This window comes from Sorex fumeus, unplaced genomic scaffold (genome assembly GCF_029834395.1).
Source record: "Sorex fumeus unplaced genomic scaffold, SorFum_2.1 ptg000007l, whole genome shotgun sequence".
Taxonomy (NCBI): Eukaryota; Metazoa; Chordata; class Mammalia; order Eulipotyphla; family Soricidae; genus Sorex; species Sorex fumeus.
The window spans coordinates 28378133-28501013 of record NW_026606064.1 but is presented as its reverse complement, the minus strand read 5'-3'; the positions used below and the strand labels follow the sequence as shown (position 1 = coordinate 28501013).

Below are 122881 nucleotides of genomic sequence, written 5' to 3'. Positions count from 1 at the left end.
AAAGTAATCAAGGGCAATTAAGGAGGCAAAAGCTTGGGTAAAATACCTGATTATGGTATTTAAATAGAATATTAAGTTCATTAATGCTTTCAACCAAAACAAAAGGAAGGGCTTTAGAGAAAATACTGGGGTGACAGCGCTTGTATCCTGGGGAACCTAGTGTGAATCCCCTATACCACACAACCTCCCCTGAGCACAGGAGCTAGGAATAGCCTCTGATAACCGCAGGGTGAGACCAAAATACACCTGACCTAGGAAACTTTCATTCTCTAGTAATATTGACATACCTTTAATGAGGAAAATCTCTACAATCAATAGTAGCATAAGAAAGACTGCCCACATTAGGGCCTGAAAAAAAGATAAGCTTGATAAACTACACCTAATAGACATAATCTGACATTAACAGCATGGGGGAGGAAGAGACAGATAGAATGAGAGGAGCCAGGATTTTAGTTGGTGTTTTGTTTTGCTCATTACATTTCCTTCATAAGGTCCTTACTCTCTGTATAGTAGGAAAATACTCTATCTTCCACCATTACCTCATTAATTGTTAAAGGTAGCACATAGGACCTGATAAATTGTATTTAAACTCCCAAATTTTAAATACTCGCCCGCATGGCAGAGCCTGGCAAGCTACCGGTGATGTATTCGATATGCCAGACACAGTAACAACAAAGTGTCCAATGGAGATGTTACTGGGCCCGTTCGAGCAAATCGATGAACAACGGGAGGACAGTGATCCTGATCCTGAAACTCCCAAACTTTCCCACGTTTAACTTCTTGGTTATGGGATTAAAAATGCCTGTTACTTCTGATTCCTTAAAGTCTTTAACTAAGGGCTAGAGTGATAGTGCAGTGAATGGGGCATTTGCTTTGCAAGCAGCCAACCAGGATTGAATTCCAGACACCATACATGATATAGGGAGCCCATCCAGGAGTGATCCCTGAGCTTAGAGACAGGAGAAAGCCCTCAGTTCTACCGGGTGTCACTCCCCCAAAACAAACAAAAAAAAACTCCTTCACTAAGCAAATTATGCCCCTTTCTTGATGCTTCAATGGTCATTTTGACCAACAGTTGCATTATGCTGTAGTAATACCAGAGCCACAAGGCAAAGAGCTGCATGGTGCTGATGCTAGTGCCTGAACATAATGAAATCCTGCGGTCTTTCTTGCGCAGCCATTTTATTACTGAGATGAGAAGGCATAATAAATTTGGTGAGTTACATATAAATGTATATGGAATTGTTCAAAAGAGCAGTTATCCCTTACATTTTAGGATACTAACTTCACACTTTCTCTTTTTTACTAATTTATTTTCACTCATGGTATATTTGAGAAAATATTTACAGAGATTAAGGCACTTGCCTTGCACATGGCAAACCCAAGATTGATCCCTTACATAGCCTACTGTCCCTCAAAATCATCAGGAGAGAGCCAAGAATAAGCCTGAGCATCACCACGTGTGACCCCAAAACTAAAACAAGAGCCCTTGATCTTTGTTACAAAAGTATATAAATTATATATACAGGTATCCATGGACATATTAAAATATGTACATATGAAAGAATGGTGAGTTAGGTTTGCAGATTTGCTTCAAAATAATCTAGTGATATTACAGGGGCTTGGTGAATGAGTTGAAGAAGTTAGACCATATGCTGTTGGTAATGGTGATGAGTAAGATCTAAAGAGATGAAGGGAGGGGTTATAAAACTGTATTACATTGTTGTTTGGGGGTGGTGTTTGCTAAACTGAAATTTATGCAGAAATTAAAGACAAAAACAAAATACAATTACATCTCAATGGAAAGTTGGTCATGCTTTGGATCTTAATTTTCAGTGACTTTGCTCATTTAAATTTTTTTAAACCTTCTATTTTCTCGTATCTAAATGAGTGCTTGATTATTGTGAATATTAAGTTATTCCTAAGCATTTGTCAATCGATGACATTTGTAACAAACCTTTAATCATTTGCTTTGGAGTGGGAGTGGGGGGGGGGGGGGCGGGTAACCCAGAGGGTACTTGGGGGCTATTCTTGGCTATGTGCTCAGGAGTGTGCTCAGAGGACTATAATATGGTGCTGGAGGCCAAAGTGGAGTCAGTCACATACAAGACAACTGGTTTAAATTATTTGTTTTTAAATAAAGATGGTATTCTCTTACATTTTACAGGGACTCTGGTTCAGACTTAGAATAAGCTCTGTAAATTGCAGCAGTGTTTTTAATCCAACATTTCTTCTAAAATTCTTCACTATATAATATTTTAGGGGTTGGAGAAATAGTACAATAGGAAAAACACCTTTCTTGCACATGGCTAACCCAGATTTGATCTCTGGCACCTAAAATGGTCCCTGAGCACTGCTATGAGTAATCCCTGGGCACAAAGCCAGGAATAGGCCCCACGTAGCATCAGGTGTTACCCCCTACCCCCAAATTTAATCTCTTCCTGCAATAGTAAGCAAACTCATTACTATACTTAGCTGTAAGTTGAGACCAAATAGACTGTCCACTGAAAATTTTAGTAATTCAAAACAGTGCCTACATTACTAGATCCGTTACCTGACAATATTCTAAAGACCATGTGGTACTGGGGATCGAATCTAGATCTCAAATGCGAAGATGTTTTGCAACCCTTCTAGTCTTGCTAATTTGTTTTGAGATGAATGAGATGAATGCAATGTACTCATCGGTAACTTGGACTTTGAAACAAACAAACCTTTTAGTTTTTTTTTTTACCAAGTTATGATTTAATATCAGATGTGTAAATATACAGACATGATAGCAATTTTTAAAACCTGTGAATAGTAGGCCTTACAAAATTATAACACACTGTAAATAGATCCCACATTTTATACAAACTACATGATTTTGATATACAAAGATTCTGTCTTTATTACACTGACAATGTACAACCATGACTATTTACAATGCCAAGTATATAAACCACAATTTAACATTCTGCTACTGGCAGCCACTATAGTTTAGGAGGTAGCTTTAATTAAACAAAATGAACAGAAGCCACATTTCCCAACTTGTGTTCTAAAAATAATTTACATAAGATAAAAATTCATTATATGCACAGTATATACAGTTTAATTATTAAACTGCAATCTAGCTTAATTTTTTAGTACATCCTTAATAACTAATATGGCAGTGGGTTTGCTATTGATTTAGCATATTGCTCAAAAAAACATATTAAACATTTATAACTTTAAGACTCTACACAGTGACATGTCAAAAGTCCATAAATGAGAGTCAAGTAAAATTTTTTAATTTTTAAAAGCATTGGCCTTTCCCCTCTCCTTTACTAACATATTTGTCTTGTTTCACAAGAACACGTCTGAACTGTTGCAGAGGCACTTATACGTGCCATAGTAAGGGGAACACGTACGGAAGCTTCTGTGTAAGGAGAATCCAGCTCACTAAAAATAAATGTTAAGTGCTTTCTGTCATAATTATCTCCAATTTATTCCAATTAAATGTAATCATTTTTGTCTATCACAGTTTACTTTCTGTATAATTCAAATTATAACACAAAACCAACGAAAACTTGGAAAATGTCAGTACAGCCAATGATAACTTGAAATGTTTAGTAATGGTGAAAATATGAAGATGTCAAATCCCTCTAATACTATTCAAATCCCCTATTAGTTGGAAGTTTAGCCAAACCTATGAAACCCACACAGTAATTAGCCGTTCACTTTTTTTCAGTAGTGTGATCACAAAACACCAAGGGGAAAAAATGACTGTGATTACACCAAAGCAATATATGTAATGACTGAAAAGAAATGTCTAGCTATTCTTTCTAAATATAACAGGTGTCATTGTTTTTAAAACATCTCCAGGTTTTATAGTTATGTGTCAAACAAAATATATGACTGTTATATCAAAGATGGAAATAGAACATGTAGTAATGTCATGCCTGTAACATACTCTCACAGTTCTATCTGGGAGACAGTCCCTTTTTGGCCCTGCAGTAAAATGTCCTGAGATTAATGATGAAACATTAGGTAACATTAGCAAGACTTTTTTTCTTTAGTTATATAAAATCATATCTTAAAAAAATATTAACAGCTGTTCTTTATCTTGTGCTTGATTCAGAATAGGTATACATTTACTTGCAGTGATTCAGAAAAACCCAACCTTGTATATCATTCACCACGATAACATATGCTATCTTTTTCAAGTTACCAATTGCTTCAAAATGACTAAACACTGTTTGCATGTCGCATTTTTAATCAATTGAGAATTTAGGCACTTGTTCTTTGAAAATGTCAGGTTTATGTAATGAACCGCCACCTTCTTCTTCCACGTGACACCAGGTAGTGATCACAGAAGTGCTTCCCAGACAAAAGGTCAGACTAGGGTTCATCCAACAAACACCGTAATTTAGGTTCATGGGGAAAACAGTTACAAACAGTTTCAGTCTTTCACTCTTGGTAGATTGTAGGCGTAGCGTACCAAAGGGAATCCTCGACTCTGATAGAAGCAGGCTCGTCCACAGGCCTGCACCTGGTCAGAACTGTCTGAGACAAAGGAATCTTCTTCATCTGCATAATCTGAGTGGGCCGACTGTGTCCCACACTCAGACCAGTAGCCGTCTGGTCTTTGGCAAGAGCCCACCGCCAATGCAGGACAGCTGTGTGATTTTATCAAGTGTTTGCATGACACTGGCTTTGTCAAGAGAAATGATTCACAGCAGTCACATACAGTCAGGTTACCCTGCAAATGCGAGTACATGCCACAGTCATAGTAGAAATCCTGCTCCACGCAACCAGCTTGGCTACTGATGGAAACGGAAACCGATCCACTTTTCTTAGTCATATGTCGCTTCAGCAACTTCCAATCTTCTTTAAACTTTGGGTTGAAAAAAACATACAAGACTGGATTCAGGCAAGCAGGCAAGGGGAAAAATATCAGCGTCACAGACTTCATTATTTCAGGACTGATAGAGATTGCAGTGATCAATGGGGCGAAGGAAAAAAATGCAACCGGGCAGAAAAAGATGCAATTGGTGAAGATGAGCCAAGCGACATGCTTAATCATGCTAGAATGAGAGTTCTCTGAGAGGTCCTCTTTCTCCAAGTTGCAGTAAAGTTTAGTGTAGATAATGGCCATTAATAAAAATGCTAGTGAATTTAACAGCACTAAGGTTACAGTAAATCCTAATGATGGTGTTTCTCCCGTGGGGAATGGCAAGCACAGCGGTGATGCGGAATATTCCCCTCCATGGAAAAGTGGAAAACAGCCTGCTACTGCAGCTCCCAAGAAAGCAAAAAGGGCAGCAACCCGGAACTGTTTGAGATGATTGCTTTTTCCATTTTTCATTATATCTTTAGCATATAAACTTCTTTCGACAGCTGCTAACATTAATAAAAATATGGCACTCTCTGAAGAGAAAACGGCAAGAAAGCCAGCTATTTTGCAGCCGCTGCCGATCTCCCACCAAATGCCAAATTCAGCAAATCTGCCCCAGGATATGGCGTCCAGAAAAGTTAAGATGCCGGTATAGGCACCCATGAATAAGTTAGACACAGCAATCAGGCCTATGAACAATTTGGAGGAAGGCAATGATGTACACGTTGCAAATGTTGTTAAAATGACAAGCAGGTTGAAGAACAATGCCACCAAGAAGATGAACCACACTGTAAGGCGGATCATCCAACTTCCCAGTAAATATTCACAGGGCTTAAAAGCACCTAGAATGAAAGAGAGAAAGAAAAGATGATTTAGAAAATAGCATATCCTATATGATAGACAGTTGATCTAAAATAATTCAATCCACTATGATATTTGACTGAAAAGATTAGTATCCTTAAATATTTCAGTCACTGAATGAGGCTATTTTTTTAATTGAATTACAGTGAGATATACAGTTAACAAAGTTGTTCATGACTGGATTTCAGTCATATAATGTTCCAACACCCATCCCTTCATCAGTGTGTATTTCTCATCACCAATCCAAGCACTGCATAAATCCTCTAAGCACAGCCTCCTTACATTACCCTAATCCCCTGAAATCCCCATTTTTCATCCAGCAAAACTGAGATTTCAAAACACTTCACCTGACGAAATATGATATGATATGATAGTACAAGATGACTTCATGATTCAGTAAAATAGTAGACAGAATAAAAGCATGCTGATGCTATGTCCAATAAAACTCTGGGAAAGTTAAATTAGAATTACAGGAATTAACTTGGCTCATTTGTACATTTTGGTAGTGACTTATATGCACAGATTGTCACAAAGCCAACTATCTTATTTTAAAATTAGCAAGAAGACCAGAGAGTACAGCAGGGAGGACGCTTGCCTTGCACACACCCAACCCAGGTTTAATCCTTGGCACCATGTATGGCCCCGGACCCCCTCCAGGAGCTACCTCTGAGTATAGCCTGGAAGAAACCCTGAGCACAGCCAGATTTAACTCCCCAAAACAAAACCAAAAATTGCAAAATTTTCGTTCTTTTCTTTTTCTTCCTTTACGATTTTTTTTGTGGTGTAGGGTATCAAACCCAGTGGCTGACACATGCAAGGCAAGTGATTTTGAGATGAACAACATCCTCAGTCCTTAAACATTATTTTTAGGGGTTGGAGAGATAGTACAACAGGTAGGGCATTTTGTCTTACATTCAACCAACCTGGGATGATCCCTGCCATTTCATAGGGTTTCCCTAAAGCACTGCCAGGAGCAATTCCTGAGTAACCAGAAGTAACCTCTGAGCACCACTGGGTGTGGCCCAGCAACAAAACAAAACGAAAAATATTTTTAGTGAAGTTTTTTATTCCCTGACTGGGGAAGTGTTAGAGGTAACTATCACCTTCATCTCTGTATCTGAACTAATTTATGCTCAAGGAAGAATGGGGTAGCTACTTTGACCTGGTAGAACAGGATACCCTTTGGAAAGTATTTGACTAGTGGGTGCAGTTATTTCCTTTAAAAGTCTGAGCAGCACGTCCCACCCAGACTGTCTCTGGAAAGCTGCTGCCTCCTCCAGTTCAGATTGAAGGATTCTACTCTCCTCCCTTGCTACTTCTGTATGAGTCTGTGTATTACCACAGCTGAGTGGGTTAGAGAGGATTGCAGCCATCCCCAGGGCGATGAGCATAGACCAACGTTGCCCCTAGCTGACCTTACGGTTTAAGTTGGGAATGAAAAAGTAGAATTGTGTGGCCAGACTTGTCTCTCCTTTAACAAAGCTGTTTCTCATGAAGCTCCAATTCCCAGTAGACATCCTCTAATACTGGCTGGAGCGATAGCACAGCGGTAGGGCGTTTGCCTTGCACGCAGCCAACATGGCCGACCCAAGTTCGATTCCTCCACCCCTCTCGGAGAGCCCGGCAAGCTACCGAGAGTATCTCGCCTGCACGGCAGAGCCTGGCAAGCTACCCGTGATGTATTCGATATGCCAGACACAGTAACAACAAAAGTCTCCAATGGAGACGTTACTGGGCCCACTCGAGCAAATCGATGAACAACGGGAGGACAGTGACAGTGACAGTGATCCTCTAATACAAGAATTCAATGAAGGAGTAAGCAAGCTGTGTCTCTTAATTCTTAACAATTAATGCAGAAACTAAATTTTTAAAAGTTTATCAACTTAAAATTATTCTTACTCCCACTTAGTTGGCTTTAAAGCTTATTCTCTCATGAGGTGCTGTACTAAAAACCTAGAATAATTATACTTCTGATACACACTGTTTATGACACTGAAAAAAAATCTACTTCTCAGCACAGAAAAACTAGCCTTATCTTTTAAAGAAAATTTCTCAGTCCATCTTCTCTAATAGATTAGGCAGGTTATGACATTACAGTCATGACCAAATTTGTATTGTTGGTTTGATAACATTCCTGAGTTAATGAAATAAAGCTCAATGAAATAAAATAGAAAAAGAAAGGCAAACTAGCACTTAAAAAAAACATCAAAAATTCTTTATAGACTTGTAAGTTATAGAAGTAGTCCTAGAGTTAAAGGAATATGCATGTGTGCTGTGGGCTCAGGGTTTGATGCCAAGAATTGCCTGATCCCATTGAGTAGCCCCCGCCAACCACTACCAGGCATGGGACTCCCTTCCCACAAAGCAAACACAAAGAAAGAAACGGCCTCTTAAACTTCAATGCATGGAGCCCTCATCTGAGAAGCTTGTTAACGCAAAGTTCTAACTCAGCGGAAATGGACATGAGATTTTGCAAGAGAAGCCTGACTGTTGGTACACAAACAATACTTTGTATTAGTTCTTATGATGTCATCCTGTCCCACCCTATTACAGAAATCACATTTACTGCACAAGTTTTACAGATACCTGCTTAACACTGATTAAAAACAAGACTCTGCAGTGGGAATCTTAAGTAAACTGTTTGGGTCATACCTGTAGATGGTGTACAGTGGATAATTATTTGAGTATGCTCGTCATTTTCAGCACTGCTTGTAACGCTTGCCCCATCAGCAAGACCTGAATATATAATATTCACGTATTTCATATAAGATATCACTATATAATATTCACATTTTATATAATTATTATATTATAACAATATGAATTATATATTATAAATATACATCATGTTTAAAGCAAACTTAACATAATTTAAAAAAAAAGATTTCCTAGAATGTTTGCTCTTGTGCAGGATGTTAAGTTCAGCTTATACAAGGCTTAATCACATATTCAAGATGCCAGTAACACAGTAAATGTCATTTTCCTGCCATATTTCATATTGATGCTTCACATACTGATTACAACTAGCAAAATACTGATTAATGCAATAACCTGTATTCTACTTTCAAAGGTCCCTGCACTTACCTTTGTCCTTTGCCACACTGTGGTCTTGGAGACTGTTATCTTCTGTGTTCGCATGTGCATAAGAGTCACAACCCCAAAATGCACAGCACTGATAAGCATATGGTACAGATAAAGACCTGGGAAAAAAGCAAAATCCACACTGAATAATAACTTCACAGACAGGCTTTTGTTTTCGGGAAAGTATTTTAATCTTTGAAAGTCCTAGCCTAGGAGTCAGAGAGACCTGACTGCTCTAACATTAGAGCTGCTAATTATCCCACTGGGCTCTCAGATTCCTCATCTGCAAAGAACCCTGGGATCAGTGGATATCATGAGATTCTCTGTTTTATAAGGGATGCTGTTTGTCTGTGTTTGGACCATACTCAGTGGTGTGGCTCTATGCTCAGGGATGACTCCTGGAAGTTCTCAGGGACCAGATGTGGTGGGATCCAGATAGGGTCAGTCTCATGCTCGGCAAACGGCATAAACCTCTGAGCTATCTGCCCAGCCCTCAGATCTGCTCTTAAAGCTGAATTTAAGAGGCTGGATAGCGCAACCGGCTGAGTGCATGCACAAGGCCCAGGTTCTCCCCCTTGCACTGCCTGGTCCCCAAGCACTACTGGGAGCAACCTCTATGCACAGAGGCAGGAGGAGCCCCTGAACATTGCTGAGGTGATCCAACCCTACTCACCCCCCAAAGAAATGCTGAATCTAAGCCAAATCTTATTTCATATGTGATGGCAACATTGCACTATAAAATCCAATCTTATCAGACTCCATTCGTTATTATGGTTACTGCTGCAGTGGTGTCAAGGATCTCACCAGGCACTTCCTCTAGGATTGCATCCAGAAGTGGAGATAGTAATGGGGAGTGAACCCTGGACCTATTAATACATATAAGGCGTGTACTTGACCAAAGAGCCACTTCCCAAGGCCCAGACTCCCTTATAAGTGAATTTATCACGTTACTGGTATTTTCATCTAAAATTAATGTTCCAAGTCACTTGTGAGCTTATTCATTAATTTACTGACTTTATTCCTTTAGGAACAGCGAAAACAGTCTTTTATCCCACAATAATATTCCTAAGCTCTCAGTCACCTCTAATGAGGTCTCCAACCCCAACCCTCCCCCGCTCCAACTCTGAACTTCAAATTCTTATGTCTTTATGAAGTATTATTGCATTGTATCAACTTTCTGTAGGTTCACACTTGGGTGGCTTCTGTCATCTAGTTACTAATGACAGATCTCCCATGAATAAATCATTCTGGTGAGTAGCTGTAATTAATAGCATTTAGGGTCTGATTTCATGCTTCCAGAAACTACAGAATAATGTTCATTTTGTGGGGAAAAATAAAATGTGTAAGTAAAGAGATAGGAAACACTTAAAAATACAGCCTTCCAGAAAATCTGGGAACTATGGTTTAAAAAAAACAGCATACTTTATGTGGGGGCCAACCATAACTTCAACAATAAAAAATTAAGCCAAAACACACCTGAGATTAATGAAGTCTTTTGCTGCTAAGGCTTCCTTCAGCTTGAAGTTACCCACAAGCTTCAGTTGATTCAGCCCGCTTAGGCCTTCCGTAGGAAATGAAGTTAACTGGTTGAAACTCAAATCTCTAAAATGCAAATGAGATTTCAAATGAACTCCTTAGATACAAATAAAACCATCTGCACATGTGAAAGCATCACAATATTGAGCTCTAAGAAAAAGGTTAGGTGTTCTAAAATGATGGGTAGGGCTAGAGAGCTAGCATAGGAGGAAAGGCACTAGCTTTGCATGCGGCCAACCCTGGTTTGATCCCTGGCACTGCATATGGTCTCACAAGCACTGCCAGGGGGCACTTCTGAGTACAGAGCCAGGAACAGGTCCTGAGAACTGCCTGGTAGAGCCCTAACCCTTGCCAAATCAAATCAAATCAAATCAAATGACAAGGCTAGAGTTCATCTTGCCACCTAAGAAGCATCGTTATATTCATACACCTTAGCATTTATACAGGGCATTTTCTCCACCTTATCATTCTGGGACAAGTTCAAAAAATATAATATAATTAACAAAACTCCTGACAATACTAAAACACAAATTTCTATAGATGACTACTTTCATGATCTTACTGATAAAATTGTGAACTTACAGGTTTGTTATTGACCCAAGCTTGGCAAAAGCTCTGCTGTCAATTTCATGGATCAGGTTTCTACTCAGATCGCTATAATAGTAAGAATAACAGTGTTAACCGTTTTCAAGTAAACTCAAAATGTGGTTACACTGACTCACTTTAAAACCTGAGTGGATCAGTGTCTCCCCTATAACAAAGTTCTTTAATCTTGTGCAACAACATTTTTAATGTTTGTGTTGTATACCTCGGCTTCACACACCCAACTTCATGGAATATGTTCCATAGAGCAGTTGTGAATTTTCTCCACCTTATCATTCTGGGACAAGTTCAAAAAATATAAATGCTATGATTAACCTTTGGTCCTACTAACTAGGTGAAGAAAAACCCAGGTCCTAACCACACTGAAAATAAAAACAGACTTCATAGTATTTGCCTTTTCAAAGGTTAGTGATAAGGGCCCGAGAGAAGACAAATAATCAATATGCAAACAAGAGCATTCCAGAGGGCTTCAGATACCATTCTTTTCCCAAGCAGGAAGTAAAAGTCCTATCACTCTCAGAGTCATACTGTTTTCAGGAACACATCCTGAAATATTCTGTTATTATGGAGTAAATAAAACAGGAAGACAACCACACTTAAATGAGGCCTTCATGGAAGTTTAAAGACTAGATTAACTCATTCCATGACACATCTCCTGGATTATAGAAGAAGCTAATCAGAACCAATTCAGTCCCAAATGATGAAAAGGCTAGCTTTGGCATTATGGGTGTTCAACAGAGCTTTCGAAGTGATGGCAGCTTAGTTCCCTTCCTCAGTGCTGCCCAGACCACAGGCACTCTGTCAGCAAAAGGGCCAATTCAGTAGCTACCAATAAAGTTTTTCCTACTAGAATGGATAGTTAGGCTCATAATGGAGGCAAAGAAGAAAACAGGATTCAATATTCCCTGTGTTTCACCTCTGGGGGCAGGGGTGGGGGGGGTCACATGGTCTCTACTGCAACTATTCAACTCTACCACAGTATGGTGAAAGCAGCTTTAGACAGCTCTTAAACAAAAGAGCATGGCTGTATTCCAGTGAAAGTTAATTACAAAAACAAGAGGCAGGCTGGATCTGGCCCTCAGGCTGTGGTTTGCCTACCCCTTCCCTAATGGACCGGCAAACCTCATTATTATGACTTGAAAGCAAACAAACTGCATCTCTCACATTCTACACATGATACTTTTCACTCGGCAACCTACAGGATGGTAAAATACCCAAACTGGATTATTTATAAGGCACTATGTGGCGAAGCACGAGCAACAATATTTACATGTAATAAATCATGTTTTAAAGCATATCCGCTTCAGAATCATCATGGCAGTTAATTTATAGCTTGCCAAAAAACTTATCTGTCTCTAATCAGCAGAGGGAAACTTACAGAATCCTCAGGGAGCTCAGGCCTTGAAAAGTCCCTTCCTTTATTTGGTGGATCTGATTACGCTGCAAAGAACTAGGAAGACAGAGAGAAGAATGAGGGGAGCAGAAAGAAAGAATAAGAGAAAACGAAATCATTTGCTGTTTTGAAAAATAACACTTCTCCATTAATGTTTTTTGTAAGTTTACATATTCTGTCACAAGTAACACTGATCTTGTGGAAAGTAAAGAAAACCTCTGCTTCCTCATTTAAGAGATGCTAGGACTAGACTAATTGGAATTCTGTCCCAAATTATACTAGGAGTGAACAACACTATCTCAACTCCTTATCGAACCCACACAAGAGTGAGAGCAGAAAGGCAACACAGTGAGAAGGTTTCCAAGGCAACACAACCATAACAAGGACCGAAGAAAGGTTAGAGGAAGGAGAAGATGAAAAGTGGGAGAATTAATGCCCTTATCAGCCCACCTCCTAATCAACTTCCATCAGTGCTGTCTTACAGAAGTACCAGGAGGGATGAGAGCCACATCTCCTCAATAGCCAACGTGAGTTTTTATTTGTGTTTCTGTACATTCAATCTTCCCTCCAGTGTTTCACAGGAGGCCTGACAGATGCCCTTATGGGCATTTATGCATTTATCATAAATGCATTATGCATTTATAATGCATACCTGGTATAATTTGATGTCTATTCATAGGAACACCTGATCAGGTACATTTCTGAATTAATACAGAAGCCATTCATTTAAAATAGGAAACGCTGAAGGAATTAACAGTGTACCAAACAACAAAAGAAGTCAAAAACCCACTTACATTTCTTCCAGAGCATGGCAACCATCAAAGCTTGGAAGTTCTTTTATGTCGTTGTAAGACAAGTCCCTTAAAACAATAGAAGTTAAATGAATTTTTTGTTAGCAGATGACTCTTATTAAAAGAGCGACTAAATGCAGTACATAATCTATAATGAAGAGTAGGTTAAAAAAGAAAAGCAACTTTTCCCCACCCAGATCTGCAAGCTTCTTTAGTATTTTGGTGATATAGCAGTCTTAAGAATTACACACATCAAGGAGACAACACTGAATATAGGCAACATAAAATACATTTTGAAAACTCTAACTATATAAACTAAATTATATATGTGTGTGTGTGTGTGTGTGTTTAAATAGAAAAGGGACGAGAGAGATAGTATAGCCAGGTAAATTGCAACCCTTTCACAAGATCAACCTGGGTTCAATCCCCAGCACCTGTGGTCTCCTGATCACTGCCAGGAGTGATCCCTGAGCACCATCAGGCTGTGGCCCAAAATCAAAAACAAAACAAAAAAAACAAAAATAGAAAGAAAAAAATCCATAAAAGTATGCTGAAGAGGCATAACTTTTAATGTCTTTTATTTTGTAGTTTTGTAATATTGTTTATAGCACACGATTTCCACGTTGATATAATTAAATATTTTTAAATAAAAAAAAGCTACAAAAACGTACGCCTACTTACATTTTTAAAAAATATTTACATGAAGTCAAACACTGGGACTAGTTAACTCTCAGCTAATCTGACTGCAAATTTTCCTCACTGGTAATCATGGTGCAGGATACTCCCTGACACCCTTTAATTACTTGTTTAATCAATCAGTCACTTATTTTGTTACTATCTCTCTCCACTAAGTACTTATTAACAACTTAGTAACTTAATTATTTGTTCTTGTGACATTTTTACATTCTCTATTTACTTTTAATTTCTAGGTCAGTTTAAAGTTTTTGGAACACTCCATGCTTAGCTGGCTCTTATTCCACAAAAGATTTGGGCTCCCCATAAATTATGGATGAAAGAGCAGAATGGATATGGGAGAGCTGACACAGCTGGGGCAACTGAAGTAAAAAGGAGGAACATGAGGTCACCAGGAAGGGAAACTTGCTTGGTTTTGTTCAAGTGGAATCATACACTTTGTGATTCCACTTGAACAAATGTATATACGCATATACCAAAACCCAATTTAATATTGCCTACTTCAAATGAGAGTTACTAAAAGGATGTTGGACCAGAGAAATAGCTCAATGGGCTGAAATGCATGATTTGTACGTGGAGGCCAGAATGTGACCCTGGCACCACGTGGTACCCATGAGCTGGAAGTGACCGCCCCAGAGATAGAGTTAGGAGTAGCCCCGACCACTAACTGGTACGGTCCTCAAAAGCCAAAAATGTCAAACAAAATTTTTAAATACTGGTAATTTCCATGAAAGAAATAAAAAAAAGGAAGAATCGGTACCTTAAAATCACTTAACAACAACAACAACAACAACAACAAAATCTGAAAAGTATCTCATAGAACAGTATAAGAAGGAAAAAGAATATAACTTACAAGGTCCTCAGCATCTTTTGTTCTTGGCACAAGTTATGGGATATGCTGCTTATTTTGGTACCTGTTAAGGTCCTGTGGAAACACATGATTCATTTAAGAAATGATGCAAGTTGAAATGGCTAAATCAAGTGCTGTTCTCATACAGAATAACGAAAGTACGCATATTTGCATAAGGAATAGATAGAATCTATGCCTCCTACTGTCTAGTAAGTTCCTAAAAGTGTAGGCATATGTTGAATTAACCCGAAACACAGAAATTATTGTCAGTCACATAGAAAAGTTTGAGAAAGGAGATGTCAATCTTGTCCAGATGAGGAGCCTGATTTCTCATATAGATCAATAGGAAATTACCACCCATGGCCACAACTGATCACAGTCACCCATAAGTCATGGCCTTCTCTCATTCAAAATATCTGAACCAACTTAGCATCCTGTCCTGAAAACTTGTTCCTCATTCAGTCAACCTGACTCATTATTCTGGAAATTTCTTACTCCCTTTCCTTTTCATATACCCATCTTTAGTAAATCATGAAATCCAAGTTCTCCTTCACTGCTGTGTCTCCTTGCTCTTGATTTTTTACTCCTCCTGTGCCCTCTCATGCTGGACTGGGACATACCAGGGTGGAAGAGTCTCACACAGGCCAAAGGAGGAATCATATGGACTGCAGCTACACAACAATCATGGCTAAATGTGTTTGTTTACCCCGATGGACTATGCCCATACTTTCCTCATCATTCTTCCTATCTCTTGTCTTGTCTCTCTTCTCAATCCCACACACCCGCTCCAACATGGTCAACACCACCAAACTGCCTTAAGAATCAATTAAAAACTCCTCTACTGGTGCTACCACCCCCCTCTACACTGTGGTAAGGCTTCCTGTTAGCAGAAACCCTAGCCACCTATGGCCCTAGCTAATTGTCTGGAGTTCAGGTCATCAAGACCTTGGATATATCTGTAATCCATTCAGACTACCCAATAGATACTTTACCAGAACTGAACTGCAGTGCTTCAGGCTTACCATAAATTGCGCCCCATACAATTTTCCAAATATATCTATTCTGTTCCTTATTTTATAATACACAATTTCCAGCTATATTTAATTACCCGTCTGCCATCTTTGACAATCTTTTCCATACACCTGGTTTTACTCAATTCTACCTTTTGAAATAAAAGGCACAGCTGTGGGTAATTTTTATTCATCTCCTTCATGAAGCCTTTTTCTGGTCATCTTCACTGAATTCCTTTGAATTCCTACACAAATCCTTCTCACTTGGCACTGTTATTGCTCTAGATTGTCAGTGACCCTCTCAGTTCTTATCTCCACACACTAGGCCAAATGCTACCTCAGCTACCTCAAGCATAATGCATAACATTCACAAAGGGGAAAGCCAGCCATCAGCATAAATCCTACCATCACCCCCCAAAGCAACGGCTCCCTCATGGCAGGCCAGAAGCTTCTCTTGCCAAAACCCCCTTTCCCAGAGTCACACTCACAGACTCTCCAGATGGACAGTCCCAGTCAAATTCGGAAACCGCTGAACCATGCTTGCACCACGAATGACCCTTTAAGAAATTTGGAGAGAAAGGTTCTTTAAAATCAAAAGGCTAATTTTATTAGCAATACTTTCTTATTTCTTTTTCAAATATTTTAAAATTATTTTGCTACCCTACCTAAAAATAGTCAGTCTGGTTTGTAGAAATGTGTAACCACATAAGTAAAAGTGCCATAATTTAGTGCTGACATAAACAGGAACCATCACAATTTTTCAGGATGGTCTTTTGGATTTCACCCAAGGAAAGAGGAGGGAGATTTTTGCTTTCTAGAATACTGTAAATTCTAGTTTTCCATTAAAACAACTGGAGAGGGAGTGGAGAGAGAGCTGGAAGGAACGAAAGCATCTCTGCATGCTGGAGCTCAGAGTTCAATCCCAAGGGCCAGCACTACCAGTCTGATCACTTGAGCACTACAGGGAGTGACCCCCAAGTACAAAAACAGGAACAGTCTCTGAGCACAGCTGGGTATGCCCCCAAACAAACAAAAACACTCCAAAGGGAAACAAAAAGCCCCTACACAAACAAAACAACAAAACCCCATAAAGAGAAACAATTGTGGAAAAATCTGCTTTTTAATTTCTACAATACTTACAAAGAATGCAGATCAGATAAGTTATGAAACGCTGAGTTTCCCACAAAAGATAGAGGATTATCATACAAGTGTCTGTAAAATATAAACACACATACAGTTGCTGAATATGTTCATGGGCATTCCAACTGTAAATCTGTATTCTATAAGTCTATACATCTAAAGGCCTGATTTCATTCTTCACTCAAATATTTCACATTACCCATACAAAGTTTCCACATGATCACGTATTAAAACTTTCAAGACTACTTACATAGTTCTTAAGAGAGGGTTACCATCAAATGCTCCATCAGGGATAACAGAAATTGAGTTACTATGAAATAACCTAAAAAGGTAAGAGAAAATAATCTGAAATGCACCCGATACCTATTGAAATAAGTTTAAATGCAAGTTTATATACTACTGGTTCATTATTATAGAAAACAACAATCGAATGACAAAATGTTTTAAATATTGAAGAAGCTGAATTTTAAATTCTATCTCATCTGTTTTAGGGCCATATCTAATCCTCTTTTAAATTCAATATTTAATCTGACATCCGTCATATATTTTTAGATATTATTTCAACTTCTGAAAACTTTAGACTATAAGAATCTGACATTGTTAAAAATTCTAAAGTTTCTCTCATAGTTGCTGGGATATACAATCTCTGCCAAGTCTTAACATTTCTGTCTCTGCCCTTCACAAATCCATCATCTAAAATGTTCCCACAGGCTACACAGTGTGCTCGGCCCTCTCTTCCTCTTTCCACCAGTCGTCCATACTGCCCTAATGGTGCTCATGAATGTCCTGGCAATGCACTCAAGAACCTCCCCAATGCTGAGAAGATTGGAAAATGCCACATCCTCTTTAGGCCATGCTCTAAAGTCATCGTCAGGCTTCTCAAGCCTACGCTGTCAAATTTGAAATCATCAGTGATCAGAGTAGGAAAAATTGTTGTGAACCTCATGGGCAGGTTAAGTAAGTGTGAGATGATTAACTCCAGATTCGCTATGTAATAAAAGATCTAGAAAAATGGCCGAACAAGCTGCACGCATCCTGTCAGTTTGGTCTTACTGTACTGACAATCTCAGCCTATAACATGGACTATGATGAACCAAGAAAACAACATACAGGAGGGCAAAATCTTTCTCTACAACACCTGAGTGCAAATAAAATGCCACAATTGATAAAAAATAAAATATTCCCATATCCCTTTCATTTGTTTTAATAAATCCATTGATCCACTGTTTAAAGCCCAGTCTGATTCTTTCTTTGTAGTGATGCCTTTTCCAATGACCATAAACTCAGTGAGATTGTTTTGGAATGATTCATTTTCTGACTCATTTAGTGCTCTTTTCTATTTCGAATCTACTACAAGTCTACATTAGATGGTCGCCTATCTAATGAGTTAGACTACATGCTCTGAAAAGAAAGAACATACACTACAGCTTTCTATTCCACCAGTCTCTAGCCCTAAACTAAAAATTGCCTGAATTAGCCAACATAATTCAACCTGTATATGTGTGTGTCTGTGTGTGTGTGTAATTGTACATGCAATGAAACAAACATGCTCTAAAATTCCATTGTTAGAATCTTAAACGCTGAGTTCAAGAAATTTTAGCTCTCAAAGTGATACTCACAGTTCTTTTAAGCTAGGAAGGGCTTTGATAGCCTGAGGAAATTCTCCCAGGTTATTATAATTCAAGTCCCTGGGGAAAATACAAAAATTATGTAGAATATTAAAAAGTGGTCACAATTCATTAGGTATTTTGGTACAAATGCATTTTAAAAAATTACATCTTAGCCCTGGGGATATAGCTCAAAAGCCTAGAGTGAATGTCTAGTTTAGTTACTGGCAATAAGAGTATCATTAGGAGCAACCCCAATATTGAGCTAGGAGTCGCCCCTGGGTACTACTGAGTGTTGCCCCCAAACCAATAAATAAATATTAATCACATCATCTGAATGATATTTCTTCACTACATTACCATTCTGTAAGAGTTTAATTAAATTTATACCAAATTTAAAAAGTCTATAGTTCTTTTAATATGTAATAAAAATCAATTTTAAAAGTTCAAGTAATCCTTTATACTGGTACAATAAAAAATTGAAATAGCATTTCTCAAGAAATTGACCATGAGACAGAAATGTTGAAAATGTTTGATTGATTAGTGGACAGAAAAGCCATAATGACTTATACTGAAAATTATTACTTAATTCTGAGTATATTTAAATTTTAATTTTAATCTAAAAGCATGTGGGCATAAGATTCACATGGGAGATAAAAGTAAAAAAAAATCAAAAGCATAGCTTTTACATATTTGTTTTCATGTTCTACATGGAAATAAGAGGTAAATAAAGTTTAGCTGAGAAAGGCTTAATTTTTTTTTTCTTTTTAGGTTATACCCAGTGATGCACAGGGGTTACTCCTGGTTCATGCACTCGGGAATTACTCCTGGCCATGCTCAGGGGACCATATGGGATGCTGGGAATCGAACCCGGGTTGGGCCGCTGCAAGGCAAACACTCTACCCACGGTGCTATCATTCCAGCCTCAAGAAAGGCTTAATTTTAATATAATAAAAATAATTGAAATGGTCTAGGATCAGAATACACATTTTAGTTTTCTTCTACACCAGTATTATGTAAATAAATACCAAATACTTAGAAATGAAAGATCTCTTCTTATTAACTACTGAGGAAATTTTATTGAACAAAATATTAAAAACACAAGCATTTTAATCAGATGTAATTCATCTGAGGCATTCCCTGAATTACTCATTATATCACAATAACAAGTTCCCAAATAAAGACAACTAGGGGACCGGAAATATAGTGCATATTTCAGGCTGCTTGCTTTGCACGCTTATGAGCCGAGTTTGATCTATAGTAGCCCGTATGTTCCCTCCAACCCTGCCAAGAGTGATCCCTGAGCAAAGGACCAAGTGTAAGCCCTGAGTACAGCCAGCTGTGGCCCCCAAACAAAAACAAACGAAGACAACTTACATAAATTAAGCAAGTAAAATGAAGAGCTTACTCTGTTACACACAAAGCTGTACAAGATATGTCATTCATAGAGAGGTACAACATACAACTGAAAAAGCAAACACTTTTAACTAATAAAAACAACAAATTGTGAGACTTGTTGTTACTGTTTTTTGGCATATTGAATACATCACGGGGAGCTTGCCAGGCTTTACCGTGCGGGTGAGATACTCTCGGTAGCTTGCTGGGCTCTCTGAGAGGGGCGGAGGAACCGAACCTGGGTCGGCCATGTCGGCCGTGTGCAAGGCAAATGCCTTACCCACTGTGCTATGGCTCAACAGGAGCAGACTAAGCAAAATGGAAAACTGGGCAGCAGTTAGCATAAGTAAGCAGACAAGGATTCACACACTCAGTGTTAAGTATCAGAGCAATTCAGATCATGGAATTAACAACCGAAAAACCCTTCTTTTTCCCATACTAAAATATATATATTTCAAATTTCTATAACTATCATCTAATTTACCAAAAAAATATTTTAAAATGTGGGTAGCAGTCCCAGGAGATGGATTCATAGGCTACAGCACAAGCTATGCAAGCAGGAGGCCCAGGCTCCGATCCTGCTAACACATGGTCTCTGAGTACCACCAGGTGTAACATAAAACTTAATAAAATGAATAAACAAAGATGGATAGCCTGGCACACTGAGTTGCTTTCCATGTCTACACTTCTGAGGATAGGGGTGATACCAGAAAAAGAAATCACTAATGCTAACTCATGCACCACTTAAAAATTGTTCTTTGAAGTTGTGCTATTAAAGAATTTAGTTGTGCTATTACATCAAATTAATCCTGAATGCAAAGCCATTTCCCTCTTTTTCTGCAATAAAAATAAAACATACAACTGTACTGTCAACATCACAATAAGACTCACTGAAATATAATGAAACTTACAACGTCTCCAAATTATCTAGTCCATCAAAACAGTGTTGACCCAGGCTTTTGATTTTATTATTATGTAGATGCCTACGGGGAAGAGGAAAGGAGAAAAAGATATTAAAATGACTTTCACAATATCTAGTAGCAAATTTCATGATATTTCATAGTTCTATACTGAGATGGTTGAAAGGAAGGGTAGTACTGAGCATTTAATATTTGACTGTTAAAAAATAAACAGCATTGAGTAGTTGCTTCATGATAGTCACTGCAGAGTCTTAAGTGCACTAAATGTAACAGACAAGTAGATAATGAGCTTTTAATTAAATGAAGAGCAATTTTAACTAGCTCTCGTAAGGAGAAGTGAGGAAAACTGCATAACGACAAGCAACTTGAAGAATTAGTAACGAAGTTTTGAAAGAAGTATCACTTTACGGTGTCAAGTTATTAGACTGAGTCCAAGTTATTAAAGATTGAAAATGCAGAGGATCATAAGGTCTTTGAATATAAGCTGACAAAAACAGGAAATACCCCTGAAACTTATTTTCTGCAAACACCTAAAAATAATTCCACTTAGAAACATTGAACGTGATGCTAGTCCGACACAAGAGCTGTGAAAGTGTTTTACTCAATGGTTCAATTTTGTCTCATTATGAATGGCCATATGCTTTATTTTTGGTTTGTTTTGGTTTTGGTTTTGGTTCACACCCAGAGATGCTCAGGGGTTACTCCTGGCTCTGTGCTCAGGAATTACTACTCCCAAGAGTGCTCAGGGAAACATATGGGTTGCCAGGATCAAACCCGGGTTGGTCGCAGCCAAGGCTTGCACCCTACCCACTGTACTATCACTCAGCCCCATAAAGGGCCATATACTTTAGGGATGATTCAATAATTATCATCAGATATTAATCTTTTAAAAGATTATCTATTTATAATTTTAAATGTCAGCACTTAGGAACAGAGCAATAGTCCAATGGATAGGGTGTTTGCCTTGCTCACAGCCAGTCTGGGTTCAATCCCTGCATCACATATGGTCACTGGAGCACTGCCAGGAGTGATTCCTGAGTATAGAGTCAGGACTAACTGCTATATGAATAAATGAATATATTAATTTTTAAAGTATATTTAATTATTAAAGTATATTTAATTTTGTGGGAAAAACAAAGGCAACTTTGCTACACAGTCACTCTTTTGGAGGATAACTGAGTTTCTTTCATAATTTGTCATAAGAAAGCTGCCTTTGCCCACAAATGAATACAAATAGTTGCTATTTTAAAAGATGGAGAGTGATACCAGATTCAAAATCAGCACTTAGGGGCAGAGCAATAGTCTAGTGGGTAGAGTGTTCACCTTGCACACAGCAAAAAGAGTTCAATTCCTGGCAGCCCACATGGTTGCCTGAGTAATCCCTGAGTGAAGAGCCAGGAGTAAACTCAAAAAACAAGTAATAGAAAAGTAAAAGGAAAGATGGGTACTTACAGAACCACCAGGCTTGAAAGGTTGGTAAAGGCAAAGTCAGGGATGCTTGAAATTTTGTTGAGAGCCAAGGTTAGCGCCTGCAGAGTGGGCAGGTTGCTGAGCGGGTGCACGGGCACGTCGGTCAGGCTGTTGTCATCCAGCCACAGATGTCGCAACTGCGTGAGCCCCTCAAAACTGTCCTCAGGGACTGAGGTAATATGGTTGGCATCCAAACGCCTGTCAGAAACAGACAGAACCATGGTCAGTAACGACTTCTCGATGAGCAAGGCCAGCCGCATCACCCCATGCTCCATGTTCTCAAAACAAAATTAGAGTTACCGAAAGGGTCTAGACATTCATTCCCGATTCTTTAAAAATTTTTAAATTTAAAAAGTTTTTAAAACATCTTAACATTTTATTATAATTTTTCATGAAAACGAACAATTTTTCTAAGATTAGTGTAGAGAAGTCAGCCTTTTCTGTCCTTTATAGCAATGTGAAGCTCTCACATTTAAACCTTTCAGGCATCTTTGACTAATAAGAGTCACTTGACAACAGAACGGTATGTTTAAATTAATGCAAGGGGATAGGGGAAGAGCAACCTTTACAAAGCTCAGGTTAAAATGATCTCAGAACTGATTCATTTAAAACTTCAGAAAAATAAAAAGAAGCTATGCTGAACAAAATAAGTACCTTACTTACAATTTTAAATTATATTTCAGATTAAGGTTAACTGCTATTCTTACTTGATAGAAGGGAAGAAAATAAGAAAACATGTCTAGTTTTATTTTGTAGCAACAAACCATTCCAGGAGATTCTCAACAAAAAACCTTTCCGAATTACCCTCAAGTTTATTATGGTGTCATGTACTGGCAGAGCAAACTTTTCTTCTCTTAGGACCAACTACTTTTTTAAAAAAAACTGTCAAAATTCATTATTAAAGTAGCAAACTGTACATATTAAAAATGATTGTTGTGACTTTAAAGCTTCTTTTTCTAAAAAATTTGAATACCTTACTTACTAATATGATTTATACATAAAGCACCAGTCTAAAAATCTGGGAAAGGGGCTGGAGCATAGTACAGCGGGTAGAGCATTTGCCTTGCACATGACTGACCCTGGGTTCGATTCCCAGCATCCCATATGATCCCCCAAGCACCGCCAGGAGTAATTCCTGAGTGTAAAGCCAGGAGTAACCCCTGAGCAATCGCTGGGTGTGACCTAAAATGCAATTAATTAATTAATTAATATCTGGGAAAGTACTAAGCATGACTTTTTGCTGAAAAAGCTGTAATGGCTGGAATAATCACTTTTCAACTCAAAGATATCTTGGTATAATATGACAAGGAATAGTACTGTCAGACAATCTCAACTTTCTTCAAAATCCCTTGCTGATAGATCCTCAGTACTTAACTTCATAGTTTACAGGATGAGAGAAAACTAAACTAAGCCAACATGAAGAACTAGTAAGAAAATAAAATGACTACACGTTTCTAAAGAAATCAAATCTGGCAGCTTTTGAGTTCAAGAACTGCTGACTGTTGGGGTGGGTTTTGCATCTCCTGTTTCCTTATTGCTGCTCCAGCTTCAGTTCCTGCCATGACTGTCCCTTTCTCCACCTGCTCTCAACTAAGGGCCTTACTCCCACAGAAGAGTCGGACCCCTTCCAAGAAGCAGATCATCTGGGATCAGACACCTTGCTCTTGGTGACCATTTGATGAGACTTCTTTTTGATAGTCAAGATAACTAAGTGAGCACTGAAAAGGAAAGACTAGGAAACAGATGAACTGTGAGGAATATGCTCAGAAATAAACATTTTTTGGCTAAATCATTCCTTGAGTTTTCCAGAATATGACCAAGAGAGGCATGCATCCTCTAAATAACTGGCTAGCAAAGTTTGTTTCCTACAGGTCTATTTAGGAAGTTTGCTTTAATGAGAGATAGAATTATGTCCAATTTCAACCTCTCTCTGTCTCTCTCTCTCTCGCATATAGACAATCTCTAAGCAACACAAGAGACAGATATTGAACATATACTCACCAATTAATCACACTGTATAGCTCAATAATGTAAATAATTATCCGAAATTCATTAAGAATTTCAACCAAGCATCCTGTTGGTCCAAAAGACCAAATGATAGACACAAAAGGCATGAGATCTATCCTCCTGAGATTAATATTCTAGAAAGGAGAAGATACATAGAATATAATAAACTCTAAAATGATTTTAGCATGTGTTAAAAGTGCTTTGAAATAAATAAGCCGGGACTGGGATGAAATTTTATAGAGGCTGAGAGAGAGAAGAGCAACTTAAAATGCACTATTTATGGGGTCTCTAATGAGGTATAATTTAGATCAAAATTCAAAAATGAATAAAAGGAGATGGACAGGGATGTTCTGAGCAAAGGAAACAGCCCAGGCAGGATGTGAGTTGCAGAAACCAGCTGGGTGCAGTCCCAGCAGTTCCAAGTCTCTGACCAAGAAGGTCAGAGTGATTAGAACCCAGGAGGAAGGGAATAAAGGGTCCCGAGAGACTCAGGTTGGGGATACAAACAGGGACCAGATCATGAAGGTCAGAGAAGTAGAGCTGGAGTATAGACTAAAGTGAGTCCCTCCCTAGTTTCTCGGTTTTAAAGTGTTTCCAAAGTGTAAATTATGAGAGTTATGTAGATGTAATGGGCATTCATATTCACCAAAAAAATGAACAAAGTTCCCCAATATAAAATCAAATACTCAGTGAAAGTAAGTCCTCTCTATACAAGAATTTCATTAAGATGTGACAGAATGCGAGAGAGATAGTACAGGGGTTAAGGAATTTGCATGCATGTAGCCGAACCCTGTTCTATCCCTGGCACCACATAGGATCACCACATAAACACTGCCAGGAGCGATCTCTGAGCACAAAGTCAGAAGTCATCCCTGAGCTGTATGCTTTCCCCACAATGTCCCCTTCTTGAAAAAAAAATATGATACAATGTTATGAGGAGAGCTGCCAGTACCTTTTGTTAAAAGCAAAAGGTCAGAAAACTATACACCATGTATAAATTGGCTGAAATCTGTGCTGGGTACCATCGAAGGAAAGGGCTGGCCTTAATACAGAGTAAGATAATCAGGTGAGTTCTGAGCTAAGAGAATGAATGAATGAATGAATGAATGAATGGAAACCATCTTTTGTGAGGAATAGTAGATCAACAATAAACTCAAGAACACAATTTTGTCTGTGCTAAAAAAGTCACCAATTTAAAGTCATATATAAGTAATGGTAACAAAGGAAAGAACATAGGAAAATTAAAATCCTTAAATAAGAAGTTAAATGAGAAAAAGGATTTGTGGTGACTCAAATGGTTAATCCTCCTGTGGGTGTTGGTGGCACACCCATAAAAGTAAAGAAACGCTCTTACACCCAGATCAATGTTTCACAGAGAAATCGTCTTAGAACTGTGGCTTTGTACCAAGGACCTACATGATTAATATTCATCTTAATAGAGCAAGAAAAGTCTATAATTGATTCCCTTGGTGGATGTGGTAAAGGCATCAGATACCTCACAAAGTGGAGAGATTATATGAGCTTGTGTAAAGTATTCTAGTATTTAAACCCATGGCAAGGGTAAACTACTATAATATTTAAATGTGCTTTAGTTATTAAAGGTTTACTGAATTCCCTTACTATTCTGTCTTTAAATATATACTTCTTGTGGTTGGAGCGATAACTCAATGCACTGAATGCATGCTTTGCATGCAAGAGGGCCTGACTTCAATCCCAGACAACACATGGTCCCTGAGCACTGCTGGGAGCAGCTTGCAAACATCTGAGCACTGAACTGAGAGTATCCTCCAAGCACTACTAGGTATAGTTAAAAAACTCCCCCATTCCCCCCCCAAAATAAAAACAAAACCAAGAAGAAGCAAACAAACAATAAAGTACCTCTACTCTCTGTTCTCAAAAATAGATTTTTAATTCTTTTGTTTTGGGGATGCATCTAGTGCTCGGGGGCTACTCCTGACTCAGTGCCTGAAGTCAAACCTGGGCTTCCTACAAGCAAAGACTAAGCACAATTCTTTATGCTATCTCTCTAGCTCTGAAATTCTTTAACAGTCAATGTAAATATGACCTAGTATAAGGGGGGAAAAAAATCTAGTGAAAAAAAAATTGTAACATGTCATTTAAATATCTTGCTCAGGCAATGCTTTAGCCATTATCCTGGATTTGTGGAAGGCTGTTATGGTATCTTTTCACTGATAGCAATAACGCACTTTTGGATTTGAGAGTTCACACCCTTGCATCAAACCACTTCTGGTGAATATCAACCCCTAATGAACTTCGCTCCTTTTAAGCACCACTTCAAAACCACAAGGAAATCTTTCATGTAATTCAGGTCTGAAGATCAGATTTTTAAACTGACTCAAAAGCTGATAAGAATGTTAATACAAGACAGAATTTCAATTGTATCTAACTTGATTACTACACCCACTATGCTAACAAACCCATGAACATTTACTTCTTAAATAAAACCAACCTGACATAGCTCCTTGTGTTTCCAATATTTATAAAAACACCCCAAAGGATTTTTTTTTTGGGGGGAGGAAGAATCGGAGGGTGGAAACAGTACTGGGAATCAAACCCAGGGCCTCATAAATGCAAGACAAATGTGCGATCTCTAAACCATATCCCCAGCCCACCTACTACAATATCTTAAAAATATTGCTTTGATTCTTTTCCCTAATCCATCTCATTCCAGTGCTAGAGAAAACCTTCATAATATAACTCACTCTGTGTGTGCTGAGCACAGTAAGCTTTTTAGAAGAAAAAACTTATTGCCTCTCTGAAAAATACTGTATTAAAATTTCTAATAAATATCATACGCACTTTAATGTACTTATTAACAAGAGACCAGAATCTATTTCTAAGTTTTCTCTATAATTCTTTTTTGTTTCAAAGATTGGGACCAAAGGGACAGTACAGAGTGATAAGGATATTTGCCTTAGACAAGGACAATTCTGGTTTCACGCCCATTACCAGCATACAGTATCCTGAGCACTGTCAGGAATAGCACCTAAGCCCCAGCAAGTATGGTCCAAACCACTTGAATCTATCAAAAAGAAAGCAACAAAGAAAGAAAGAAAGAAAGAAAGAAAGAAAGAAAGAAAGAAAGGAGGGAGGGAGGGAGGGAGGGAGGGAGGGAGGGAGGGAGGGAGGGAGGGAGGAAGGAAGGAAGGAAGGAAGGAAGGAAGGAAGGAAGGAAGGAAGGAAGGAAGGAAGGAAGGAAGGAAGGAGAAAGAAAGAAAGAAAGAAAGAAAGAAAGAGAGAAAGAAAGAAAGAAAACACCCCAAATTAAAAGACTCTAGCCTTTGATCATTTTAAGCTTTTAAATGAGACAAACTGAATATTTTGATCATGAAGACTTGAGAAATAAGAACAATTCTGGGCTCTGAGGAAAAAATGCAGGGGCTTAGAGCTGGGTCACGCAAGCATCTGATCACAAGTTCAAAACCCTAGTGTTCTACATGCACTGAGTGTGACCCTGACCACTCTGCTGTTGTGATCCCTGGTGCCACATTCGGTGTAAGCTGCACCAAGGTGCCAAGGTAGGTATGTCTAACTACCACCAAAAGGAATCCAGTCCCAGGCAAGCACTACAACTAAGAAAGAAGTATCAGCTTCTCAACCAGGACAAGTGTCCTTTAAGGGGCACATGAGTGAGCACTACGTGTGAGTCCAGAGAGCACCATGGCCGTAATAACTTGTGTGCTTCCACTGGGAGCATGAACTGCAGTGAACACAACTTTGACAGGAATGCAGCCCTCACAAGCCCCTTGTGAGCAGCACGCAGGTCGGATAACCTGATAAGCAACCTCTGCCAAGCAACACAGCAGGAGTTTTCTGAAGCCACTAGCCATCACAGCCACATCAATATACATCAGCAACAATGAAGGGATGGGGAGGGGGAAATAATAAAAACATCAATAACTGGGCCAGAGAGAGACTGCAGCTTTGCAAGGTGGCTGTCCAGGTTTGATCTCCCGCACCGCAAAAAGTCTTCTGAGCCTGTCCAGGAGTGATCCCAGACACAGAAATAAACCTTGAGCACACTGACGTGAGGTCCAAAAAGCAAAATAATAATAATAAGAACAATAATAATATTACATCTAAAAATATTCAAAGGACAGTTCTACAGGAACTCTGCATAAAGGTCCTAAGTAAAATGAATTGATGCATAAAAGAAAATGGGACAAATTTCAATTGACAGCAGGTAGCAAAGTGTGAAGAGGTTTAGGTGGCTCCTCTGCAAACATCCATCTGAAGTTAGGTAGCTGTAGCAACAGCTCCGTCACACTGCTCAAAAGGAACTCATGTCAATCATATCTCTGAAAAGGCCTACTGGGAATGGAATCTATAGTCAGCGACACATAACAAATCTTTCTGTTCCATAACGTGGCATTTTGGTGATCTGAGCTACCTCACTTACGTCTCTACCTTAAATGAAGACAACTATTTAAGTGGAGGTGACACGACCAATACCCCAGATAGTCCTTCATTATGACAGTCCATACACCTAAAGTTTAACTTTTACAACATGTAATAAACTTCATTGTACATATTTTATTTTCAGTTCCACTTCCCATAATAGGAGAATATCTAATCTAAGATCAAAAGGTAAACTGTTCTACAATTTCCAATGATTCACTTTTGATGCAGTTAGAAAGGGTTTTTTTTTCTAGATGAGACAAGTCATTCTCATGTTAGTCCTTCTATAACATACACAGTTCGCCAAAATGCTTACCATTAGACTTATTTATTTATTTATTTATTTATTTATACAAGGCTATTCATTAAACTAGGGCCTTACATATGCCAGGCAAGCCCAATGCTGCTGAGTCATGTCTCTAGTCTGTGCACTTATTTTAGAGTTACTAAAAACAAAATAAAACAAAAAGAAAACTAAAGGACAGATTAGGACACAAATACCTAATGTGGTCAAAACCAATCTTTATAACCCAGAATACTAAAATGACAACAATTTCCATTCAAAGGGATTCTCAAAACATCCACGTATGTAAGAAATATATAGAGATTAAAAAAAAAAAATATATATATATATATATCATCCTGGGCCAGACTGTATCTCAAGAGATAGGTTTTATTCTTTGTAAGTGACAGGCCCTGGATTTGATCCTGGTACTGCATGACCACTCAGAGCCAACAGGTGTAGCTCTGGGGGCTCCTGAACACTCTCAAACTGGGGCTCCCCAAAATAAAATAAAACTAAAATGTAGCTTCTTGAATTCTACCTTTAAAGAAAAAGTATCACCTCAAGGATCTGGCATAAAAATCTACATTTTAGCATTATTTTCTTCTAGGTCAAAGCACCATAATTTAACAACACCTTAATCTGACTGCATATTTAGTATTAGGATTAGATCTAAAGCAGTGTAAATTCCTATTCATTATTTGAGTCATGGTCACGGTCCTCCCATTGTTCATAGATTTGCTCCAGCGGGCCCAGTAACGTCTCCATTGGAGACTTTGTTGCTACTGTGTTTGGCATATCGAATACGTCACGGGGAGCTTGCCAGGCTTTGCCGTGCAGGCGAGATACTCTCGGTAGCTTGCTGGGCTCTCAGAGAGGGGTGGAGGAATTGAACTCGGGTCGGACATGTTGGCTGCATGTAAGGCAAACGCGTACCCGTTGTGCTATCGCTTCAGCCCATTATTTGAGTAAGGTAAAAAAATTAATGAATTTTCTTGTTTTGTTTTTGTTTGTTTGGGCTTCCCAAACAGTAGGTCAAGGGGCCCAGGGACCTCTGTGGATGAGAGTCAAACAAGGCAGATGGTTCAATGGATTAGACCTGAGGTGCAGGAAGTCACTGATCTACACTCTTGAGTTCCAGAGAAACAATCACCGGTGTGTAAGGGATCATTTTGTGCCAGAATCCAAATCTGAGTTCTGGCATGTTGTCAGGCATGTTCCCATGACTACTGAGGTATCCCTCTAGGCCCAAAGATAAGTTATGTGCTCAGGGACAATGAGGGACCAAGGATATGAATGCCCTCCTGCAAAGGATATGCTCTAGCCCACTGAGCTATCTCTCTAGCCTCCTTGAAGAAAACTTTATTCCTTTTAGACATTCCCTTCATCTAGCTGTGCTAACTGGGTACACAAATATTAAAGGAAAGAACTGACCAACACTAACATTATTATTATTATTAATATTAATGAAACCTACAGAGGTTTACTAAATACTTACTATATATCACATATTGCTACATGTGCTTTTCATGCATTAAAGCATTAAAGAAACAATGGTCCAGAAAAGTGTAAGTAATTTGTCTACCTCACACAATTAGTAGGTATCAAAGAGAGAATGAATAACTTGATTGGCTTGTTTCAGGATTCTACCTAATCTGAAAATTACCTAAACTTTTGAGAATATGAAAAAATTCTGACATAAATATGCCAAAGACTTTTCTTAATCTTGGCAAAACTTTAATTACAATAACTTCAATTCAGTGGTTCTTGGCCCTTTTGTTTAAAATGACCTTAATAAACTCTACTGAAAATTTATATGGAACCATTAACGTTAGCCCCTCCCCCCCATAGCCAAAGCAATTCTAAGATAATAGAGGAAAAGGTGTACTGCATTTCCTGATTCTGTATTATATGATAAAGCTAATATAACTAAACTGCATGATACTGGAATAAGGAAAGACCAATGGAACAGAATCAAAGGTTCTCAGAAAAACCTCCAAACTTATGGATTGTGTGGTGCTGGAGATAAAGGCAGGGAACTTGCTTTGCAAAGTGGCAAATATGGGCTCAATCCCTGGCATCCCATATGGTCCCCCAATCCCTGCCAGGAGTGATCCCTGGGAGCCAGGAATATGTCCAGAGTGCCCCCTGGTAGTCCCCAACCCCCATCCTGCAAAAAATATTTCTATGGGCAGTTAATCTATAACAAAGGAGCCAAGCACATGAAATGAAGTAAGAAAAGTCTCTTGGACAAATGGTGTTAAAAAAAAAAACCGGACAGCCACATGTTAAAATGAAGCTGGAACTATATTCCACACCATTCACAAAAGATAACTCAGAGTGGATTAAAGACCAAGAGATTAGACCATAATTCATAAAACACAGGGAAGAAAACAGGGAGAACCTTCTAGAAAACTGAACTTAAAGAGATTTCAGTGAGTTGACTTCAGAGGCAAGGACAAAACCAAAATCAAACAAATGGGATTACATCATATTTTAAAACTTTTGCATAGCAAAAGAGACAAGGTAAAATAAAAAGATGTCCTACTGAATGGGACAGAATAGTTGCACATTATATATCAGATAAAGGGCTAATATTCAAGATTTATAAAGTACTCAGGAAGTACAACAATAGAAAATCCAATAACCTCATGGAAAAATAGGGACAAGAGATGAACACATACTTCCTCAAAGAAAATAGAGAGATGGCGAATAGGCATATGTATGAAAAAGCGTTCATCACCACCTGTGATAGGGAGATGCAAAACAACAATGAGCTAGATGTCGTCTCACGCCAGTAAGAATGGCACGTATATCAAGAAGACTGGAAACAATAGTGCTAGTGGAACTGTGGTGAGAATGGAAATCATTCACTACTGGTGGATATGCAGTCTGATTCAACGTCTACAGAAAGCAGTGTGAAGATCTCTCAAAAATGTAAGAATATCTCTCCAGTCATATAGTACAGTGGGTAAAGTACTTCCCTTGCATACAGCCAACCCAGGTTCAATTCCCAGTATCACAAATGATTCCCAGAGGCTTATCAGGAGTTATATTTGAGCACAGAGCCAAGCAAGGATAAATCCCAGGCACAATCATATGTGACCCCAATGCTAATGATAATAACAAATCATCTTTCAAACAACCCAGCAACTGCACTTGTTGGCCTTGACCTCCAAAAAACAAAATATTCAATTTTAAAGGATATACGCACATCCATGTTCATTGGAGTGCTTAGTATACAACAGTCAGGATATAGAAACAGCCCAAATGTCCAACTACCGATGAATGGATTAAGAAGTTGTGATAAAGGGAATGGAGAGATAATACAATAAGTAAGGCTCTTGCCTTAACTGGTCAATCCCCATTTGATCTTCAGTACCTCACTGGTCCCTAGCGCCTCACCAGGATTGACCCTTGAACACAAAGCCAGGAATGAACCTTAAACATAGCTGGGTGTGGCCTATCACACCTTCCCCCCAAAATAAAAGAAAGTGTGGCTCTATACACATGGAATATTATTGTAAGACAAGAGGAAATCTGAAAACATGAGATCCAAACTACACTACCAGATTTTAAAATGTGCCCGCTCAGTGGAAAAACCTCCAGATTTCAATCACTGCCATGCTCACAGCTGCTCTACACAGGCTCAGGAGAGCCTTACCCATTAGTGAATCTGCTGTATAATCATTTTAAATTTTAGAATTCCTGGAGTGCACGGCTGCATTTGCGGCAGCGCGACCTCTCATACTCTATACCACTGATGTACCAAGAGTAGCTCATACACGGGTTTAATGGCTCCAGGATGAAATACAACAATCCTCACATGCTTTCCTCTAAGGGAACTTTATTGAACCATTGTTAGCAGATTATTTATAACAAGCAATACAAAATTAATTGTTTCAGTTCAGCTTTTGGGGGGGAACTCACATTCGAAATATGGTGGTGGGAAGGTGCAATAGTGGCAGGATTAGTGTACAAATATTAAATGTAATGAATTATTGTGAACAACTTTATAAAAATTAAATTAAAGGAGCTGGAGTGATAGCACAGCAGGTAGGGCGTTTGCCTTGCACACGGCTGACCCGGGTTTGATTCCCAGCATCCCATATGGTCCCCTGAGCACCGCCAGGAGTAATTCCTGAGTGCATGAGCCAGGAGTAAACCCTGTGCAATGCTGGGTGTGACCCAAGAAGCAAAAAATAAAAAATAAAAATAAATAAAAAAGTGGGAAGAGGCATATGCAAATAAGTATTCTGTGTCCACAGATGAGAAACTGGAATCACTTTGTTCTGACTGTTACCAGCTCAAACAGAAAGCTCTTTGTGGCTGTTTCTTGACAGTCATGGCACAAGACATCAGAACTCTTGTACTTAATTTTGGTTTCAAAGCTGATGACACCAGCCACAGACAGGCTCAGGGAAGTATGTCTATCATGGTAGTATACGTCCAGTGCTTTCTCCAGGTTTCTGAAACCACTGAGAAGCAAAACAGAACCACCTTATTCTCTCTCAGCAAATGGGTATTCTAGTAACCAATGACCATTTTTTTGTCCCAGGCAAGAGAACTAAATCTCTTTGGGAGGACAGAGAGATAGTAAAGGGGGTAATGCCTTGCATGCAGCCAACCCAGTTCAATCCCTAAGCACCACCAGGAATGGCTCCTGAACACAGTACCAGGAGTAGCCCCTGAGCACTGCCAGGGTTTGGCTCCCAAATACCCCAAAACAAAAATATTGCATCTCTTTCCAGTTTTTTACATGTTAGCATCCAGAGCAGTTTCCCAGTGATTAAAGAATGCAGAAATCCAAAACTTTACTCACAGAGACTGTAAAGCACTCAGTCCTCGAATGGCTTCACTCGGCACTGTTTTCAACTGATTGTTTTGGAGGGTTCTGGAAGGAAATTTTTTGTTAGTGTATAATACCAAGCTTTTTTTTTTTCCTTAAAAGATTTCAGACCTATCCTCCCTGAGCCCCTGCAAAAATAAAAAGCATTTCCAAAGGGGATGCAGTGACTCGGGTGGAAAGCATCCAAGAGAAGAGAATAGCAAAAAAAAAAAAAAAAAAAAAAAAAAAAAAGGAAACAACACTTGTGAAAGCCAGCAGTGAAACCTAGACTATTATCCCAAGCCATCTCCGAACACAGACCTGCTGGGTAAACTTCATTTCCAGGGGTTGTTTCACACTCGGGAATTAAGGCCCCCTAATTAATTACTCATCACCTCATTACTGCTAATGTTAATTGGGAGGTATAACAAGTTAACTGGGAGGTATAACAAGCAAACCCATTGGGATCCCTTGATGTCTTTTCAAACTAGAATAAAGCAGACCCCAGAAACATAGACATTAGGTAAAGCTAATTTTGTCAAGAGGAGGACAGGCTCTGGACCCTTAGGAAGGAGCAGCCAGGTCCTGAGTAAATACAAAGGCCACGGAAGAAACAGAGCTTTCATCATCTAATAAATGATTATTAGTGTCTGGAGAATGGAGACACATCAAGGCTGAAAATAAAATCCTTATCATTTCTGCCTAACGTCACTCCTAGCGACATTAATAAAATAACTGCCTGGCCTGAATTATGAACAGAGAATGGAGTGGCAAAGGGCTCATTTCGCTCACGGAACTGGAGCGTTCTGCTGAGCAGCAAGGTAGGGGCAGAAAGGCAGCTCAGAGTCAAATCACCTGCTCCCGAAGCCCCAGGCTGCAAACTCCTGCCCACGGCTAGGAGCTTATTTTCTCTCCCTCTCAGGCTAAATAAGAGGCATTTCAATTTCCTTTCGCTCAAAAGTACTTCGAAATTTGTCGCTCTTTTAAACTATTCCCTTGGAAAGCTTCAGCCAATCCAAAGTTCTTACAGCCACAAAATAAATTGAAAAACAACCTGCAGAGCTTAAGGATGATTTTGATTTTGCATATTTAGTAGCCACACAAAGCACCTAACATTTCAGTTGTCTGCACTGGAGGTCAGAATATTGATCATTTAGATTTTATCTTCTGTTATCTAAACCCTAGTTTGCCTAAATCAACCTCTAGCCTCCCACACTATCTGTGGACCTGTGGGCCACTCCTTAAATCTTTTAATCCTGAACGAAAAGAAACTGTGCTTAACCTAGCTCCAAGCATGTTGACTATGCAGAAAGAAAATACACAGCCAGCTGTGAAACTCTAAAATTGCATTACTTACAGAACTTTGAGTTCTTTCAATCCAGACAAGGCCTTTGGGTGGATAAAAGAAAGGTCGTTGCCAGCCAATCGTCTAGAAAAACAAAGTAGCAAGGGGGGGAAAAATAGTAATTCAGACTCTTAAAATTCAGAACTCACAATGAACCGATGTGCAATTAAAGCTCTATGTTAAACATTTCTCAAGTTTATCTGACATTAAACATGGACTTAAACCCTGGCTAAAGTGATCCCAAGATTCTTCCCAGGAGATAAATGTCTCTAGAATTTTTTTTTAAACTCCCAATACAATCATTTAAACAGACACATTTTTATTCTGGTGAGGTCAAGCAAGCCAAAACACATTAAACCAAATTAAGTCTGCTATTCATGGTCACTCTGCAGCTTGCAGTGTTTTCCAAGTGCCTCATAAATACAGACTACTGGTCAGCAGGCAGGAGTGTTTACACAGATCACAGTGAACCAATCCCTCTGGGAGCAATGCCTTTCGGACGTAAAACAATCTGACCTCTAAAATCAAGCTTAGTGTATTTCATGTGAAATACAGGCATAAACTGAACATTTTTATGAGATGGTAATCACAACTTTCCAAACCAAGGCCTAAATAATTTTTAATACGAATTTTCCTAAAGAAAACATAAAGACAAAAGAAATGAGGATAAAAGTAGAGTAAGGAAAGGGCAAGAATTCTTTGTCCTTTTCTAAGAAATCTCAGTGCATGTCCTGTCCCCAACACCAACGCCCCTTGTTTTGGGGTCACACCTAGCGTGCTCAGTGCCTGAGTATCTCTCCTGACAAGCTCAGGATACAATATGGGGTGCCAGGGGTTGAACCTGGGTCAGCCGCATGCAAGACAAGCACCCTACCTGCTGTACTATTGCTCCAGGCCCTATAGATCTTCTATTTTTTGTTTTTTTTTTTTACATTGGGGGGTAACGCCTGGCAACAGTCAGGGCATACTATTGGCTCTGTGCATGGGGATCAATCCTGGTGGGGCCTGGGGAACCATATGTGGGACTGGGGATTGACTCCAGAAAGGCCAAGGGCAAGGCAAGAGTCCTACCTGCTATACTATTGCTCTGGCCCCTGTCCTTTTGTTTGTTTTTTTGTTTTTGGTCATACCCAGCAGTACTCAGAGGCAACTCCCAGCTCAACAATAAGGGACCACAGAGTACTGGGGACGAATGGAACCAAATTTTCTCAATGCACAGCATATGCTCCAGCCTGTGAAACAACTCTCTGGTACCTGAACATATACTTTATAGTCAACAGGAAATAGAGTCAGTCTCATATAAGTAACAGAAAGATAAACTAAAGGAAAAATTTCACATACTATTTTAAAGTTTCTGGGTCACAGATGTGGCTCAGGAGTGCACTTTCCTTTGAGCGATTTCTCCAGCTTACTCCACTGCATGCCACAATCCAGGCTCATAGCAGCTGACTTCGGACAATCAGCCAGGAGGACTTTTGCCTCCTAGTGTCTACCATCAAATGAGGAGATGAATGGTTGTAAGACCGCCTCAGTGTTTTCATTTAGAAAATATTTCTCCTCAACAAATCCCTTTGGTTCTATTTTTGCAAGTGGGGGTGAGTTGGGCCATACGTGGCAGTGCTCTTGGCTAAGTGCTCGGGGTTCACTCCTGGTAGGGCTGAGGGAAGCATGTGTTGCTGGGGACGGAACTAGGGCCAGAAGTAGGCAAGGCGAACACCTTAACCCCTATCTATACTATCTCCCTGTTGCCTCATCTTGGTTTTGGACCAGCCAGTTTCACTCTGATAACCTTAAACACCTCACCCCAAAACCTCCTCTTCACCCATGAGATACCCAACTGCAAAGCTGCTTCCAGTGAAAACTTTGATTCTCTTGCATAAGGCCCATGATTGCATTCTTAGATCTGGGATCAAACTTGGTTACAGACTACCTTCGAATAGACCATGTTTCTCACTCTTGTCTCATAAGTCAAGTACAAATGTCCCAAGAATAGGGTGTGTGGCAAGTTAGAAACCAGAATTTTCTCCTCAATAGTGCTGCCCATTCACATGCCACACAGAACATCCCATACGCTTTCTTTACACGCTCGGAGCAAGCCTTCTCCAGGGGCCCTCTCTCTGCATCCCAACCTCACTAATTCGATTCAGGTGATAACACAGCTGTCATGTTGTTCAGAGGGTCACATTTTCATTCATTCATTTATTTATTTATTTTGCTTTCTTGGGTTACTCCTGGCTCAGGACTCAGGAATTACTCCTGGTGGTGCTCAGGGGACCATATCAGATGCTGGGAATCAAACCCAGGTTGGGTACATGCAAGGCAAACGCCCTACCTGCTGTGCTATCACTCCAGCCCAGAAGGCCACATTTTCAAAGATCAAATTGCATCTTCAGGGCCATAAATGGCAGTAGGCCTCGAGTCCTCACTTCACCCTGGCTATTTCTCGAAGATGTCTGAAAGACCAGTCTTACTCAACTCAAGTCCACCTCAAATTAGGCTATTAGCAGACCAAATTTCTTACAGAATTCCTATTCTTCTGTCTCTAAAATAATGTCCCTATATCTGGAATTTTCTTAAGAGTTAAAATGTCTGGCACTAGGGCTCAAGAAAAAGTGTTGTTTTTATCAAGTAACAAGGGAAAGGTTAAAAACAGATCATCTGGTGACTTGTTAAAAAAAATTGTGTTCAACAACACATTAGCCAAAACATGAACTTCTTTTGTCCAAACCTTGGTCTTTATATAAGCCATGGGAAAACTAAATTTACCTAACTTCAAAACTTACCCTCTTTCCATTGCTTCTCATTAATAGAAATGACCAAATGAACTCTCCACAAGTATCTTCTCCTGAAATACAAGCCCAGCATCTGGAAAAACGAACCAGACTAGGAATGACAGCAGCTGGTGACAGTGCCAACCAAGACAACACACCACCTGCCAGGGCTTGGGTTCCTTCTGCTCTTCCTGGAGCAAACCCAACCTAAGGGGCCTGGCCGAACACCTCTGTCCATAATCACCAGCTACTCACTAGCGAGAGATCTACAGCATCAGGCAGCACCCCCTCCAAAGCCTCCTCACACTCTGCTTATTTGATGAACCCAGTACTTCTTTTAGGAGTTCCAGAGGGTGCTTCCTGTCCCAAAACCCCAACCCAGAGAGAGCAAAGTGATGAAGTCACCAGGTTAGGGGCAGAGTCGATTATCTTTGGAGGACAAAACATACTACGTGATGAGCACAGAACAGTTGCAAGCACCCAGGTAAGTGTTTGACTGACACTCCTGCCTCCAAATCATCTCTAATCAGTAGCCTGAGAGAAGTTAGGTGACTTGGCACAAGCCATGCAGCCAGTAAGAGGAGGAGCCAGCATTCCAATTCTCGGCTGGCTCCCGTGCTTATCCACTTTCTCCTGCCCTGAGATTTCACTGTTGTGTCACTAAGAGATTGAGAAACAATCTGCCCAAGAGGCAGAACAGAGTGGACTTGGCAAGTGAATAGCCATGTCTGAGAAGCAACAACCCTCATCCAACAGACCAGGGCTCACAAACAAGGACTGTGTCAACAGGAGCATAGAACTGCCATCATGGAGATTCTTCCTGAGGCCCAACAGTGCCAACCTTCCACAGCAAAAGTGGTCGGTGGGAAGGCGTGGGAAAAGGGTGCAATGGGGATCCTTGGCTGTCCAAGAGTGGAGGTGTGACCCAAATTCAGAGGCTGTGTTGAGGAAAATGTTCTCTGTTGAGTTTTCTTTGTAACTCACAAGGAAAAAAGGAAGGACCACAGTGATTCTCAGAAACAATTTGTCACCAATGCTGGCCCTCCTTCTCCCCTCCTTCCCACCTCCCCCCAAAAAAATCCCACTTCCTTCTCTGTGTTTGGATTTGTCTGGGTTAGACTCAACAGCTTAGTGTCTCATCCCCTAAGGAACTACTGGCTGGTCCCAGAAAATTCTTTTAATGTAATATTGCTGGATTATTTACAGGAATATATACAGGGATATAAGTTTAATATATATATGAATATAAATATTATATACAGGGATAAAAATTGCAGTATATATATATGTATAGTCTATTTTTTTTCATTCTTTTTTCTGTTTTTTTGAAGGAGACCTCCCCTCTTATTGAATGGCTTCAGACCAACTGGCTATCTTTCAAATCAAGATCCTGATGACACAGTGCTGCTTGGGCAGTGCAGTTGCCAGGGATTGCCTGGTGGTGCTGTGGGGGCTACTGGGCCACACTGGCAGTGCCTGAAGGGCCATGTGATGCTGGAGATGGAACAGAGATGGGCTGCAAGTAAGGCATGTGCCTTCACCCCTGTACTGTCTCCCTAGCCCAAGAGTATTGGCACTTTTTGATATTCTTCTTCTTTTTTTTTTCTTTTTGGGTCACACATGGCACAGGGGTTACTCCTAGCTCACGCACTCAGGAATTACTCCCGGTGGTGCTCAGGTAACCATATGGGATGCTGGGAATAGAACCCGGGTCAGCCACATGCATGTGAGGCAAATGCCCTACCTGCTGTGCCATCACTCCCGCCCCTTGCTATTCTTCTAATGGCTGTGAATTAGAGTCATTTGAATGAGAACTAGAGGTGGCAGTGGATTGGCAGACTTCTCTGTTTGCAAAGGATTGAGAGTCACAGGTGTCACTTCTTTCCCAGCACCACTGGCTTAAAGCTCCTTAGTTTCAAAAGTCCATAAAAGACCTAAAGGCCACTCTACACCCTTTCCTGCTACTCACACTAAGTCTACGTCCTCCTGGATTACTATCCTGAACTCCTAACAGGGCCCTGCCTCAAACCACTAAATCACACTCTTGTGAGACCTAGATTCCCCAAAGCATACCTCCAAGCATTTCCCCCAAAGGTCTGTTTCCCTACTGACTTAACCCAACTTAAGTATGATCCTCTAGTCCCTTCTCACTTCATTTCTCCAGATGTCACCTGAAATACCCTCCTCCGTCCTCTGCCAATTGAAATCTTATCTGTCAACATAGCCCAAGTCAGATTGTAGCACTCGTATGAAACTATACTGATGCCTTATTCCCTAAATTCCACAGAGACTTTTCTTTTTGAAGTAGGGGGCAGGTGGGAACCACACCTGGTGGTTCTCAGAATCTACTCCTGGCTTTGTACATGGGTATCATGTAGTACAAGGGATTAAATCTGGGCCTCCTGCATGCAAAGTATGCAGTCTAACCCACTGAGCAATTTCTCATCTACCGTAAGTACTTAGGACGAAGCTCTCATTAGATGCATTCATTCTGTCTGTTACTGAGAACTTGTTAAGTCTCTTTGCCTATTTTTTTGTTTTTTTCCTATTTGTTTTTTTCCTCTTTTGAGATTTATGGGTCTCAGAAATAAGGTCAATAAATGGGCTTGCATAGCTAAGCCAGGTGTTTTGTGGGTGTGGCTTCCACAGACCTAACTTTTGGCTGTTTAATTTCTTGGTGAAATTGACACCAAGTTATTGGGGTCCAGCCAAAGGCACAGCGGGCAATTTTGCGGTATCAAGAAGCCTGAAGGGACCATCAGGCTGCTGATGCACTCATCCCGCAGGTACAGGTTGACCTGCTGGCAGCACCATACACCCTTGTTAAGACTCTCTGAAATATCTTGTCCCTTATGGGCATGCATGACGTCATATTCATTTAGCATTCTCATGCTCTGGACCTGACATGAGCAGAAACTACTTGCCTCAAATAAGCACTGACATTCAACTCTGGATTCAAAAAAGTTAATACTGCTTCCTTAAGAAGAGGAAAGGGCTTAATGATTATCTTCACATCTCTGCTTCATTTCTACTCCCCCACTTTTCTCTCCTAACAGAGAAGAACTACTTGACTAGATTTTATTTATTTATTTATTTGTCTCTCCTACCCGATCCCCAGCTGGATTTAAAGTGCAAGGGCAACAGTTTTCTGTCTCAGCATATTCTAGAGTATATTTTCCTAAGAAAGGGGGAGTGGAGATTTTAAACATGGGAACAGCAGTCTATTGGTCAACAGAATTATCTCAACACACTCTGTGTGTTCAACATGACCAGAATTAAAAACAAGTCCTCCAAGGACTCCGAGGAGGGTCACAGTCCACCTCAAGGCAATTCCTTTTATTCTGCTTACACAACGATCCTAGAAATAGAGCAAAAACAAAAAGAGGAGAGTCAGGGAAAGGGTGGAGGGAGAAGAAAGCAGTGATCCATCAGCCTTCCACTGTCCCCATGGATTTGGAACTCTTCCAGCAAACAGGATAAAAGTGGCTCAGTGTGCAATGTCTCTATGGCTCTGTCATGTGTGCATTTATTATTCATAAGGACCCCGGATTCCCATTAGGGACTCCTTCCAAGGGATGCTAGGTTTCTCAGCTATATCCTTTCTTCTTAATGCTTCTGCTACATGATACTTCCAGATGCCATTTCTCCCAGGAGGGGGAAGCAGGAACACTGCTGGTTACCCAGACACTGGTTAACAGTGTCTCTGAATAGGCAGACCACACTTCAGAAAATAATCTGAAGGTGTAGAATCAGTGATCCAGCCTTCACGAAAACACACTGAATTATATTCAGACCCCTTCCCTTGGGAAGCAGCTTAAATGAGTAGTCAGTGTGAAGTAGAGAATAAACCAATTGGAGCTTTATCTCTGAAAAGTGCTCTAATTTCCATTTCTTCTGGTTCACTACGAAAATTTCATTGTAGAACCCCCCAGCAGCCACTCACTCCCACACCATAAAATCTCCACCATGCTTCTGGCTGGACTCCATTGTCTCAAGACCAAGCTTCACCCAGAAATTCACCTGCTGAAAAGTCTTTGTTACTGAGATCTCCAGGTTTCCGTGGAGTTGAAATAGACTGCCTCCCCACACCTCCCGGTACTTCTGGAAGCCCTGGTAGTCATGTCCACACCCCAAAGCCACACTCCAATGAGTTAAAAATTTAACTCCAGCTGTACCACCAAGTTAAAAATTCTGGATTTCCTGATGCAACATCTTCAAACTCTACAACACTGATAATCCAGTAGTAGCACACCAGATTGGATGGGCTGTGTAACATAGAAGGCAACCAATCTCAAACAGTAAAACAGAATGCTTAACCTGTAACATTTTAGTAATCCCTCATACAAGGACTTAATGTCTCCATGGTGAGAAACAATTTACATGAATTTTCTTCCAAGGAAATATTTTTTGATCATTCTGTTAGCCGTTTATTGATAACAAGCAACAGAAGATAAATTATTGTGAGCCTAGTAGGAGGGTAGGCTTGAGAGGCGGTTGGGAAAATAGTAGACAATGGTAGAGGGAAGGTGATAATAGTGGTGGGATTGGTGCTGGAATACTGAATGCCTATACCAAATCATCATGAACAAGTTTGCAAATCACAGTGTTTATATAAAATGTGGGGCGGGGGGGTTGAGAAATTACATAAGTAGGCTTTCCCTGTTTCATGAAAACTTCAAAATATATTAGCACAGAATTTTGTTTAAAGTTTTATTAAAAACAGGTAAAGCATGATTATTACCATAATGAGATTCAAATATAAAATGAAATTTGATGCAATATACTTTAAATTCAAGTTGATGACTTATGCAAATGAGAATAAGCATTTTATTATATTGTACTGAAGGGTTTCATTTCCCTTACTTACATAGGTAAAATCATTGAGCAATCACAAATTGGCTCTGATTGATTTATTTTCTGATCATTCTATTTGCAATCTCTTCACGTTTTGTTGGAACAAGTAATATAAAGTAAATTTTTTATGTGCCTAGTGGGGTAGGTTGGGGATGGGAGGGGAAATGAGGACACTGGGGGAAGGAAGGTCACACTGCTGGTGTTGGAACACTAAATACCTGAAACAAGTGCACAGTGAACAACTTTGTAAATCATAATATTTTTAATAATAATTTAAAAAATTCACCCATGTGACTGGAATTCTAGCCAGGAACCGGAGGTACAAGGAGGTATAAGAAACACACTCATGGGGCTGGAGCGATAGCACAGCGGGTAGGGAGTTAGCCTTGCACGGGGCTGACTCAGGTTCAATTCTCAGCATCCCATATGGTCCCCTGAGCACCACCAGGGGTTAATTCCTGAGCGCAGAGCCAGAAGTGACCCCAGTGCATCGTCAGGTGACTCCCCAAAAAATACACATATATACTCAAATACACACACACATAGAGAGAGAGAGAGACAGAAAGAGAGACAGAGACAGAGACAGAGAGAGAAACATATGTATCAGATTATGGGAAGGAAGATAATGGTTCATGGCTTCTAGCAGCTGTTATGAGCTGAGGGGCTGAGGGAAGGGGTGGAACAAGCCAAGGGAGGCAATGGAACTAAGGCAGTAAGGCCCAAAGTATGCTTTGCAAGCACACTACAGAAAGCTTTACTCAGGGCAATTTTTCTTCCACAGAACCAAGAGATCAGGGAGTAGGTAAGTAAGTAAGTAAAGTAAAGGCCCTCCCGTTGATCATCGATTTGCTCGAGCGGGCCCAGTAACGTCTCCATTGGAGACTTTGTTGTTACTGTGTTTGGCATATGGAATACGTCACGGGGAGCTTGCCAGGCTCTACCGTGCGGGTGAGATACTCTCAGCAGCTTGCCGGGCTCTCCGAGAGGGGCGGAGGAATAGAACTCGGGTTGGCCATGTTGGCTGCGTGCAAGGCAAACGCCCTACCGCTGTGCTATCGCTCCAGCCCAGGGAGTAGGTAACAAATCAAAAAGTACATGGCCTCAGGCTTCCATCCATTCCACAGACCTCCCTTTACCTGCAGAGATGCATACTCTACGGCCAAGTCCTGACAGAAAATTACTTGACACTGCCCAACCCTTCTGATCGATATTTATCTACTGCTCAGAGATGTCCTTTCTCATGGCTCACCATTTCTTTCATACCCACATTTTCCCACCCCAACTGATCTTTAACATTCAAACCATCACAACCATCACACATCGTACCAAACATATCCAGGCTGCCTCTCCTGCAATTTCAGTCATTACATTCTCTCAGGTGGGTGGATGAGCATGGCGCCACGTACTTTAAATGCATCAGAGACACAACTCCCTGTCCCTGAGAGAAAGTACTTCCAGTTCCAAACCAAATGGAGCAAGGATGGCCATAGAAAAGAGTCTGTCTAGCAAGAGCAAAGAACGAGCACTTGCTAAGTATAATTTGCCATCCGCAGGATCCAAAAGGTTGGCAAGAGTTTTGAAAGCATAACCAAAATGATAATCTTACCCTTTAATAAATCCGTAACCATATACATATTCACATAGTAAGCCTTACTTTCAAGTTTCAGAACTATGTTGACTCCTGTGAAAATTCAAGAGCTCAAGATTAATGGCAGCTGTTTAGGGATCTCTGGTATCAATATTCAGTAGTAACCAACAAACTAATATTTGAATAGCACTTTCCATTTTCATCCCCCTACAATATTAGCACTGTAGCACTGTAGTACTGTCCTCCTGTTGTTCATCGATTGCTCAAGCGGGCACCAGTAACATCTTCATTGTAAGACCTGTTACTGTTTCTGGCATATCAAAAACAGGTATGCTTGCCAGCCTCTGCCGTGCAGGCAGAATACTCTTCGTAGCTTGCCAGGCTCTCCAAGAGGGACGGAGGAATCAAACCCAGGTTAGCCACGTGCAAGGCAAATGCCCTACCCGCTGTGCTATTGATCCAGTCCTACAATAACCTGAAAATAACCATGTAGTGGAGGGACTCAAATAACTGTAGGGGAGAGATATTGATAAAAATTGTAGCTTTAAAAATACCTCATCTTATAAGCCTCATAAGCCAATGCTGCCTTCACAAAAAATGTTAAGACAAATCATCACCATGTGTAGTGGGCCAGGTGGGTACACTGCCATCAGCCCCTTCCTGTTTTTATTTCAGATGAGGAAAGCAAGCCTGCTTTCTCCATGCCTTGCCCAGAGTTCGACAGCACAGCTAAATAAGGTAAATCCTAGGAAGAAAAAGCTGTGAATAAAATAAAATAGTGAAAAAAATCTAGAAACAGTACAATGCTCTTTTGTGTTTCTTTCCATAAATGAGGTCCAAAAGATATTTTTGTTTTGTTTTTAGTGTATAAAAAGGGTTAATGAAACAGCATCTGCTAAGTTCCCCTTGAACATTCTTCCTATCAAGGTTAAATAAACCTCATCTGATATAATATATCAGAGTCCCGAATCAACTGGCAATGTTTACTTACTTTATTTCTGCACATACCAGGGAAGAGGTCTGCTGCTTCATCTGACTTTCATGTGTGAACTTTTAATGTTTTATGAACATAAGGTTTTAGGAAGCCCTCTATGCAAATTTCCAAGGATTCATGTTTATTGATGGACAGTCACCAGGGCTATCCTCAGAGGTGCTGGGAGTGGGACATGCTGGCTGACGCTCAACCTCAACGCCTAGCACACACTCGGCATGGGTTCTATCTACTGGGCTATCTTATCTTCCCAGCCATGTTTTTTCAAGTTTTTTTTAGTAGTCTTTCTTCACAGAGAAGGAAAAAAAACCTATTTCCTGTCTACGTATTGTATTACATATTTCTGTACATTTCATACTAAACTAAAATGGTAATGTTTCTCAACAGGAAAAAAATAAGTCTTTTTCTGCTCAAACTCAGTCCACAAGTCAACTAGAACTTTTCTATATAATAAAAGACTTTATTCAGTTCAAAAAAACCTATTTTCCACCTGCACTCTGATGGCCTTGGCATCTCCTACATCTTATTTGAATAATACATAGAAAACTTTATAATATAGGTAAATCAGTAAAAATCTGGCAATGATTACTGAGTAAAATCATCCTGATAATCTAGTCATTTATTATCTGGCAACAAATATATGCACCATTCAGCTGTATATGGAAAATATATTTTTTTCAAAAAATTTAAGTCCAATCAACTGACAAATATTGACCTTCTGCTACACACCAAACACCACACAGATAAGGCAAAGTTCTGAAACTTTTCAAGATAGTTCCCATTTCTCTTAAATAAGTAACATTAAATAAAACTAGAAGAATTGGGATTTTTTTAAATATAGAATGATATGGTTTCTAACATCAATAAAACCAAGCTAAGATGAAATCATTTGTCTTAACCTCTCCTTCAACTTCAAGTTTCAAAAAATGTGGTCACCAAAAAACTTACAGAAGTGTGACAACAGACCCTGCCCTTGGAAAATCTTCTTTGACTTCAAAAAGGGTTCAACGTGAAAGACATAAACTGGGCAAGCTGTGAAAAGTATGCAAAAGTACCTTGAGTGACATCATTGGTTATCCACCAAATACTCACTCACACCTTAACATTTTCTCACTGTGTAGCTCAGTGAGTACATTCCAATCGGTATTAATACCTCTTATGCTAGTGACTCTCTTGGAAGCGGACCTTGACTCCAGCTCTGATCTACAAAATGTGCTGGGTTCCTGGGAAAAGTAGCTTTCTTTCAAAATGGGACTAAACTAAAAGGCATGACTCTCTTCTCTTTGGCGATGCTATCACGTCTCAATCTACTTGGTGAATGGACAACAGTGATGTTGCTGCCCTTATTGGAGCAGTAAAATCTATTACAGATTCACCCATTCAAAAAACATTTGGCACAGTATCAACACGTTATGGTAATTACTGTCTTTCTTTCCAGCACATCTTCACTCCTAGAAGTCACTGTATGGATGAGCCATAATCCAGTCAGCCAATATTATCCTGAAAGACTGACTGGTTCAAGGCACAAAAGGCAGATCTGGTCAAGATAAAGTGTTTCTAGGTAGGACCCTTCTGCTGAGAGCAATGAGAAAGGCTTTAGGTAATCATCTTAGAACTCAAAATGCAAAGAGATACTTGGGGTCACCAGTTTCCATTTTATAGTATATAAAGACAAATTATTTGCACTGCAAATGAATGCAACTAATCACTAGACTAGAAACATGACACTAAGGAAGAGCGAGCATGAGAAAACTTTCATACAACTTTCTTTTTTCATTGACTTATCTCTGGTTTATAACACATTATTATAGGATTCCAAGGGTTAAAGGTCACACCTCTATCATTGGCACCACTCCCAGCACTAAAGTTCTAGTGTTGCTCCCCCCTCCTTTAAAAGGACCCTTTGCTTATTGCAAACCCCATCTCCTTTCCCTCTGGCAATCACCATCATTTTCACTGACTCTTGTAACTTTTAAACCCTGAGATCCAGTAGCATTTGAAGCCAGTCCCACCAGCCCCACCTCTGGACTTTCTAGTTCTTCATGAAACAATAAATCCTCTTTTAGGGCTCAGCTGGGTTTCTGTCTCTTAAGCCCTATGAACTCCTGTCAAAAAATACAGTACAAACTCGATCAACTTTCCCAAGACTAGAAAAATACTACAGTCTCCAAATGTCTGTTTCTTGACAATTATCTTCACTCCAGAGATACTCTTACAGCCTTACTGAAACAATAGCACTGTAGCACTGTCCTCCCGTTGTTCATTGATTTGTTCAAGCGGGCACTAGTAATGTCTCCATTTTGAGACTTGTTGTTACTGGTTTTGGCATATCGAATCCTCCACAAGGAGCTTGCCAGGTTCTACCGTGCAGGCGGGATACTCTCAGTAGCTTGCCACTCTCTGAGAGGGGCAGAGGAATTGAATCCAGGTTGGCCGCATGCAAGGCAAACACCCTACCCCCTGTGCTATCGCTCCAGCCCACTGCCACTGAAACAATGCCTTAAAAAAAAAAAAAAGCCAAGGTCTTGTCTTAATATCTGGCCATGGGTATATTTCTCCAGCATGTTGAAGTCGATCCTTCATTTCTTATGAAAAACCTCTCCTCCCACAGTTCCTGGGGCATGGCTCTGCCCTAGTTTTTCTGCTCCTCAGGCACTTGGTCTTCTTCCCACACCCTGAATCAAGTGTTTCCCAAGGAGTTGTCTTTGGCCTCCTTCCCTCTTCACCTACCTTCAGTCCCTTGGCAACTTCTTTCAATCTAATGTTTCCAGTAATCACCACAAAATCAAAAGACTTGCAGATGTGTCCTCCTGGTACTCTATTTTATGATGTATATCCACGAATCTCCATTCTGGACTTCACACCGATTTCCAAAAACCCCTAACCTTATCCCACCTGAATTCAATTTGCGTATTCTAAAGAAATATATTTCGTAAACAAATCTTTTTTTCTGTACTGTGTTTATTGCCTTTAGCTTTATTTTATGGCCAGTTCATGGACATCTTAAAAATAAGTATTATTCAGGTCACCTCCATCATCCCAGTTAACAGACTCTAGGCTATATTGCCATAGTGTGTTTTGCATACTTTCCTTCTTCTTCCTGCCCCGCATTCTCCCTGGGTCCAATTCTCATCATTTTCAAGTGGGCTACTCTCATTAGAAACTATATTTTTCTCTTTGGACAGAAATGTTTGTACTAGGATAGGAAGTCAGATTCAACTAGAATAAGCTCTTTTCCCACTTCTCTCTTTTTATCCTTTCCCTGTAATCTCAGAATACCTAAATCACACAGGAATGGTATGAATCAGACAAGAATATTCCTTTGTGAGTTCACTGTGTCCTTCCCAGCATCAGGGTGATGATCTTTGTTACCAATCATCCCACCAAAGCACTATAAAGTACAATGTTTCTAAGAATAAAATATTTTTAACTGTCTAGCATCACTGGAACAACGAAAGGACACTTTTGCTTTGTCTGGGAAATTAAAGCAATAGATAGAACTTATCTTAGTAGACTTCATCAAAGCAGTAAGTATTAAGTTATATTTTATTTTAGAAGTCAAGAGAATTACTAGTATGTACTTTAGGAGAACAACAACCAACTACTTTCTATAACTCTGAACAACCCAGAAATATTACTGGAGACAATTTGTGCTCTCAGATATAGAAGCCGGTGGGGGTATAGTGGAAACAGCACTGAACTATAGCGGTCTAATTCTAGCCCAGTGACAAACCATGGTATTTTGGGCAAGGCACTCATCCCCTGGGCTTGATACTTACCCAAAAAATGTTATAACTAGACAGGTAAATCTCACTTTAGATAGCACCCCTTGTTAATAAACCCCATACTGAAATTCAGATTTTTCTTAGTGAAATTACCATGACAAATGGTGGGTAGCAATCACCTTTGATAGTCAGCTGTGGTCATACTTACTTAGAGTTGTAGATGATAGAGAATGATCTCATAAGCTCTCATCTAACTCTGTGTCTCTCTAAGCAATACTATAGCTTAGAAATTTAGAGGAAATATAGCAGACTGATATGGATTCGAATTCTGATTCTAGTTTTCACCTCTATAAAACCTCTATGTCCTTGGAAGAGAGAGAGAGAGAGAGAGAACAGGCACTAAGGCACTTGGCATGAATGTAACCAACCCTGCATTCATGGCAAGTAAACAAGACCACTATGTCTTCATTTTATAAACTGGTAATAATAATTCTACCTATATCATAAAGTGGCCTTATGAGGGTTAAATCAGGTAGTAAATATTAAGCTTTCCAACTATAATAGCACTGTAGCACTGTCTTCCCATTGTTCATCAATTTGCTCGAGCAGGCCCAGTAAGGTCTCCATTATGAGACTTGTTATTGTGTTTGGCCCCTCTCGAAGAGCCCGGCGAGCTACCGAGAGTATCTCACTCGCACACCAAAGCCTGGCAAGCTACCTGTGACGTATTCGATATGCCAAACACAGTAACAGTTCCAACTATAAAAAATCGAATAAATGTTATCTGCTACTATAATATCCGCTGTACCATAAAATAACTTACTAAATAATTTCCCTTCACTAAATTCAGCCCATTTTAATAATTTTGTATTTTTTTTGTTTGTTTTTTTGGTGGTGGTGGTGCCGGGAATTAAATGCAAGGCCTTACACATGCAAGACAAGCACTCTTTTGCTGAGCCATAGCAAATTCCTGGCCCCATGTTTAAGCAATTTTAATGACCTGCATAAGCTCAGGTTGACACCATAAAAATTAATTTTAGAAGTTTGACAAGTTTTTTTGCATTTATTTAGGTGACTATTCTTGTGGTTTTGGAACATACAACACAGTATCTAGGCATTATAACAGTAATTTACCACAAAAAGACTCAGAAGAAATACACATATATATTTACATTTTATAAATGTGCCTATGTGGGAGGAGAGACTAAGATATTAGCATCTAGAGCATTTGGGTGGATGGTTTTGCACAAAAATTCTTTAGAATAGGAATTAAGTATGTACAAGTTTATATACAAGAACCAATAAAATTAAAGTATACTTGAAATGACTTAGTCGTGACCTAAATTTAATTTGAAACCTTGCTGTTAAAATTATTTACTAGTCCTCTTTTGTAACGACTCCATTTAGAATTGTTCCTCAGATTTTGAATTAGTACCCAAAGATCTAGGTATCATGTTAGCATTGTGAAGTCTTCCAAAATCAAAGTTCATTTTGAAATGAACGGAATTATCCTAGTCTTACGGAATATATTTAAACAATGACTGTAAACGTGCCAAAGTTGGCAATGATTTCTATAGCTGTTGCAACATCAAAGTTCAAAGTAACATCCATGAATTTTTCAGTGGTAGCCAATGGAACAGAGATTGGATATTCTTGCTGCTGTTTCAAATTAAATCTATTTCACAACTCCACATTTCAGCCATTCTCCAAATGGCGACTAATGCCCAGACAGGTCTCAAGGAAAGCTGAAAATAGTTGTGGCAGTATACTATCAGACAACAGATGCTGTGCATTTTAAATAAATATTTTCCAAGAATTCTTGCTTTCCCTTTACTAACAGAAATCTATATTGGTCCACTCTGGCTCCCATCTAAGTCAAACAAATTGTCCCCATAAATATTTCAAGGAGAGACATGCAATATTTTTGAGAATTAAGGGAATTTTTCTTGATATTTTAGTGGACAAAGCACTTCACAGCCACAAAGCACTTTTTTAAATAAGAAAAATAGTTTTATTCAGAGAAATATGAAGAAAGGGGGAAGAGAGAAAGAGAGGAAAGAAACACAGAGAGAGAGAGAAAGAGAGAGAGAGAGAGAGAGAGAGAGAGAGAGAGAGAGAGAGAGAAAAGAACACAGACTTCTCCAGGAAGGATGAATAAGTAGAAAGGAATTACACATCACAAGTTGAGATGTATCTACATCCAAAAGAGGAATGAGGGGCTGGAGCGATAGAACAGCAGGTAGGGTGTTTGCCTTGCACGCGGCCAACCTGGGTTCGAATCCCAGCATCCCATATGGTCCCCTGAGCACCGCCAGGAGTAATTCCTGAGTGCAGAGCCAGGAGTAACCCCTGAGCATCGCTGGGTGTGATCCCAAAAAGCAAAAAAAAAAAAAAAAAGAGGAATGAATCACAAAGCATTTTTACATAAATTTTACTATGTAAACTTTATACAGTTATGTTATCAGGAGTTCCATTCTAAGGAGTAAAAAACTGAGCAAAAACAAGACAAACAAAAATTATGAATGTACTAAATTGAAAGCTAGAACCGGACCAGAGGGTTAAGGTGCTGGCAAACTCTAGTTCAATCCCCCACACTGCCAGGAATAAGCACAAAGTCATGGGTAGCATCTGAACACTGTGAGTGTGTTCCCCTTCTCCCTGCAAAAGTGAGAACCTATGATCTTTATTCCAAGAAAGAAAGAAGGAAGGGGGCTAAAAATCACTGTGTTATGATGCCTCTGAACTTTAACTTTCTCCAGTAAACTACAAGTAAAAATAAGCATGCATCAACCATTATATCTAAAATACATTTCACTGAGAAGTTGGAAAAAGCATTTCCCTGATTGTAATGACACATCAGTGTTTCCAGAATGAATAGGAAAGTTTTGGCAGGTATGGCTTCAGGTTCCAGTGAAGTAGGAAACAGGCTGATGGATTAGAATGAGGAGTTCCTCCTCTGTCCACCTTCTGTTTTTTAAAAACTACTGGTTTTATTTATGTATTTGCTTTTTGGGTCACACCTAGCAATGCACAGGGATTACTCCTGTCTTTGCACTCAGGAATTTCTTCTGGTGGTGCTGAGGAAACCAAATGGGATGCTGGGGATCAAACGTGGGTTGGCCGCATGCAAGACAAATGCCCTACCCGCTGTGCTATTGCTCCAGCCTCAAAACTACTGTTTTTAGAATTATGAGAATGGGTATACAACAGAACACTCAAGATACATGACATTTACCATCATTCTCTTGATTACATTGAGTTCTTCATGCACCAAACTGATGAAATCCTTAGATTCCCAGACATAGTAAATGGCATCAGTCCAAATATTAGTCTTGACCCAATCACACTTCCTGTCTAGTTTAACGCTTTCAGGATTCAGTCAGAATCTTTACCTTACATACAGTCTCTTCAAGAGCCAACCTCATTAGCCTCATTCCTTGATATTCCTTTTTCAATATTTCAAATTTCTCTGTATTTCAATAGGAATAACCAACCACTTCATGTATACTAACACTTCTGAAATATGTCTGCAACTGGTCTGGATCTTTGTACACACTATATACAAGGTTTGTGCTACAGTATCCTTACAACACATCCTCATTTCATTAAGTCCTATGTGTCTGTCAAGAGTCAGCTAAAACTGCTCTGACAAGTCTCCCCGATTCTTACAATCTCAAATGAGTATATTGCTTGAGACTTAACATTGACTCAGTACATACTGCCATGACAAGCTGTACCATATAGAACCAACTCTTAGCTCCATCCCCTCTTTAAAACCAATGTTGCCCAACCAAACTGTGTGCAATGCTGGAATTGGTATACATTTGTGTTGTTCAATACAACTGTCACCAGGCACAGCACAACTGAAAGATGGCTAGAGCAACTTAGAATTTTTACATTTTAATTATTTTAAATTTAAATAACCACCTAGTAGCTAGTGGTTAAATTAAACAGCACAGATCTAGACAGATTGTCAACTCCAAGGACAAAGGTTATACATGTTTCTGTACCACCATAGAGCAGGATTCAGGATTCTTCCCAGAATAACTGAATACATAATATATATACATGTATATATATATACATATATATTTGTTTTATGTATTGTTGGAAAGTAATTCCACACAGTACTACAAGCATTCTAGATTACCATATAAAATTTAGCCAAACCAGTCACATCTTGTAAAACACACCTCATTAACTATTTTGGAAAAAAAGAATACCCCTGGGAAATAATTCATTTTCTACTCAGGGCACTTCAGCTTCAAAATCACCCTTAAATGATTTCCAGATGAGATCTGGACAAACAGTCACATTGTTTATAAAATATTACAATAGTCAGGGCAGCATCATTTTGGAATGTCAAAATCAACTACCCTGCTTTATAAAGAAAAAAAACATAGGACTTCTCATTAAGCTTTTATTAACATGGAAATCTCCTCAAATGCCTAACGTATTCCCAGAGTATTGAAGTAAATTAAAAAATATTAACTATCAGCGTTCCTAAGTGAACTCATTTCTGCAGTCCCATGAAATATTTGAGAGCCTATACTGATGGGCTTCATCAATGCTACCGCAGAATATGCACAGGACGTGACCACATTACAAAGAACTCGCAGCTTCAATTTGGTTCCAATTAAAAGTCCCAGATTACAGAATTCATGAGCTTGACATATGTTTGGTCATTTGAGATTTAAAGAAATCCAAGATGTGAACTTCACAAGGTGGAGATTAACCAGGTTGGACTCTCTATCCAGGCCCTCACAAGGAAATCCCCCAGAGTGAGATGAGCAATTTACTGCACCAACAAAAGTGGTGTGCAGAGTTGCCCCATCCAGAAAAGAAGGGCTTCTCCATTTACTATCTGATATGCTACACATCCATGGTGGTTATAAAAGAGCTGGATACCCAATGCAACAGGGCCTTTCACTGCATAATTACTTCTGTAAAGAGAGACTAATCCTCAAGTCTGAAACTATATGTGAAATAAAAAGGAATAGGTAAAGGATCTAAAAGCTTGATCTGAGGGAAAGAAAACTTCAAATAAATTTCATGCCTTTCTGGGTCCCATTTTAAAATCTGAATAAAAAAGGAATATTATCACAAAATAACTCAAGTTTACCATAGGGGGCAAAACAGACAAAGACAAAATATATACACAATTCTTTCACCCAAAGACAATATTTGATATATAACCCATTGAAGTTTGTGTTTGTTTTTTATTTTACTTTTAAAATAGTATGATATTCGGGGTGAGAGCAATAGTACAGTGAGTAAAGTACTTGCCTTGCATAAACCCGGGCATCTCATATGGTCCCCAAAACCCTCCCAGGAGTGATCCCTGAGCACACGACCAGGAATTAGTCCTGAGCTCCACTGGGTATGACCCACAAACAAACAAACAAACAAATAAAAAAAATAAAACACAGAACAGTAAGGTACATACTAATGAGCTGATATAACATTCATTCCATTTCAGGCACCATCCTAAGCAGTTTTAGCATCTATTAATTTATTCTGTCTTCGCAGGAATACTGGGAGGGAGGGGCTACTTCATTCACACCTTACAGACAAAGAAAGGGAGCAGAAAGAGGTGAAGTAACTTGACCCAGTTCACAAGCTTGGAAGTGGCAAATAATCTTGGTGTAGTTTTTGCTGTGGGAACATTATGTTCAATTAAGTCGTGTGGGAAGAAAACCTTCTCATGATTATTAAATCCTTCTAATGCTGTTTCAATACTGTCAAAAGCAAAGAGCTCTGCCTGGCTGGCTTACATTTTTTTTTTCCAATTCCGCACATTGGGAGGGACGGTGGGGTGAGGGGTGGGGAGGTGGAGGTAAGTTGCAGGGTCACAGCAAGCTAAAAGACCACTGCTGACTGGGATTTCACACTAAACAGTGAGGCCAGAGGACATCATCTGAAATAGGGATGATTCCTTCAGGGTAATATGTATCTTTTGTTTTGTTGTTTGGGGTTTTGGGGTCACTGGGCTATGACTGGCCACACTTGGGGGAGCACCATACGTGGTGCTGGGGATTCAAGGTAGAGTAGAATGCTTTACCTCTTGGAACATCTCTCTGGGTCCCACAAGACTTATTTTTTTATATTCTAAGTATCAAACTGTCATCTAATCTCCACCATAACACATCAGCAATTAAGGTGGCAATTAAATTCCTATAGCTAACTTGATTCTAATCTAATTTTCCCCCAGATTCTAAGAATATTTTCTAATGACTTTAGAACCTAAAAGCTCCAATATGGTAATTTTTTTAAGGAGATTTAAAGTTAGCCAATTGGTTAGCCAACTGATTCAGTTTATGTCACTTTTGTGGCAACTGCCAAAGCATCCCAATCAGGAGCCCACTGAACACAAGCCTTCTTCTCTCCATCAGATCTGGTCACAGTGTCGACCAAAGGCATCTCAATGTCACAGCCTGCTTCATCTGGGGCTTGACCTTCACAGTGAACACATGTGGGTTGTCATCTTTTCTCTTATTCATAGCTGACTCAATGCTCAGGGGGAACTTGACCATGGCACATGGACAGGCATCCTATGAGATGATTTTTCAAGCCTCTCTAAGCTGCCCTGTGGGCCAGGGACTGAAGGAGAGGCGCCGTTCTTCTCCATGTGACCCTGGAGGCCCTTCGGCACTGCTTTCTTGGTCTGCAACGTTTTTGCTTAAGCTTCAGCTTTGGGAGGGGACAGGGCTTTCTTTTTTTGCTCTCTTTTTTTGTTTCGTCTTTGGGAACAGATTTGGGTCAGAAATAGGTGTTGTTTATTGTGCTGAACAACTCCCAGCCTTGGCTCTGGGTTTGCTGCCATTGGTGCTCAGGGACATTCCAGGTGATGTTCAGGAACCACAATGCTGGGGGTAAACTCTGGGCCACCTGCCTGCAAAGCAAGTACACCACCCCACCAAGCTCTCTCTCTTGCCCTAAACTGTCCTGGTTTTGATGATGAAATATTTCAATAAAGTATGGAAAGCAAATCAAAATTGAAAACAAAGAAAGCAGAAAAAGAGCCAAAGAGGTAATACCACAGCTAAGGTGCTTTTGCACAGATATCAACCCAGGTTTGATCCTCAGCACTGCATATTGTTCCCCAAGTGACCCCTGATCACAGTACCAGGTGTAGGAACTAAGCACAAATGAATGTGGCCCAATACACACACACACACACACACACACACACACACACACACACACACACACACAAAGAAATGTCCCACAATAAAAATTGTGAAATTGGAAATGTGAGATGCAACTGACATGTTCTTATTAAGAGACCAGGATGATAGTCTGTGCCTTTGCTCAATGCCAAAGAGTTACCCACAAATATCTAAAAAGATCTACACCGTTTCTGCCATGGGGATCATCAGTATATATTGTCTTCAGCCTCATGACCCTGGCATAGCTTGTATTCAGTTTTATGCTTATGGCACCCATACAACTTCTTTGGCAACAATGGTAATTACACAGCAGCCTTGTTATCATGGGACAACACTGTAATTAACTTGTGTCACTGCAGCATTTGTGGTTATAATAATTGTAGCAAAAAGTCCTATGGAAGGGGCATTTTTAGTTCTGGCTTTCAAAAATAACATCGGCAACTACATTGCCTGAAAACTCAAATCTGTTTACCCCCACCCGAAACATGATTTCCTCCACTCAAAGTCCACTGCAAGTAGTCTTCCTTAAGAAACACTGGACTGTCTCTGTTGCAAGAACAGGGAAAAGCAAAGGGCAGCAAAAAGAAACAGTTCTCAAAAGCATACTTACAGTTCTTCTAGAAAAGGAAAGTTCTTAAATGCATCTTCTGGTAATTGAGTAATGTTGTTCATACTGATATCTCTGGAAAACATAAAATTACAAGAAGACTGTTAACTAAGTAATATTAGACTTGGAGCAATTAATTCAACAGAAAAATAATTAGGTGCTGACACTCGGTAAAGAAGCAAGAAAAAATGAGCTCACAAGACAGACATGGGCAAGAGTCATAATTTGGCTTCGAAATGCAATGCTCAGAAAAGAGGAGGAGAAATTCAATCTTTTCTTATAAAGAATAGCCTGTAATTCAGAAACATAACCAGATATGGGTCTCCCCCACCACCTCCGCCTTTAATTATGTTTAGAAAGAAAAGGTCTCAAGCCTTCCTACAAAGCTAGGGGGCATGGGGCATACTCCAATATTCTAGGTACAGGCTTGATACAAATAGACACATGGATAGATAGATATTCCAGGATTTGATAAAGGAGACTTGAAGCAAGGGAGATTGCTTAAGTCACTGTTGGGGAAGAAAAAAAAATTAAAATGTAGCTGTATGCTGGCCATATTTTTTGCAAAACTGTACAGAACCTCCAGGTAACAGCTGTAAGTGCATTTCACCTTTCGTCTATGAACAGAAGCGGGCTGGAGACAAGTGCATACATGACAGGTATGCAGCTCATTTCCAGTTTTTCCTTAGAGAGGCAGCAGAAAGGAGAGAATGCACTTGATGATATAACTCCACAATTAACTAGTTCAAACAGCTTTTTTGAAAAAATGTTATTAACCATTTCCTTCTTCCCTGGCAGCTGCCTGCTGAACCGGCTTTCTCCTGCCCCACTTGCCATGGCCACCGGTAAGGCAGGCAAGATGGGCCTGCTCCAAAGGGACCATCGATGCCAGCATGCTTTGTAGGTTTCTCTGCATCTAGGCTGGTGTGCAAGTCTGTAGTTAAGCTCTTAGGTACCTTCTTTCTAGAAATCACCAGGAACTTCCTATGTGTGGCATTGGATTAGAGGAAATAGAGAATTTGGGCGCATCAGAATGAGCTAACAATAAAAATGCTTGTCACTGTGACTTCAGTAGGTCAAATTCCCGTTTTTGTAAGATTATTTTGTGGGGGTGAGGGGAGGTTGGGGCCCCCCTAGCTGTGTTCCCAACTCTGTACTTGGGGTAGCGCACATGAGTGGACAGAGGACCAATGTCAGAAATCCAACCCAGTCCTCCTGCATGCAAAGCATATACTCAGCCCACTGAACTATCTCTTCAAGTCCTCACATTTCTTTAAGGGAGGTGATACTTTTAATCCCAACGTGTGTTCTTTCACTCCATTTGTTCTCTCACAAAAACTGAGAAACAGAATTTGGATCCCTTCTTACTTAGTCTTCCCCCAGATTTGGGAATCTTTCCGACTTGGGAATATCTATCAGATGATAAGACGATCCAGAAAAATCTCACTTCACAAGCGGGAAACCGAGGCTCACCAAGGCCACCTAACGAGGGACATATCAGAAATTGAACTCCAGAGTCTGCTTCCGAGGGATGATTTGGATCCCATAGGTTTCTCCAGGGGCTGGAGCAATAGCACAGCGGGTAGGGCATTTGCCTTGCACACGGCCAACCCAGGTTCAATTCCTCTGCCCCTGTCAGAGAGCCCGGCAAGCTACCAAGAGTATCTCGCCCACATGGCAAAGACTAGCAAGCTACCCATGACGCATTTGATATGCCAAACACAGTAACAAGTGTCACAATGGAGACATTACTGGGCCCGCTAGAGCAAATCGATGAACAACTGGAGGACGGTGACATTGACAGTGACATCTCTCCAGTGGTGTCCCAAACACAAAGCAATGCCTCTGTCCTATCAAGGTTGAAAAGCGGGTCTATCCCCCAAGGACCTTGGTGCAATAAATTTAGTCATTTTCAGGAAAAACTACTTTGAATTTTGTGCTATGATCACAGAGATTTACGAGCAACCCCAAATTGCCTAACATAGAAAACCACTCAAATTCTACTAAAGAGAATGCGCAAGCAAAACAAAATCAATACATTTCTCAAGAAATGATTACAACTGAAAGCAGGCCTCGCTGTTCTCTCAGTTGCCCCTATGGCTAGCTCTAGGGGAGGGGGGAGACCTTTTATTTTTCAAAGTATGATACTAGAGAAAACAGCCCCAAAATTGGTCCAGGGGAAGCAGGCTGGATCCTGTGGCTGCCACCGAGGCCGCAGAGCTGCTGGGCAATTCTGGGTCTCACTTTTGCTCATACTGTGAAATGAAGTAATTGAAGCGACGATTTGGGTGCTTCCTAACCTCACATTGTATACTTCAATGATTGCTTCCCCCACCTCCTCACCCCCGATTTTCATTTTAAAAAAATGCGGGGGGTGCGAGGGATACTGGGACCCATGGTGGTGGAAAATGGGCACTGGTGGACGGATGGGTGTTTGATCATTGTACAGTTGAAACCCAAGCACAAAAATTTGTAAATCTACAACTGTACCTCACGGTGTTTCACTAACAAAAATTTTAAAAAGAAATGTAAATGATGGAGAATGGGCACTGGTGGAGGGATGGGTACTGGATCATTGTATTACTGAAACTCAAGCACAAAAATTTGTAAGTCTATAACTGTACCTCATGGTGTTTCACTAATAAAAATTTTTTTAAAAATAATAAAATAAAATAAAAGAGAAAAAATGCATTTGAGGGTTGGAGAGATACAGTACAAGAGGTAAGGCACTTTTGTCTTGCACACAGCCAACCCAAGTTCAATCCCCAGCACCCCAAAATGTGTCCCAAGCATCACTAGCAGTGATCCTTGAGTTGCAGAGGCAGGATGGAGCAAGCACTGAGCATGACTGGCTGTGGCCCAAAACAAACAAGCAAACAAACAAAAATCAAAGACAAAAAGACTAAAAAACTACACTTGAGGTAATGCAGTTACAGGAGTGTTAATATTAATGTTCGTGATATATAGCAAGTAACTGCACTTCCACCACCAAGAAGTGTCAAGACACTCTATGGCTGTCTTTATGTCACTTATATGGACCTCACACTCTTGCAACTCTCGACCCCTCCTCCTGTCACCACAGCAACCTCAGCGCTATAGTCAATTCCAAGGGCTTGTTATCAGTGTGCCATCACCTTTTTTTGTGTGTGAGTTTGTTTTGCTGCGGAATTGCTTTTATTAATCTTTTTTTTTTAATTTTTATTAGTGACACACCATGAGGTGCAGCTGTAGACTTACAAATTTTGTGCTTGGGTTTCAATTATACAATGGTCAAATACCCATCCCTCCACAAGTGCCCATTTCCCACCACCACGGATCCCAGTATCCCTCCCACCTCCCATGCCCCCCATCCCACCCTGCCTCTGTGACAGGGCATTCCCCTCTGTTCTCTCTCTCCTTTTGGGTGTTGTAGTTTGCAAAAGAGGCATTGAGTGTGCCATCACCTTTTAAAAAAGAATTTCCATGGGGTGCCCACCCTACCTGATGAAATACACAAGGTTCCTGGGGGGGGGGGGGGGGGGACATGTTTTATTGAGGGAAAAAATCAAAAATTTACTTTAACATACTCTTTAACGACTATTTTTCTGTCATAAAACTGAGTTACTCCCACTGGGAACACATTAGGCCTTAATCAATAAAAGCAGTCCTAATAACACATGCAACTTGAGATCATGTTGATGGGCAAAATAAAAGAATAAGTAGAGAATCTGAAACAAAATTAGACTTTTTGGAGGGTCACATATACCCCCTCAAAGACAGAAAGGTCAACGATAATGGAGATGTATTTATAACTTTCCAAAATGAGGCACTGCGTCAGAGTGACACACCTGAATTCAGGTGAGTATCACAGTAACAGAAAAACTTATTAATTGCCTCCCCAGAAAAAGGCCCCTAATTAGAGAGAATTTATACCACACTGTTCTCTGCATTCTGATTTTTAAAAACACATGCACCTATGTAATTCTCCCGGGGATTTTTTTTTTTCTTCCCCTCGAAGTAACAAGACATAACAGGTATTTTGCTGTGAGCTATAAAGGCAATTAGTGGGACTCCATATTTACAAACTAATGTGTGTTAAACACATGGTGAGGTTTTGTTTCAAAGCTTTGGTTTCAGAAACAACACTTGCTTCCAAACTGTTCTGAATCTCACAACCTGGAGAGGTTCGGTCCTTTGGAAGTGTTTTCCTTGCATCCAACCCAGGGCTTTGGTCCTGAAACGTTTGTGAATAAGCTTGCCGAAGGAAAGAAAAGAACAGAAAAGAGGTAAAATAAAGGGGTGTGCTACAAGATGTTATCTCCAGAGAAGCTCTGGAAACATGTGGTTACAGAATATAAGGTGGGTGGGTACTCATTTAAAATAATGACGGCTAATGGTGATAAACAGCCTACAGACAGCCTCAAGAGTGGATTCCAGACCTGACATCACCAGCACCAGCAAGATAGCTCAGGGCTTCTGAAGCATGTGAGGGGTGATGACTTGCCTAACAATTTACAAATGGAGGGCCTATGCCAATGATTACAAATCTATGAAGCCCATCCACCATTTAAGCTATTAAAATCCTAAGAGAAAGAAACCTGTCTGGAGCTTTCTCAGCTAGAAGATAGATATCCACGTCAATGTCTTCACATTTGTCTAAGCAATACCAGCTTACCAGTAAATCTGTAATTAAACCCAGCAATTTGCTCACCTGGGTTCCTACAGAGACCTGAACATAACACAGGAAATCAAAAATTACACAAAGTCTAGGCATCACTGATTCACAAACACCTCGGAAGGGAAACTTCAGGAGCACCTCTGAGCCTACTTGGAGCAAACCTGACACAGGCGGAAACATACAGGCTTGAGAGCCGGCCAGCCAGGCCAAGGTCTATCTGTGAATACACACTGTCACAAGCTGGGTGATGGTGCAAAGCTAAGTTGTTGGTCTTTTCTGGCATCCAGTTCCTTTAGACAGACTGGAGGTAATATAACTAAAGTTGGTTGGGGAGATCAGAAAATGTCAGGTCACACTTAAGAAGCTAAGTAACAGTTATTTTCTTATCAGCATCTGTATTTTTGCTGCTTGTGAAAACTCAATCCAGTGGGGCAGGGGAACCGACAAGCCTTCCTTCCTTCCTTCCTCCTTCCTCCCAGAAAGAAACCACTGGTACACAGACATAAAACCAGGAGTTGTTCCCAACTATGAAACTAGATTCTTAACTAAGAGGCAAAGATTTTCAGCTCCAAGGGTCCCTTTAAGATAAAATATTCATTTAAAAAATAAAATTAAATTAAAATGCTTGAAACTCTGCTTTCAACAGATTTTCAGAGCACAGTGAGTAAATTAAAAAAAAACTTGAGGAGGCCAAGGTATTGAGAGTGTGAGAGTCTTTCGAACACATTGCATTCTGGGGCTGGAGAGACAGGACAAGGATTAAGCTTCTGCCTCACAGGAAGCCAAGCCCGATTTGATCCCTGGTAGTATGTACGGTCCTTGAAACCCAGCCAGGAGTAAGTCACAGCACAGCTGGGTGTGCCCCCAAAACAAAATAAAACATAAATTAATCATTTTTGAGCTGGAGAGAGGGTATAATGGGTAAAGTGCTTGCCTTGCACATGCCAGACCTGGGTTCAATCCCTGCCATCCTATATGGCCTCCTGAGCAGCACCAAGAATAAGTCCTGAGTGCGGAACCAGGAGTAACCCCTGAGCATCACTGGGTGTGACCTTTTCCCTCCCAAAAAATTAAATAAAATTTGCAAGCTTATAGGCAATTTTGGACAGGGAAGACAGGAGTCATTTTCAAAAGGATCAGGTAACTTAGAGAAGCTTAGTGATAAAGCCAAGGATAGGACTTCCAAGTCGAATTAGCAGGGCAAAAATGAGGGGTGGTGGGGATGCTTGAATATGTCTTTCCTGTACATATCTGTTCCATAAAAGACTTTTTAAATTTAGGTCCCTCTGGGTACACCAACCAGAACAGAGCACATATCACACCCACACATTGCACATATCCTGCAATTTTTACCAGGGAGGTCAGACATACATAAACATAGCACCCTACTAGAAAAATACAGCTGACTGCTCAAACATTAGCAGCTGTTGATTTTAAAATGTGAAGCTTGCAACTGTTTAATAGAAACTGCTAACTTGCCTCACTGGTGGTGAAACTCTCATTTTTTCCCCTCATAAAATTCACTACTGCTGAAGTATCTGCAGAGTAAAGAGAACATCATGTTTCAACAAAGAACCTTTTAAAAGTCCCTGTAAAATGCTCCCTAAGCGAGCCCAACCTGTTTGCTGATGACGGCCAAACATGTGCGTGGTGGGCTGCCCTGAGCATGCTTGCCAGGGCTGGGCCTTCTGCCACAAAATGATTGCATCTACAATCTACCGTCATTGACCCAATGCTCTCTAAATTTGAACAGCTCTCCTATTTGCACTAAATAGAACTCTCCTATCTGCTGCTATACTGGTGCTCATATCTCAAAGATCACCCGAAACATTTTCGAAGTGACTAAATGACATGCAGCTTGTAGCAAAGGTGGGGTTTTCTAATAGGCTCCAAAAAAATGGAGGGAAGGCTTCTGAATACAGCTCATGAGAGTAATGCATCTCAATGAATTTTCTGGAATCTTTTATAATTGATTAGTAAGTAAAGGCCCTCCCGTTGATCATCGATTTGCTCGAGCGGGCCCAGTAACGTCTCCATTGGAGACTTTGTTGTTACTGTGTCTGGCATATCGAATACATCACGGGGAACTTGCCAGGCTCTGCCGTGCAGGCGAGATACTCTCGGTAGCTTGCCGGGCTCTCTGAGAGGGGCGGAGGAATCGAACTGGGGTCAGCCATGTTGGCTGCGTGCAATGAAATATTTCAGGCCAATGTCCATCCACAACATATAATGCAGAAAGCTGAAACTCTAATCAGAGCTGACAGACTTTTTCTTTTCTGGCATCATTTCCTATCTATGGGCAGATGATCTCTTTCTTTCTCTCTTTTTTACAATGGCAAAAGTAACACATGTTGGGGCTGGAGAGATAGCACAGCGGGTAGGGCGTTTGCCTTGCACGCGGCCAACCCAGGTTCGATTCCCAGCATTCCATATGGTCCCGTGAGCACTGCCAGGAGTAACCCCTGTGCATCGCCAGGTGTGACCCAAAAAGCAAAAAAAAAAAAAAAAGTAACCTATGTTGATTCTCTCTCTCTCTCTCTCTCTCTCTCTACATATAACACACACATATATATATAACCAATACAGGGGTTGGAGCAATAATACAGCAGGTAGGACATTTTCCTTACATGCAACTGACAGGGTCAGATCCCCAGCATCCTTTTTGGTCCCCAGAGTACCACCAGGAATAATTCCTGAGCACAGAGCCAGTAACTGCTGGGTGTGGTCCCCAAACAAAATAAAGTAACCAATCCCATTTTAGAGGTATCCTTTTTGGTCCCCAGAGTACCACCAGGAGTAATTCCTGAGCATAGAGAGAGTAACAGCTGGGTGTGGTCCCCAAACAAAATAAAGTAACCAATCCCATTTTACAGGTATTGGTACAGATTATTTTTCTACACACGATTTATATTTTTGCAAACATTAAATCATATAGCTCTGAAAATATTTTTTCCTGACTCCTAAGATTCTTAGCTTGTAAAATAAAAAACTTCTCTGATCTTTTTCCTCCCTTGGGGTGGGGGGGAGGAGGGGAGAGATGAGGAGGGGTGAGCCACACCACCCAGTGATGCTCAGGGGTTGTTCCTGGCTCTGTGCTTAGAATGACCTGTGGCAGGGCTCAGAAACCATATATGGTTCTGTGGTTTCAAACCAGGGTTAGCCACACGCAAGGCAAACATTTAAATGATCCCCGCACCCCTGACCATATCTTTTAGTGACACTGTAAATATCAAAGCTTAACTATCTCAGCTCTTCTTGGCAGGCCAGCCACGGGTGGGATAGGAAAGTCTTTGTTAGTAGAGGCTGCCATGCCAGAAGGAAAAGAGATTAATTAAGGATTTTCCTTTACAAAAGAAAAGGAAATATCTTGTTACCCACTTTACAGACATTTACAAAAGCACCCAGCATCCACATCTGTGCAGGGGACTGTGCTAAGCTTCTCCATCAATACTGAGTAAGGCTCTTTTTCTTTTTAATCAAATTGATCAGTCCACTTTGGTGGGGGGGAGTGGGGGAAATTAGGAAAATTAGGCCACACCTGGTGGTGCTCAGGACTTATTCTTGACTCTGTGCTTAGGTATCACTCCTGGCAGTGCTTGGGGGGCCCTATGTGGTGCTGCAGATGGAACTGGATGGGGTTGGCTCTGTGCAAGATAGGCGCTTGACTGTCTCTCCAGCCCCAGTCCATAGTTTTAATTTGCTATTGTTGTTTAAGATAGAGCAATATCTCATTTTTATTTATCTGTGTAATTTTTGTCCCAAATCCCATGACACACAGGGGCTATTCCTAGCTCCGGGGTCAATCCTGGCAGTGCTTGGGGATGGTATATGGTTCCAAGAACAAAAACTGCATCTCACGCAGAACAGACCGTGCACTTGGCATAATGAGTCATCTTCCCAGCCCCTTAAATTCACTTTATTAAAATGCATTACTACAAGCTGGAGAGATCGTTTTAACGAACAGTTCAGCCCTGTTCAACCCTGAGCACCAAGCCGAGAGCAGCCCCCAACACCACTACATGTGGCCGCCAAGCCAAAACTAAATAAATAAAACAAAAACCATCTCTGCATTCACTGTGAATGGAGTGAGGACAGCTACATACATGTGAAGACACAGTTCTTTATACTGCCGAAATGGGGCCAAAATAGTGTGCATTCTATTTTAGACAGCTATTGCTCCAGAGATTTTTTTTTCCTGACCTTACATGTTTCAGCATTTTGCTGGACTCCAAAGAGATGTCACAACAGACACCCTAAGAATGCCATGTGCAACATTTCTCCTACTGTTTTAGGCAGCAGGAAATTGGCCCCATGCTCTCTGGCATCTCCTCTGCTGTTTCAATCACAGAGTCTCAGGGCTTCGTGGCAGAAAAGAATCCAGAAACTTGCTTCTCTGAAGCCTTACAACTCTTACCAGGATAACTGCTACAACCATACTGACACTTAAAAAATAAATGTTAATTATACGGCGGAGAAGAGTTATCATCTTGTAAAGTCATTATCTATTTAAGGTACTTGAACAGCCTAGTCTATAATCTTCTGCACACAAGACAGGGGGAAATGGCAGCCTCAAAACGTAAAATAAATGACATGAAAACGTTTATAAAAAAAATCAAAACTTTTGGCAGGGTCAAAGAGATAACTTTAGAGGCTGGAGTACATGCATGGGGGAGGCCTGGATTCGATCCTCAGCACCACATGGTCCCCCCAGCACCTCAGGAAGTCCCCCATAAGCCTCCCCAGCCCCCCCCCCGAAGCACACACACTAGCTTGGGGGAGGCCCTGAGTGTACCGGGTCTGGCGCAAAATCAAATGGAAACCCAAAACTGAACATTCTTGCAGTAGAAGCTCTGAGACTATTAATTTTATCTTATGATCATCAATCTTCATTGGATCTACACCTCTATTTTAAGTGTCTCTCACGAATTTTTCATTTTAAAGATTTGGTCAGGGGGAGGGTATGCTAAAAGCCATTCAGAGGCCCAGTGAGGATACAGCGGGCAGTGCATTTGCCTTGCAAGTGGCTGACCTGGGCTCCATCTGTGGCATCTCCTATGGTCCCCTGAGCCCCGCAGGAGTGATTCCTGAGTGCAGAGCCAAGAGTATATCCTGAGCACCGCTGATGATGACCCCAAAACCCAAAGAAAATTTAAGAGTTTTGCTGGAGCGATAGCACAGCGGGTAGGGCGTTCGCCTTACAAGCGGCCAACATGGCCGACCCGAGTTCGATTCCTCCGCCCCTCTCGGAGAGCCCGGCAAGCTACCGAGAGTATTCGATATGCCAGACACAGTAACAACAAAGTCTCCAATGGAGACGTTACTGGGCCCGCTCGAACAAATCGACAATCAACGGGAGGGCCTTTACCTTTTACCTTTACCTACCATAACTAAGAAAATGAAAAGCCACAAAATATACTGGAAGAAAATATTTGCAATGGGGCTGAAGAGAATGTGAGGTGTAAGGTACTTGCCTTGATTCAATCCCTGTCACCATATGTGGCCCCCTGAGCCTGCCAAGATGACACCTGAACACAGAACCAGGAGCAAGCCCTGGGCACAGCTGAATGTGGCCCAAAACCAAGGGGGTAAAAAGGGTGGTGGGGAAGGGGGATTAAAGACTATACTACATATGCAAATCATCTTATCAGGAAGCCTGGGGGATGGTGCCATGATTTGGAAAGTCTGTCTGACAGGCACAGGATCCCATATTTGGCCGCTGTTATAGCCATATGTGCTGTGCGTGATCGTGGCAGCTCTGCAGTCAGAGATCCCTGGTGCTGCCATTTCTGGCTGCACCACAGCCAGTACTGTGTGAGCACCCAAACCAAAAGGGTACAATCCTTGGTGGACACCACTAAATGACTCATAAGCACCATGGCCACATGCCACTAAAAGATGTGGGATCCCCCTCTCCCCACTACAGAACACCTGATGGGAGAACCACAGCATCTCCCCACGATAACTGAGCTCAGAGCAGGTGTGGGCACCACCACTGCAGACTGGGATCCCTATAGAGCACATGTGCAAGATCACAGCTGGCAGAGGGCTGTCCTCAGTGAGCTGGGACCAGATGCACAACCTCACACAAGCACTGCTAGGATGGTGGGTGCCAGATGTGTGAGCCACTCCCGCTGATCACAGTGACAACAAAGAAAAGGGTGGTGGGGGGGGGCAAAGAGGCAAAGACAGGATGAGGCTAAAGATATACTGGAGAAAGAACTCTCAGATCTCAGCAAGAAAATTAATCTGATTTTCAAAGAGGCCCAAAGATTGGAGCAGTTATTCCACTTAAGCAGATGGCATAGATAACAACAACAAAAAGACATAAAAAGACAACAGATGTTCATTATTAGAGAAATGCAAATTATATCATAATGAAATGCCACACAGCTCTCCGACTGGTTAAAATGCAAAATAATACTACTCATAATAGCCGGTATTGCCAAATGCTGGTGAAGATGCGGCACAACTGAATTCTTATACACTGCCGGTAGGAATACACAATGGTATAACCACTCTGCAAAAACAGTGTAGGAGTATCATAAAATAGAAAACACTTATGACCACATAAGTAGGTATCATCGACATGAGCTAAAAACAACTTGAATGTTCTTCAACTGGTAAATGAATAAACCAGTCCGAATATACCTACAAAATAGAGTAAGTACTCAAGAACATAAAGCAGTTAACAGCTGATACAAAAAAAAAAAAAAACAGCCTTGATGCATCTCAAACATCTACCTACAGTGAAAGAAGCCAGACCCAAAGGGCTGCATATAGTAATAGTTCCAGTTATCTGACCTGGAAAGGCAAGCCTTTAGATAAAGGGCTGAGGAGATGGAACAGGAGAAAGCTTGGTTTTTATAAGGGACCCGAAAAACTTTTGGAATAATGGAAATGTTCGAAATCCGTTTTGACAGTGGTTACAAGATCATATACATCTAAACACCTAATACATTTACCTAAGAATTTCTAATTACTTTATTTAAATAATTTTTCCACATGTAAATTAATATGTATGATAACCTTCTTTAAATAAGAACATATTATGATCTTACCTCCTTACATGTCCCTCCATGGGAGAAATTAAATGAGTTTATGACTAGAAATTCTTGTTCCAGCCCTGTCCCAAATCAAAAAACGTCACCCACTTTATTGAGCACTGACTACGTTTTCAGGAAACCTACAGTTGGCAGCACTGGCCACAAGCCTCTTTTATTCTCCTTTTATTGAGCACCTTCCTACGAGGTCTGTAAAGTGCTGGGCACTGAGTACATGAAAGAAGACGGTGTAGGGCAACAAGAAAGCTACCAACAATCAACCAACCTTGGAGCTGGACAAAGGCTGCCAGGGGCAGGGCTGACATGTAAGGGACATGTAAGGGACACAGAGTGCTGTGAAGAGGCATTCTTGCCATCGGAGATCCCACTCATTAGGTTGGTGATGTTTCTTCACAGAGATGTAAGGGTCATGCTGAGCAGGAGAATTCATCAGTCAAGGCAATCTTGCTCACTCACTGGGGGGTGCTTGGCATCTCTGTTCCCCTGGCACGCTTAATCAGTCAACTCAAAGCCTTCCCCAAAGCCTTTCAGCTTACCTGTGATGTTGGTAGTTAGAAAGGAATGTGAAATCTACAGAGCCAGTAGATTTATTATTTTTTTAATGGCCAATCCCATTTAAAAAAATCTACAGAGTAGATTCTTTAATTTTTTTAAATGGCCAATACCATTAAAAAAAGAGAAAAGAAATAGAATGAAGAGTGGGTACCAATGTTCAACATAGAACATAGGAAAAAGAGCAAAGATTGTGTGGGGCCTGAGGCTCAGTGGCTTAGAGTGTGTACCTTACAGGTATCAGGCTATGAGTTCCATCTCCAGTACCAACAACCCCTACAGTGAACGCAATCCTGTTGTTTGTGCCTGGCAGTTCCATAGTCTGGGATCTCTGGCACCATGAAGGTCTTTGTGTTGAACTGTAGTCAGGTGTGTGCGAGCACAGGAAGTAAAAGGGGTTTGAGGGGCTGGAGTGATAGCACAGCGGGTAGGGCATTTGCCTTGCATGCACCCAACCTGGGTTCAATTCCCAGCAACCCATTTGGTTGGTTCCCTGAGCACAGCCACGAGTAATTCCTGAGTGCATGAGCCAGGAGTAACCCTGTGCATTGCTGAGTGTGACCCAAAAAGCAAAAAAAAAAAAAGGGTGGGGATTGACCTTAGGTGAGGACCACAACTGAAAAGGATGTGGGAGCAACCTGGGCTGGACATGTGACCCCCCAGGGAGCAAGTGTTTGAGCCTCAGTGCTACTGATGAGCACTTCAACCAAAATGTGAGTAGCACACTCCAAGGAGTACACAACTGAAGGGGTGCAGACCCCAGCAAACCTCACAGACAATGAAACAAGCACGACAGCCTGATGGGCTCCCTGTGGCCAACACCACCACTAACTAAATGTGTGAACACACGAACCAAGCAATCTGACTCACTATGAGAGTAAAGGGAAGGAGGTGATAAATAGCTACAAAATACTAAACTATCGGGGCCAGATGGAGGGTACAGTGTGTCGGGTGCTTGCCTTGCACATGGCTGGTCTCATACGATTCCTGGCTCTATATGGTCCCTTGAGCCCTTGAGCACCACTGAGAATGATCCCTGTGTGCAGAGCCAGCCATAGGCCCTGAGCACTGCTGCATGTGACCCAAAAGCCAAAACCAAATTTTAATTAAAACATAAAATACTATAACGCAACTCTCACAATACGTGTTTCTAAAAAGGATAGAATCTGTTTTACAGGACTTAGTTATGACAATGATTGGGTCATAATGTACTGCGTCAGCTGGCTTCATAGGGAAAAAATGGGAAGCTTCTGAATGAGAAAACTTGTTTGGAAAAGAAGGTGCCTTCCAGACAGAGGGAATGTTATGTGTGAAAGCAAGATCAAATGAGATAAAGCTGGAGTGCTCAAAGAGATTAAGGTGCCAGAATTGATGCCTCAGAGGCAAAAGGGTTATAAGTGGCAAGTGATGCCACCAGGATGAGCAGAAAAAGTACATCCACAAAGGCCCGTGACCTCAAGAAATCAGAACTTTATTCTAAAAGCATATCCAGCTGCCAGAGGAAGTTTAAGCATGTCAAGCTTGCTGTAGAAAAATCATTCTGTCAGCAACATATTACAAAGGAATGAAAGGAGGACAGTTAGGAAGAACAAACCCAGCCCCCAGATTGCAGCTTCTTCTACAGTAAAATATTTTGTTCGCACTTTGAAGGTCCTTTCCAAATCTCTCATTATGACTCCAATTTTGGCACTCCCGCTCCTGCACATTCCTTGCATAATTAGTCAAAAATAAGGAAACCAGGGATTCGTGGGTCTTTCTTATGTGTAGGAACATCTGCCTGTGTTAGCAAGTGTGCAAGGAGAGACTTAAACATACCCCCTTCAGAATTACAAGAGTTCAGCAATTAAGGAAGACGCATGACTTCATTTTCAAAGGTAATATTTTATGCTGTAATTGTTTATGCTCTCGATGAAGCAATACAGCCTAGGAGACATTGGAGGGTGTGTTCTTCAAGAAAATGCTAACCCTACAAGTTGGAAGAGGGAAAGAACAAAAGATTGGTATGTCAATATCATACCACAAGAAAAGGCATGACTTCAACAGAACCCTTTAAAAGAAATAATAGAACTAGTTGGATTAATTCAGTATTTTCAAAGACTGAAACAAGGTCTACTTGTTTTCAAGGCGTTTGTTTATTTTCATCTTTTTAAATATTCCACCTTTCATGGAGGTGGGAATATGTCCTAAGGAGAAAAATATAAAATGCTCCAAGTTTGGAGTACAAAGAACATAGTGACTTTCCATAGTTTGTACATGCCCCCTCCCGCCACCCCGCACCTGGTGACACATGGAGCAGACCAGGGTTAAACTACACAATTCTCTGTCTTAGAGCTACTTAATGGATGTTCTCAGACATTCTTTGGGTGTCAACAGCTGTTCTGGTAACCCTAACAATAACAAAACAGTGCTCATTACCAGCCAAGACACACAGACAAAATGCTATTTCAATAGTCCATTTAATATCAACAAGAAGTATTGTAAGGATTGTCTGGGCAGATTGGAAACACTCAATGACTTCATCCTAGCAGACAAAATGCACTATTCATAAAGAAATCAATCCAACTCCATTTATTGTGGTAAATATTCTAATTAACGAAACGGTTTGTGTTTTATTATGACTACACTTATTAACAACTGATAGGAAAACATGACTTCATAGACATTGCCTTTAAACATGCACACCCACAAAAATGTCTGTTTGGACGTGTAACTTTTAAATTTCAGCTCACAACCTATTAATGAATTGTGAAATCATTTTAATGGTCAGGGCCAACTTTTTAAAATTGAAATAATAACAAATCAGAACGCATCAAGTGGTGTAAAGGTAAGGAAGTGCTGAAGAAATTTTGTTTCAGCATATTGTTTGGCAAATTTTTCTTGCTCTTCTTCTGGATGGCAAAGCCTCAGAATCATATGTACTATATCACCAAACATTACTTATTTTAGGATCCGAATGGAGTCAAAACTATAGTTATGGAGCTATAATGTTGTCCCAGTGGATTTGGGAGGTGGGTGAGGGTGTTGGATCCTCACATAGGAGTGTCCAGAGGCTACTCCTGGTCCAGAGTGACCCCTGGGAACCATAAGCAGTGCTGAGAACTGAAGCACACCACATGCAAACAAGCGCCAGTACATTTTGTAAACTTGGATGTTCCATCATTTTGTCCATATCCCCACATTCATGTTTAAGTGACACTATCATTCTAAAGTGGGCAAACACCATGTAAACGGATACCACTTAGACTCACGAACCATTGCAAAGACTTTATTACACTATAGCTTTCAACTGTTTCAAGGGTACTAGAGATTGTTTAGTAGAATTCGCTAACTTGGCAATCCTGGGTTCTGTTGGACTCTTTACACATTTTTCACTTACAAAAATGTTGTAAAGATATTCATAAATAATCTTACAAAACCATGCTTAGACACTGCAATGATTTAAAAGTCTAGAAAGAAACATACAAACGGAGCTGGGGCAAGGATAGCGGGTAGGGAGCTTGCCTTGCATGCACTCAATATGGGTTCCAACCTCGGCATCCCATATGGTTCCCTGAGCCTACCAGAATAATTCCTGAATGGAGCGATAGCACAGCGGGTAGGGCGTTCGCCTTACAAGCGGCTAACATGGCCGACCCGAGTTCGATTCCTCCGCCCCTCTCGGAGAGCCCGGCAAGCTACCGAGAGTATTCGATATGCCAGACACAGTAACAACAAAGTCTCCAACGGAGACGTTACTGGGCCCGCTCGAGCAAATCGACGATCAACGGGAGGGCAGAGCCCAGAGCAACCCCTGGGCATCATGGGGTGTGACCCCAAAACGTAAAAAAAAAAAAAAGACAAAAAAATTGCCTAACCTGCTCAACACGCTAAAGTGCATGCTTCACATGCCACCATGGTCCTCTGAGGACCAGCAATCAGGAGCAAGTCCTGAGCCCCTAGTTGGTAGTAGCTTTGAAGCATCACCAGGCATAGACCAAAACAAAAGACATAAACGATTTTATACAGGCCGCAGTGATAATACAGTGGGTGGGGACTAGTCTTGCACAAAGCTGACCTAAGTTCAATCCCTGGCACCATAAATGGTTCCCGATACCTGCCAGGAGTGATTGCAGAGCCAGAAGTAAGCTCTGAGCTCCACTGGGTATGGTCCAAAAAATAATTTATACTCCAATAAATATCTTCTACAGTTCTAGATTTCAATGGGACTCCCAACCCTCTACACACACACACACACACACACACACACACACACACACACACACACCACATACCCCATCAGCACTGTTTGTACATCCACTAATCATCCTAGACAAGTGATGTTCCACTTTCCAAGACACCGAGGCACTGATACATCATTACACTGAGACAAGAGGAAAATCTGAAATTATGGGAAGACCAGCTGCCAACAGCCAAGGCCTGCAGTTAGAGGCAGGCTCTCTGTGACTTCACCACCACTGATAACACAAGCTCAGTGAGTGGGGCAGCTGCTTTTTGTCAGGCCACCAAGCACGTATTACCCTTCCAAATATGCATGACACTCTGCCCTGGCCCCCTCCCATAGCCGTTTTCTTTTAAAATGCTAATAAAAAGTATTCTACCCTTAAAGGAATGACTCAAAAGCATAACTAGTATGACTCAATCATTTCTGTTGACTCTGAGACAACAGACATTGATAATGATGGTTTACAGAAAGCAAGCTGATATATTCCCTTGGGAATGACTTACAACTCATTGAAATCACTAATAATTTAAGCATCCCGAAAGAAGCTATGCAACCGAATTGTGAAACTGTACTGAATCTTTAAGAACAAAGATTCTCAAACCTGGTTTTTCCATTTCCTGACAGTTCCATTTGTGACAAGTCTTGAAATTCCATAAAGTCTCAGAAATGGGCTGAGATAGCATTGTGGGTTCGGTGCTGGTGTTGCATGTGGCTGACCCAGGTTAAATTTCTGGCTCCCCATATGGTCCCAGTCCCAGAGTCCCACCAGGAGCGGTCCCTTGAAGACCACCAGGTGTGACCCCCCCCAAAAAAAGCCCACAAACAAAATAAACCTCTCTCCCTCCCTCTCTCCCCCCACCTCTCTCTCTCTCTCTCCCCCCACCTCCCTCTGTCTCCCTCTCTCCCTCCCCGCCCCCCCACCCCTCATCCCAGCTGTGATTCCTATTGCTAGACACTGAACCAGACTTCTACCATGTATACTTCACTTGGCCCATTGACTTAACTCTCCAGCCCTTCAATTCCTCTCCGTTTTTGCAACAAATTTGACCCATGTGGCACTTAGTCTCTTCTCCTGGATAGAATTCAATGGGATACCATGAAATTTCTTTCTTAAAAAGAGACTAGGAACTCCGAAACCCAGTTATTAACATCAAGATATTCATCTAAGAAAATCCTTCCAACTTAGCAATGACTTGATTATTTTGTCAAAACAATCTTATTACTAAATAAGCATGCAATAAATGATGTCTTGAGACTGAAGAGACAGTCCAGAAGGTAGGGCACTTGCCATGCACAGAGACAATATAGGTTTGATCCCTGACAACTCATATGGTCATCCTAGCCTTGCCAGGGTAGAGATCCCTGAACGCAGAGCCAGGGGTAAGCCCTGAGCACTGCCAAGTGTGGCCCAAAAAGGAAAGCAAAAAATATATATATATGTCTTATGAAACACCTTTTCATAAGACGGGCTGTAGCAATAGCACAGCGGGTAGGGTATTTGCCTTGCACGAGGTCAACCCAGGTTTAATCCCCCCATCCCTCTCGGAGAGCCTGGCAAGATACGAGTATCCCGCCTGCATGGAGAGCCTGACAAGCTCCCCGTGGCATATTTGATATGCCAAACACAGTAACAAGTTTCACAATAGAGACATTACTGGTGCCCACTTGAGCAAACCAATGAACAACGGAAAGACAGTGCTACAGTGCTCATGAAACAAACTTCAACAAGGCGAGAATATTTCATTCCTCCAACTCCCAGTGAAACCAGATACACACCAGATTCCCCTCTCCTTCCCCTTCCTCTCTCCCTCCTGCTCCCCTTTCCTCTCCCTCAAGAACTTAACTACAATTAAAGAACACAAGATTGGAAGGCCAATTAAGATACTAATAAGGAGGAACACAATATATTCTAGTCTGTCTGGGACTATCCCAGTTTACATTAAGTTAGCATCATTAGCATCATTAACAGTGCTCCTTTTCACTCTTCAAAAGTACAGTCCTTTGGAAGGTTAGATCGGACCATTAACAGCAGTAGGTCTGACTGAATAATGTTTAGTGAGTTGTAAAGGGAGTGGAAACCTTGATTTGTACTACTAAGGGGAGATCTTCAATAAATGGCTAATTCTTCATCTATATAATATGATGATGATTAAAACATGAAAAATAACTGTTGAGTGCCCGTGCATTTTGTAAATATTGCTTGCACTGGAGCCAGACCAATAGCACAACGGGTAGGGTGCTTGCTTTGCACACGGCTGACCCAGGTTCTATCCTTGGCATACCAGATGGTCCCTGGAGCCCCACTAGAAGTGATCCCCAGTGTAGAGCTGAGAAAGAGTAAGCCTTGAGCATCACTGTGTATGGCCCGCAGACAACAAAAATATTGCTTTCACCTGAACACTCGGCTCCATTAGAACTGAACTTGTGTTTTGCTCTATGCTGTATCCCAAGCCTCTGACACGATGTGATGCCACAGAGGATCACACCAGACATTGTTCAATGCTTTAAAAAGTCTTGGTAACAACTACTTACTAGGAAACTCTAGGGGGAAAAATACTGTTTTAAGGTAAGGCTTAGTTTCCTAACCATCTAAAGGAAGTCAAAACTGTGGTTGCAGTAAGAAGGAGAGGAGAAAATAAAAAAGCAAGGGCCACTAATCTCCTTTTATTGGAGACAAGCAAGAGCACAATGTTATTTTTTTTAATGTACTGCAAAGAGTGTTAATGACAGACTTCTTCTCCAATGTTTATTGGTATAACTGAATAATACATGCAACATGGTGTGTGGCAGAGACAGACTTTCATTTAAATAAAAATTTTAAAGTAGCTTGGGAGAAATAGTGCAATATAGAATCAGTAGAAGTAATTTTTCTTCCTCAAATTTTCAAAATACAGGCTTTTTTTCTATAAAAGAGTATCTCAAAGAACCACTGAACTAGAAAGCATAGTGCTTAAAAGTTCCTCCCAAAAGCCCTGCCACAGAGGCAGCGTGGGATGGGGGTTGGGGGTGGGAGGGATACTGGGATCCATGGTGGTGGAAAATGGGCACTGGTGAAGGGATGGGTATTTGATCATTGTATAATCGAAACCCAAGCACAAAAATTTTTTAAGTCTACAACTGTACCTCATGGTGTTTCACTAATAAAAATTAATAAAATTAATTAATTAAAATAAAATAAAATAAAACCTCACACAGGTATTTCCAAACCATTTCTCATCTCTTAAACCAATAAGCAATTCTAAGAGGAAAAAATAAGTTCCTCCCAGATGCCTAACTAAGAGCCCCAGGTTACAATTCTGCTCTATCACCAGCTATCCTCGGCAAAGGCCCTCTCTGGGCCTCAGTTTCTTCAAGCGGAAATGAGAACAACACAACTGACTTTTAGGATTAGATAGCATGACCCATGGTCAATGCATACATAGCACAGAGCCTATGTACCTCACAGCAAACCAAGCCAGCTACTATTATCTCTGTGATTAAAAGCATCACCCCATCTCCACCTAATCTAGTCACCTCATTTTAATAATGAGGAATCTGAGGCCCAAAGGAGTGAAGTAATTAATCAAAAGACCAATAATAGAATCAAACAGCAAATCCCAATCCAGGGTCCCTTCTCTTGGTCTCAACTGGCAAGAATTTAGCTCAGAATTTTGAGATAACAATTTCCCCCAGAAACAATATCAACTGGTGCTTAGAATAAGACTAATGGGTAAGAGTTCTGAATTGGGAGCCAAAACTCATCCAATGTTGAGAACAAAGCTGCAATAGAATATGGAACGAATCAGCACTATCTGTACTTAAACAAGTAAATGCTAGAAAAGTCTCCTTTTACTAATTAGAGTATCAGACCTGGAAAAAGTAAAAAGGTTTAAAATAAGGAAAAATTCTCCATGTGGAAACTAGATTCCTTTTATTTAAAAAAAAAAAAGTGTTGGTAGTGTGATGGGAATGTGTCCAGTTTTAAAGGGGGGAAAACGAGAAAAAGAAAAAAAAAGTAAAGCAAGCAAGCAGCTATAAGCCTGCGAGGTGAAGAGGGAGACAAGGAACTCTGAAGCAGTTTCTAGGGAGGATAAAACCATTCAGGAAACTGCAAGTATACTGGACTGGCTGGGAAATAAAGTTGAAGATCACAGGTAAACCTAAGAACAAAAAGGGTTCAGATCAGAGTACAACCAAACATCCCCATAAATAAAAATTTTGAAGAGAAAAACAAGAATTGGGGTTTTTTTGGGGTTTTTTGTTGTTGTTGTTGTTGTTGTTGTTGTTATTGTTTGTTTTCTTTTTTGTTTTTTTTGTTATGATTTAGGCACTGTGGTTTACAAAGCTGTTTTAACAGATTTAACAGTGCATTCAATGAGGAACAAGAAAATTTTTTTAAGGAACACAGAACTGGAGGGCATTATATTAAGTGAAAGTCAGAGCAAGAAGAATAACTACCAGTATATGGAGAAACTTAAGGGATGGACAAACTCTTGACCTTTGAATACAAACAGGATTATCAAGCAACTGAGGGGGTGGGGCAGGGGGGAGGCAGATTAGAGGCTACACAAAGACTGGTCATAGGGGGCATTTTTGAGTTGAATTTTGAAGATACAGTAACTTTGTTTATCAAAACCATGCAAGTTAACATTACTGGAAGTACTTTAGCTAAAACACAATTTTTAAAAAATAATTATGATTTTTGAATAAAAATGTTAAGGAACATAAAGGAGGTGGCTTTTGAGGTGAATGGGCACAATTTTTACATTCTCTACAGCTTTTCAACTACCTGTATGGAAATTAAACATTTGCACTCTGCTACTGCCTCTTCAGATATACCATTTCTGTACACAAGTATGACGACAAGCTCGTGATTCCTGAAGTTTCCCAGGATTCCTTTTTCGTTTTGGAAAAGACTACGAAATAAAATTTTTAAAAAGTTTCAGAATTTCCTCAACTTGAAGAAGAGAAACAGGAAGGGAAGACAGAGTTTGGGAATGATCAGGAAGGCAGGAACAGAATCTGAAGGAGAAGCTTCCAGGAGATAAAGCACTCCCCTGTCAAAAGCTGCCAAGTAATCAGTAGCTCTATTAGCCACAGGATTTGGTAATTAGATCATTTGTCAATAACTTTATCATAGCATGCATCTCATGAATATTAACTCGGACCAAAATTTTTAAAAAATCCCCCCTTACTTTGGTTCCAGGAATAGAACAAAGAAAGGGAGAGAATTTCCTAAGGTAACTGGGCATGATTTAAAAGAGAAAAAGAAAAGAAACAGGATTTAAAGAGGATGTGTGTAAACATGCGAGAAAAAGATTGCCTGAGGTGGAGCGGAGTGGGCCAAGATCCTGGATGGGAAGGGGGCCCTCCACTGGGACTGTTCCCCATGCCGGGGATAGCAGAAGAGCGCCCAGCTGCTCACTGCACGTCCTACAGCGCTATGAGCTGGACAGGACCCCGTATAGCTATGAAGACTTGGCATCCACGCCTTCGTTCTCCAAATCTAGGAATGTTTCTTCCAGGCTCAGACCCACCCTCAGTATATTCCTTTCACTCCTACATCACATCACAACTATTTTCCCCCCCTGATGTGTTTTCCCAGCTCCTTCTCGGCTATAGTAATTAATTCAAATACACCATCACTTAAGTGCCAATCAAAGCTCCATCGAGATCTAAGAAGAACAATAGTACGCTTATATGCACAGTCTATTAATTTAAATTACAGTTGAGTCACTACATGCCAACAATTAAGCAATGACACACACACAGATTATATTCCACATTAATAGAGCTAAACCAAAGCTCTCAGAGAACAAGTTGTCCTGGACAGCCAAGTTTTCCAGTTAGCTGAGGGCTCTCCCTCCGGGTAAGAGAGCAAGAGGAGCGAGGCACGGGCGTGCAAAGAACTGTTACGACCCAAGATTTCTCTCGACTCCTCTTCACACTTCTCTCCATTCCAGAATAGCACGTGAGCAATACAATCGAACTCTTGTCACTGGCTGTCCCTGCTGAAAGCACTGCTGTGATGGAGCCCAGAGAGAAAAGCAGATGCATTCCTCTACCTGGTCTCTAGCCCATCCCTGCTCTGCCCAGCCCCAGCCACCACCAAGTTTCCCCCAAACACATGATTATCCTCCAATCCCGTCTCCCTGCTGCCATGCTCGCTCCTCTCTTAGTCTCACCTATACCTATCAGCAATTTTTTTGAAATACTAAATAGTTCATGCCAGCCCTCTCCTCAGAACTCAGTGTGCTTTATGCTATGGCCCAACCTAACTACTCCGAGTACTTTTCCGACCCAATCTCAAACCATGTGTGGTTCCCCCAACTTGCTCAGGCTCCCTTCCTTCTCTCTGTCCTGCCTTTGTGCTCTCTGTCTAGAGCTCACTTCTCCAGTTCCTTCCAGAACAGGCTCATTCTTGCCTTCTGTGTTCATGTCGAATGTCACCTTCACACAGACTTTCCTTAATGCTCTCCCTTCCCCCCACCCTGGCTATTAAACTGAGGTTAAATAACGACACACATTTTAGCAGTTTCAGGTGTACAACAGAATAGTTCCAGTTTGAGTATAATGTAAAGTGACCACTAAGGTAAGTCTAGTTACCATCTATCTTCATACATAGTTACAACGGATTTCTTGCCATGAGAACCTTCTTAAGCATTATTAAAATGGTTCACTGCTCACTCTGTCAACCTGTTTATTTATTTCCTCTTTCTATCGAACTCACTGATATTTTCTCTTCCAATCTAACTCTTATTATTTTAATGATCTTGTTACCTTTTTCTTCTCTCTCTCTCTCTCTCTCTCTCTCTCTCTCTCTCTTTTGTATCTTGTTTTTTGAGTCACATACAGTGGTGCTTAGGACTTACTTCTGGCTCTCTCTGCGCTCAGAGATCACTCCTAGCAGGGCGTGGAGGACCACATTTTTTTTTTTTTTCCCTCCCGTTGATCGTCGATTTGCTCGAGCGGGCCCAGTAACGTCTCCATTGGAGACTTTGTTGTTACTGTGTCTGGCATATCGAATACTCTCGGTAGCTTGCCGGGCTCTCCGAGAGGGGCGGAGGAATCGAACTCGGGTCGGCCATGTTGGCCGCGTGTAAGGCGAACGCCCTACCCGCTGTGCTATACAGTGAATATATATCAGTATATATATTGAATGAATTAATCAATATATATGTGCATACATACACACACACACACACACACACACACACACTGTGCAGGATACCATTCCATGCTTTCACAGTTTGGTAGCTAGTACTTACTAGGTAAAAAACTCTGTTGATCAAACCTGTATCAGTTGTGTGCAAGGCAAACACCATAGCTGCTGTACTATTGCTCCGGTTCCTCATTTCTTTTTAAAATCTTCACAGAACATTTATTAATATCAGTAACGTCTTAATCAGGGTTCTCAAAGTTCAGTACAGTCATCACCTGGATGTTTGGTTAAAATGCATATTCTTGGTTCCTCTTCCAGGCCTATGCATCAGAGACTCTGACACTTGCAAATAAGCTCTCTGGATGATACTGATGAAGGAGCAAACCTGAGAGTCTCTGCAGCCTTGAGAGTCACTTGAGAGTCACTTGAGAGTCACTGCCTTCATAAATGCTCATGGTCAAAAAAATAAAATGCTCATGGTCTTCCCCACTAAAATAGGACATGGGGAAGGCGAAGTTCTCATCTGGTTCAACATCTATTCTCAAACTCATAGCCCAGGTCCTAACACATTGCAGATAGCCAGGAAGAAGAGCTATTTATTTATTCTATTTATTTATTTATTTATTCTAGAGCTACTATCCCAGCAACTAAGCTGTAACTTTGCAAAGCTTCATGAACGTTTAAGAGACTGTTCATCACCCCTGAAAAACTACTAGGCTTGAGTACACACACTTCCTTTTTTCCTTCCTCCTGAACATTTAGGTGACTGATTTTCCACCCATACTTCTTAGCATTCAAGATAAAAGAATTTCCCTTATAAGACTTGCCAATAGATGCAAGACAACCAGTCCTCAATGAATCCCCTCCCCACTGTAAGCTTCAGTCAGGTTCAAGCTATAGTATGTAATGACAGCTGGATTGAAATAAAAACTATCATCTATCATGTATTCATTGTGCGCTTCAACTAAATGATCAAATTGTGTGGTGCTCAACCCTGAGGAGGAAAAAAAAATTCTGCTTTTTGCAGGCACTGAACAAAAGAAATGTGATTATGGGCGGGAAAAAAGTAGGAATTATTGAAGAGTAACAGACATCGGGTAGGGCGTTTGCCTTGCATGTGGCTGACCCAGGTTTGATTCCTGCATCCCTCTTGGAGAGCCTGGCAAGCTACGGAGAGTATCCCGCCCGCATGACAGAGCCTGGCAAACTCCCCATGGCATATTCGATATGCCAAAAACAGTAACAAGTCTCACAATGGAGATGTTACTGGTACCTGCTTGAGCAAATTGATGAACAAGGGGACAACAGTGCTACAGTGCAATAGACTATAACAAAAAGAATTTTAGATAGCGAGCTGGCAGAGTAGCAGAGACAACTGGCAAGCCAATTCCCCTGCTTAAGAACTTGTTAAGAACTGCTGAAGACTGAGCAGAGGGGTTTGGTGACTGCCCTGCACACAGCTGAGCCCTGAGCACTGCGGAGTGTGGCTTGTGGCATGCACACACAGAACTTACTGAAGCTCTCTCTGACCTATGGTGCCAATTTAATTTTTGTAAGGGCCATACACATGGGTGGCGGCGGGGTCCAGGCTCAATTCTACACCTGGTGATGTGGGCTTCAAGGCTCAGGGTTCAGACGAGCAGTGCCATGCTGGGGGGGGGGGGGGGGCACTAGCACAACACCAAGTTGTGCTCTGATTGTCAAAGGGTACCTGGGATCCAATCAACATACTCAGCATGTAATCTATCACTTGAGTCAAGTCCTTGGCTCATGTTGTCATGTTGTCATTTTAATTTGGGCTGAATTTCTGCTTTGTGTTTTGAATTACGTATCAGTCCTTTAAGGGTTATTACTGGTGATGCCGGGGGTCACTCCCAGGGGGAGTATCAAGGGATGATGAGATCAAACATGTATATGCTTAGGGATCAAACATGCATGTGCTCCAGCCCCACAGTGCAGCTAATTTTGTTTTGTTTTGTTTGTTTTCAGGGCTTTCTCCTGGCTCTCTGAGCTCAGCGATCACTCCTGGTGGGTTCGGAGTTCATATGGGGTGCCAGGGATCCAATTTGGGTCAGCTGTGCTAAGGCAAGATGCTCACCTTCTACTATCTCTCTGACCCCACAGTGCAGATTTTAAACCATTCCTTCTATACTCACACTTGAGTTCTAACAGCTTCAGTTCTTTTTTTTTTTTCACAATTTGTATTTTATTTACTTTTTAATGAAATCACAGTGAGTTATTCCATTCCAGAGTTGCTCATGATTGGATTTCAGTCATATAATGTCCCATACCAGTGTACATTTCCCACAACCCATGTCCTCAGTTTCCCTCTTGTCCCTCCTCCCTCCCACCTCTATAGTAGACACACACTCTCTCTCTCTCACTTTCTCTCTCTCTCTGAATTTTTTTCCCCTATCCCATTCCTCATTTTATCCATATTCCTCTGTTTTGACTCCACCTCCCAGAGGCCCACTGCACTTCCCTCTCAGAGTCTGCTTCTTCCCTCCTGCACTCAAGCCTATCTTGCTCTTTAAAATGTGGGCAGCTGAGGGGCTGGAGTAATAGCACAGCGGGTAGGGAGAGTAGGATGTTTGCCTTGCATGTAGCCGACCTGGGTTTGATTCCCAGCATCCCATATGGTTTCCCTGAGCACCACAGGGAGTAATTCCTGAGTGCATGAGCCAGGAGTAGCCCTGGTGTGTCAGGTGTGACCCAAAAAGAAAAAAAAATTGAAATGACGGCTGGATCTGCTGTTAACCAGTGACCACATTGACACCCGCTGAGACAGAAAGCTCACAACCTAGCCACTAGTGACCAGTAATTGTATGTTTCCAAACAGAAAAACTTTTGGCTTGGAAGTGATCTTTATTCCATTTTATATTTCTAAAATACCATCTTGATCAGATTTTTGTTTTGATTTGTTTTTTGGGTCACACAGAGGAATGTCACTATCACTGTCCCTGTCCTCCCATTGTTCATCGATTTGCTCAAGCAGGCCCAGTAACGTCTCCATCGTGAGACTTGTTGCTACTGTGGCAGCAAGCTACCGAGAGTATGTCGCCCACACAGCAAAGGCTGGCAAGCTCCCTGTGATGTATTTGATATGCCAAGCACAGTAACAATTGTCACAATGGAAACGTTACTAGGCCCGCTCGAGCAAATCAATGAACAACGGGAGGACAGTGACAGTGACAGTGACCCAGGAATGCTCAAGGGTTACTCCTGGCTCATGCTCTCAGGAATTACTCCTGTCAGTACTCGGGGGGACCATCTGGGATGCTGGGGATTGAACCTAAGTAGGCCACGTGCCAGGCAAAACACCTTACCCATGCCCTACCCACTATGCTGTCATTCAACTTCATCCCATTTATTTCAGCATCTCCTTTCAGATATCCATCCTGAACAATCCCCCTCAATGTGGATCTGTTTCCCACCATTTGTTCCCATTATCCCTCAGCAACTGAAATTTTTTTTGTGGGGGGGCAATTAAAGAGACAAAACAAAGCATTTACATGCAGGAAAAACCACATCCTTCACATACTAGAGTCCCAGGTTCTATCTTTATCACCACAAAATACCCAAAGTATTATCAGGAGGGAGCACTGAACCAGGAGTATCCCCTTTGCATTGAAGAACCTTATTTTGTTTGCTTTTGCTTTTCTTCACCCATTACACAGCACAGAGGCAGTACAGTGTGGTGGTTCACCTACTAGACTAACTCCAGACTCCAAAATGGCATTTCATTTCCTAGGGCCATAGTGAAAGCCTGCAACAGAGGCCTCATACATGTCCCTTAACTCTTCTGAGCTTGCAGTTCATCATCTGGATGTGAGGCTGGCATGTATGCAAAGCTTTCGCCACTCTAAAGTTAAGTGATAAACTGGTGGAGGGAAGTGGGCACCCTTGAAGGGACTGGTGCTAAAACAATATACGTCTAAACTCCAAGCATGAAGCATTGGATGTGGCCAACCCTGGCTGAATCCCTGACACCATATATAGCCCAATGAGCACTACCAGGTGTCACTTCTGAGCCCAGAATCGTGAGTAGCTCCTAAGCACTGCTGGGTGTAGCCCAACACACCTTTCCCCACCCCTCACCCTGATCCCCACAAATGCCATTGCCACTAGCTTTCCTATCTCACCCTGCAATTCATCACATAGGCAGCTGAGAACCAACACCACCACTGGTATCTGAAACCCATAGTTGACTTTGATATTTTAAAACACAAAAGATTATGATGAGACAAGTAGATACTGATCCTTGGTTTCTCTTGAAGGTTCAAGCCTAATAACAGCATTATCCTAGAAAACATATGTTTGACAGGTGCCACTCCTACTAATCAAAAGGATTTAGATTTAAAAACAAAAGAGAGAGCTAGCACTTAGTGGCAGAAACTGCAGCAAATGATTCACACATCTCACCTCTGTGACAACCTTACTGCTATTCTCATCTTACAGAATTAGAAATGGAAATGCCTAAACCTACCTAGCAGAAGTGACAAATCAGGATTTGAACATTTTGCCTCCAAAATTCCATGTCTAATAATCACTATCCATTATGCTTAAAAATCAAGAGAGCACATCCAGATGTGCTCAGGGTCACTCCTGGCTCTGTACTGAATATTCATAGAAACTAAACCGGAGTGAGTGCATGGCAAGCATCTGAGCTCCAGGATTGTGCCTCTGTCCCCCACCTACCACAACAAATTATTTTAAGGAGTACCCTAATACCATCATTAGAAATTTATCCTTTAAGAACATGTTTCATTCTTTTAGCTTGGTGAGCAGCAAAGCACTAAAGTAACAAAAACATTTATTGCATTGTGTTTTCACCATAATTTTTAATAGTTCTGAGAAGGAAACAAAAAGAAAGAAAAATAAATTAATTATGAGAGCAGTCGAGATTCTGTCCAAAAGCTCTACAATTTTCATATTTCATAGTTTACAATGTGCTAGTAAAAATGCTGTCAGCCCACCTGTCCTAGTCACAGGTGTTAATATTGGTTATTCATGATGTTATACCATAGCTATCACATGTTTGCAGAAAGCTCTAGGCTGACATGTGTGTGTTTGCAAATCCTGGATATGTGCAATGGGTCTTTCACACAGCGATACCCTAGCCAATCTCCGCACTGTAACCCAGAAGGGAATAGGGTGGGAGAAATGACATTTAAAAAACTGGCACACTTCTGCCTGTTTGGTTACAATTTAGCTTTAATTTCAAATAATCCCTGCCCCCAATTTTATTTTGGTTCTGTTCTTTCCACCCAATATTTAGATAGCAACATGAGCCATGAAAGTTGGGATGGGCCTAAAATTTGGGGCATGGCAAGGCTGCAATGCTTGGCCCTGACAGCAAACTGCCACTTATGCGGCTGAGCCAGGATGACCAATGTAAACATGGAAGTGAGTCCAAATATACACACACTCATTTTTATTTTAAAACTTATTTTGCATCTTAGTAATTTCTTCCTTAAAAATAGACCAGAAACCTAACTGTTTTGGTCAACTTTTTTCTTATGAATTGCTATTTTGTAAAGAAATCATAATTATCCATGCATGGTAGGACAGACCAATGATATGCTGCTATTTTCTAGTGTTGAGAAAGGTTTCACAGTGGTGCCTAGAAGTGATCGTTAAAACTGGTATCTCCATAAAGTGGACTTTTTACAAAGTGTTCTATAAGAAAACAGTAAACTGAAACTGATCAAGAGTGGCTACTTTTACTAACTGCCAGTTAGTAAAAATTATTCACCTAATCAGGTGAATTCTGCAAGTCCAAAGAATAGCTGTGTCATAGTAGGCATGAAGTGAAGATGCATCTACTTTCTAAGTCTTTATCAAGCTGTACCTGCATTCCACCTAAAAGACTAATTGCATGAGTGTGAGAGTGAGCTGCAAGAATCTAAGTCCAACTCCTCCAAGGCCACCCCATCCCCCTCAATGTGTAGGGGTGTGGTCAATCTAAAGCTCCAAATGAGACCATTTCTTTTTACAAAGACACAACCAGAATCAAAAACAAAACTCAAGGCCTTACAGTTCCTGCATTTCTCCCAATACAAAGTGGTACATCCCATGCAAACATTTAAAAAAAAAATTTTTTTAAGCCATAATAGCAAAATAAGCACAAGTCTAGAAGGAATATTTTCTTTACCTAAAGTCTGAAGAATGAATTATAGCAAGGTTTTCAACTGAGCAATTTTGTCCCCTGGGAGACATGGAGCAATGTCTGGAGATATTTTTAGCCATCACAACTGGAGAGGTGGGGTTTGTTACTGGCATCTAGTGAATGGCCAGGATGCTGCTAAACCTCCTACAATGCACAAGGCAGGCCCTGTGGTGGTTAATTTTATGTGCTCACCTGATTGGGTCGTGATGGCTTTCCCAAATATTTGGGTAAACAAATATTTGGGAATATTTGTTTAGAAGGATATTTCTGGATGACATTAATTTGGGTCCGTGCACACCCAGTAAAACTGATCTGTTCCCAGTTCAGACAAACCTCACTCTGACCCAAAAGACCAAGAGGAGGGAAAAGGATATTTTTTCCCTCTGGCCATCTTGAACTGGGACTTTAGTTTTCTTGTGCCTTTGAATTCAGACTCAAAGTAGAACTCTACTATTAGTGCTCCTAGGTCTTCGGTCTTCAGACCTAGAAACACACTGTCAGTTTTCCCGATCTCATCAGTCCTGTGGATTCAGACCCAACTCTTCCAAGAGTTCTCCTATTTCTCACCAACTGTGTACCTAAGAATTCTTACTTAGCCCTTGGAACTGTAAGAGTAATTCCTTGTAATAAACTTATCTGTATATATCTTATTGGGTTTCACTTTTCCGGCAATCCCATATACTGATATAAGCTGCCATGATGAAGAATTACCCCAACCCAGAAGCCAGGGATGTGACTCAATGGTGAAGTACATACCTTGTGTGCAGGAGCTATGGGGTTTGATCCCCAGCACTACATGCCCCCCTAAGCACTTCTGGGAGTGACCTTTGAGCATCAATAATGCAGCAGCTGCCAATCAGCAACAGGTAAGGCCCCAAAACCAAGTCCTCAGCACCCCCTCACCCCACCACAAAAAAAAAAAAAAGAACTGCCCAGCCCAAGATTCAATACTGTGGTTAAAAAGCTCTGATGAACAAGAATTTTGGCATTTTCATAATGCAGATGTCATGTTATACATACCAGAAATTTACCATTTTCATCATTTCTAATTGTACAGTTCAGTGACATTAAATTCACACTACTAGGTAACCATCATCACTAGCCACCCATAGTGGGTTGTTCTTCCTTCATTCCACAAAAGGAAACTGGAGTAATGGAATACTAAATCCTCATTCCTCACTCTCAGACCTGGGCAACCGTTCCTCTGCATTCTGTCTCTCTGAATCTGACCATTCCTTGTAATAAACTGATTATTAAAAATAGCCACTCTTGATGATTATAGCTCAGGTATCACCTGTGAATGGAATCATACACTCTGAGTTTGCATGACGGGCTTTCATTTTCATTTCAAAATGTCTTCAAGGATAATCCAGGTTGGAGCATGTGTGAGTGTCTTTTCACTTAAAAGCTGACTGATCCTCTGGTGCATGTATAGACCACATTTTGTCTACTGGTGGATACCTGAATGACATCTGCTTTTCAAAGACTGTGTATAGTTGAGCTATTCACAATATTGTGAATAGTTCGGCTGGGGACACGTGTGTACAAATACTTCCTCAAGAGCCTGCTTCGAAACCTTTTGAGTGTGCTCCCAAGCATGGAGTTCTGAGTTACGTGCTAATTTCGTTTTTAAAACACTGAGAAACTGTCCTATTGTTTGTATTAGTAGTTGCACCTTTTACATATCTCTTCAGGTGCACTGGATTGGCGAGATTCTAAACACCTGAAGTTTGCCAGTTTCTACCATTCTCTGTTCTACTTCCCTTTCCATCCCCCTGGTTCTTTCATGAAGCAGATAGTGAGTCGATACTTTAAAAACTGAAGCAACTTAGAGAAACCCTAGGAAGTTATATTTCATCTGAGCAGTCACCTTGTTCCACAAAGCAGTTTAACCAGGTTGCAGGGGTGCAGAGAGGCATGGAGAACATGGGAAGCAATCCACCTGCATGACCAGCTGATGACCCTTCTCCATTCTCAAAGCCACATCTGACTCCAGTCTGTGAAACCTGATGGAAATAATTCTCACGATCTCCTACGCTTTCTGTACAGTGCCTTCTTCAAGAAAAAAGGTCTTCCTGGGGCTGGAGTGATAGCAAAGTAGGCAGGGCATTTGCCTTGCACGTGGCCAACCCAGGTTCGATTCCCAGCATCCCATATGGTCCCCTGAGCACCGCCAGGAGTAATTCCTGAGTGCATGAGCCAGGAGTAACCCCTGAGCACTGCTGGGTGTGACCCAAAAAGCAAAACAAAGAAAAAAAGTCTTCCTATTTTTGAAACACCATGTCTATATATGCCTCGTGGGGAAATTCTGATTTTACAGGAGCAGTACTATTTTATTTTTTTACTTATTTGATGTTTTACCATATCCAGTGGTTCTCAGGGTTTACTCTTGCTCTGTGCTCAGGGATCACTCCTGACAGGACTCGGTGGACCATAGATAGTGCTGGGGATTGAACCTGGATCGACCCATGTGCGAGGCAAACATCCTACAATCTGTACTTAACTTTTTTCTTCAGCCCTATAGTACTGCTTTTGAGTAAACTTTCAACGCAAGTTCAAAGCTTCCCGTGATAATTCTTAGACAAATGGAGTTTTACATATTTACACCAAAGACAACAGTAAGGCCAGTATGTTTCAGAAGTGTTTGTATTTGAATTTATAGATTTGTTACCACAGAGGCCATTAGACTTGCCTGACATCTTACTTAACAGTAAGGTTCACATACTTCCATGGAACCATTTGAAAAGGTATGAAAGAAATAACGACATATCTAGATCTCCTGGAAGCAGTGGCTCTCCACGTGTTCTCTAAGGGGCCAGAGAGAAGCTCAAAGGGACAGACTTCCCATGCAAGAGGTCCAGATTCTATGGCCAATATTAAGTGGTCCACAGAGCATCACCGGGAGTGATTCCTGAACACTGCCAGGTGAAGCCCCAAAATGAAATGAATGAACTAATTATCTTTTAAGTGTGCTCTCAGAATTAAGAACATTGGAACCGGGCTGGAGTGATATCATAGTGGGTAGGATGTTTGCCTTGCACGCAGCCAACCTGGGTTCGATTCCCAGAATCCCATATGGTCCCCCGAGTATAGCCAGGAGTAATTCCTGAGTGACTGAACCATGAGTAACCCCTGTGCATCACCGGGTGTGACCCAAAAAAAAAAAAAAAAGAACATTGGAACCACCAGCAGAATGCAGATTATTGGGTCTCATCCCAAGTCTATTGCACCAGAAAATCTCGGGAACCCAACTCTGTAAATTTTGGTCCCTCTGGGGACTCAAATGCACATTTACATAGTTAAATAAAAAACAATGCCAGGCCAGAAAGACAATACAGGGCTTTAGGCATGTGCTTCGCACATCTCTGACCCTGGTTTGATCCCTGACACAGCAAATGGTCCCTAGTGCCATGCCAGGAATGATCCTTGAGCACAGAGTCAGGAGTAAATCCTCAGCACAGCTGTGACCCAAACAAAACAAAACAAAACCAATGCCTAGATCTTCTAAAGTATTTTTACACTGTTCATTTATTTGGATTTCACAACAGCCCAGAGAGTCGGACAGCTGGAAAACTGTCCTTTCATTCAAGCAGGCCACCTGACAGGCCAAGAGTGACAAAGCTATAGAAATGAAAAGTGAGAGTGAAACAGAATCTGTGAACCCACAGCAAAGTATACAATCACTATGTATGTGAAGACATTGGAACTCAGGTCAGGTTATGGCATCTAAGATGACACTCACATGATGGACATTGGCTCATTCCCCATCCAACCATTCCAATCAAGCAAGGAGCCTCTTCAAATGATCAGGAGTCTTTTAATCCTGGGTAGCTCATTGCTTGGTTTGGAACTAAGCATCTCACCAAAAATTCTGACATAACATTGTGCCTGGGAATATCTGAGCATTTGAGTCTGCTTTGGAGGTGTGAAGTCAGTGGGGCCAAACTCCCAGTACCACCCCACATGTTTGAGTGTGATCCCAATGGTTCTAGTTGTTGGTAAACATTCCTGGTGGCACAACAACAAGTGTGCGATCCTTGGTGTACCGCAACCAAGCACCACAACTAAGGTGTGTAAGCCTGGCAGACACTGCAACTGAAATGCACCCCAACAAAGGGTGCCACCCACCAGTCACCAGAATAACAGAAAAAGGGTAGGAGGAATAGAATTTATTTCAAACTTTAAATACCATGATTTACAAAATTGTTCATAATACGGCTGTTTCGGGCATTCAATGGTCCAACACCAATCCACCACCAGTGTGACCTTCCCTCCACCAATATCCCCAGTTTCCCAACCCCCCACCCCCAGCCTGCTCCTTTAGCAGGCACTAAATACTTTATATAGCTTGTTACACAATGTCAGGTAATGGTGTTGCTAAAGTCATTGTCAGGGGATTTACTGAGCTGTTAGGTCCTAGTTGAGCCTTCTGTGTTGTTGTTTTCACTCAGTGAGGTTAGTGTGCTTCTACACAACTTTCCCATCTAATTTTCTGTGCTCCACTGGGCTGTCAGCTCTGTGAAGTCTGGAGATGTCATGCGGCCATATATGCTTCGGGAGCTTTGGAATTAAAGGTTAAAGATATGGGCACTAGAAAGAAGGAATTGAACCTGACTTTAATCTGACAAGAGAAAGAAATGAATAAATGGTGGAGACAAAAATTTAAAAAGATCTAAGGGCTGGAGGACTTAACAAAGCTGAAATACGTATAATACTAACGTGGTGCGAAAAAGGGCTGCAGCCATCTTTTAAGCATGCATCACAGCTAAAAAAAAATGTAAAGGACCATTAGCCTGAAAGCCTGACCCCTGGCAAGTCAGAACATGTATGAGGAGGGTCAGAGTGATAGCACAGGTCCAGGCTGTGACTCTGGGAGGAAACTGAAGTGGACTTAAAACAGGACACACTAGTTTGCACAAGAGGCGAAAGTGTGGAAGGAACATCTCCAGAGTGAAACAGTCGGTTCTGTGTGGAGGCAGAGAAGAGACGTCCCAGCTGAGCTTCTAATCCTTCTCTAAAGGGAGCCATCAGAGGAGCATGTAGATCAGAGGGCTAGTGAAGGTCTGGACCTGAAGGTCATGGAGCACTGAAAGAGCAGAGCTTGGCAGGTGAGGACAGAGTCTAATGGCCTCCAGGCAGCAGTGAAGAATGAGAACGTCAATGCTTATTAGGGTGTGTGCGGATAGGGAGGCTGGGACATGCCCTGCAGCACTTAGGGTGGCAATGTCCACTCTGGCTCACTGTGAGGGCTGGTTCTCTGGAAGGAGCAGTGCTAGAGGACTCTGTGGTACCACAGGCTGTGCTCTGAGCTACCTTCCCAGCCCCAATGCTACTCTCTTAAAGGCATGAGAGGATGAGCCTAGCCCAAAGGCTGCAGGGAGCTGAGGCCCAGGCCAGCCCCAGTGTAGAGACTGAGGAAGTAGGAAAGTACATTAACCTAAGCAAAATCTCAAAGAACAAGGGCAAGGCTTTAGGCTGAAAAATCAAGGTGGGGTGTGTGTGTGTGTGTGTGTGTGTGTGTGTGTGTGTGTGTGTGTGTTTGGGCAGGAGAGGGGTTGGCGGAGAACAGGACAGGGACTAGATTTCTCTCCAATACCACCTATTCGAGAAGACTACAATTATAATGGAATTACTTTGTCTATTGGGATGGCCATACCACCCTAAGTCTTTCATGGGCAGCAAACTAACTTTCACTATTAAACAGCTAGTCCAGCTGAAACCTCCTGGTGAACAGCTACACCATTATGCTCCCTAACTTGCTAAAGTTTGCTTTCTTTTATAATTTGGGGGATCTCACCCTATCGTGTTATTGTAGTGATTGATCAACTACAGCATCCTTTAAAATGGACTATGATGTGATCATCTTTAAATCATACCTAAAATGTAGGCACTGAATTGTTACTGTAACTATAGTAACAATTGACAATTGTAGAGTATTGTTAATAAAGAGACACAAAAACTAAGTGATTTTTTCCCCACAGGATTACCTAGCAAGACAGAGCCAAGCCTCAGAGACTCTTAAATAAATGATGACAAATTTATTCCCAGCTGCTCTCCACTGGTCTACAAAGCACTCAGGAGACAGAGGAGTAAGACTAGGTCTGTTGTAGGTCAAGGAGGCAGAAAGGGCTGCAGAAGGAAATCATTTCTTCTCATTAAATTATCTCTTAAAACTCAAAACTCAACCGTGGGGGGGGGGGGGGGGGTGGGCAGAGAGAGAGAGAGCACCACAGGTAAACCTCTTGCCTCATCTGGGCTCAATCCCTAGCATCCCTAGCACTGAGAGATCTGAAGAGTCCCTGAATGCAAAACTAGAAGTAAGCACAGCAAACAGCAGGTGTGGGCCCAAAACCAAACAAATAAGAAAGAGATCCTAACTCTCTGGAGACACCCAGTTCAATCCCTGACACTACATACGATCCCCTAAGCTCTGTTCGAGGTCACTCCTGAGCACAGAGCCAAGAATAGTTCTAGATCACTGCTGACTCACCCCCAAAATGAAAAAGACCAGCTCAACATCTGCTATTGGTAATTCTAGTTAAAAAAAAAAAAAAAACAATGAGGATGGGACACTGGAGAAAGTACGTCAGGGTCAGGGAGGGTGTTTGCCTTGCACTCAGCCAACCTGGAATCAATCCCCAGCACCCCATAGGTCCTCCAAGCCCTACCAGAAGTGATCCCTGAGTGCAGAGCCTGGAATATGACCTGAGCCCAGGATGGTTCCAAAACAAACAAACAAACAAAAAACACCTAATTGGGTCAGAGAAGCAAAACTACTGGTCTCAAGCTCCTTACCTTCAGATTTAGGTGTAAGGAATCAACCAGCCAGCGAAAGAAAATACATGGGAGCAGAAAAATAGCTTAATGGATTGAATACATGCTTTGCACGCAGATATACAAAAGTCCCAGCCTCATATGGCCCCCTGCGAACCACCACCAGTGACCCCTAAGCACTGAGAAACGAGCAGCCCCTGAGCACTGCCAGGTGTGAAGTCCCCCAACAAAAAAAAAAAAAAGAGAGAGAAAGAGAACTCAAGCAAATCAAAGATTTTATATGTGTCATGTATTGTATTATACACACAACTCATTAGATCTATTTTTTTTCTCATAACTAATTGGAAAGACGAGTATTTATCCCCCCAACTAGTGAATAAACTAAGGGGGGAAAAAAAGTTAAGAAACTGCACATGGTGCTCAGTCTAGCACAGGCTGCCTCAAAGATTTGGGAAAAACAAAACCAAACAAAACTAGACCATGAGTCTGAAGAAAACCATAGTTGACCCCTGCCCAAGTCCCAAGTTCTCTGTCCCATTAGCTAAGAGCATTAGAGTAGGGTGGGTCTAGAAAGCTGATCCCTGTGCCCCTCCCCCAGCTACACCCCATTATTACACATTCATTTAATACCCAGGCACAGGGGAGATTCTTTCCAAGTTGCATTCCTACCACAGAATGCAGAAGAGGCTGGGGCTGGAAGTCTGAAATAACGAGTGGTTGGACTCTGAGGCTGATTTGGTCCCTTCTAAAGTAGCCCACCGAGCAAAATAGGCTGAGACTCAAGCAGGACTTCTCTGCCTTCCGCTAATTACACTGCAACCTTCAAAAGTTAATAGGGTGGTGGAATTATCTAAATGAAAAAGGGAGAAACCCATGTAACTTACAAATGTTCTTATGAAGAGACAGTTTAATGTTGGAATCCCATACATGAAAAGCTGTTTTAAAATATGTACTGACATGTACTATACACATCGTATTTTTAAAAAGCGATCTTTGGAACAAGGAAAACATTAAAAATCTCCCTTTCCTGATGAATTCCAGGGCATATTCATAACAGGAGTCAGACAGATTTTGTTTTCTGCCACATAGTTCTATAAAAATAAACTGTCATCACAACATCCTTGAGGTAGTAAAAGGCCATATTTGCCTGCAGTTAAATCCAACAGCAGCTGCTCTATGGAAAAAGAGGGCCCAATAATTGGCTTCTTTCACCTCTGTTAATCACGAACAAAAGTGTCATTCAGTTTCAAAATGGACAAAATGCTCCAATGGATGGTCAGCTAGCCGAGCCAATGGGGTGGAATAACAATAACCCTGTAGCATTTTCCTTTTTCCTTTTGTTGGGGCTTTCAAAGCCCTTAATTAAGACCTGCACAAAGCACCCCTACAGGCTTTTTTCAATGAGGCATTACACGCCTGTTTTCTTGTATTTAAAGAAAAAAAATAGCAGGGATTTTCTGAAACACATTAAACAGAATACACAATTTCCATTTATTTGCAACTGAAATACTGTTAAAATTTTAGAGCTTAAATATTATCATCCGTAACAAAGCAAGTTCTTCCCATTTCAGGCTTGGGGAGTGGAGGGTGAATGCGGGGGTTGTTTAGAAGGAGGAACTGGGGAAAACAGGAGCTGGGAGCAGGAGAGGGAAGAAGTGCCGGCTTGAAGAAGCCTTGAGAAACTATTTCTCCAGAAATAAAACTGTTAGCCGAAGTCATTTAGAAGAACCTACATTGTTCTTCTCCGCTTTTCAGTAGCTTAACATACACACATGGAAAACAACAGCAGAACCCACGAATCAGCCTTCAAGCAAACAGCTGACAACTGCAACCATGTGTATAAAAAAAAAAAGGGAAATCGTATAAAAAAATTATAGCATTTTTACAAGGGTGCAGTCTAAGAACTCTGTCGATTTCTAGCACTGATTTCCTGCCTTCAATTTTCTTGCTCTCGCTTAGCCTGAACAAAGCTTCCATCCACATGGCGGATAAGCACCAGAGCGCCTCGCTTTAAAAACATCCACAGCCTCATTAACTTTTCATTATTCAATTTTCTTTTTTTAACACCCCTTCAAAAGAGGCTGTTGTGCTCATTTTTAAGCACTCTGAAATATAATCTTTCCGGGGGTTTAGACTGTCCTGAAAATATCGGCTTCTGCCCATAATTTGTTCTTCCCTCCCCCCCTCTCACAAATATCCTGAGTGACAGCTTAATGTGACAGCTTTCTAGCCACAATTCACCCAAGGGGAGTGGCAGGTAGGGTTTTGAGAGAACAAATACCTAACAAAGCCATCATTCTAGGGAGTTACTTCCAAACTGTCAATCCAATCCATCAAGTGGAATGTGCACCACTATTCTCTTGTAAATGTGCTTATTTCAGACGAGGCCGAACTCGGCCAGCTGCCCCACAGAGGACTAAATGACCCAGCTCAAATGTCACCTCGGCAGTGAAGCCTTCCAACTCCCCAAGGCAAGAGTGAGTTCCCTTCCTCTTTGCTCCCACAGCCCTTTGTTCCCCTCCCATGATGGCACCCTCCCACACTGTCCTCTATTTGTGTTTATGTCTGTCTTCTCCACTCACAGGATCACCCAAGGACACAGCAAGAGCCAGCGTGGTCCGGGGAGGAGGGGAAGGCTCTGAAGTAAGACTATCTGGGATCAAATGCTCACAAGAGATTAGAAAAGGAAGGATCTTGTTCATGTGACTTTGCACCGTTTTTGTGCCTCAGTGTTCGCAAATGGGGGTACAGAGTATCTTTTCGTGCCCGTGAAGACTTGGGGACAACAGTTGGAAGAACTGGCATACATTTTCTATTCATGGCTGGAACTTTGACTAAGCACTTGTAAGTGTCAAAGGTTCCAAAGGTATATCTGCACTGTGACTTGATTCCTGCCCTCAGAGAGCTTACACACTTCTAAGCGTCAGGCATCCTGAAATGCACGTCCATTGTGTGAAAAGCTGATGGACAATATAGTTAACTAATGTGCTTTTTCTCAATCTATTAAACTGATGTGCAAAGACAATGTTATTTTCAATGTATTAAATTGACACACATTTCAAATGCTAACCAGTATCTCTAATTTCACTGAAGGAAGAGAAAGTAAGAGAATTAGGGTGTCCTGTTTCACATACGTCACCGCAATTCTAATGAATGCTACAGGCACATGTGCTGGTTTCAGTACTGGTACAATAATAGTATTCCTCTGTGGGCCGCTGGAAGAAGTCAAAGCAAATAAGGTTTAAAATATAAAGAATTTAGGTCATGAACAAATCTGTAGCGAGATCATTCTATCATACGTGCTTTTTCAACAATTCTATCAAATGTGCTGGATCACTTGCTTAAATGTAATAGGTCCTAGGAAAGACCTACTAAATGAAATCATCCAACAATCAGAATCCATTACTGAATGAAACCATCCAGAGTTTCAGTTGTTGTTTGAGACCCAATTTCTTGGGTCACAGAATACCAGCCTCGCGACTGTGTGAAGTACGCATTAAAGTCACCAGCATATATTTGTATTTGATAATGTTGGACTGACTTAGGACATCCGCTCTCTTTAGGGCAGTGTGAAGGAGTCACAGAAACTGGCTCCCTCAATCAGGCATAGCATCAAACGCCCTGAGGGCAGGCAGGGATACTCTCTCCCCTCCCAATATCAGCAACAACCATCTTTTCACTCTCATGAACATCGCCAAGTTTTCATTAAAAATAAAAACACAACTTGACAAAATTGGGCTATTTATTTCACCATTCCATAGATGAACAGATGCATGAAAATTCACAGAGCTAACTGCCTAACTTAACTAAGCTATGCCAAGAACTCTTATCTTTACCCAAGAAAATTTGGCCATCTTAACACTGTCTGGGTATTGTCTCTAAATTAATGCCTGTTTATGTAAAGTGAATCATTAGAGCAACCCTAGAAGTTTTAAAAGAATAATACTAAACATGTTATAAAAAATAAAATAAATATACTTCAGAGCTAGGGAGACAGCTCAAAGGGCTGGGCCCTATGTTTTCCATGTGGGAGGCCCAGGTTTAAGTCTCAGTAACACACAGATCCCCCCCAAACAGCCCCTGGACTGACCCCCAAGCACAATGGGGCCCAAAAATCAAACACGAGGGGCTGGAGCAACAGCACAGTGGGATAGGGCATTTGCCTTGCACGTGGCCAACCCGGGTTCAATTCCCAGCATCCCATATGGCTCCCTGAGCACTGCCAGGAGTAATTCCTGAATGCAGAGGCAGGAGTAATCCCTGTGCATCGCTGGATGTGGCCCAAAAAAGAAAATACACACACACACATACACACACACAACACGTAAGAGCAAAGCTTGAGATGCCATTGACAAAAATTGAATGGTAAATGCCTGTATTAGGTTAAATATCTTATTATTATATTGACTTTTTTAACAGATTTTGAATCACACCAGCGAGTAGTGCTCAGAGGACCAGAATGAACCTAGGGCTCCTACATGCAGAGTATGTTCTCCAGATCTTGGAGTTATTTACCTGGCACTCTAAGCTGATTATTTTAAAGCATTAATATTCCAAGAAGTCAAAGGGACCTTACCTGTACAGGTACTTGCCTTGCACTAGTAAGATGTTTGCCTTGCACCTGGCCCACCCTAACTGCCCACCTGGCCCACACATATGGTCCTCTGAACACTGCCGTAAGTGAGCCCTGAGGACTGGCAGGTGTGGCCCCCAAACAAAAAATAAACAAGAACAAACTTTTAAAGATGTACAAGCTTCACTGTTCCGAATAGGTGCTTCCACTCGTAACAACTGGAACTGCAATGAGTGTTCCTCCCATCTACTTTATGTTAAAAAAAATGAATTGGTTGTCCTTAAAACTAATAATGTAAAACCAGACGTTCATCTTAAAATGAGGAAACTGGCTACGTAAAACACCTTTTTTGAAAAACACACATTTAGGGCAGGAGAGGTGGTTCAACAGGCTAAGCATACTCAAAGCACACTTAGCATACAGAAAGCACAGTCTGATTCCCAGTCCCATCATGTCCTGCCTCAGCACCAGCAGGAGGGAACCCCCTCCCACCCAAGCTTACAGATGGGAACATTCTTGGGTGTGGCTCAAAAAACTTAAACCAATTCCACCTTCAATTAGTGTAACAAATGTGATATTCTACCTTCTAACAACATACCTGTGACCTCACAAAAGGTTGGCTTAAAGAACATCCAGTTAAAGTATGGTGCTGCTATTATTCTAGAGTCTCCACTTAAAAACTGGATGGGTGGGGGGAGGGTTATTATTGTTTAAGGAAACAATAAAGGACAGAATCTTGTAATTGGGTAAGAGAAGTCTCGAGAATTAAGTTCTAAGATTATGCTGCCACCACCTACTCCAATCAAACTCTGTAAATGTTCCATAAGATATGGAATACCTATGAAGAAAAATGCCGAGTAGAGTATCTCCAGTTCCTCCTAGGAGAATATTTTTAATTCCTCGGGGGGGGGGGGGGGAGAGAGAGAGAGAAGAGAAGGGAAGTGAGAAGAGAGAGAGAAGAGAGAGAGAATTACAATTCCACACACTTCCACTTGGAAAATGAAACGGAATTTCTTATACTTGCACTTTTATAAATTAGAAAAAAAAAATCTCACGGAAAATTTTGTTTCTGTGTTTGCAGCAACTTCACCTATATTAACCACTAAACCAAAAACATAAAGACGCCTCTTCACCAGTCCTTCATGAACCCTCAATTTCTTTGATGCGGGTGAGGCCAGGGAGAGGCATACTCAGCGGTGTTCAGAACTGACATACCCAGTGGCATGAATGGAACCCGGGGTCAGCCACGTGCAAGACAAGTTCTCTGTCTCTTCTCTTCTCTTCTCTTCTCTTCTCTTCTCTTCTCTTCTCTTCTCTTCTCTTCTCTTCTCTTCTCTTCTCTTCTCTTCTCTCCTCTTCTCTCTCTCTCCCCCTCTCTCGCTCGCTCCCTCTCCCCCTCTCTCTCATTTCTCCTCTCCTCTCTCTCTCTCTCTCTCTCTCTCTCTCTCTCTCTCTCTCTCTCTCTCTCTCTCTCTCTCTCCAGCCCCAGGAATCTTCCTGTTTCATAGCCAGCAAGCCCGGCCCTGTGTCTACAGTGACACATTACTTAAGGATCGCTGCCTTTTATGCAATAACAGTGACTGCATCTAGCTTCCTGACAATACACTTCTTGCACTTTTAAATTGTTTTACTGAAGAATCTAATCTCATTTCCAAAGCCGGCCTCATTTTTCATTTGAAACAAGGGAACATTAAATAGGAAAAAAGAAAACAACCCACAAGAGAACTACTTAGTACTGTTTGGTCATGAACTTTCCTTCCTGCAGCTCCGTGCAACTTCCCAAACAAAGGCATAGCACCACTGTAATGAAGAGCATCTACCAGCCACCGCACCCAAGGACTGAGGCCTAAGTCAGGATGGCAAAGGTATAAATTATGGTCCAAAGACAGCTCCAGGCATGGCAGAGCTTCAGATTGCTTACTGAGCAACCATGTTGTTCCAGACAAACTAAACGCTTAAAAGGCTAAAGGGCAGTGGAGGCAATTATTGGAAGGAAATTTCTCACTAGGCCAGAAAGGAATAATTAAGTCTTTGCATGCTAAATCACATCACTGAGGTTAACAATGAAGTAATCAAGTGTAAATGGTGACAAAGCCCATCTATAGGACTCATGAAAGGAAATTAAGGTTGTGGGTAATCTAGACTATTGTTGCTTAAATACCACAAAAATTAGTCCCTAAAACTTCATTCATTTATCCTCTCTTTATACAAATGTGTGCGCTTTTTGTGGGAGGCAAGAAATTGGTTAATCCAGCAATTAAGGCAAATATACTGAATCATCAGAAGTAAAACACCACTCTGCTACTAATTTACAGGCAGAGATCCAACATCGTTCCCCGTACCCCTCAGATGGTACCAAGCACCGAGTAATAAAATGCATCCATAACAAGAGACGCACACGTTTTATTCAAGTCCATGGCTAAAAACCACTTAAATATTTAACCTGTCACAGGCTCCATACAATATGTTTTCTACACTGCACGGCAGAGAAGAAAATTCACATATGCAACTTGGGGGGGGGGGGGGTGAAGGATTGGGAAATTGGAGGAAAAGATGGAAGACACACACACACACACACACACACACACACACACACAACCTCCCAGCAACTGCTCAGTAGCGATCAAAAAGATACTGCTCGGACCAAAGAGCTGCTCCAAGGGCTTAATAAAGGCTCTGCATGTGGGAGGTCCAAGTTCAATGCTCAGCACTGTCTGGTCCACCAAGCACTGCCAAGCTCGACCCTGAGCACTGTCAGGTGTGATCTAAAAACAAAACAATCAAAACACTGGTCATGCTCTAGGCATTAGGAGATAGCTCAAAGACCTGGAGTGCCTCCCGGCATCCCTGACGGTCTCTTGAGCTCACCAGGAATGATCCCGAATGCAGCGTGAGGAGTAAGCCCTGAGTGCCGCCAGGTGAGGTCAAAAAAACAAACAAATACACGCAAATGTGCAAAATCTGTTAAAAATAAAAATCTAAAAAAAAAAAAAAGACCTGGAGTGCCAGCTTTGCATGCAGGAGGCTTAGGTTTAATCCCTGGCACTGCCTGGTCCACCAGGCACTGCAGGATCAACCTCCAAACCAAAAACAATCATAATAAAGATAAACTGGTATATCTAATGAAGTAAATAAGCTGACCTGAGAGTTAAGAGGGCTAGACTTGGGGCTGGAGTGATAGCACAGCGGGGAGGGTGTTTGCCTTGCACGCAGCCGACCCGGTTTCGATTCCCAGCATCCCATATGGTCTCCTGAGCACCACCCGGAGTAATTCCTGAGTCCAGAACCAGGGGTAACCCCTGTGCATTGCTGGGTGTGACCCAAAAAGCGAAGAAAAAAAAAAGAGGCTTAGACTCAGACTTGGTTTCTCTAAGCCCAGTCACTGCCTCACCGCCGCAGGCTGTTTCCTCGTCTTACTTCAGGAATAAGGCTACTAGAGAGTAAAGCGGGTAGGACACTTGCCAGATTTGATCTCTGGCACTCTAAGTGGGACCCTGTCAGGAGTGATCCCTGAGTGCTGGGCCAGAGTCAAGAGGAAACCTGAGCACTGGCTATGGCTCCTAAACCAGAAAAATATATATAATAAAGAAGTAAGGCTACAATTTCACAGAGCTCCAAACGGAAATGATGTTTTGTTGCTGCTGTTTAAAATCATTTTAAATTCATCAAAGCTGCAAAAAGAAAAAAAAAGTAGAGTTTCTATGCACCGGCTTTTCCCAAGGCCACTATCTAACATAATCATAATTAAAGAAGCCAGGACACTAATTTGGTACAACACTAGCAACCAAACTACAGATCGGGGCTGAAGAGATACTACAGCGGTTAGGACACCTGCCTTGTACCCGGCTACCTGGGTTCAACCCCAGCATCACACATGGTCCACCCAGAGCACTGTCAGGAGTCGGAGAACTAGGAAGAAACCCTCAGTATAGGCAGGGGTGGCCCCAAAATAAAACAAAAAGAAAAGAAAGAAATCTCCAGACAAGCGTTCTATCACGGAGTCACATCCTCAGCCCTTGATTTTCCTTTTTAATATATGAAGTCACTTTTTCAGTCACACAGGCAGATGTATGTAATCATCACAACAGCCATAAGGAAGTACTCCATCACTACAAAAATACATGGTCATATTACTCTCCAGAGAAGAAATTCTGGGGAGATTAATATCTTTCTTCTTGACAAAATATTTTGTTTTTACTTGAAGGGGGAAGGAGGGGGGCAGGGATCAGGAGCTACTCCTGGCTCTGTGCTCAGTGTTCCTCCCAACAGTGCTACGGGGGGACCATACAGTGCCAGAAATTGAACCCAGGTCCCCCTCGCACACTTCCAATTCCACAAATGTATATTCGGTGAATGAAACAAAACTTCCTGTCAAGTTGCTGCTATGAAATCATAACAAAATACTCTCACAGGAAAATGTGTTCTCTTCTCCTTTCCTTGTGTAAGAGCTCCAGATGTGACTACACCTCTATCAATAGCCAAACAAAATAAAACAGACACCTCTACGCCAGCCCTTTTCCATCACTCCCCACAACCCGACCCTATTTTATAGTCACACAGTCCTGTACTTTCCAGCTATGACCTTCATTCTCCATCACTGTGAGTCTGTCCTTTCTGGAGTATTGTTCTTGTGGGAAGAGTTTTTGGGTCACACCCAACTATGCTCAGGACTTACTTGAGCACAAGTGTTCAGTGATCACACCTAGTGGGGCTCAGAGGATCACACAGGGTGCTGGGGATTGATCTTAGGTCATTCACAAGCAAGACAGGTGCCATATCCCCTGTATTATCACTCCGGCCCCTCTGGGGCATTTTAAATGGAATCATATACCATAGATGACCCTTGAGGTTGGCCTTTCCACTCACCATAATACCCTGGAGAGCTATCTGTATTGGTTTTAATTTTTTTTATTAGTGAATCACCGTGAGGTACAGTTACAGGCTTACAAACTTTCGTGTTTGCATTTCAGTAATACAATGAGAGCTATCTATATTGTTACAGGGATCAGTAGCTTGTTCTTTCAGGGTTGGAGAGAGAGTACAGCGGATAAACTATCTACCTTTCATGCAGCCATTCTATCCCCTATATCCCATATGGTCCTCCGAGCATTGCCAGGAGTGATTCCTGAGTGCAGGGTCAGGAGTAACCCCTGAGCATTGTTGAGTATGACACAAAAACCCAAAGGGGAAGAAAAAGCTTGCTCTTTCACTCCATGTGCTACTGGATTGATACAGCAATGTACTATGGAATATTGATTTTACTCTTTTTATGTTTCAATATATTATGAACCGGTGGGGAGAGAGCATAAAAGGCTGGAGCAAATGCTTTGTATGTGAGAGGCCCGGAGTTTGATTTCTAGTACCACATGGTTTTCACACACCTCTGGAGTGACCCTCAAGCACTGCGCCAGGAATAGCCCCCCCCCCCACCCATCCTATCAGGGGTGGCCCTCAAACCAAAACAAACAAGAAAACAAAAAGTTATTATGAGATGGGAAGAAAATTTTCAAATCTCACTTATCCACCTCTTAATATGGATTTGTATTCTAATAGCTACTGCTGGTTATCTTTTTGGGGGATTTTAGTCTTGTTGCTTTGGGGCCACACCCAGTGGTACTTGGGGGACCATGCAGCCCCAGGGACCAAAGTTGGTCCTCCTGCATCAAAGCATTTGCTCCAGTTCATTATGCTGTCTCTCGAGCTCTGTGGATTATCCATAACCTTAGCCACTGCATTCACAGCTTTCCTGGCTACAATTTCATAGCGTATATCAATCACCCCTGCTCTACCACTACCTGAGGTAGTGGTAAATTACATGAGGCCAGAAAAGCTGTCATTTCAGATATGTGTATTGAAACAGATAAGTCCCACATATATATGATAAGTTGAAACACATAAGTCCCACATATATATGTATGAATATATGTATGTGTGTATATATATGTATATATAGCTTTTTGGGTCACACCCGGTGTTGCTGTATGCAAGGCAAAGGCCCTATCCACTGTACTATATAGCCCCAGTCCCCTTCATATATTTTGAGAGGATTTCTTTTTTTTTTTTAAGTACTGATTTATTAATTCAGTAATGATCACTTTTTCTGCATCCGTATTCCTCTGGAGATAACTGTCGGGACTCCCCAGGCCCCCACATCTGGCTCTGAAGCTCTGGAGTTGTGCTCATGCATATTCTTCTTGTACCAGTCAAGGGTCTCACTCCTGGCCATGGTGCACACTGTGTTCTGGCTGCAGTGTGTCCAGAATGGCCAGAAACTGCCAGAAGCCCCAGGATCACAGACAACAGAGTTGCCAGGATAGCACCTGGTAAATGCAGGCCTGGAATTGAACTTGCAGCCTCACGCTTACAAGGCTGGAAACTTAGCTTCTGAGCATCTCCTCGCCACCCCTCTACTAATCATTACTTTAAAGACGATGGGCTGGAGCGACAGCACAGCGGGTAGGGCGTTTGCCTTGCACGCAGCCAACATGGCCGACCCGAGTTCGATTCCTCCGCTCCTCTCAGAGAGCCAGGCAAGCTACTGAGAGTATCTCGCCCGCACGGCAGAGCCTGGCAAGCTCCCCGTGACGTATCCGATATGCCAAACACAGTAACAACAAAGTCTCCAATGGAGACGTTACTGGGCCCGCTCGAGCAAATCGATGAACAAAGGGAGGACAGTGACAGTGAAATTGATCCCATGAACATTTATACAACTAGTAACAGCGCTCAAAAACAGTTAACAAATTATTCTCAAAAGAGGCTCGAGAGGCTGGAGAGATAGCACAGCAGGTAGGGTGTTTGCCTTGCAAGCAGTTGACCCGGATTCAATTCCCAGCATCCCATATGGTCCCCTGAGCACCACCAGGAGTAACTCCTGAGTGCAGAGCCAGGAGTAACCCCTGTGCATCGCTAGGTGTGACCCAAAAAGCAAGAGAGAGAGAGAGAGAGAGAGAGAGAGAGGCTTGAGCTATGCACAGTATTGTGAGTAGGGTGCTTGCCTTGCACATAACCAAGCTAGGTTTTAACCCAGGTGCCCTATCCAGCCAACCCCCCACCCCCCAACCCCCAGAATGGCAAGAAGAAATCCAGAGCTCAGTGTTAGGAATAAACCCCGAGCATTGCCATGTGCAGTCCAACCCCCCTCTTTAAATTATTCTCATGAAACTTTTATCCACTTTCACAGAGTAATTGTCTTCAATAACTTCAACAAAGCATTGGGTCCACCAAAGCATGGACCAGTATGATGAAATTTTACCATCTGATAAGCATAAGACCCAACAAGATAAATCAAGAGTTTTATTAAATGCTAATGATTTACACAGTCAAAGAAAAGACCATCTTTGTTTTTTTAATGTACTATGGAGGGCTATGATGTATTGGTAAGGGCTGGGGTGGAGGGTGGTTTACTAGTGGCTCTAAGTCATAAAACTAAATGCAACTGGACTTCTTCATTGTTAACTGGAGACTCTGAGTCAGATCAGCTGTTTTCTACCGGTTCTTATCAGAAGTCCAAAGAAGATAGAAAGGTCTGAAATATTATGCTCTTAGTAACTGAACTGAATAAATAATAAATAGATATCAGATCTATAAGCACTTACATATAAGTGGGAAACAGACATTTTGTTTTCTCCATGTAAAGATTCTTTGATGGATATACCATAACAGATACACATTTCAGGGCCACGATACCAGATAATCTTTAAAGATTTGGAAGGATTCAAAATATATAGGACCAACCACTTAACTTCTACACTAATTCTTCATCTACAAAATCAGCTGTTCAATAGTTACAACACAGAAGACAGATGGACACTTATATCTAAGCAGAGCGCCATCCTATAAGCCCACTCAACCAAATAAAACCATGCAACCCTCCTAGGAAAAGCTAAAGTCCAACACCCCATCAATACGCACGCCCCCCCTCCTCATTTATCACCTGTTTGTCCTCCCCCATGTGGTTTCCCGTACAACATAGAGAATAACAACATGGGCTTTGAGATTATTATCATGTAAAGCACTTCACTTCATACCTGATTGTCACCTTTATTAGTACTAGCTTCTAAATTAATAACAAGTCTATGACGGTGGCCTAACTGAATAAAAATACAGCATAGAGCACTTTGTGATAACACAACACAACTGGAACAAAACATAAAATGATTCTGAATGCAACCTCCTAAGAGTCACTGAGCATGGGTTGGTACAGAGTTCAAAAGGTTGAAGTGCAAGCTTTGCAGGCCCCATTCTATCCCTGGAACTGCAAGGTCCCCCAAGCACCACTGAGTGTGAGGCCTTTACCACGCCCCACTCCCCCACAAAAAAAAAAAAAAAAGAGTTACCAAGCTAAGAACTGTCTTAGGATAGGGTCAGCTATCACTAGTACATTCTAAATCACAAATTTGGCCACAGATTCAATCGTGAATAGCTCTGCTACTAAAGGAAAGAGAACACAGACCCAAATAGGAACTCATCCAGTCTGTAAAATATTAACAGCTTAATAAACATCACCTCCCACAATCAACAAACACAGTGTTCAAGTCAACGGAGGAGTACCAACGAAATTCATACCAAGTCAACTAAATTAAATGCCCCAGGGAACAAAATGGCTCATGGGTGATTCACTTTTACGCTGACTTCCCTATAAAAACATCTTCAACAGGAGAGGCAGGAAATTCCAGTAAGTGAAAGGGGGCAGCTATATGGAAACCATCACACCATACACTTGGCTTTTCATTTACTACAGGGTTTGGGTTAAAAGAAGCACATTGAGAAATCTGCTCTTTTAAGAAACTGAAAAGTGACTATGCTAACAGATCTGCCCCTCATCTAAGAGAATTCCACAAAAGAAAGAAAAAGCAAGCCAAAACACACATCTCATACTTAAATCCCAGCACAGAAAAACACTATTAACAGAGAAAATCATGTGAATATTTTAAACTAATGGTGTACAAAACTTTTGTATTCTGCTGCATTAAAAAAGGGGACATAAATGGTCCCAAAATAAATCAAATTCTGAATGTTAGTTTTTTCCAAATCTAGTCTTGGTTTTCCACTACTGGACATATGTTGTCGTGTAGATTCAAAAACATTCCGCACATGTTCTCTTTTCAGTTGTAATTTTTTTTCTCACTTGTAATAACCTGCAACTTCCCACCATTTTGTTTTGCATTTTACCTGTTCCTCTTCTGATAAACTCTATCAACTATCCAAGCACAGTCTGGGATGGGCACACTTAAACACACAACACCACCCAAGCTTGGCAAACCAACTACCACCCACTAGCTGGGACACTGAAACAAGTCACCTAACCCCTCCCACTCTCAGTTTGCTTGGGCTATAAAACAGGAACCATGCCCAAGTTTCAGTAGCAATTATAGCTAACACACGAAACAGGCTAATAGGTAGTCCCAGCAATTTCTCACCAAATTTTCATTTTTCTGACTCAGACTTTGCAACTAGTTGTACACGGCTAACTCAGCACCTTTTCACTATAAACGAAGGTTCCATATTGTGACCAACTCTACCTGAAACCTTGAGAGGGCCCCCTCCCGTTGATCGTCGATTTGCTCGAGCGGGCCCAGTAACGTCTCCATTGGAGACTTTGTTGTTACTGTGTCTGGCATATCGAATACTCTCGGTAGCTTGCCGGGCTCTCCGAGAGGGGCGGAGGAATCGAACTCGGGTCGGCCATGTTGGCCGCTTGTAAGGCGAACGCCCTACCCGCTGTGCTATCGCTCCAGCAGGAAAGCTTGGAATTCTTTCTCTCTTTTCTTATTGTTTTGCTTTGTGGTGCCAAGGATCTAACCCAGGACTTCACACACACATAGCACCTACTCCACCACTAAGCTGCATCCCTGAATTCTCTTTTTCAATGTACAAACATCTGGAGCCAGAGCCATAGTACAGGGGCTAAGATGCTTGCCTTGCATATGTCCGATCTAGGTTTGATCCCCAGCATCCTATATGGTACCGAGTCCCACTTAGAGTGATCCCTGAGTTCAGAGCCAGGAGTAAACCCTGAGTATCCCATATAGTCCCCCGAGTCTGCCAAGTATGCCCTCACCACCTGCCCCCCCAAAAAAAAATGAGTACATTTTGTTTCATTCCATTTATATGACATTTTGGTGAGTGCAAAATAATAAAAACAATATAAATTAAGAGAAACACGATAAGAAAGAGATCATCAGTAGCTAGGGAGTGAGTAGGGCTTGAGAAAGTGAAGGAAAGGTTTAACTGTTTAAGAAATTGACAGTGGAAAGAAACAAAGTGACAGGGTAGAGGCCTGCATGCAGCAGACCCTGTTTCAATCCCTAGTACCCCATCAGTTCACCTGAGCCCCACCAGGAGTGATTCGGAGAGCACAGCCAGGTGTAAGCCCTGGGAACGGTCAAGTGTAACCCCGAAAACAAAAAACAAACCGACAAGCTTGACGAAACTTTCTCTATGAATTCATAGTTATGAAGATGAGTTCAGTAATCAAGGAAGATGGAACATATAAGATTAAGCAAGTTATTTTGGGGTATGAAAGCTGAAAGAAGGAGGAAGATCTCACATAGACTCATTTGTTAATAAACATAAAACCTAACCTTTAAAAAATGTAATCTTGGGGCTGGAGTGATAGCACAGTAGGTAGGGCATTTGCCTTGCACACGGCTGACCCGGATTCGAATCCCAGCATCCCATATGGTCCCCTGAGCACCGCCAGGAGTAATTCCTGAGTACAGAGCCAGGAGTAACCCCTGTGCATCGCCAGGTGTGACCCAAAAAGCCAAAGAAAAAAAAAGTAACCTTTCATGGGCCAATAAGTGTTAAGGAACACTATTAAAATTTTTAAAAAGTGCAAAAACACCTTTATCTTTTTGTGTGTAAGCTGCCCGTGACGTATTCGATATGCCAAACACAGTAACAACAAGTCTCACAGTGGAGACATTACTGGGCCCTCTCGAGCAAATCGATGAACAACAAGAAGACAGTGCTAAAATGGAGCAGGGAATTAAAGCCTCACATACCCTAAGCATGTGCCCTACCACCTAGTCACATTCCTGGCCCCAAAGAAATAATTCTTATAAGAAAATATAAAAAGGCCCAGGATCAACCCCAGGCTCTGCACCACAGGGAATGACACTCAAGCACAGAAACAGAATTAGTCCCCCTTGTTATGGCCCAAAAAAACAAGGCAAGGAAGGAAGGAGGGGAGGGAAGGAAGGAAGATAATCAGTTTTATTAGTTCACTGTTTTACAGTTGATGTCCAGTAAATGATATCAAGAACCTTCACATATTGTCTTCTAGATGAGAAGGACATATAAATAGAAATATCTGGCTATGACTGGAACAAAGGAGGAATGCGCTTCCTTTTAGGTAAATCATCCACTTCTGTCCCAAATCAGCGCTGATACCTAAAATGCAACAAAACTGAAAATTCAAGCTGGGCTAACTTTTAGAGTTGGAGAGGACTCTGATGAAATGCATGCCATTTACTCATCTGCCAAAGTCATGAATCTACTCATCTCTGGCTGTCAACTAGCTAAAGTTCCCCCCACCCTGCCCACCCCCTCTCTCTCCTGGAATACCACCCCAGCCAGGAAGGTGCCAAAAACAAATTCTTTTTAAACACAGATCTGAAGCAGACAGCAATGGGATAGATTCCACCTCCCTTCCAGGTTCTTAGCTCTCAGCTGCCGCACCTGCTCACGTATCGTCATACCGAATTCAGGTGCCACAAAGCAGTCATGAATGCTAACTAAACTGAAACCAAGCCCCAGGTAGAAGGCTGGTACTATACATCAGAAATCTGTACAGGCTCAGCGCTGAGCTACAGTAAAGTGAGTAGGGTGCTTGCCTTGCACGTGGACATTCTGGGTTCAATCCAGTACCACATATGGCTCCCTAAGGCACCCTCAGGAGTGATCGCTGAATGCAGGGCCAGGCATGGCCTCTCTCCCCACCACCCCTCAAAAAAAAATACAAAAGAAAAAAATCTTTAGAGATTGCCTAGCTAGCCTGAGAAACATCAATTCATCTCTTTCTGTAGACTGATAAGAGATCAATGTGACAGTCCTCCAGGGGTGTTCACTGGGAACTAAACATCCTCATTGATAATATGTAGATCCATCGCATACCCCCCCCCACACACACACATATCAAACCTTGGAGAATCACATCTCAGTATCCTATATGTAGATTCCCTTTGGCAAAACTGAAATTGATGACTTATTAGCCAAGTCCACTGCGGAAACAGGTCACATAAACTTAAATCACTGTACATCAGTTATGCAAGTTTTCCTTTTCCAGAGACTCTGATGGGAATTTGAGCAAACACAGTTCGAATACAAGCAGTATGAACCCGCAGGTAACACACAAACTTGCCAACCTACTATGAAGGTACGAACCCTACTGTTGCATGCCCTGGCAGCTCCAGACCGTTGGTAGAGGAATGAAAGATTCCATATGTTTTCTTTGTCAGTGACATGGCTATTGAAAACAAAGGAGGCCATGGTAGTCGACCTGCTGAGGGACTGGGTCAACCTATTCATGTGTAATCAGGCAGATGTCAAGTTGGTAATGGGAAAAACATCTCAAACATTTTTTTTTTAAGATAGCGACCCCAGACAGAAAACAGAACTGTATTTATAACACTCAAACAATCTAACAGGTTGTGAGCACTGTTGTATAGGTTAGCTACCATCCTGGCTCTATAACTCATTTTCAAATCAAGTCTGAGTCAAAAATATTTCACGTTTCTGAGAAAGATCGAAGTATGCTTAAGAAGAATGACATAAAACTTTCCAGAAAATATGGAAGCTTTTAAGGAAAAAATTTTGGCTCTAAAATTACTTTTTAAGATAATAAGTTTCTCTTTAGCCACAAAACACAAGCATTAGTCTCACATGTGAAAAGGGAGTACATTTTCCAATACAAGTGTCTGGTGATCAAAAATAAGTTCAAGGTTTTCATAAGAAAACTTCTCACAACATGGACATTTCTTAATGATATCTCACTGATACAAAGATAATAGGAACATAGCTAAATTGTCCATTTTTAATAAGTTTTCTTATTCATTCCTAATGTGAAAAGAGATTTGTGAAAAAAGAGCGGGCATTTCTCAGTATGAGTGTTCCCAAAGAATTAGCAGTGTTGGATAGCATTCTTATCGTTCCAAGGTCTTGACGCAGAAGTGAGGTTTTCCAGGGTTTTCTATGAGCATCCTGTAATAAAAAATCCTTGGTGTTCTAAAATTTGGACTCATATCTCAAAATCACTCAGATACTGAGTGAGATCATGCGCCCATTTATATGAGGAGAAACACTGGGTCCCCCTATTAGGACATTATCTTCATAATAAACCAGCCAAATCAGGGAAGCAAGGAAGAATCAGAGAACAAGGCAAGAACATACAATCTCCCTTGAGTTCTCACTTCAGAGAAACCATGATGACCTATCAGCAGCTTTCTTGAGAAGTGGGGTAGCATCACCTATGAGAAGTTATCTTGCTTAAAAGCAAACAAACATGTGTGCTACTCTTCTTCTACCAGGACCATTATGGTGTTTTTTAAATGAAAAGTCTGCTAGGTGATTAGGATTCCCCCCCACCCCATGTGCATAGGGGTTCACCTGAGGTGACCACACAGCCTTTGAACTTAATACACATTAAAGGGGACTGGGTGGAAGTCAGGAAGAGAGGGAGAGAGGAAAAAGGGAGAGGGAGAGAGAGAGAGAGAGAGAGAGAGAGAGAGAGAGAGAGAGAGAGCGCAAAATGGGAATCGGATTTTAAACCACAAAGTGATAACACACACATACAGCTTTTTAATCGCTCCCCAAAACAAATGGCAACAAATCAGGTCATCCTGTGACTACATTACATAGAATTTCAAAGCCTTTGTCCAAAGGGGTTAAGTGGCAGGCCAAAAGCTCCGATTTAAGAACTTGAACTCAGGGATCTTGATTCCCTGAGTAAAGTTCTTTAAAAAAAAAAAAACTGGAAGTTTTTGAAGGCTTGTTCATAAAAATATGCCTATAAGATGATGGGAGACTAGTGACATAAAAAGCTGGGTTAGGGCTCCTGGGAACAGGAGATAAGACATGTGCCTTGCATGCAACTGACCTCAGTTCACTCCCTCACAACACATACTACTTGGAGCATCACCAGGAGTGGCTTCTAAGCATAGAGCTAGCCTAAGCACAGCTACATATGGCTCCTAAATGGGGAAAAAAAAAAAGGAAAGGAAAGAAATCCCCAGGTTAGCTGATGTTATTTGCTTCCCACTACCAAAATGAGTTCAATAGACTGCGGAAAAGACTTTCTACAATGAAAGTTATCCAGGGGACAGTGTGCTTTTCTTCTCTAGAGAATTCACCTGCAAGAAAGCAACAGTGAGATACATGACACGCAGGGAGAATGACAGTCTTGAACAGAGTGGAAACCACGGGCCTCTCTTCTCCAGAGAAAATCTCCTGAGGCACACCCTTCTCTTCTCAGGTCATCCAGCTTACCCCTTAGGAAAATGGAAGGTGTGGACGGAAGGACGGAAGGAGCATATTACCAACTCTACTCCAGTCCCTGCATTCCTGAGAAAAGACTGGCCCTTGGCAGGTTTGGAAGGTTGCAATACCTTCAGCACCAGTAGTGTGACGAAAGTAAGAACATGAACCTACATTTCCAGGAAAACGGTCCTAACCCAGCTCTTCAGGGAAGTTACTTAGTGGTTTATAGTCAGAAGTGGTTTAGTCTCCGAGCTGCATGCAAACACCTCACAGCCTCAGGGAAACAGTGAAGGCAGACTGAAGCAATCCCAGCAACATTTCTGTGCCCTGCTTTGTACAGTGTCCAGGTAAAGGTTCACCTTCTTGCCAAATATGCAACCACATCCCTCTTCTTAGGAGGCAAAAAGTTCCACTAAATAAAAATCATAAATATATGATTATATCTTATATAAAATATATTATGCATTATATGAAATATTATATCTTATATTTCAGAAAATCAAATTCATGATTTTTCTAAACTGATTCAAATATCAAAAATATTTTGTTTTCAGGGTACATATTTTTTATTCTTTTAATTGTCAAGCTTATCCTTAAAACTTGGTACAATAAAAAGCAACATTCCACCAGAGAAAGAGAGAGAGAGAGAGAGAGAGAGAGAGAGAGAAACAACTAGCTAAAAGAACTTCTGAATTATCTTGAGTTAGAATACTTAACTACAAATTAAATGAAGGCTAATGGGTCACCAGATATCTTGTTATATATTAAATATGCCTCCTCCACACATGTTTTGTCACGAGCACGAACAACAGACCAGTCTGAGGACCTAAATGTATATTCTGTCTTGGCCCAGCTGCCTCCCAAAATATCTACGGTTTACATTTCCTTACAAGGAGATTCTTATATTCTTATGAACCAACATGTTGCCTCAGGGGGATGGGGGAAGGGAGCCAATGTTTTCCCCGTAAGACCTCTGAGGGCCAAAAGTTGGAGAATTACAAATATACATTTAAAAATATCATTCGTTAGGCTTAAATCATTCCAAGGGTAGTACTAAACCTCAACCACTTGCATCTAAAATGAGACACACATAATGACTAATCTTGCTGTAGATTTATTCACCAAAGACGGGAAGGGGAATCTGATTAGTGCCCTAAGCAGCTATCAAAATATCCTTTTTTTATCCTTTGGGTTTTTGAGCCACACCTGGCTGTTCCTGGGGCTTACTCCTGCCCTGCGCTTAGGAATCACTCTGGGTGGGCTCAGGAGAATGTTTGTGGTGCCAGGATTTAAACAGGGTTGGCCACACGCAAGGCAAGTACCTTCCCTCTGTCCTGTCTCTCTACCCCATTTGAACAGACCTCAGAGACGACCAACCACTAACCCAAACATTGAGAGTTTTAATTTGCCTGTCATGACATCGATTATTTCAGAATATCCCAGTTTCACTTTAAGAACTGGGTGAAAAATAGTGCCAGCCGTATACAACAATTTATGAACAAAGATTTGCCTTTGGTGGGTGAATCCAGAGTGCACTACCACATAATTACAAGGTAATTTCTAACAGGGGTATCTGAGTACTAATTGCTAAGGCCTTTATAAAGTGGTAAGGTTGTTAAATGGATATGAACTCTGGAAATCATGAGGTGTTTCATGCTAAGACTGATTCCTACACTCCATTTTGAACCTCACCCAACCTCAAACAATAGCAATGCTAGAGCTGCTACCCGGTCTACCAGGCTTAAAGACACAAAAGAAAAGTCACGGAAGGCAGAAAAATTAGTCATTCTGTAGAGGGCTGATCTGCTCAATGCCCTAGATTTTTTTTTTCCTTCACTGACATAATTTAAAATTATTATCCTCCCTGAAGCTTCTGAGAAAGCACACTTCACTGAACAAAGTTGGGGGGGGGGGGGAAGGATCCATATTCTTTTATATTAGGGAAAACAAACAGTCGTTTAGCATTGCCAATAACTTGAAGGTTGCACTAGGCAACAAGCTGAGTAACACACTGGTAATGCCAAAACCTTGAGATCTTGTTTAAAAATTAAAAGTGAAGAGCTATCTTATCAACAACATTCTAAGTTATATCGCACGTTTCATAGCAAAAAAAAAAAAATCACCTGTGGTAGAACTTAACTTTTAACCCAGGTATACCGACAAAATGTGCTTTCACAGAAATTTGTATCTTTTTAATAGAGAAAAACAAAAGTGAATTTTAGAAAAATTGCAATGAATCACTAAATGGTTCTTACAATTTACTTGCTTAATTAATATTCTACAGATTTAGAGAAATTCAAAGCTTAGACATAGCCACCATCTAGTTCAATATCTATTATTTACTGAGAAGAAAAAAAAAAGAATGAAAACATACACCTAGCCAAGGAGACCAGAAACCAGGCTTGTGGGCTGTCAGTCATTTCCACTATTATAAAGATGACTAAAATAAGGATTTGAGAGATAGACTGACAGAGGCCAAGAAAATGCCTAAACTTGCCTAAATCCACCTACTAGCATACAACTTTGATCTTCCCTGAAAGATTAAGCTGTCAAGAGTTACCTTAGGATTCTAACCTTCAGAGCCAAGTGCCTGGACACTAAATGCTTGTGATACCATAACTGTCTTGGCATTCAGTTTAGCTGGAATCACAGAACACTAGTGATTACTTCCAAGACCAAGTTCCTGGTGGCACCGGGACCACTGGCAGCACATTGCCTCGGGAAGCAGTTGATTCCCATTCAATGAAATGGGGGGGTTGATCTTGCAGACACCTACATTTTACTGAACATAACACACAAGGCCCAAGAAATGCATTTTATGTCTAATTACGGGCCGCAAATATACTACAACAGGTAGGGGAGTTGCCTAGCATGTGGTCTGCCTGAGTTTGATCCCCAGCACCCCATATGGTCCCCCAGCCTGCCAGAATGATCCCTGAGTGCATAACCAAGAGGAAACCTTAAATACCACTGGGCATGGCACCAAAACAAACAAAAAAGTCCAACTAAACATAAAGATAACCCTTGGCACTAAGAGTTGTTTACTACCTGACTTTACAGGGCAAGAAACTAAGGCTCTGAAGGATTCAGTGCCTTGTCACTCACTCAAGGTCAACTCATGATTTATTGACACTTCTGGAGACCAGCACTCCTTACAGACTGATCTTTCTTCTCTTGCATTTAAACAGAACTCAAGAGTCGGTGAAAGGATCTATACTTAAAGATGAGTAGAGACTGCCTTGTTTAGAACAAAATGCACTTGTGTGTCATAGTATGCCATCTCTAGACAGACTAAATGGAAATTTTACAGATTATGATTCAGAAATTAAGAGATCTCAAAAATCATCAAAAATGGTGTAAACATTTAGCTACTGACTAGGGACAGGCAGAGAAAGGTGTTTGAAGTAATGGGGGTGGGAGGACGGGGGAAACACAACTGATGTAGAATTCAAGGTGAGGTTTTTGAAAGGAGAAATAGCAACAACCTATTTTTTTAAAAAATAACCCTTCAAAACCCCTCAGGTCAACTTTAACCATCAATTCTATGGAGAAAACTCAGTCACCTGCTGGCTTCCGGGATAGCACACAGTGAAGGTTGGAGAGATTGTGGGTAATTATATGGAAGTGAGGATGTTGAGTAACTTTTTGTACAGTATCCAAATTACTGAAACGGGGTGATTTTATTTTCCAAGTGTTAAGCCATACCCACAGGAAACAAGCAGGAGGAGAACTCCCCTCGCAAAGCGCCTTAGCTAGTCATGCATTCTGCAACAAGTCTCCATGGCAAATTTCCTAACACACACTTCTAAACACAAAGAACTCCACCTCCGAGTCAGTGGTAAGAACCAGGCTTGTGCAACTTCAGATACAGAACGGTATTCTGCTGCTTCTGGGATCTTTCTGTAAGATGACCCTAACATTGCTACCACCTTGCCATCTTAAACCTGCATAAGGATGACAAAATTAAAGAACTTCTAGGGATTCACAAGCAGTCTTAAAAATAATCTACTGAATCCAATGAGCTCATTTTGCCCCCAGAGGGAAATTCATAAGTTCATTCTCTCTCTCTCTCTCTCTCTCTCTCTCTCTCTCTCTCTCTCTCTCTCTCTCTCTCTCTCTCTCCCCCTCTCCCTCTCCCTCTCCCTCTCTCTCTCCTTTGCTCTCCTCTCTCCTCTCCTCTCCTTCTCCCCTTCGCCATTCACTCTTGCTTGCTCACTCTCTCCCCCAACCACCCCCCAAGGCCAAAGCTACACAATTACTCAATTGCATGCAAGGTCTAGGATCAAGGACTCAGACCTACCACTATCTCCACAAAAACAGTCTTTATAATCCAAAAACTGCACCAGACATAACATAGGATGTGGAAATCTGTGCTCAAGGCTCCCAGTTCACAAACTCTATGAACAAAAATCGCAGCATACTTGCACAATCGCCATCCCACCACCATTACAATATCATTTCTTTCTCCTTCAAAACACAAACACCACCAGGACTGATTCCTGAGTGCAGAGCCAGAACTAACCCCTGAAATACTGTAGGGCGTGGCCCCAAAACCAAAAACAAACCAACAGAAAACTCTCAGTAACAGTGATTTTAGTACCATTAACACAGGAAAAACTTTGAATCCTTTGATAATATAAACTGAGTATGATTGCTCGTAAGAATGCTTCCTTTAAAACACCCCAGGGTCAACTGTGACAAGTCAGTGCATGGTGATACAGGGCTAAGAACTACAGATGCAGCAAGTGGTGTGAATGCAGAGATCTGAGCAACAATACTGAGGATTACGTCTGCCTCTGCCCCCAGACTCGGATAAAGCAGCTTTCAGCAGGAAATAGGCACTGTTAGACCGAACAAGTTTAAACGAGCCTCGAGGAGAAGAAACAGATATCCTCTCTCTGGGGCCTTCTCAGATCTGGACAAAAGACTCAATGCTGAGAATGCTGATTCTGACAATCCTGGGTGGGAATGTCTGAATCCCAAGCTCCAATCCTGCTGCCAGTGGGGTCTGAGTCTGAAGTCCTTCTTCATTCCTGCAACCTTTTCAAAGCCTCCTCTATGTACCAGGCACTGTGGGTGCCAGGTGGAAAATAAAATCCAGCTACAAGTTTGGGGTTTCCGATGGGATGCATAGACCCTTCAGAAGTGAAGGTGTCACACCATTGATGAAGGAGAGGATAAAAGAACACTGATAATAACTAGTCACAGCTGTTTACCTTCTAGCTGTGTGTTTGTAATTTAATGTACACTAAAGAAGTGAAGATGCCCATGCTACAGAAATAAGGAGTCAGTGAAGGAGGCAGGGGAGATAGTACAGCAGGTAGGCGAGCCTTGCACGTGGCTGACAAGGTTCTATTCCCGGTACCCTATATGGTCCTCTGAGCCCACCAGGAATGAACCCTGAGTGCAAGATAGGAGTAAGACCTTAATCTAGCCAGTTGTGGCCCCAAAACAAGCAAAAAATAAGGAAGAGGTGAACTTAAGTTTGGGGCATCTGACTCTAGACCCTAGGTGTTTAACAAAGTATTTAAAGTGAGGTTTAACAAAGCCACATGGAAGAGATGCTGAGGGAAAGCTCCAGGGGCTCCCACGGGGTCCTATGTGTCACAATTCTGCACAGGTCTCCTGCAACTGCCCTCTCAATTTCAGACAATCTCTGGACCTGCTGGTTTCCAAAATGCAAATAACACAAAATACACTTAGATAGGGTAGCCAGAAATACTTTGAGAGTGAAATGAAATGTGTAACGAAAGAAGAAATGATGAGATTGTACAATCCATCTATCTACAGGACACAAACAGAATAGAGCAATGCGCTCACCACCATCACTGACATTCAATCAGTACAACTGGTCTGTGCTATCTAACCAGGACCAAGACCTATTATTTTTCTGTTTCCCAGGCCAAGTAACTGCTCTAAGACTTCGAGTTGAGAATATAGCATTCACTATATACAGTGAATTGGAAAGAATTTGCCTGATGCACCAGAGGAAGGAATGGGTCCTCATAAAAAGGTGCTTATTAGGCTAGAGAAATAGTACAGCAGGTAGGGTGTTTGCCTTGCATGGGACTGACCCATGTTCCATCCCTGGCACCCCGAGGACTACCCGAAGTGGTCACTGAGCACAGAACCAGAAGTAAACCCCAAGCACTGCAGAATGTGACCCAACCCCGCCTCCATCCCATAAAAATAAATTTTGAAAACATTAAATGTGATGATTTCTCTGTGGTTGTAGGAACTGATGTAAAACAGCCCTTTTCTTGTGAGGGTAAATCTATTCATTAAAACTGAGGAATCTGCTAAACAAGCTCTTAACAGCTAGTTAAAATAGTAAAGTCATGCTTTGCTAATACGGAGAGGTTTAAAGTGGTTTTTTTAAAAGCACCCCTCAAGTGAATTCCCTCAAAATTTCAGGAGGACACGGAGAGGGGAAAAAGCCTCATCTCTTCCACCCAGTTCTTTTCTCCCCCAATTCTTCCCACTCCCCCTCAAACTTTCCCACTAAATATACATTGGGACGCAAACTGCTCTCCAATGCAAAGTTTGCTAATTTTTCAGGGTGAAGTGAATTTTCACCACATTGGTGGAAAATGAGTTCAGATACATAACTAACACTTTAGACTGAGGGAGGGGCGTATGGGGATGGGGGGGAGGAGGTTTAGAAAAGGAAGGAGGACAGGTTCCAAGGCAAAAGGCCTCACACTTAATAAAACCCCATCGACCCAATGCAAGAACACCTCTTACCACCCATTTAAAAATACAGTGACAGTCCGGACCTGCGTGGAATGGAATTTTGCACGGGGGCCTGTTACTCCTTTAAAACTATCTCTTTCCAGGGACCAAGCAATATTACAGCGGGTAGGGCATTTGCCTTGCACGCGGCCAACCCAGGTTGGATCCCCAGCATCCCTTATGCTCCCAACAACTGCCAGCAGTAATTCCTGAGTGCAGGTTCAAGAGCAACCCCTGAACATGGCTAGGTGTGACACCATCACCCCCCCCCCACCAAAAAAAATAATAAAACCTATCTCTCTAAGAGGTTCCTTTCAGTAGCTCTAAGGTAAAGGGAAAATTTAAATTCCCTTTACCCAAGGACCTCTCTCAAATTGTTCTTTCACTGCTCTTGATTTAATCACTCAACTGGCCACACAGCACAAAAAGGCAGAACAAGAGCATACACCAGCCCCAGCAGTCAATCACCCTATTCTTTCTCTATTGGTAGCATGTGCCAACACCACCTCCAATACTGACTTCAGATTCCTCTTCTTTCTCGAAGAGACTGCCCAAGGTGCTTAGGTTCCCAGAGGAAGAGGGAGATTTTGGAAATTAGAAACATTTGGGTGACTTTCCCAGCCCGGGGCGCCTTAAAAGCAGAGTTCCGCTGGTTAAGGTACAGAAGAAAATTGCTGCCTACTTTTCACATAAGGCAGAGCATATGCTTTCCAACTCTGAGATTTTCTTCCAACATCCTGAACTTCGGGTCAGCAATCCTTTTTTTAAAAACGGTTTTGTTGGGTAAGAAGGGTATTTTATTTTCACCAAGAAACCTGCAATTCACACACACACACACACACACAAACAGTCCTCCTGCTTTTCTCCTGACTCCTCTACACACACAAACACACACAGACACACACACATACACACACACATACACAGACCCACACAGTCCCCTTGCTTTTCTCCTGGCATGCACACACACACACACACACACACGCAACCCCCTTGCTTTTCTCCTGGCTCCCCTGCACCCTGCGGAAGCCTGGGCGTTTGTTGCTGAATTCAGTGAAATTGGACCAGGGGGCAGGACGCCTCCTGTCTGGAAAGGGCCAGACGGTGGGTGTCGGGCCCGGTGCCCCGATTCAGGTACAGGTGTTTCTTTCACCCCACAAGCTGGAACTCGGAAGGTTCCAGGTGCTTCCCTACGAAACGTGCCTGGGTCTGCAGACTCGGGCCAAGTTCTGGGCGCCCTCACCCCCCTATCTACTGCAAACCTCTCGCCAGCTGAGCCGGGGCGTGGGGGGGGGGGGGGCAGCGCGAGCGCGCTAGATCGGGTGAGAAGGCTGCCAGGGGCAAGCCCTCCCAGACCCCCACCCCTCTCCTCCTCCTCCTCCTCCTAGGCCCCCGATACACTCGGGAGCTGTCGGGGGTAGGGGGATCGTGCCACCCACCCCCCTCAAAAAATAAATCTACGAAAAAGCCACTTGGCGGGAGGTGGGGGGGGGGGGTAGGTATCTCGGAACCGGAGTGGCAAAAGTTTGGAAAGCCCGCCGCGCGGGCGTGGGGGTGCCAAGCACCAAGACGCAACCCCCCCCCCCCCACCTCCTCCTCCTCCTCCTCCTCCTCCTCCTCCTCCGGAGTACCCGAGTCGGTGGCACGGGCACTGGCCATTCGCTCCGCCTCCCCCCTCCCCACCACCGCACCCCAAAGCAGCCCCTCCACACCCCGCGTCCCCGGCGCCCCAGGCTCTCCCGCACTCACAGCGCTAGGGTGAAGGCGCTGAGCCCCTCGGGGACGGCCGTCAGCCCCTTCCCGGAGCAGTCCACCCGACGGTCGCCGTCGCAGCTGCAGGGCGCCGCGCACAGAGGCGGCGCCGCGCCGCTGGGCTCGGCCGAGCCGCGCAGCCCCAAGGCGAGGAAGCAGCAGAGCAGCGGCAGCGGGCCCGGCATTGCTGCGGCCGCCTCCCGCGCCGGCCTCGGCCGCGGCTGCCCTCGGACGCTGCCCCCCGCCACCGGGGCGGGGGCTGGGCGCGCTCGCGGCTCTCGGGGCGGGCGACGCGCGGGCTCGGCGCCCTCAGCAGTCCGCCGCCGCGGCGGCGCAGGGACGCGGCGCTCGGCAGTCTCGCCCTTCCCGCTGCTCCATGGAAGCGCCGGAGCGGCCCCGGCTCCTGCCCGCGCGCCTCCTCGCTCCCCGCGGCTCAGGCCAGCCGGGCCGGCCGGGCGCAGCGGCGGGGGCTGCGCGGTGCCATCGCTCGCTCGCTCGCTCGCTCGTTCGCTCTCGCTCTTCTCTCTCCCGGTCCCCGGCCTCGCGTCGCGGTGACTCTTCAAGGTTGCGGGGCGCTGCCGCCTTCAGCCATGCCGGCCCCTCGCCCCTCTCGCCCCCGGCCCGGCTCCCTCGCACAAACTACCCCGGGCTCCTCGCTCGATCTCCGGCCGCCGCGACTCGATCTCCTCCCCGTCCTTTTTTTTTTTTTTTTTTTTCCCTTCTAGGGTTGCACGCTCGGGCTCCCGAGCCCCCCAGCCGCTGGCTTATGCAAATCGCTTAGGTACATGCAAAACGCAGCCGGCTTCCGGAGCGCCATTGGCCCGGGGAGGTCTCGAGCTCATTACTATGCAAGAAGCGGAGCCGTCATTGGCCCAGAAGGAGAGCGGAGGGGCGTATCTCTCCGCGGTGACTGACAAGGTGGTGCTGGTGGTGCTGGTGGTGGTGCTGGCGGTGGTGGTTCCAGGCAAAACTCTGTCGGACTTGGCTCGATTGGCGTGGCAGGTTGTGTGTGCGTATGTGTGTGTGTGTGTGTGTGTGTGTGTGTGTGTGTCTAAGGTGGAACGATAGAGACGTCTGGCTTTTCTCCACCCACCCCTACCCCCGCACCCGTCTTCTTCCCGATGCAGAAACTGGATCTCCTAAATTGGATGACCTGAAAAGTAGGACTTGCCTCTAGCATTCAGTGAAGTTTCAAATGACTTTCCCCCGTTCCCAAACGCAGGAACGCCCGGGAGCAGCACACATGGAGTGGGGGGTGGGAAAAAAAAAGATTTTGAAGAAGTTTCGAAGTTTCCTTTATCCAGAGAGATCGTTTGGAGTTTTAGCTATATGCTAAATTAAAACAGTGTGCCCAAAAGATTTCTCGCTACACCAGAAATCTGTATACCTGGCTTACTAGGTACTTGGTGGTTGGTGTCAGAGATTCAGATTGCCTTCTCTCGAGTATTTAAAACTCCGAAACACGGGTCACAAGTGATGAAGTTTCTGAGAAGGGAAAATTTCTCCTGACAACAAAGCATTTGAATGCTAGGTGACTGCGACTGAGAAGTCTGCAGCAACGTTGGTGTTAAGTAATTAGCAGCATTCCTTCCTCCTTTGGACATTCGTGGCTTATTATAGACTTATAGACTCCGCAGAATCGTTATTTGTATCAAATACTGCTCTAGTGCCACCTCCTTTCTTTTTATTTATTTATTTACTTTGCTGTTGTTTGTTTGGTTAATTGGTGGGATGGGAGGGGGTTGGCCACACCCACACCCAATAGTCTTCAGAGTTACTCCTGGCTGTGCAGTCAGGGACCCTATGGGGTCCCAGACACTGAACCCAGGTCTGTTGCGTGCAAGGCAAGTGCCCAACCTGCTGTACTCTCACTCTGACCCCACTAACTCCTTTCATGCTTTCTGCTATGCTTCTGGGTTGTTTAACTTTACCAGAGACTTTTTTGTTCTGTTTTTTGACTGCACTCAGCAGTGCACAG

General features: G+C 41.9%; 1 protein-coding gene and 1 pseudogene across 3 annotated transcripts; one reads left to right on the top strand and one right to left on the bottom strand.

Moving 5' to 3' along the window:
- Positions 1 to 2700: 2700 nt before the first annotated feature.
- LGR4 (leucine rich repeat containing G protein-coupled receptor 4) lies at positions 2701 to 121184 on the bottom strand. 3 transcript variants are annotated; one of them, XM_056136361.1, is made up of 18 exons: positions 120901 to 121184; positions 56793 to 56864; positions 35097 to 35168; positions 33734 to 33805; positions 22185 to 22400; positions 20724 to 20795; positions 18430 to 18498; positions 17061 to 17132; positions 16811 to 16882; positions 16159 to 16227; positions 14664 to 14735; positions 13121 to 13186; positions 12312 to 12383; positions 10913 to 10984; positions 10271 to 10396; positions 8798 to 8913; positions 8366 to 8449; positions 2701 to 5694 (listed from the first exon to the last, which is right to left on the bottom strand). In XM_056136361.1, the coding sequence occupies exons 1-18, from the start codon at positions 121086 to 121088 to the stop codon at positions 4418 to 4420; spliced, it is 2859 nt and encodes a 952-aa protein (XP_055992336.1). In that variant the 5' UTR covers positions 121089 to 121184; the 3' UTR covers positions 2701 to 4417. The 3 variants fall into 3 exon arrangements, with proteins under 3 accessions (XP_055992336.1, XP_055992328.1, XP_055992320.1); XM_056136353.1 differs by lacking the exons at positions 56793 to 56864; positions 120901 to 121184 and adding exons at positions 37868 to 37949; positions 38111 to 38125 and having other exon boundaries at positions 2703 to 5694; XM_056136345.1 differs by lacking the exons at positions 56793 to 56864; positions 120901 to 121184 and adding an exon at positions 37868 to 38128 and having other exon boundaries at positions 2703 to 5694.
- LOC130041371 (40S ribosomal protein S15a-like) lies at positions 17579 to 18215 on the top strand (annotated as a pseudogene).
- Positions 121185 to 122881: the final 1697 nt, after the last annotated feature.

What these genes read in the sequence shown, in the direction of transcription:
- LGR4 (XM_056136361.1), bottom strand. Translation starts at nt 121,088, where the DNA reads ATGCCGGGCCCGCTGCCGCTGCTCTGCTGCTTCCTCGCCTTGGGGCTG. An exon ending in AAAGACTTCATTAATCTCAG is followed by an intron (nt 8,914 to 10,270) that starts GTGTGTTTTGGC and finishes CTTTTTTCCCAG; the next exon opens with GTCTTTATCTGTACCATATG. An exon ending in CCACTGTACACCATCTACAG is followed by an intron (nt 5,695 to 8,365) that starts GTATGACCCAAA and finishes CTTTCATTCTAG; the next exon opens with GTGCTTTTAAGCCCTGTGAA.